Source organism: Crocodylus siamensis, chromosome 11 (assembly GCF_052110815.1).
Source record: "Crocodylus siamensis isolate JL-2025a chromosome 11, ASM5211081v1, whole genome shotgun sequence".
NCBI classification, from domain to species: Eukaryota; Metazoa; Chordata; order Crocodylia; family Crocodylidae; genus Crocodylus; species Crocodylus siamensis.
The window spans coordinates 4,166,496-4,310,674 of record NC_143405.1 but is presented as its reverse complement, the minus strand read 5'-3'; the positions used below and the strand labels follow the sequence as shown (position 1 = coordinate 4,310,674).

General features: G+C 44.2%; 2 protein-coding genes across 6 annotated transcripts; both read left to right on the top strand.

Annotated features, from left to right (window-relative positions):
* The first annotated feature begins 20,877 nt into the window (after positions 1-20,877).
* Positions 20,878-32,016, top strand: TMEM250 (transmembrane protein 250). The gene is made up of 2 exons (XM_090022529.1): positions 20,878-21,007; positions 28,389-32,016. The coding sequence occupies exon 2, from the start codon at positions 28,522-28,524 to the stop codon at positions 28,939-28,941; it is 420 nt and encodes a 139-aa protein (XP_089878655.1). The 5' UTR covers positions 20,878-21,007; positions 28,389-28,521; the 3' UTR covers positions 28,942-32,016.
* Positions 32,017-57,975: 25,959 nt separating this feature from the next.
* Positions 57,976-137,268, top strand: NACC2 (NACC family member 2). Of its 5 annotated transcripts, none has more exons than XM_090021619.1 (7): positions 57,976-58,080; positions 58,264-58,327; positions 110,474-111,400; positions 123,238-123,402; positions 127,237-127,342; positions 127,671-127,768; positions 130,270-137,268. In XM_090021619.1, exons 3-7 carry the CDS (start codon positions 110,536-110,538, stop codon positions 130,767-130,769), a joined length of 1,734 nt encoding a protein of 577 aa, XP_089877745.1. In that variant the 5' UTR covers positions 57,976-58,080; positions 58,264-58,327; positions 110,474-110,535; the 3' UTR covers positions 130,770-137,268. The 5 variants fall into 5 exon arrangements, with proteins under 5 accessions (XP_089877745.1, XP_089877741.1, XP_089877744.1 ...); XM_090021615.1 differs by having other exon boundaries at positions 123,235-123,402; XM_090021618.1 differs by lacking the exons at positions 57,976-58,080; positions 58,264-58,327 and adding an exon at positions 85,562-85,695 and having other exon boundaries at positions 123,235-123,402.
* Positions 137,269-144,179: the final 6,911 nt, after the last annotated feature.

Below are 144,179 nucleotides of genomic sequence, written 5' to 3'. Positions count from 1 at the left end.
GCTTGCACTACTCCACCCTGTCCACGCTAAGGGCTGGCACCAGGGGGATGACTGAGCTGAAATCCATGCAGCTGAGGCCCACGTGCATGGGTTCAGTGCTACATCCTTCCTTGCATTGGGAGTGTAACAGGGGCACAGGAGAACATGAGTGACACATTCCTCCAGTTGTTCAGTATAAATCTGGGGATGCTGGGCACTCAAGACCACAACTGACAGGACAGTTATTTTCCCCCTTTTAGCTGAGGATCACAACATACTAAAGCCCTTGCAGTCCCTTTACTTGGGGAAACTGAGGCACAGAGCGGCTCAGCGGCTCGCTCTAGGGTGCACAGCCCCTCTGTAAGGTAGCTATTACTTGTCCCTTTCTCCAGCTCCTCAGTATTGGAAAGCAAAACCCCTTTTGTGGAAGCAAAAGCACTTGAATGTCTCACTTTTTTAAATGAAGGACAAACAGCATTGGCAGGGAGAGTTTTCTCCTGATGTCAGCCGTAGAAGAGAGCATGCCAGACACACAAGATTGGAGGGGAGTGGGTCGGGGGAAACAGCATAGCAGAGGCCATAAACATGATTGTCCATGTTCCACACAGACTCTCCCCAGGTAACTTTTAATTTCCCAGCTAAGTCATCATAATGAATAATGCTGAGTGCTCGGTTGCACTTTCCATCTTCCAAGTGCTTTACAAATATTAACTCTAGTTTAGTCTCAGGCATTTAAGGTATTGGTTGGGAATACAGGATATTGCATGCTGTATCTTCTGTTGTTGGCTGATGTTTTTTTCTTTTGCTGGGTAGAAGAATAATGTACATCGAATATATAAACTGAACCCCACCCCCTTAAGCCAGCACAGAGCTTATTGACCAGGAAGACCATTAGGCTGGCCTGATTGGCAACCCATATAGCTCAAAATTATTCTCCTGGCTGATTCAGCAAAGGAGAAGGGGGTGGGCAGTGGGACCGAGTCACTTCCATAAAGAAGAAGCTCCTCATGCCTCTAAAAATGTTCCGTTTTATCGGCTTGTCTCTGGGTTGTAAAGTTTGAAAAATTTAAAACGTATTATTCTTTCCTTGCAATACATTAGGGGGCAGCGCCGGGGGCTTGGTGACCTTTCAGGGCCAGGCAATGAGTCAAGCAGTAAAGACATCACATCTTCTCTGCTGCTTAAGCTACCCTGGGAAATCCAGCTGGATGTTGCAAGCTGGTGGTTAACTTCATGCATGTTATTTACAACTCAGGAGTGCAGCAATACCATAATTATGGGGAGCAAAGGCAGGGAGATTGCCCTCCAGAAGGACAGAGGAGTCTTCTGGACCCACCACTTTCTCCAGACAACACACTGGCATTGAGAAAGGGATGAGCTGAACATTACTCAACTCCCTTTTCACAGAAAGCCAGGCAAGAGAAGGCCCACGTTTCAGCCTGGGTTGTACTGATGACTTGGGTAATGTTGAGTAATCCCTTTATCTCCACTTGTTTCTCCAGGTGTGAAATGGGGATGACAACACTGTTATCTTCTTTTGTGAAGTGTTCTGAGATTTCAGTATTTCTATAGGGCATAGTAAAAAATGGCTTGAGAGAGAGACCAGAAAGATGGAGAGGTTTCTCCTCAGCTCAGGGAGACAGTGACAGAACTGTGAGAGCTGCTGTCAGGATATTATAAAGCACCTTCAGTGGAAACTATGAACTCCTTAGACTGGCTCAATGACAAGAATTGGGTCTGAAAGTCAGGACTCCTGGCTTCAATTTGTCTCCACTCTGGCCTTGGTTTACTTTGTGACCTGGTTTGTAAAGGGCTTTGATTTCCTTCGATGCAAAGTTCTGGATAAATACAAAAAGTTATTATTGCTGGGGAGTTTATCCTGCTGGGCACATGGTCTCCAACAAAGCAAACTCCGGGACGGGTTTGTACGACCCCTTAAATATAAACTCTGCACAATGTGTGCCATGTCAAGGCTGCTGTCACCATCTGACCTCACAATAAAACAGAGATTCCCTTTGCCCAAGACTTAACATCTCAAGATTAATCAAGATGGGGTAAAAGTTCCTCGCTCTTCCAGTAAACACACACCCACAGCACATCTGCACCACCAATCTGCTTCATACAAAGGACTGATTTTTAAGTAGTATTGAATAAATTTAAATGAAGTTGCTGCTGTCTAGAGGCGTTATGCATGGTTTCTTAAACCAGTTCCACTAAATCTCCTGATGGACAGCTGCAAAAGCACATGGCTGCCTTGGGAAGACCTGCCACCAAACTAACCAGAAGAGGCTGGCTTCCTGTTGTACGGGGAAGTGTGGGAGTCTTGTGATAAAGGCAATGCACCGCCACTCAGGAGAGCAGGACATCACTCCAGGTTCTGCCACTGCCTCTCTCTGTGACCTTGGGCAAGTCACCTCATCTCTGCATTCCCCTTCTGTAAACAGGAGCGTATTAGTAAATACCTTTCTTCTCCCAGCATTTTGGGGAGGGACTATATCTGATGACATGTCTGCGCCACCTCTATGGTGAACCCAAGAGGCATGCCCCAAAGCCTGGAAGTTAAACAGAGGAGCCTGCATAGCACAACCCTGAGCCTGCTCCTGCAGTGTCTTGATCTCAGACATACATCTCGGTGCTCACCCAGGGCTGCTCTAAGCTGGTGACACTGCCTCCTTCATGGCTGTGGTGCTTGCTGGGCATGTGAGTGGGGAGGAGAGACACTCGGTGCTCCCAGGCTCAGGAGTGTAGACAGGAGCACTAGGTGCCTAGACATGGCTTGGTAACCCCTGGCACAAGGTGCTGAGACACCCTGTCTCTGGGGCGTGCGGGGTTGCTCACCAAGGAGACTTGTGGCCTTGGGAGTCTGTCCCACTACAAACCACGGGCACAGCAAAGCTGGCATAGAAATGAAGCACTATGGACAAGACCTTCCCTGTTCCCTCCCCTCCTGGCTGTGGGCCTCACTGCACTGTGTTCATGCTAAAAGCGGCTGGCCCGGTTGGCATCAGGCAGGCCTGGCTCAGCACTGGGCTTCTGAAGATCAGTCTGTTTTCCCTGTCTTAGCAGCACAGATATTTCTTCCTCACTCCTCCACCCTACGTCTGTGCAAGCCTGATAGATTCAGAGGATGCCACCTTGTCTCTCTCCCCTGAGGGCCATGTATGCCAGTACCAAAGAGACAGACCACATACTTGTTTTAGGCAGAGAGGGACTTTGCAATTGGAACCAACTTTCCCCATGCAGTTCCCTAGCCCCTGCTGCTGGTCCCTAGCCCCTGGCGGCTACACTTCAGCTCTCCCGTGGATAGCATGGGAATAGCAACCCTGTAGAAAAAGCACTCCAAAGCCTTCAGAGTACACACAGCTATGATTTGTATGCATTATTGTCGGGGTATCAGGAATATGTGGTAACTAAGGATACAAAAAAAATTTTTCTATATATTTTAATACCTCATTTAGTAGGTTAATATTCTGTTATTTTAGGCCGCTTTTTTTCCCCATGCATCTGCCACCCAAGCCTGTACAGATGTTTCAGGATGCCTTAATCCTGACAAAGGACTTAGCGTTAAGGAAAAATGGGTTACATAAAGATTCTTATCTCCTTAAGGACTAAAGCATCTTTTGTGCATATTGTGTACAAAACAAGACTAAAATAGAGACCAAACATTTTGGGGCCACTGCCCAGATGGCCAAGTCTGAAGACCTGATCTTTGGTCAGATCAAGGTCTTTTTCCCTGTGTCTCCTGGAGAGATTCAGCCAAGGTGCATGTTACCATTGGACCTAACCCAGACACAAAAGTGGGATCTCACTGCAAAGGTGGGTCAAGCTCTTTTTCTTGACATCTGTTGGTGACTGTGTGGCTCGCACACTTGTTTGGGGAACAGCCTTTATTGCTAGATGGCATGAACCAATTTATTTGCACTTCTGCAGCCTCATGTAAGGGAAAGGAAAAACCAAAGTGTGCAATTTAACTGAACGTACTGCTTGAATGGCCGATTTTGAACCCCAAACACTCAGCAGAGACTAGTGTTGACTCTTAGCATTGCCGAATGCATTTGGGAGAATGGTGATTAGTTTGTACCCACGCAGGGAACAGAGAAAAGGGGACAGATCTGAGATGTGACCTAGGATCAACAACTGTTTGGACCAATTCTATCTTGGGCCAGATCCTCAGCTGATGTAAATCAGCATCATTCTGTTGAAGCACCGCTGATTTGCACTTGCTTAGCCTCTAACCCATAATGTTTAACAGGACAGAAAAATGCTGCTCTATATCACATTTACCAATTGAATTTGTGGTATGCCTTTCACAGATTAATTCATCTCTAACTACAGCACCCACAATGCCTTTATAAGGAAAAAATACTATCCCCATTTTACTGACAGGTAAACTGAGGCCCAGACACAGTTTAAGTGGGGCAAACCCCTGACAGAGCTGAAAGCAGAATCTCAGCATCCTGAAAACCCTTCCCCCAGGTGAGTAGTTGGATTTGGCAGCAAACCACAGAGTTATGGGGGAAAAATTGAGCGTTTATGGTCATTTGCATGACAGGGGGTAATGTAACATGGCATTGGATTATCAGGTTTCCCAACAGGACAGAGCACTGTTTCACAACACAGACCACTTCTCCTCGCAGCTCATACCTCCAAACTGGTGCTGTGTTCCCTGAGACGAACTTCCCCTGCCCACGTGTAAGATGGGGTTGTTTGCTGTAAATAAGGCAGCAAGTGCAGCCAGTGAAAAGTAGGGGGACAGTACACAGCCAAAGGTATTCCCCCCACCAGACACATGGTTAGACATTTGACTTCTTGTAAGTCTTTAATAATAAAGGATATTGAAAGCTTTGACCTAACCCATGATCTACTCAGCTGCAGAGGCTGCAGGATGTTTTAATCTACCGGACATTCCTCCAGCCCACCCAATGGAAACAACAGCCTTCCTACAAGAGTGTCATATAGGAGGGACATGTGCCTCCCAGCCAGGGTTGGGTGGCAAGTTGGTCAGATCTTCCTAGGCACATGAATCTGCAGGAGTTCCCTCCACAGGGAAAGCAGCAAGCAGAGGGGATGTCAGGATACCCCATTATCCAAGGAGCTAGCACTGAAGCCTAGAGCAAAACTGTGGTGGTGCTAATGTAATTGCAATCTGAGTCCTCTTTCCAGTGGCACCTTGCTTCCCAGAAGTGAAAAAGCACAACTTCAGTTGGTCTAGTGTACCCAGTAGAGACAAGCCAGGCTACAACATTCAGGAGGCCCATGTGTTGAAAGCCACCTTCCTTCAGAAAGCCAAGTGACGCATAAATTCATCAGTGGGAAAATATTAGGCCCATACCTACATTCCAGCCCAACATATGAAACTCAGCTCTCTGCCACTAATGGGCTCATCTCTATATATCTGTTCTCATGGTTTAGCTTTCACTTGCACATAAGTGGCTCTAAAATACCCATGAGGGTATTTTAAATTTTCCTGGGCATTTAGTTCAGAGGTGAAATCTGGGCAGAATGGGTTCCAGAAAGATGAACATATAGCAGAGAAATGGTTTGAAAACATGGGCACTGAAGCTGCTGTTGTTCTCCCGCTGGCCAGGCTGCATCGTGAGTATACATGAACCTAAACCCTGGCTATGAATGGCAGAGAGAGCAGGGATTAACCATTCAAGAACCTGATACAGGACTACAGTATTCTAGTATTCTAGTATTGTACCCAACTACAATAGTTAGATAGTATTGTAGTGCTATAACACCCCTCTGAGGGCTTCCTTGTCAGGAAGGTTGTGTATGGACATGATGATGAGAGCCCATTCTGCTTCCAAACAGCTTAAAATGCAAATAGACAAGATGGGCAGAATGAAGCTGCAATACAGCCAGGACCTGAAGCTGGATCTCCCAAGACCCAAGTGGCAACTTAACCAAAAATCTTGCAGCATCTATGGTATTTCCAAGGCACCCATCACTCTCTTACCATTGCTTCCTAGCTAAAACCAGCTGCATAACATAGATTCAAGTACTGTGCTCGGGACAGGAATTTTTCTTGGTCCAGTAGCTGCCCAAGCCTATGTTTGTCTTAGTTTGTCAAGAGCAGTAAAGGTCACATCAATCCATACTTCTCTTTCAGTGCAGAAGCGTTGGGTTTGTTAGATTGACGTCCAGTATTTCATCCTGTAAAACTGACAAAGTCTTCACATTTTTGTGACTGCCTTGATTGATCCAGAAAGGCACCGCAATCCTCCTGGGTCTGGCGCAGAACATCAAAAGAGCACAAGCTCTCGCTGCTTTAATTAAAATTTAGTTTAATTAAAAACCTTGAGAGCTTTATTAGACTCGGTAATTGATTTAATTTTCTTGCAGGATTCTATTACAAAATACTTCCAGCTTATTTGCTTCTGAAGCCCTCCTCCAGGAGAGCACTTGACTCCATCTCATTCTCTAATGCGTCTATTTGGAGCGTGCAATCAAACAAATACTTGGTCAGAGAAGTGCAGGGGTCCGGTGTGACCACCCTGCAGGATGGGGTGCAGGACAAGTTCTTCTTTAGAGATCTCCCTCACCTTTTCCATCCTTCTAAAATCCAGACCATGCCTTTCAGTGAACCAGGTGGGCACCCCAAACACTACTCTGGGCCAGGCACTGCTGGTCACATACCCACAGTGACGTTAGACTCTTTTCCGGCACCTTTTGAAAGAAGTAATCCCAGAACCATGAAGATCACACAGATGACTTCTTACTTCTTAGATCTGACAGGCCAGCTTCTTAACTGACTTTCTGTTTGTTGAATATGATGGGCCACTGTGCGACAGAGGTTATTCTATGTTTAGTCAATACAAATTCAGTCCGAGTTACACCAGTAGTTTTCTCTCCAGGTAAGTCAAGTCTATTGGGAAGATTCTTCCTTGGCTGTTGGGGAGGCAGCGGGTCCACATGACTTGGGGTGCTGGGCATTTCCTTCAAGAGACTCCTGAAAATATAAAGCCCCTCTGTGGCATCCTTTCCCTTCAGGAGGAGTGGCCCCTATTCTCCATCCACGAGAAATGACTTCTGAGGACTTTTCAGGCAAACCAGACAATTTAGCTGCTCTGTACTTATTGCTGGTACATTAACTCATGCATCGGATGGGCGACAAATCAGGTTCCTCTCTCTGATTCTACAAGCTAAGTTAAACTGGAACAACAGTTGGGTGCAAGAGCTGTTCAGCAAGGCACTTTACCATTCCCCAAAGTCCTATTAATATTAGTGGCACTTAAGCACATGCTTAACCCCCCTAATCCAGCAAGTTAATTTAAGAACAGTTATAACTTTAAGCATCAAAGTAACATTCCCCGCCCCCCCTTGAGATCTACTCAAGTTCTTCAAGTCAAGCCGATGGTTGGGTGTTTGGATGAAGAGGCATGGCCTGCTGGCTCAGGGCTCATTGCAAAGTCTTGTGAGCTGGCTGGTTAGACACTTAAATCTATCAATGAACTGCTTAGCCATCAAAGCTTCCTGGCCAGGACCCTGGGACTTGAACTGTAAAATAAGAATAATAAAAAAACACCACCACACAATGATTGTCTGATCTATATTTATTTCATAACTTCCTGAATTAATAGGATACAGCAGTTAAAGCAACCATGGCAACTGAATGCAGAGAGGGTTGCTCTTGTAAATAAATGAATTCATAAATAACTCACAAGTGCTGATATAAAAAGTCATGGGAACCTAATGCAATGCTAATGCAATTCAAGTTTCTCCTTTTTTTACATGCCGTATTATAATATCAGGTATGCTCTGGTTTGCTCTGTGCTACAAATGTCATTCTTAAGATAATACAACCTGCTAATTGTAGCTGGAGCCTGGGCTATGATTGATGAGGGCTTTTCTTTTTTATCATCTCCAAGCTCCTGCTAACAAAATGTTGCATCTTGAGAGCTGATCTACTCTTAACGATTGTAAGGAAGTAAGTTGGGCTCAGGTTGGTATGCACTGGGGGAAGCTGGGGGGGGTTTCCTTCCTCTGTAGCAGGGCCCCTGGCCCTCTGCCTGGGATCTCTGAAGCATATTTTAATAACCTTTGCAACACCAGGACATCGGTGGCTCTGGTCCTCTTGCTTTGCCTGTGGCAGGTCAGGGTGCTGTGCCTTGGGTTGTGTCAGGATTGACTGTGCAGTTTTGCTAAGAGGTTAGACAGTGGATTTGTTTAGGATGGTTTGGATAGGGATGATTCTCTCTCAGGCAGGGGGTTAGACTAGATGTGACCTCTGAAGCTCCCTTTCAGCCCCACTTCTCTATGATCCTACGATTCCTTAGTTCTCACGACTGGGTCACATCTCAGCACAGATCAAACATTTTTTGCCAGTTCATGAATCCTTGAAAAACAGGGTCAGTAAGGCAGGGGTTGTCTTAGCAGCTGAGAGAGTCAAAACCTCACTTAAAATTTAGGGCTGCAGCCTGCCGAGATTTGCCCATGGAAGTCAATTTATCCACATGAGCAGTATTTTGAGTTCAGCACTGGGGTGCAATACAGAGCAGCTCAGGTACACATCCATCCACTTGGGTTTAGGCCCTTCTCTGAACCCCCTGAATATCACCCAGCAATCGAGCCAGCCACAATTGGGCAGAAGACTCAAAAGAGGCTGGAGATGGTACTAGCCACGACCATTCCCTGGTGTGCCCCTGGCTACAGAAATGGTAAATGGTGCCATAACCATGTGAGTGTAATGGGCCACCAAGTTCACAAGGGTCTCTAAGCTTTTTTGACTCATGCAAGTGAAATTTTGTGTGTGCTTGGGAGTGGAGGACTCGGTGAAAAGTATGAAACAGGGGCACATTTGGAGTTTTTGTGTTTCACACTGGACTACTGAATCCTGGATTTCCTTTTTCTGGGCCAGTTGTACTGTCAGGTTTTTACCAGCATAAAGAGGCTGCTAAAGTGATTTTTTTTTTCCCCCATACAGAAATTCTGCACATAAATAATGTCAAAGAGGCTCATGAGCTCTGTTCGCCAACAGAAAAGCACAACGGATGTTTCCTGAAATCCCCCAGCAAAGTGTTTTTTTCTGCTGCTTGTCAGAAGTTGCCTTCAGACACTGTCTGCTGCTGGTACAGATTTTACCCGTGTGCAGAGAGGCACCATTTGCCCTGCCAAAAGAACCAGGGACTCAAAAAAAATGTTCCCAACAAGAAGGAGGTGAGGCTTGTTTTTAACTCCGCAGTATTCCCTGCTCCTCCTCAAAGGGACCTGTCGTGTTCAGTGGTAGCAAGTTAGATACGGCAAACCAGTCGCTTAATGCATTGCATTGAAACAAGGGAAAAGGTGGCAAAATGTTACAGCTCCTGTTGGCAGAGCTGATCCGCAGAGGCCGAAATTGCATCTACAGTAAAGGACGTGGGTGTGGAAATCCCATGTTAGAAGGAGCCAGCTACCCACATGGGGACAGAGGAACTGATGCTTTCTTGGTGGAAATGATCAGGAAAGCATGGCCCACGAGGTGTGCCACATTTTTGGGGAGCCCTTAAAAAGATGGGGTGCTATAATATGATGGGCAGATTCTTGGGGTTCCCCCTAGAAAGGCCAGAGGCCTCCCCTGTGCTCTGGGCACAGCCCTTGGTCTGCTGCATATTAGAAGATAGTCAAAGATATTCATGCTTCAACGCAGCTGGTGGGTCCGTCAGACCAGCACTGCAAACGGCTGGCTCTCGGCTCCAGCAGTGTGAGACCAGAGGGTTTTCTCTCCCTTCGTGGGGCTCATATCATCCTTCTGTCCTCTCTCTTGTTGTCTCAGCATCTCTCCTAATCTCAAAATCAACAGCTCCAGCATGATGGGGTGAGTCAGACCCACCCAGTCCTTCCTAGCCTGGGGACGAGGGATGACGAAGTGATAGACTAGATAGGAACCAGTGAGATGGGCTCAGACTAAGAAGCAAGGCAGGGGCTGGGGCTGCTTCTGCCTAGGAGAAGCGAACAGAAAATCCGCACTTTTGCTGCCTTCATCCTTCCTCCCTCCTGGGTCCATCTGGGCATTTTAACAAGGAAGAACTCTAAACAAGTGACCCTGAATGAAAGGTACTGGAACAGCGCTAACCTCTTCTCCTCTGCAACAAGGCCTATTTAATTAATCTCCTCTTTCTCTGGAGAGCTTTGCTAAGCCTTAGAGACAGCGGGCAGGAATGAACAGCCCTACACCTTTTACCCTGGCACATTTCATGCTTTACATTGAGTTTTCCCTTCTTCTCTCTATTCTCTTTAACACAGTTTGAGATCCGTGCAGGAAGCGCGTTTCCCGATCGCGGTGGTGAAGGAGCAGAGCCCCAGGTACCATCACATCTTTTTGGCAGGAGTACCCCCTGGTGGACTAACGTTAGAACGTCTGCTGATCAAATGAGGATTTGCACGAAGCCTGGGAAGTTTTCAGGGACTGAAGTTTGATGTTATGTCGCACATGCATGTAGCATGGCCTCTTGACAACACTTCAGCATGGATAACATCCAAATCACGGCTTTGTATTCCCACCTGGAGATGTCGAAAGGAGAGAACTCCTATGGCGAAAGCACATCTTGCACATGGTGCAGATGGTCATTGGCTCTACAGTATCTACACCCAGGAACAGAGGCAAAGGTGGCCTCGGCAGAGGAGGGGCCCTGCACCAAAACATTCCCGCATCTGAGAAACAAAACTGGATCAAAGTAGAAATTGTGCACTTCACTTCAGGTCTCTAAGGGACTACAACAGAACAAGAATCCCAGATCCAAGGACCCATGAATTCCAGGATGCTTGAAATCTGCATTCAGGGGTACAGGTTGTGGCTGTGTTGGTCTAAGGACATAGGCAGACACGGTTCTTTGGGTAAATCCATTATCTTTTATTAGACCTACTCAAACAGTTGGAAAAATTCTTCTTAGCAAGATTTCGAGCACAAATGCCCTTCATCAGGCTGAGGAAATGTCTGCAGATGGTCTCTGCTTAAATCTGGATTGGTATTTTACAGCTTGGATCCACTGCTATGCATGACCTGAGCTAGAAGCTCAGAATCAGGAGCTCCTGCATACTTATCCCAGCTTCACCACTGACCCACTGTTAAGCCTTGGACAAATCACTTGACTGCTGCACGCCTCAGCCTCCGTGTCTTTAAAACAGAGATACATCTGCCTATCTGGACTTACTGCTTGTAGTTAATGAGATGGACTCGTTGCTGGCATAAGCGCATGCAACTTCACTGACTTCAGGAATGTTACACCTGCCTCTGACAACAGTGCCTGCTGCTTTTAAAGTACTTCAGAAAAATCAAGGTGCTCTGAGCAGTCTGTAGAAATAGCATATTCCTTGGAGAACAGCAGAGGCTGTTCTTATCACTTGCAAATACACTTTGTTGGTTCCACGTGAGACTAAAAGAAAAATTCCCACTAGCACTTTTTTGTTGTGTCAAGTGATTTTCAAGAAAAGCTGAAATGCTCAATGGTATTTTCATTTCATTTTAAAACACTTTCAGTGGAAAAAACCCCCCTCAAGAACGGTGGCAGACAAGGTTCTTTGGGTAAACGCAATCTCTTTTATTAGACCAACTAAATAGTTGGAAAAATTGTTCTTTGCAAGCTTTTGGGTGCAAACAACAGTTTTTTCCAACTATTTAGTTGCTCTTATAAAAGACATCACATTACCCAAAGAATCTTATCTGCCGATGTCCTTAGACAGACACAGCTACAACTAACACCCCCTCAAGAATGGTAACACTCAAAGTCTCCTGGGTTACAGGTTGGGGATATTTCACCCTTTTTTCTCCCAGAAGAAAAGTTTTGGTTTTCAAAAACTGAAAAAAAAATAATGAAAAATCCTTTCTGTCTCTCCCTTCTCCTTACCTGGAAAAAAAATCTGAGGGGAAAGAAGTTGCTCAGCCCTAATAAAAAGCACTGAGCTCTGGGGTATTGAAAGTGATGACACCAGGAAGAAGAGCAACAAGGGGTAACAGTGAGGGTTGACTGGTCTTCCATAATGATGCTTAAGAAATATGGGTAAAGACTGCTTTCCATTGATCTCAGGAAAATTAATGCCGTCTCTGAATTTGACAGCTATCCGATGCCCAAAGTAGATGACCTTATTGATTGGTGTTGGGTGAGGGCAGAACAAACCTCTTTATGGTTCAACTCTCTGGGAAATCCACTTTTTTGTGACCCTGGGGAGGTTTGTCCCAGCTCTCTCTTACCATCCTCTCCATCTACCAGGAGCCCTTCCCCTTTCTAAAGGTGAGGAAAACAAATCTGGGCCTAGCCTATCCCACAGTGATGTCTTCAGAGCCCCCAGTTCTGCTGGGCGAGTTCCCCCAGAGCCATGACTTGTGGTTTACCACTCTGCAAATCCAACAAACAGCAGGCAAACAGGCATTTGGGTCCCATTTGTGCTAAGGGATGTGAAAGCAAAGAAAGTTCCTGTCCCCAGGAGCTGACATTGCAAAGCACCAATACCAAGCTGGGCCTACTCCACAAGGTGTTAAAAGGGCTCTGAAAAGCAAAAACAACAAACAGCAATACTGGAAACACCAGTAAAAATGCTCAACTCCTGGGCCTAGGCCTGTCTGCAAGGACAGAGAAAGGAAGTCAAGAGCTGGGTCCCCTTTCTTCCCCTGACACCCTGTGTGGTTATATTTTACTGAGAAGCTGCTAAAGTGAACAGGCACCTTCTAAACTGATGAAACAGGCTGATCTATGACCTGGGTGTGTGAGCGGCTACTGCTAATTCACAAGGTATAGGGGGACACTGATGAGTGGATGAACAATGAGATCCTTCCATGGAAGGTGCTTTTTAAGGACAAAATAGCCCAGCTGTACATGTTTGTGGAGGAGTCTGTTGCTATATTCATTGCAGGAATGTATCCTGCTCACTGGCAGGAGACTGCATTCCTGGGAGAAGTGTCCATCAGCGTAATGACGGGTCCCAGTGAATCGACTTACAAGGGAGGCTGATTTATAGACTCATAGTAGTAGGGCTGGACGAACCCTGAGGACATCACCTAGTCCTGTCCCCAGCTCAGGAAAGGATTGCCCAGACCTGTGACAGCTGATTGACTCACTGCAGCTGCACCTGGAGTAGATTTCCTGAAATTTCCCCCCCTTTTTGCCTTTCTGCCAGACAGGCAGCTCAGCTCTCCTAAAAGACAGGCTCAGGTCTGAGAAGCCACAAACCACTGATCTCAACCCTTACAGCACATAGGAAAGTAGGGCAGGAAGGGACCTCCATAAGTCATGTCGCCCAACAACCTGCTTGGGGAGGAGCATTGCTGCCTAAACCATCCCAGCTAAGTGTCCCTCTAACCTGTTCTTAAAGACTCCCAAGCAAACTTCTGGCCACGTGTCACAGAAGGGTCTCCACCCCAATTCCTCCTGGGAAGCCTAATTCATTAACACTGCTGAAGGACTCAGGACTTGTGGTAGAGGTGATATCTTATATTAGACCAACTAGATTTTTGCAAAAAAAAAATACTCTTTAATTGCAAGCTTTTGTACACAAACACCCTTTTGCAGTCTTTCCTCCTATGCCTGAAGAAGTTCTCCTGAGAAAAAATGAAAGTTCATATTTCATAGAGTTAAAGGTATGATAAAATCTCCTGTTTGGAACAGTTCATTTTATATGCAGATTAGCCTCAGATTTGTTTTGCAAAAATCTAGTTGGTCTAATAAAAGATATCACCTCTACTATGAGTCCTGATTCCTTTTTGCCTCAAGACCAAAATGGCTATAACCTGGATACCTTAACATTGCTGAAGCACTTTTTAATCCACAGGTGAGAGACTCAGGACAACTAGATAAAAGATGATTTGACTAGTGGCGAAGGGGGCAGGAGGCAAAACTTCACTAGATCTGCTAGATGCATCCAACCTTAACGAAGAGGAAGTCCAGCCCCAGGTAGCGAGTATGGTTTGGACATGCTGTTCCATCAGGAATTTGAGTCACGAATGAGAGGCCTTGGAGCAAAGGACCAGCTTCATTAGCGGACAGAGCTTTAAACCCTCCCAATACAACCCCATTGGCTTTAAGTTTTGTAGCCCAGGAATGCCACCACTTCAGCTGCTTTCAAGCCTGCTTGGCTGCAGACAGCAGCACTGCCTCTCCTCACCCCGCACAAGCTGCAAGATGCACACTTTGTCTAACAACAAAAAAAGAACAGGGCTGTTAACTCTGTGGGGAAATCACAGACAGAGTGATGCTGTCATCCTGCCCGAGGGAACAGCACACGCAGACCCAGGCAGGCAAATCCATGCCCCTTGCTCTTGCAGAACCACATAGTGATTAAGTGGTGTGGAAGGGATAATGTAGCCATGATGGTCCAGGGGATATGTGAAAACCTCTGGGGGCTACCAAGATGGGCTACCAAGCTTCCAGGAAGATGCTGTAAGCGCTGTTCAGTGCTCTTGGAGCAAGCAGTCTGTAAAAGCCAGGCACTGGCTCTCACAAACAGTGCAATTGCAGCAACTATTTGTGCTTGCTTGGTGCTAAACCTGCCAGATTTCATCTGGAGAAATCCATCACCTTCACATCAGCCTTTTAATGGGAGCTGGCATGTTTCCAAGAGGGCAGATAACATTTAGTTTCGATCTCAAATTCTGTTGCAGTCCTACCAGAGACAAAAGGCCCACTAGCGCCAACAGCTCTGCCTCCGTACGGATGGGGCAGTTGTTATTAGCAACATTGCCAACAGTAGCTTCTGAGTTTTCATGCCTCAGGTTTTGGGGATCAGGCCTTGGGGCCTGATTTTGAGGTGGTCTGAGCTGCTGCAGCTCCAGTAATATCTAGGATCCCAGGGAGGAAGAGTTTTTTCCCCATCACTGTACAGCCGAATCTCACCCTCTGCCCAGGGTCTCTCTCTTGCCCCTCTCTCCACTGGTTTTCAGCTTTCTATGCATGTTATAAAATATCTCTCATAATGCCCCATTGAAAACACTGCTACCTCTGTCTAATATACACTGGAAGCTACTCAGGACTTTTCTTAGGTGAGTGTAAAATGATACAAACACCTAGGTAGGATAATCCCAGACCTGCTTCTTGCATGCTTATTGTTCATATCAGTGTCAGTGGGGTTTAAGCATGTGCTTCAAGGCTTTACTGAACCGATACTGTCAATTGTAAATTGGGAATGACTTTAATGAATTCATTGGCATTATAAAGCAGAGGAATGCTGGGCAGAATCAGACTCTTCAGGCTTTTAACATATTGTGCTACTGAGCACTGTATTCTCACACTAGTCTGCAAATGAGCCAGAGGCAGTAAGAGCTTTCTGCTTCTTCCTCAGCTGTCGGTGATATCAGCCAGTTTGAAGCCCGCCAAAATGATGCAGCAGCAAGGCTTGGCAGAAGTCAGGGTCCTGGCAAGGCATCTGACTCTTCTCATTTGTTTTGGGGACAATTTCTTTCACGGGGTGTGAATTATAGAAGCAGAGGGCTGGAAGGGATCTCAGGAAGTCAGCTAGTCCAACCCGTGCTCTGGGCAGAATCATCCTTGCCTAACCCAGCCCAGCCAAACTTTCGTCTAACCTGCACTCAAAGACTTGCAGCGATGGAGCTTCCACAATGCAGCCACATCCTGATTTAAAGCCTCTTAAGGGCTTCCAATTGACATCAGTGAATTTTGTATGAGAGCCCTGCATAGTTTTTTACCCTTTGAATAGCCATGTCTTCACGTAATAGGAAGAACACTGTCCCTCCTCCCCAAAAATACAGCATTTACTTATTTAATATCTTGCTAGGGAAGAATCCTAAGAAGACAGGCTTGGGCCACTAGACTGCATAAGAGATAGTAAAACCTTCATAGGGGTTTTGTGACAGTGACAAACTACCTGAGCTGCAGAGTTTATGGTGTCACAGGCTCAAAGCAACTTAATGCCTAGAGCAGATTCATGCATAATATGCAAGTTTGTGTCAGCTAAAATAACAGGGGGATGTTGTGACCCACTGTGGGCTGAGGAACTCAAAATTCAGGCTTTGGCTTCTAACTGCCAATGGGAGATATGCTTGAGTGAGGACTGCAGGATGGAGGCTGGGAAATGCTGTGCAGATCCTGCTCTAGGGAAGGGGTGGAGCTGGCTGATCCTGAGCTTGAGTCCACGAGTTTGGGACAGTGACCTATAGCTCACAGGATCCACTGAGCAGCAGTACAGTTTTTCTGAGGTGTCTGCTAAGGTTTGCCTCCATGTAAGGTTTTCACTGGATCATCCTGGACCTCTTGTCCTCAACCCCTTCCCTACAGCAGTTTGTGTCCAGGGTGCTGTCCCACCTGCGTTATGGAGCAAAAGCATTCTCCACAGCACCCACCTGAACAAACGCAGCCTTGCAAGAGCACGTGTCTAGGATTCCAGTGGAGGAAGGAGGATCCTCTGCCAGTGAACAGTAAAATCTCACACTCTTGTCTGAGGTTTTTCTATAGTACCTGTCTGTTGCTTTTACACTTCCTAGTGATGCTATAGAAGGTTTTCCAGCTTTGGCCTCAAGGTTATTCCAGGCAAAAATGTCTCTCCTCCATTCCTTGGACTCTAGTGCCTCCAGACCCCTCCATAAAAACTCACCTGGTCCTATCATCCCGGAGACCTGAGGCAGTGAGAGAGCTCACAGCTTCAGAGGGATCCTTTAGCACTGCTCCGGAGTACACTCCTACACTGCAGACTTGGGAACTGTTTTCTTTTTCTGTGTTGTTTTTATTACGTTAGTCTGATATATGGCATTATATTATTTAGCACATGCAAATCTCTTCAAGCTGATTAAAGCTGACATTACAGCTAAAAGATGGGGCATAAAAAGCAGTAATGAGGGGAAAGTATTTCGCAGGCTTTCAAATTTTAGATTTACTGGGAGGATCAATTAAATCTAAAACTGAAGGTCCAAGCCTGACCCTACATCTCTTTTTAAAAAGGAAATTAATTCCTTTGTTTCTTATATTCCACCTCTGTAGACCATGGCTGATTACAATCCAAAGCAATTTGCAGGACCTGCTGCTGGTTTTGAATAGTGTGGCAGGCTGCAGGGCATGCCAGTCTGGGAAATATTCATGCTGAACAGTTTGTTGCTTACATTTTCAGAGCTATGGAAACCTTCAAGGAGAAGCTCCTTTTGGGTCTCTGAGCCAAGCTCTTTAGCAATGGCTCTGGGAACAAATTCTGGCATCCAAGATACAGTGGGACTGTACCGTAATGTAGTGTTTATGCATTGTTATTTTTTGCTGATGTCCTGTGTGCTCACAAGGTGCCAGGCACTGTGCAAATATAAGAAGGCATGATCCTTGCTTCAAAGAAAAGATGAAAGAAATGTAAGCATGACACACGCATGTGTGTGCGGGCGTGTGTGCATCCGTGTGTGTGTAAAAAGGACTTTAATTTATTCTCACATATGAGACAGGATTCATTACTAGAAATAGCAAAATAGAAGCAAAAAGGTTCACAACCTGATTTTCAGAGAGCTGAACACCCTGAGATCTCATTTCTTTCAAATGAAGTCATGAGGTCTGAAAGCCTTGCTTAGACCACCAATATTAGATTCATCTGCCATCGTAGATAACTCTGGTGGGAAATGTAGCCTAGGCTGCAACCAGATCCACTGCAATGTGACTGAGATAGTGCTGCACAAAAAGAGATTTACAGGTGACAATGCTGCCATTGCAGATAAAGCCTAAATGATATGACCAAGGCCAAAATGGGACTTGGCATCAGAGACAAAATTCAGGAGTTCCTGGTTCCTCACCTTGTGTTCAGACCACACGGCTCCAAACACAAAAATCTCAAAAACAGCGTGAATGCTAATACCATAGAATAAAATGTTCCACTGCTTATCCTATAGCTAACAAAATAAGGGAGGTGACCATGCATGCTAACATAGAAGAAACTGCTCGAATCAGTGGGCCTACATGACAGACATTTGCAACCTGCAGTGAAATGAATTTCCCAGCAGAAATTATAGTGAAAAAATGGTTTCCATTAGAAAAGGGTTGCGGCATCTCAGCTGTTATTTTTTCGCCTTCAACCTGGAAAGCATTTCTTGCATTCTTGTCTCAGCGCACTACCTTAACATCCCTTAATGTGCAGCACCATAGTAATTCATCATTACCGGGCCTCCAAATTATTCTAGTGTTGATTAAATTAGTAAATGCAATCACAATCTGAAGCGAGTTAATTGAGAGAATTTATTTGGCCCTGACAGTTTTATGCATGTTTGATTAAGTATTATAAGGTTTGTTTTTGATTTTGCATAATTTAACTTTAAATCCTGCACTGGGGGGGCCCATCAACTATTAATGACCAAAATAAACTCTTTTAAGATGCATATATTTATGATTTATTTCTAAACGCAATATCTTCCAGATTTTTTTTGTTCTGTTGCCAAAGTGACAAATATGTTTAAAGTAATATTTTGAGCCATTTGGTTCATGCTATAAATCTTCTGAAATGTATACAATTCATTAAAAGTTTTGAAAGAAGTACAAGTTAGCATTTATATTGCAACAAGTGACATATAAATGTGTATGTTTGTCTTCTAAGCATGCCATAAAATACATCAGCACTAGCTGGTCGTTCTGACTGGTACTAATGGCCCGCTCTCTGGGCCGATGATAAGTTTCATCACAAATCTTTGATCCTGTCAACACAAAACTGTTCAATCAACAGGAATATGAGTTGTGTCTTTAGTAAAATTAGCACAGGAAAGAAATACAGCCGATAGCCTCGCCGGAGTGTGTGTGGGCGGGCTCTCTTTGGGATGAACTTATGAGCATTTGTTTAGGATCCCAGCTCTTTGAATGTCAAAGCTTCAATTCCTGCTGGGCCCTGGGACATTATATTTATGAAGATGCACATTCATTTAGACAGCAAAGTAGCTGAGGTATCTCAAGCAGAAAAGTGGATCCCACTGCCTGCTTTTTGCAATTGAGGTCCGGGAAATTAAAAATAAAAGTTTCAGTCTTGACATACTGTGGGATGCGCTGCAGGTCATTCCTTCTGCTCGCATTCCAGCCCGATTCCTGGAGTTGCTTAGTAGCTCAGGCTAAGGATTGGGCTTAGCCTAGAACTTATCAAAGGCATTTTTCAATCATAGCTCTAGCAGAGGAAGTGATGTGGGATAAGCAAGGGGGGCACTCTTGGATGTCTGTGGGTGCTGCTCTTTCACCTTGGAGAAGCACTCAGAAGTCTCCCCAGCATTTTCCATAGTAAAAGATGGGAAGACAAGGCTGAGATGGGGGCATAATGTTGTTCTGTGCTAGCTGAATGTTCCCTCCATCCTAAGAACTCATTCCCGGGAATGACAGGAGGAGATAAATGGAAGGTGGCTCTTTTGCTAATCAGAGTCACGGAACAGATGTTTCCAGTTTCAGGCTACTGGGAAAATGTATGGACTTTGCACCTCCCCTTCTTCCTCCCACCAGAAGGTACGTGGGAGAACAAACATGACAAGCTGTTAGGAGTACACTGCCGCCTATTGCCCTTGATTTTCATTTTCCACAGGGAACATCAAGTGTTCTGGTCACTCATCCTATCAGAACAAAAATTCTCTGCAGTGTAGCTGTCATCTAGGGAGACCATGAAGTTTACCCCTGAGACAGAGCGTGCTGTCATTGCACACTGGTACCCTGCTGGGTGTCTGACCTTGTGCCTTCGAGTGTCTGTGTGCACACTTTGTCTTAGTATAACAGATGATTCACATTTATGAACATTCATAGCTAATGTTTGGCCTGCCAACAGGACCTAAACAACCACAAGATGGAAACCAGTGTTTCTTCACCTTTCCCTCCCTTCATGATACAGGCAACCCTCACTTAGTGCTCTTAATTGGTTCCTGAAAAAACGAGCGTTAAGTGAAATGGAAAGTATTTGACGACCCAAGATGGCAACCATGGAGCACTTGTGAGCCTGGCACGAGCGTGCACATGAGCTTGGCACAAGCAAGCATGCATGTGCACACCTGTCATGAGCGTGCATGCGGGCATGTCATGATGCAAGCTGGCAACCGCAAGCATTATAACAAAACTCGCTGAGCACTAAGTATCAATTTAAAATGAGCATTATAGCACTAAGCGGGGGTTGCCTGTACCCTGATTCGTGGACCATCGTAACTCTCCACACGCGACGTGACGCAGATGTGCAATATCTTTAAAATGATCTCACCAAAACACAGTTTAGGACCATCCCCGATGTTGCCGCAGTCAGCTCATTTCTAAATTATTTCGTTCCACTTCCTCGTGCGATTTCGAGACACAAGTCATCATCGGGAACCGACCCAGCCGGAGCCGCGCGGCCAAACAGGGTTCGTCTAGCAGCTGGGTCAGCTCTTGAGACCACGGTCTCCGGAGGGTGCATTGACCAGGCTGAATTTGTCCATCCTTAGATGCACTGACGATTAGTGGAAGGCTAATTTGGGGGCTGGACTCGATGGTCTCCCGAGGTCCCTTCCAGCCCGAATGTTTATGAAGTAAACGTGGGCTTCAGGGGTATTCGTAGCGCTCGCCCAACGGTTGCTCGGGATCGATATCTAGCACAAGGCTGTGCGGGCTGAAGCAGACACTGCTTTCACTGCTTTTGACCAAGCGAGCTTCAGCTTCAAATGGCTTTGGTTACTGTGTAAGGTGCGGAGGGGTGGCGAGCTGGGCCTGACCGGGTTTTCCCCGCTCTGCTTGCAGTCTTTCGGGTCTGGTTCAGAGCTGCCTCATCTGGCACATCTGCAGTATGGGCGCAAGGCCTGGCTCGGCCGGCCCCTTGAGGGACCAAGGCCTCGCTCCAGGACTGTCTCGTGGCCACGTCGCTTTCATGCCGCGCGTGAATCGCGCCATAACTGCCCCGTAGGCCCGGCAGGTGGCGCCGCGGTGGCAGCCAGGCTGCGTTGCCCGGGCGACGACCCCGCCCCGCTCCCCGTCGCAGCGCCTCTTCCGGCGGCGCCGGCTGATGACGCCATCACTCCGCGTCACGGCGTCTGCCCTGCGCCGCCGGTACCGGGCGCAGCCCCAGCGCCGCCGCCCCGCACATGCGTAGAGCGGCGCCCGCCCGCCCGGGCCCCGCAGCAGCTCGGCCCCGGCCCCGCGCCATGGGCCACGGGGTGAGTGCGGGCGGGGCGGGGCACGCGCGTGGGTGTGCGTGTGGGCATGGGCATGTCCCGTGTGTGCATGTGCGAATGCATGGGGCTGGGGAGCCCCGGGTCCGGTCGCAGCAGGGGCCCCGGCCCTGGGGAGCCGCGGGTGTCGCTGGCTATCCCCCCGACCTGCCGCTCCTGGAGCGGAGCCGGCACAGACACGGCGGCACGCGGGAAGCCTTCCCCCAGGCGCCGCCGCAGCAGCTGCTCTCTAGACGCTCCCGGTTCGTGCCCGAGACCCGCGGTCTGCGGGTGCGTGCCGTGGTGGAGCCGCGTGGGTGGTTCCTCTGACAGGGTGGAAAGTTGCCATCGTTTCATTTCGTCCTGGGCCTCAGACAGGGAGAACAGAAACCCCGGGTCTCCCTGGTGCTTTTGCCATGTTCCCTCTTCAATTCATGAGGTAAAATAATTGCACCCTTTTTAAATACCCCCCACCCCAGTTTTTGGCTCGTTCTTGTCACCCTTCTCTGAGTTCCCTTTAGTTGTGCAGCTGTTTGTAGAAATGGGGGGACCAACCCTGCGCACAGGATGCTAGAAGCAGACATGCCAGGGATTTGTATGGTGCCGTTATCATGTGCTGCACACGATTCTCCATCCTGTTTCCTATGCATCCAGACACATTGCCCACGTATGTACATTATGAGCACTGTGCCTAGGGTTTCACTGAGCTGCCTATGGCGATACCTGGTGCCTGAGTTGAGGTGGTTAAACTAGATGGGTGTTTCTCAACCTTTGTAGACTCAAGACACTCCTCAGAAAATGCTAGCTCTTTTTTTTCCGCTCATTTTTTGGCCAGACAAAAAAAATACCAGAGCAATGCTTCTGTTGCAAAGAGCTCAGAAAGAGCATAATGGGTCAGGGTGTTTTTAATGCTTCAGGTTCCTATTTGAAATCTCTGTGTTTTTCTTGGGGATCATTGTTGCACACCCAACAGTGCTAACATTTATAACACCCTCATGGAAGGATCTCGGGGCATCCCAGGGTGTTGTGGTCCACTGGTTGCAAATCACTGATCTAGACTCATGAAAGATGGCTGAGGTGTTCCCATATCCCCTCCCTCCAGAGCACACTGTGTGCTTTAGCAGCGGTCAGCTCCATTTGTCACCATACTAGTCCTTTCGCCAACCTCATCTGTATCCCTCTGAGATTCCTCCAAGTCCAAACTTGTCCTGACCAATCTACATAATTTTGCATCTTCTGCATGCTCTTACCTAGCTGCTCGATTTCCAGATTATTAATACATACGTTGAGCAAAAACTCAGCCTAAAACAATGTGTGTTCTACAAGGAGGTGATATTGTATTAGGTAATGATTGCCTTTTTTAATCATGAACTCCGTTTTTATGGAGAAAAAAGAGAAATGTATTAGCTAGTCTACCCTGGGCATCAATGCTTCAGTGTGCAAACACACACACTCACTTCCTGATATGGTTTCACTAGCAGGGAATGCCTTTCTAGGGACAGAAAGGTACGGGGGGCGGTTTCCATTCTAGTCGAGTGTTAGCTTCTCTGCTGAGGCCATCAGAAAGGGGCTCGGGTGTTTTGCGACACGGCAATTTGGCTATCGCTGAGCCAGCGTGAAGGGACAGTCTACTCTAGGCCTCAAAGTTGAAATCCTTACAAATAGAAAATGACACCCAGAAAGGGTTCACTCAGCTTCTGAAGTAGGTCTTCCACCGCAGTAATGGATGTTTAAACCACACACACAAGACTAAAGTCTTCAAAAGTCTCGTGCATAAAGTTGGGTATCCAAATCCATTTTTGCCTGTTTAATTTTGAACTAGTTCATGTCTGCATATGGACAGAGATAATGGTTAAGATTAAAAAAGGTTGGCTAAATATCCTTTACTGTCTGTGTTGGCTTTAAAGACCCCTGTGATAAAAGGAGAAGATTTCTCAGAGGTTCCTAAGCAACATTTCTCTTCCTTTTCTCTTGAGCCAGGTGCTAACTAGCAGGCATTATTTACTCTCTCCTTTCCTGAGGTGTAGTGCTTTATTGTGGAGGTGAATGAATTTAGGCCCTGATTATAATATTAGATCCATGATGATAGAATCCTGCACCTGCCTGGGGTTGATACTCCTTTAATAGCTCTCCAGTACAAACCTGCGCAATTCAGCATTTTTGTGGAAGAAAGATGTTGAAGAAATGGAAACCAGTGTTGTTTGGTACATCTGTGCGGAACAGTTAGCATTAATGTGGATGTTGAAAGATCAAGCACTTAAGTTTAGTATTGCAGGGTTAGGCTCCAGCCACAAAATCACTTACGCATGGACTGAACTTTAAGGCTATGTGGGGGAGGGGGCAGTGAGCTTATACTTTAATAATGATTTTTCTTTGTATCATTATAAATTACTGGATGGCAACTCAGGCAGCAGCAACCACAAGATGATTGAGCTCAGGATCGTGAGGAAAGGAAGGAAGGAGAGCAGAAGAATTGCTCTGGACTTCAGGAAAGATTACTTTAACTCCCTCAGGAAACTGACGGGCAGGAGAAAGCCAGTCTGAAGGAGAAAGGAGTCCAGGAAAGCTGGTTGTATTTTAAAAAAACCTTGTTGAGGGCACAGGAATGAAACATCCTGATGTGAAGGAAGACTAGCAATTATGGCAGAAGACCAGCTTGGCTTTGCAGGGAACTCTTCAGTAAGCTAAAACACAAAAAGGAAGCTTACAAGAAATGGAAACTTGGACAGAAAATTAGGGAGGAGTATAAGAATATTGTTTGAGCATGTAGGGATGAAATCAAGAAGGCCAAAGAGCAGTTGGAGTGTGAAGGGTAACAGCTAGCAAGGGGCATGAAGGGTAACAAGAAGGGTTTCTACAAGTATGTCAGCAGCGAGAGGAGGATCAGGGAAAGCGTGGGTCCCTTACTGAATGGGGGAGGCAGCCTAATGACAGATGATGTGGAAAAGGCTGAAGTTCTCAGTGCCATTTTTACCTTGGTCTTCATAGGCAAGGTCAACTCCCAGACTACTGCACCTGGCAGCACATTTTGGGGAGATAGTGAGCATGCCTTTCATGGTGAAAGAATTGGTTGGGGACTATTTCAAAAAGCTGGATGTGTCCACGGAGCCAGGTGGGATGCACCAGAGGCTGCTGAGAGAATTGGCTGATGTGATTGCAGAGCCACTGGCCATTATCTCTGAAAACTCATGGCAATCAGGAGAGTTCCCAGACAATTGGCAAAGGGCAAACATAGTGCCCATCTTTAAGAAAGGGAAGCAGGAGTATCCAGGGAACTACAGACTGGTCAGCCTTGCTTCAGTCCCTGGAAAAATCATGGCACAGGTCCTCAAGGTCACCCACAATATTCTCACAAGCAAGCTAAGGAAGTGTGGGTTGGATGAATGGACTGTAAGGTAGATAGAAAGCTGGCTGGACTGTTGGGTTTAAAGGGTAGTAGTAAATGACTTGATGTCTAGTTGGCAGCTGGTATCAAGTGGAGTGCCCCAGGGGTCGGTCCTGGGGCTGGTTTTGTTCAATATCTTGATCAATGCCATGGAAGATGGCATGGAATGCACCCTCAACAAGTTGACAGATGACACCAAGCTGTGGAGAGTAGTAGATACACTGGAGGGTAGGGCTAGGATTCAGAGAGACCTAGACAAATTGGAGGATTGGGCCAAAAGAAATCTTATGAGGTTCAACAAGTACAACTGCAAAGTCCTGCGCTTAGGAGGGAACAATCCCATGCACGAGTGCAGGCTGGGGACAGGCTGGCTGGGCAGCAGCTGTGCAGAAAAGGACCTGGGGACTACAGTGTACAGTGGACAAAAAGTTGAATAAGAGTCAACAGTGTGCCCTTGTTGTGATGAAGGCTAATGGCATCCTGGTCCACCTTGGTAGGAGCGTTGCCAGCAGATCAAGGGAAGTGATTCTTCCCCTTTACTCGGCACTAGTGAGGTGACATCTGGAGTCCTGTGTCCAGTTGTGGGCCCCCCACTACAGAAAGGATGTGGACACATTGGAGAGAGTCCAGTGGATGGCAGTGAAAATGGTTCAGGGGTTGGGGGACAGGCCTGGTGAGGAGAGGCTTAGTTACAAAGAGGAGGGAGCTAGTTTGTTCTGAGCGGTGGCAAATGAGAGAACAAGGAGCAATGGGCTCAAGCTGCAGTGAGGGAGGTCTGGGTTGGATATTAGGAAGAACGTTCTTACGAGGAGGGTGGTGAAGCCCTGGAGCAGGTTACGTAGAGAGGTGGTGGAGTCTCCATCCCTGGAATTTTTGAAGACCCAGGTAGACATAGCCTTGGCTGGGATGATGTAGTTGGGGCTAGTCCTGCTTGGAGCAGGGGGTTGGACGAGACGGGACCTCCTGAGGTCCTTGCCAACCCTTGTTTTCTATGATTCTAATTGTTGGTTACTACTGTGGACTCCATGAGATGGGTTTTAGACAGCCACCTATACAGAAGGCTCCGATACAAATATTCTTCAGAAGAGGTTGCTGTTTGGAGGGGATTAAGTGGGATCTGGGACAGAACAAATAAATTGCTTTGGTAGCTGTGAAATTATGAATTTGTAATATCAGCAAGTTGAAACAGTTTTTATTTTATCTGTTAGATCAACTTGAAGCTAGACTGTTGTGAGGCTATTCAGCACTTTAGCTGTCTCTGTCACTGTACCTAAAAGGCTGGATGTCTCTGGGAAACATCAAATATTCTTGCCATTACATGAGTTCAGCTGTATCCAGAAAAGTCAGCGGATTACCGACCTTGTGCTGAATGGGTGGTTCTGCCATTTACAGTGTAATGGTCTTGAAAGTTTACGTTTCATCTTGCAATGCCCCTTCTCCCAGTTCAGTGGCGATCATACCTGAGATTATAAACCCATTAAAGCCGTTCGTGTTTACACAATGGGCATGGCAGCATGCAAATGAAGACAGGCTGTTGCTATTAAGAAGCCTGGTCAGCTCAGCTGTTTGAGCAGATCACTCACATTAGACTGCAGGAGAGAAAACAGTTCTTCCTCTAGAACAGGGCTCAAACAGAAATCTAGTTATCAATTGTAGCCTGGCATAATCCTGTGAAAAGGAAGTGCAGATGCACATGTTGGGTTTTAGGCTCTGATGGTAACACTTAGGCATGTGGTTAACTCTTAAAGAGGTAAATAATCATGCTTTTCAATTAGGCTGCCTGTCTGGTGCTGGTTTGGAGGACCTGGATCTCAGAAATTATAATATTCCAGTTAAAGGTCTTCAAGAGGGGATCATAGTTTTAAAAGAAAGCTGTCACCGATGTTACATGGGGTGTGACTGACACTGTCAGATCTGATTCCAGAATATACAGCGCCCTTGCATTTTGTAAGTGGTCAATTGGTTCATTCACAAGTGTTTTCTAAGAATATTTTGAAATCAGATGTATAGTGTATGGAAAGTAGCGCACTAGTTCATTAAGTTGAATACTATTATTGTGTGCAAGTTGTGACTTATTTAGCACTACATGTTAGATCAATCACCATTTTAATCAGAAGATTAAAACAATTCATTCTATAATTAAAATAATAAAAAAATACTTCATATTGCCTTTTAGCCAAGGATCTCAATTGCATTTATTTTTTGGCTTGTCAATTGCTTTTATTTTTAAGCCTTTTCTATAGTGTTTATTATGCTCGTACATGAGTACTTTCCATCCTTGACTACAGTTATTCTTGCAGACCTCTTGTGAAATATAAATATTCCCAGTTTAACAGATTAGGAAGTATAGGGAAAGGCAGGGGAAAGGAACTATTTAAGGCCATAAAGAATGCCTCTGGCACACGAAGGAAGAGTCCCTGAATCTCCTGAAAACTTTAACCACAAGGCCATCCATATCTGCCTATTAAGTCATTGTTTCATACTGTGCAAGAAGGCTTTAGGCAACGTTGCCTTGGGAGATTGTGCATAAAAGGGCAGAATAACAGGCGTCCCTGTGAAGTAGGTCAGGATTATCGTCTCTGTGGAGCCTGCTGAGGCAGGGAGAGGTTAAATAACTTGCCCAAGGTCACACACCAAGTCAATGAGGCAGATGTGACTGATGCTTTTGTAATGTCCTCAAAGTACTTGGATATTCTGGTAGATCAAGTCCCTATAGCCAGATGATGAAGTGCCAGGAGCCTTGTTAGTGACACAAATCTGTCGTTAACGCTTTAAAAAGAAAGTAAGACTTCTTAAGATGAGCCCTGGCAATGACACCGCTTCTCACTTGGCAAGGGCAGGAGACATCCCAGCTGGGAGTGTATGAAGAGGTGGGGGAAGTCCCCCATTATTTAACAGCATTATCTGATGAGCACATTGTCCTCTCATAATTCCCGGAACTTGGCACCGTAGACGCAGGAGGTGAAACGGAGAGCAGCCACCAAGCTAATGCTCATCCCTGTCAGATAACAATGGCTGCATGGAAGGATGTTAAGATTATAAACCGTAAAGACCAAAGATCATTCATTTATCTTTGTAGAGAATGCAGGGGGAAATAAGGTAAATACCTCTTGAGACTGCAGAGCGCAGTGAGCCCTCAGGGCTCATCCAGCGCAGGGAGGTGCATCCTGTAGAGCGTAAGGCGATGATTGATTCATTGTTCTCACAAACGCAACCATTATTTTCTGGTTTGCTTATTTGGAGAAGCTTAGCCAAGTTTGAAGCAAGCAACAGCTCAGAATCGCCCCTGTGTCCACATGGCTCCCTTATAAAGCACTTTGAGAGCCTTGCTTGATTAATGAATAAATAGTGGAAAAAGTGAATGAGGATCAAATGCAAATGCCTGTTAGCGCTACTCTTCCCAGGCGGTAGAGCTGCCCTGGTGGCAGGCTTGTACTGTGTTTGACTAAGGAAGCAGGCCCTATGTCCGCCAGCTTGGTAAAACTGTCATGAAAATATTCCAGCTTGTGGACAGACATCTTTTAACTGCTTGAAAAAGAAGGAAGATGGAGGTTGCCAGTCTAGGACAGGCGTGAGCTGGTGTGATCTGGGAAAGCTGCAGTAATTTTGCTGCACTTGTACCATTGTATGAACTTGCAGATGCAAAAGTGGATCCTAACGGTTTATACCTGCATCATTCAACACCAGTACAAATGTTATGCCTGGCTGTGCCCCTAAGCCTCTTGCCTCTGCTCCATTACCATCATGAGGTTTGATGGATTAAGATGCACATCTAGATAGCACACTGCTTGGGTGCTTTGTAAACCTCTAGTTAGGTAGTAATGGAAAAAAATGATGTTCTACATGCCTATCGACAAATATGTTACCCCAGGCAAGTGAGTGAGTGAGTACAGCGTGGCAGAGCAGCTGAGAGCAGGAGCCAAGCTGGAGAAGATCCACCCTTCCCTTGGGGGTTTTTTGGGGATTTTTTTAAATGTATTTTCCTTCTGTTCCTTCCTGCAGGCCTGTTCCTTCCTGGAAACTCAGCAGAGAATTTGCATTCATAGGTTGCTGGATCTGTTCCATCTTCATGGATGATACCCAATATGTTCACTGCAAATCCAACTCTGGGACTCTGTGAACTGAGAGGTGCCTGATGCCTGTAATCCCCATTCCCCGCCGGGTCCGTTCTTTCCACGGCCCCCACACGACATGCCTGCATTCGGCCTGTGGCCCGGTAAGGACCACTCACTTGGTGCGCACCAAGTACAACAACTTTGACATCTATCTGAAGTCCCGATGGATGTATGGATTCATTCGGTTCCTGCTGTATTTCAGCTGCAGCCTGTTTACCTCCATCCTCTGGGTGGCACTCTCTATCTTGTTTTGCCTTCAGTACCTTGGCATCCGGATCTTTCTGCGTTTCCAGTACAAACTTTCCATCATCCTCCTCTTGTTGGGGCGAAGGCGGGTGGACTTCAGCCTCATGAATGAACTGCTCATCTATGGAATTCATGTGACCATGCTGCTAGTGGGGGGGTTGGGCTGGTGTTTCATGGTGTTTGTGGATATGTAAATAAAATGAGCGCATGTGGGCCGAGAAGGTGATTCTTCCTCTACCCCAGAGTGTGTGAATATCCTCTTCTTTTTTATTTAATATAAATTAATTTATTTATCAGCGCTCCTTTTGGATCAATGCTGTACCTGTCTGCAGATTGTTTTTTGTTTGTAGATGGGCAGGGTGTTACTTCGTTCCAGGAGCAGAAAACTTTATTTTGCACAGTGAACGCTTTGCTAAGTTTCCTTTTCATATGCAGGAGCCTGTCCTGCCACCACTTCTGTAGGCAGGAAGAGGGCAGTGATTGATTTGGAGGATAGAAGCCAGATAATTCCATATCCCACCAGGTCTTATTCTGGGGTAACCTCCCTGAAAGCAATCAAGTCACTTTTCAATTACTCACAACTGAAGCATCTCTTCTGAATTACTAGCACCTATTTTATATATATGTAGAAGGGGAGATAAATAGATCTATCTAGAGATTATATATAGATAGATCTATCTATTTATCTGTATGGATAGATAGATCTATCTGTCTGTTTCTAGATGGATAGATAGATCTATCTGTATAATAGAGAGAGAGAGAGATCTCCCCCTCTCCTGTGTTGTGTAAGGAACTGCAGTTTGATTTGTGATATCTGACTCTGGAGCAAGGGGTTTCCTAAATGATGCAGCCATCTCGGATTAGACAGCTGCTTTGTGCAGCTCCCATCAAAGGGGAGTGGAAGAGGTTGTAGCTGAGCACTTTAGGCTGGTTTTAGAGCCTTGCTAATTCCAGAGGGAGCTAAGATGCAGGAGACCTTTGAGCTACTGTGACTGAGCCACCAAATCTGGTGACAAAGACACTTAAGTCATCTTTGTTCTTTCCCCATATCCCCTGCCTACGCTTTCTGAGACTTAAGATACCGAATCTGACCCTAAGAGGTGATAGTGGGGGGAAACTCCAGTCCTGAAGTGTATTCATCTCAACTTAGGTGAGCAAGAACAGAAGGAAGGGACAGTCAGGAATAATGGGGGATGCTCTTTGGGTTCCCCCTACCTGCAGTATGAGCTGTGGAGCTATCCCAACCCTGGCTGCTCTGGGCAGGAAAGGACCAAATGTGGCCCCCATGTTGCAGTGTATTGCATTACTACTGAACTCCACCCTGCCCCTCTGCAGCCAGAGCTCCACTTTGTGTTTCAAGTGAGCGTGCTTCCCGCATCACAAGACCAGGGGGAAGCTGGCTGAGTTCCAGAAAGGAGGAGGCCATGTGAAGAGTAAGTTAGGCACAAAATTAAATGCCAGTGAAAATAGCCCCTTAATCTTCCTTCCTACAAATGTACCCAAAGGCCTGCTACCAAGTGCCCCATTTCCTTTCCCTTACCAAGTCCTGAGTTTAGGGTTTTGCAATCCCATGAAGAGGAGGAGTTTGTGATCGCAGCAGATAACCATGCAGCAGGCTGTATGGGTTCTGTTCCCAGATGTGCTGCTGCCATAGCATGAGCTTGGAGAACTCACTTCAATTGACCCTTGTTTTGCACATCTGCAGTACGGGCATAATGGCATTGGATGAATGGGGCACTCTTTGGATGGAAGAGCAAAATGCAGTGTCATAGACACCAAAGCAGTGCAAGCTCCTGTGTCCCTTACAATCTGTAGGTGCAAGTGTTTTTTTATCAGCTACGGCTGCAGATGTGATGACCCTAGCATTGTCATGTAGCCACGTAAGAGCGAGTAATTTTCAAATAATTTTATTTCAAGATGTAATAATATGAATATTTGAGGTCCGCAAGACCAGAGTATTATGTGGCACGTATATAGCACGTCTCATCTTCAAAGCATTTTACAGCCACTAGCTAATTAATCCTCACAACAGCCTGGGAGGTTGCTGAATAAGTAAGATCTTGGTCGTGATTGGGAATTTTAATCAGTTTTTTCAATTCAGGGTGCTTATTAAAAAGCATTTACGCTCACTTTGAAGGAAATACTTCTCTCAAGTAGTGGAGATGTTGAAGGTGACCTATAAGCCCAAAAAGGAGAAGGTGGGCAGTGAGGGAGAAACCTCTTAACCAAGCCATAACTAAGAACAGTCCCAAAAAAGAGGCTGTGTCATGCAAAGGCAAGTGCTTTGAATAAATTGTTTTTCCCTTCAAAGCTTTCCTCATTGAAAAAGTTGTTGGTTTGGTTTGGTTTGGTTTTAATTGGCAGAGCAGACCAAATAACCATGTGGGTAGAAGCTGGAATCTCTTTCTACGCCCTTAGGAGATGGAGAAAAGGCCAGGAAAGGTAGTTGTCAGAAATACTGTATTTGAAACTGGTACTCGCAAACTCTGCCTTGCTGGGAAACTTGTTTTTTTTTCCCTTGGACTTAGCTGTGTTTCTCAAACTTGCCAACCCCTGAAAGGACCAGGTCAGATTATAAAACAGTTTCTTCATTTAAGTCTTGTTATGTTGCGGATAACACTTCACACCATTAACATTGAAAGAGTTGGAAAAACATGAACTGACTTTTCAGTATTGTTGCTGTTCATTTCCTTTTATGCAATTGCATTTTGGACTGGGAACAAGCCAGTTGGTTTCATTCTGTGTCTAATCATTTTCCTTTTAATGTTTCAATGCTGCCATGTTTGAGTTTTCCGGATTTTCAGATGAATGTTTTAAAACTTGCTTCCAGCCAAAAGTAGAAGAGAATAATAGACCCATTTCACTTGCTATGAGTTCTGCGAGAGATTACTTTACCCGACCTACATTTTGGGTCGTATCTGATCTAACGGCGTCCCTTCTAGGAAGCTAATCCTGCCTTCTTTTTTGGATCCGCAGCTCCCGATGGTTGGTTCTGTCTCAAGCTAGCGAAGGTTTCAAGTATGTGGGGAATGCAAAGCCAAGCTCTGAAGATCTGTTGCACGGGCCAAACAGCAGAGGCAATTACACATGTGGTGACAAAGTTGCATTAGCCCTGCTGGCGAAGGAATGAATGTACAAATTAACATGCCAAGTGTTTGATTTGCCTCTTGTTGACTTTTTGGAACATGGAAACAGCTCGGTGTCTTGAGTGCCTGTTAATAATTCTTCCTGAAACCTGCCACCTGCATTAAAGTTATTTTTGTAATGTGTTGATGGGTTGGTTGTTTAAGCTGAGTACAACTGGAGAGTCTTTTTCACAGCAGTCATGCTGGGGGTGGGGAGTGCTCTACACACACTTGGTGCAGGTGTAAAGCCGTAGAGTCAGGCCCACTATAATCAAGCCTCACAAATACCCCGGCAGGGTGGATGAGGTTGCGTCAGTTGTTTTAGCTGAGTGCATTAATCATGAGTGCATTAATTGGGAGGGGAGTTGGTCACCAGCAAAACATCCAGAGTGGGACCTGGGTGTCCTGACTCCCACCCGCTGCTCTGCTGATCCTACGGCACTGTTGGTAATACTCACTCATTACTCCGGTTGTTCTTCCACCTGAGGGCGTGCAACCGCTGCGCAGTGCATTGTCTGTAATCACTGGCATTATCTGTTCTCCCTTGCCTGTGCAGAGACAAGTCCCTATGGCAGAACCAGACAGGATTTGAGTGCAGTTGTGACCATGCGTTGGGAGTCGGAGGAGAGCAGGATGCATTACAGGGTTTTATCTCAGCTGGTGCAAAAAGGAGAAGTGCTGTGGGCTCCATGAAGTCTACTGAGGACTTTGTTATTGCCATTGATTTTCCATGGACAGTGCTCGGGTTTGGCAATGATGCAGGGCACTATGAAATCCCAAGGCAGATGGATCATGACTTGTCCTGGTCTCTGCTGAGTGTGTCATAAGGGGTATTCGCCCGTAAGAGCTGGTAAAATGGGGATCGTTGCAAGTGCGACCACATTTCAGTGGCTTCAGCAGTTTAAACCAGTCCTGCATGAACACAGAGAGGAAGTGGCTGCAGTTGCCGCTCAGAGGCTGAGATGGTAGCCAGTGGAGTCTTGGGGGAAAGAAAGGTCGTTTCCGGCACACAGCCAGAATATTTGGGTTTATGAGAGTGAGTGATTTCTACTTTTAAAAATACAAGAAACAACCTTGTGTAAGGGACTGCTCAAACATAATGCAGATGGGTAAGGAAATGCGCCAGCTGCAAGGGCAGGACAGTCACATCCGTTAGTTGCAGATGACTTTGAATGTTTCTGCACAAGTACATACGTTGATTTAGTTGGGTTAAAAGCAGAGTCTCTGTTATAACTTGGGGAAGCAGGAATTTGCATGCCTTCATTTGCACACACTTTATACTCAGGGCACCCCATCCACAATGACCACACGAGCAAAGGCATAGTGAAACCGGATGGGAGCAGAACAAGTGGCTGACATCAGACTCCTATGTGTGAGCACAGCCAGACCCTGCGAGAGAGGGAGGGAGAAGGTACATCTGCCTTGCTCAAAGTCATGTACTGTGCAGGTTGAATAATTTAAGCAAATATGAATGTGTTCCCTGAGCATAGATCGTGAAGCTGAGTGTTTCATTTCTCGGCTGGTACATCCAAAGAAGCAGGCTGCTCTCGCTGGAGATAACGTGCCACTCACGTAGAAAGCAAGCTCAGAGTCAGTTCTGGTTGTGTTATGCTATCCCCAAATGAGAGTAGCTCCACTTTATGGGAAGCCCATGTCTGGTTCTTAGCAAGCATGCTAACTTCATGCCACTCCCCTGTTCCTGGAGAAGTGAAAATAGCTTTCACTTGTATGGCTTCAGTCACCCCAAACACCCAATGGCTGGATCAATGTTCTCAAGTTGCAGCAAGGAAAATTTGGGTTAGGTGTTAGGAAAAACTTTCTCACTAGGAAGGTAGGAAAACACTGGACCAGAGAGGTGGTGCAGTCTCCATCCTTGAAGGTTTTTAAGACCTAGGTAGACAAAGCCCTGGCTGGGACAAGCTAGTTGGGGATGGCCCTGCTTAGAGCAGGGGGTTGGACGAGATGTGACCTCCTGAAGTCCCTTCAACCCTCATTTCCTATGATATGTGCAGTGAGGACCAGGGGCCAGCTGGGCCAACTCAGATGTGGTCCATGGAGCCAGTTTGCACCCAATGTGCATTAATGCACCATAGTTACTGCACATGTATTTTAGTACTTCTTAATGAAGTACTAACTAAATGTGCAGTAACTATGTTTACTGCACAGTAGCACTGGAGCACGTTTTTTTGGTGACGGTTTACTGCGCAGTAGCCTAAAAGTACTGCGCGGTAGCTTATTAGCATGGTGTTTGACTGGCACCGTGTAGTAAGCATCTCGTGTAGACATGCCCACTGAGGATCAAGCTGGTTACCAGTTAATAGGAGCACGTGGGGTTTAGCATAGTGCGAGCAATACAGCAGGGTGAATTAAAGGAGGTGATGGAATAACTGATGAGACTGGAGCCATGCGAGTTTGCGACATGTATGAAACTACTCGTGCTCCTCTGGTCCTTCTGGGCATATTCTCCATGACCTTACAGCTCCCAAGTCATGGGGGAGATGTCGCCATCATAGTAACGAGCTGCTCTTTGCCACGTGGTGCTGCATACCAAAGCCCTTTCCACATTCAGGTCACTCTTGCCATTGCAACTTCATCACGGCAGTTCCTCAGCTTGGAAGTTCAAGCCGTGCTACCGCCGGCCCAGCTTTGTGTGGGGTCCGGTGCACCTGTGTCAGCAGCTTGTAGCGGGGTAGCTACTTTAACGTACAACTCTCCTTTGTGTAGACAGGATCACCGGGATGAAAATTCACTTTCAAGGCCTTGCCCGAGTCGGGACTGTGGCGATCCAGGCAGGAAGCACCGCCAGAACTATCCCCAGAGCTCCCCTGCGTGGGCACAGGTTGAGGTGTTTCCCATGTGTTCCCGCTGCACGGCTAGCGTGAGCGGTGCAACGGGCCTGCCACGTCCCGGCTGCATTGTGGGCCAGGTCCTCCCTTGCTGGAACAAGAGCACTTGGGCCCTGATTCGCAGGGTATTTAGGCACCTCTCTCTCCTTCATATCAGTGGGAGTCTGTTCCTGAGGATGCACACCTAATTTTGACTGTGTCTTCTCCTCCTTGTTCATCTACCCTGCCCCTTAGCCTGCCCTGGGGATGTCATCCCCGGTGGCATTAATAAGATTAACCGGCAGCAGTAGCAGTGAAAGGGAGGAGTTTACCCGAGACCTGTTTGCAGGTAACACTGGATGTTTCCACCCACAAAGGCTTTCTTGTCTACTGGGGGCTCTGGCTGACAGAGGCAGCTGCTACGGAGAAGATGCTGCCAGAGGAGCCGAAGCCTTGTTGTCTTCTAACGTCTTTGTTTAGCCAAGCAAGGTTTCCATAGCTCCTGTACAGCTCCGCTGCCGGGGAAAAAATCTCTCATTACATTCCTTCACCTGCCAACTCTCCACATTCATTTTCTCTTCCTGCTTCAAAGCCGTTGGCATGCCCAGAAAATGTCAGTCCGAAGGAAAGTTTTGTCCAGTAATCAGCCAATGAAAATGCAAAGATATTTTTATTCGGCTCCTCAAACCATGTTTAAGTGCTAGGAAGGGCCGGGGCAGTCGCACTTTGCCCTGAATTCTTGCTGTCTTGGTAGCCTGGGTGCAATCGCAGAGACACGCTGCCGTTTATATGCTTGTCTATGTGCAGATCTGAGCATTTATCTAAAGCTGCTATTTCAAGTTGCTGTAGGTTAGCTGGGGCAGAAACCTGTGCAGGTGCTCTCAAATTGACCTAAACCTGGGTTCTTGATTCAGCTTAAATTTAAAGAGAGGCCAAAGCTGAAGCAGAAGAAACCCTTCTTAATCTGAAATAAAAGTCTCCACATACGACGTATCAACTCAATTGATCCAAAAACTTTTCACTCAAGCCAGGGCAGCTGTCTGGAGTAGACAAGGCTTAACTTAAACCAATGCACTGTCTGTGTGTAGATGAGGTTAGCTAGTGTCCAAAAGCCTCTCCGTAGTGAAGTCTGTCACCTCCTTTTCATTATAAACAGTCAAGTTGCTAGGTCCCTGTTCATAAGTCTGTAGAAAAGTCCTTTCAGGCAAAACATTTGCAAAAAGGGGGAAGGAGGGGAAAAGTAGGGCTGGTTCAGAATAAACCAGTTTGGAGAGCCGAAGAAAAGTGAGAGCAGCAGGGGCTGCGCTGGTTCTGAGATGAAGCATCAGCATTTTGCTATTTGCCTTCATTGCAAAATAGCTTTGGGGGCTGAATTTTAAGTCTTTCTAAAAGGGATCTGTCAGTACCGTCTGAGGGCTGCAAAGTGACCTTTGTGCGATGGCTCTGGTGCATCTTAGCTGAATGCCCGGGGGACGAGCATCAGCATCACAAAAGCCACCAGCACAATTGGCAGCCTTGTTGGATCTTTGCAGAGAGATCAAGGACTGAAAAGCCCGGGGAGGCTGAACTCTCCTCTTGCTTCAGCCCGGCTCGGAGGCATGTCAGTGGAAGCATGCGGAGGGACGTGTGTGCTGGAGGCCGATGCTCTGCCCACTCTTTTGCTTAAAGAGCTCTCCATCCAGTATCTCGCACAAGAGGTAATTCATATCCTGAGGTGGGGAGCCTGATTTCCAGAGGGGGTGTATAATAGGGATCAATGAAACTCTGAACTGATACAGCCAATGGTTAGTAAACAGCTTTGCTGTACCAGACCCAGGGCCCGTCACAGCCAGGACGCGTGTCTCCATAACCAGGAACTTCGCATTGAGCGAGAGTCTGTCCCGACCTACCCCCGCACACTCCGCTGGCTCCAGAAAACGTGGCAGAAATGTGCAAACAGGGTAGACATGTGCAGCGTTTTCCTGATGGGGTAACTGCATGCTGCGCGCTTTCTTCTTGCCAAACCCAACCACATGACCGGTGCCAAGGGCCACGTCCTGACCTTGGATGTTCATCAGCAAAGTTAATCATCTGCTCTGGCACATCCAAAAACCAGCTCCATGGAAGATACCACATCAGACTCCAGGAGACGCATGCTGATCTCTTGAGCCACTTCCCACTCGGACAAATCTCCCATTGGCACCGGTGAGGTCCACTGAAGTCAGGATGTCAAGACAATGTGAGTTCATTAAATGAATCATTCCTCCTTTCAGATTTCTCACTTCTCTGGAAATGCTGCTACCGAGTAAAGGAATTTGTGATGAATACATTGGAGAAACCCTGCATTTCTGGCCTTTCCAGAAGAGGTATCATCATACAATAGAGTACTTGTTACAGACTATTTGCTCAGGAAGGGGATGTGGCGAGGCAGGCCAGACACTCTTTATTATTCACTGCAAGTTTAAGAATAAAGTCAGTCCACGCTGGAATTTTATCTCCAAGCTTCTGTATCATGTTTAAAACTGTATTAAAAACACTTGGCATTGCCCCTTTGATGTAATGTCACGATAATTTTTTCGGACATTAAAGTTATTTGAAACCTCATCGCATGAGACAGCGGCCACACGTTCCAGCCCCATCCTGCTATCTGTGAGAAGCCCATATTTTGCATGTGCACGCTCCCTGCCTGACACACAAGTCCACACACACATTTGCCTGGTAATCATGATATACAGACTCCCTCGCTTCATATAGACCCTTGGTTCCACTGAAGTCTGCGTTAGACCCCCGCTGTCATCAGTGAGAGCAGGAGTGAGTCTGTACGGGGTCTGGCCTCTCGCAGGAGCAAAGCACGGCCCTGCAAGCTCGGAGCCCGATCCCGTGAGCACTTAGGCGTGTGAGTCACTTGCTTCCAAGGAGCTATTTGTGATGCTGAAAAAAACCTAACGAGGTCAAAGGGAGCCGACTTCAAGGGGCTTTGGGTCAGGCCCCAAGTGAGTCAAGATACTCTTGGGCAAGGTTACATGTTGGGAACCCCTTTGAATTTCCTGGGGTCTGACGGCTGATCCTCAACACCCTTGCTTCAGTACACCCCCATGCTGTGTGTTGCTGCTGCTGCAACATTACAGATCAAATCTGGGATCAAACTGGACTCGAACATGGGGTTCCAGAAAGCCTCGAGATCCACAAAACTATTTCCAAGGGTTTTTTAAAGTTTCAAATCAAACACATGCACGCACACGAATGACACTTGCCCTCCAGTGGTCGCAGTCCGGCCTCTGTCACTTCAGTCTAGTTCATACGACCCAGAAAGTGAATCAGACTGGAAACAAATGTGAAACTCGCCATTGTGCAATCCAAAGCCGGGTGGGAAATGCAAATAGCAAATGGAGAAAAGGATATTAGATTTTTTTTTCATTTTTAATAATCCGAGCTGTTCTTAAGAGTGTAGATTGAATTTTTTTTTTTTAAATAGATGGATTTTAATCAGACAGTGTCCCTTTAATAACCAAAAGCTCCTTCCTAAGAGTTATAGGAACGAAATACTCTATCTTGGTTTTGACAGGTTCACAGTTCAGGAGAGATTTACATGTCTTCAGGCTTCATATAACATGCTGAGCTTTTACAAGTTAGGGTCCAGTGTGAGTTAAAAGGGCAACTCATGCAGCATTCTCTTTCTGAAGACCTTCCTAATGAGCCGAGCTGAGAGTGCTGATTTGCCAACAAATTTGCTATTTACTGTTCACCGGAGCATCGGTTGTGACAAATAAACAGAGGAAGGCAGCATTTCACCGAAAGCATTTTATGTACTGATTAAGACACTCCATTCAAGGAGAGCTCCTTGGGGTCCATGTGAAGGCTCAGCCGCAAAGTAGATATTGCTGCACTCAAGGGGCTGCTATTCTCGTCTCAGCACCATAAGCCAGGTTCGAATCAAAGCCTCAGCATTTAGCAATGCATTTCTGGAGCGTTGCTGCCCAGGCCGGCGGGACGCAGCTTGTCCCGAGGTTTCCATGCAGGTTCAATTTGTTTCAGCCTGGGGCTGGTATTGGCTTCTTATGAAAGCCTGTGCAACAGGAATGAAAGCAGAGGCTGGTTTTGACAATGGCCGTGACGATTTAAGGACCCATCGTGACATCGGAGCCAGCCCTGAGATGATTGCATCTTGGGACGGACTAGCTGACCTCTCAAGGTCACTTCCTGCTCTGGTTCTGCTCTGGTTGCCACCATGGGCAAACGCGTGTCCTGCTTTGCAGAGCTTGCTCACCGGAGAGCTCAGGGAGGGATTTCTGTGCTGCTCTTCCCCCCCATGAACAAGAACAGGTGGGTGAAAGGGCCCTGGGATTATCAGCACCTGCCTCCAAAACATCGGGTACCAGCCGCTAGAAAGGGAAGTCGGGACCTGCAGAACGGCACAGGTTTTGCATGAAACCCTAGAGCCGTTGCAATGAAGGGCAGACGTCCCGGTGGCTTCACGGAGGCTGGGATTTCAGCTTGTTCCTCTTTTAAACAAAACTGCTTGTTTCTGGAAAATGACCAACCCCATCGAAAACAATGCTTGCCGGGTCAGGTTACAGCGTGTGTACACACACACATATCCATCCGCCGGGCTTGGGATGGCGCACAAAAAAAAGCAATATGGGGCCAAATCTGAAAGCCTCTTACCTCCTCTACCTCCTGTTTTAACTGGGCCCAACTTCAACTGCCCCCAGAGGTTATTTTCACATGGTGTGGAGGCATCCTGCTGATTTGTCAGGTGTGGGAGGCAGCCTTCCAGCCACTGCTTTCTCAAAGGGAAGGACAAGCGCACTAGAAACAATCCCCCAAAGAGGAAACTCGATCAGGAGACATCTAGAGCCACGATAATCTGCTGCACATATCTTGGGGCCTGCAATGGGAAAAGCATCGTGCTATTCAGAGCGAAACGGGAGCGCAGAGGGCTGAATCTGGCCTTAGTGCAGGCAGGCGTAACTCTGGGGCGCAGCCCCGAGGCAGGCGTGGCTGAGCTCTTTGAGAAACGGCCCCGCCGCGGGGATGTGAGAAGCTGCTCCTCCGTGTTCCTGCCTGGCACGAGAGACTGGCATTGCAGAGGAGAGAGAAGGGAAATTGCAGGTCTCGTTCGCAGTTTGATATCGATGCATTTTTGACCTTGAGCATCTCTGCTGTCCCACAGAGCACATGATCTGGGGGAGAACAGAGGGGGATGGCACAGGACTGAAATGTTTATTCAGCATTTGCTGCAGAGAGGAATCTTGCTTCAATCTGCAGAGATGCCAATTGAATTTTGTTTTGTTCGGGTATTTTGGAGGCAAGCCAAATGCTGGCTGTTGGGAAGTCTTCCGCGGCTGCTGCCCGCTTGTTCCATACCAAGCATAACTCTGTATATATTTTTATCGGCAAATTCAGTCCCACGCATCTCGATGTACAAACAAGGGCTCCAGCTGCAGGGCTCTCCCCCCGAGGAAAGATTGCAAGGAACCGGTTCAGTTTTTTTCTAACCGCTTTGTCCTGAGTCCAATATTTCACATGCTGGCCTGCTAAGATATTTGGTTCTCGGTACTGGGAGGACAATGCACGCACTCAGCTGGAGCCTGGCATGCCAGACTGTTGATTTGGTGGGAAAAATAAAGGGGAATAAATTCAGGTCCATCAAACCCGCTCTTAAAAGCATTTGTTTGTCTTAAAAGGCCAAAGGGAAAGAGTGGCATGAATATATTTCTTCTTTTATGGGTCACCGATGTTGACAGTGAAGGGTTCATTCAGTTCCCGAAACAGGGAGCTATCAGGCTCGAGTCTCTTTTCCAAATATTAGTCCATTGACTTTAGCTCCTGCTGGAAGCCCCAATTCATGGAAATGGCTGTAGTCAGGAGAGCGCTAAAGTACATGTCTCCCTCTGTGTAGGTTTGAAGCACACACTCAAAGGTAAATGTCTTCAAGTGATTTCCTAAGAAGTCGTGCTTCGCTTTGAGCTCGTGCATCAGCGCTTTGGTGAATGAAGGCCGGATGCTCATAGGAGTGAGAAGAGACTCGGGTCCATTATCTCTGTATAACTGCTGCCACAATTGTCAGATCAGGGCTGAAGGAAAGGGAGACACCCCAGGAATGTCTGACATATATATATATGGGCATTTGGGGGCTACCAGCCTTGACTGCATCAGGCAGTGAAATGTATTGAACACGACAGCGCTCTGGGCAGGGCAGAGTCGAGCGGCTGTGTTTCCTTGCTGACTCAGCCACCAGGACGAGGACTGAATGGATCCAAGCAGCCAGTCTGGCCTGCAGCTCCGGACGACAGCTCGTCGGCATGCCAGCGTGCATGTATGGGTGGAAGACGCTGGTTTGGCAGCTGGAAAATCAGCACGTTCAAACAGCACTTCCGCATACTAAACAGGAAGAGAAAACAAATAAAGGTGGGGATTTTCTGTGGGGCGTGGGTGGTTAAAATCTCTTGGCCAGCAGTGATAATTGATGTCACCTCTGCCGATTAATTGATATCACCTCTGCCGAAATAGCCCGAAGCACCATGCGCTGTATTAATACCAACTGACTCCACCTGCATAGTGCTTTCTGCTGGAGGATTCTGACATGCTTCCCCCCCAAAATCCCTCTGCATTAACCTCCTAACATATCACAGGTGGGGTACATAATCTTACCTCCATTTTACATATGGGGAAACTGAGGCACAGGGATGACAGCTGCTTGTTGGTGGGTAAGTTGCCAGCTGGTAACTCTGGAGTCTTGGGTTTAGTTCCTGGATCTGTCAAAAACATTTTGGTGGGAAGGGAGGATCTTATTTCCTTTGTCCTGTTCATAATAAATAAGAGTCCCTAATTAAATACCTTGCCTAAGGTCACACAAGGAGTCACTGGCGGAGCTAAGGAAGGAATCTGTCTCTTAGATGTGAGGCTTGTGCTTTAACTACAAGATGGGCTGGGTTGAGACCGAGTGCGGAGATGTCCTGGGCAGGGAGAGCCGAGTCCTACCTTTCCCCAGTCCACCATTTGCTCTCCTTCTGCATCCGCCCTTGCTTTCCTTTGTTTCTAATAAAAGCATCAGAAGTGACTATGGATGCCTTTTTAAATGTTCACGGTCACATTATCCATCAGATACATATTTACAATCATTCATTAAATTAGGGTGTACGTTTCATTCTTCTTTCTTGGAATATTAATGCCTACTCCTGGCTGAAATGCCATATGAATATTCATTAAAAAATCAATCAATTCCTGTGCCAGGAATGATGTCATTTGAGCAATAACTTGAGCAGTAATCGAGCGTACTATGAAAAAGCGATGAATGCCATCAGATCTAATGTTTATTGAACTCCGTGCGGGTAAATCACAGTAGGGTTTTTGTCTGTGCTTTTCTGTGCATGAACCAGGCCTCTAATAACTCACTATTCATGGCTACAGTGTGCACATTCCACCCTTATTATGAGCGTGTAACGCTGTCGAGCTGCCAGGTGTTGAGGGCTCACTCGCCCACAATAAGCCGGACGGGGGTGGCCTGCAGAGCTTCCAAGGCCCACCTGACTGAAAACGAGCCCAACCACCGCATAAAAAAGAAAAAAAAGCAGTTGCTATTAGAGCGAGAGCAGAAAGCAGACTGCGCTTCCATGAAAATCAGTGGCCCAAGTCTCCTTTCAAGCTGATTTGTGATGGTATCATTCCATGGATTTCATCATGGTTGCTCTTAAATGTTGTCCGAGAAGAATCGAGTCCTGTCTCTTTCTTTGAGAGCTGTCTCCTGCCTCTCTTGGATGGTAGAACTGCTAGGTCCAATGCAGGCAACTGGGTCTTAAAGGGCTTTGCACCTGAACAGAAGACAACAACGCTTTTTGCTATTCCAGACGTTACTGCAATGGAGCCATGGCTGGGACGCAGAAAGCACCCGATCCTCATCCCGCTGTCAGGATGCCTCGTTCTGCGGTGGCAAGATGCCAGTTCACCCCAGCAAGGCAATAAAGGCTCTGAATAATTAAGTGCATGTTCCTACTCCCTGGAGACCACTGAGAGTTGCTGGGAGCTTGAGGGCAGCAGAAGTAGACCCTAAAGCTGGAAACTTGATATCCTTTTTGCTGAAGGGTAATAGATCAACCTATTTTTAATTTTGTTGTTTAATAAAAAGGTGTTGCTTCCCTTAAGACAGTCATCACCCCAGCAGTTCAGCAAATCCAGACCTCTTCCTATCCACACAAAACCAACCAGGCAAACACAACAGGAAGAAATCTTCCGAGGGGAAAGAGTTTGCTTGATTTTAGCTGAATGTGACTTCTGATGTGACTCCAAGATCCAGTCTCTGTACCTGGACAGGGCTAGCTGTTCCTTGACAAATTAATGCAGCATTTTTGGGTTTTTTTCATGACCTCGGAAACTACAGTAATGGGAACAGTAGCAAAGCCAACCTAATCCGAAGGGAAGGCTGTCAGTATTGTTTCATACAATAATGGAGAATTGAGTGGTTTTGTGATCAGTCTGATAGGATCCAAAACTCCTCCCTCTAAACTTCTTATAGATTAATTGTCCCTTCTGTGCGCCTGTATTGGCTTCTTTGGAATAGTATTTAGACATTTCTAATCTGATGTCATAATTGCTCAAACGAAGCCTGCTGCTACTAACAACAGCCTTTTATATCTTTGGAGCATTGTACAAAAATTAAGTCATTCTTGCAACAGTCCGTTAAGGCCCTCTGATCTATCTTCCAGATAGGGAAACTGAGGCAGGGAGGCTTACTTACTTTCCCAAAGCTAGTAGCAAGGAAGTGGCAGAGAGGAGATTAAAACCTCAAGACTTCTTGGCTCCCAGACCTGCTTTGAGTCCTGAGGTCATGCTGTCTTTCTGTGTGCAATGCATAGAGAGCATTGCTCCCGTCCACTTGGTATATCACAACCTTCGACAACTAGGACGCTGAAGCAAGAAGCCACAAGTCAGTGGCTCTGGAGCCCAAGGAGTTGGATGAAAGGACCAGCAGAAAAATGACTGACTCGTCTTATTTTTCTGAATACTTGAGGGTCTGTGTCACTTCTTAATGTTGTTTAAATGCGGCTTTTTATCTAACGCTGTTGTTTCTGTGAGTACAGATAGAACAGCAACACGAATTGATTGTACTGTATGTTTTTTTAAGCTGAACAATGTAACCCTGTCAGTTTTCTCAGCGATCTCAGTGCATAAAAGCCTACTTAATGAAGATGATTGTCTTTGTTAATGCTTCCGAGCACAGCAGCAAAGCACTGCAGCAGCAAGAACCGGCCCTGCAGAACAACCTGTATCATTATGCAAATGCCGGGAAGGCGCACCACAAATGTATTGCCACTGATCCTTGCTCTGCGCTAGTTGTCTGGCTACTGAAATGCAGGGATTTGCCCTGATCCTGTGATCTACTGCTACTGAGCACCCTCCCCACGAAGTCAGGGAGAATAACAGGTGCTTAGTGTGCTGGGGAGGCCTTCTTTACATCAGTCCCTGACATGTTGCAGGTACTTACAAACCAGGGGGGAACGACTAAACAAATCTTTCTCTTATGTGATCCTGCACATATTGTTTAGATTAGGTCATCCTCAGCAAAACTGATTAAGCTGGACAAAAGCTTGCTGTTTGTTGAATTTTCTCCATTATGTTGCATTCTGGTGTTAGCATTGCTCCAAGGACAGGTCTTCCTCTGGGATGAGAGAAAGGAAACGCAGAAGTGAAAGAGTTACCTGAATGATTTAAGTGACATGTGAAGAGGGAATATGGAGGGAGGACATGGCTGTTGGCTATTCACTTTTCCTTTTCTAAGGGCACTATCAGGTTTGTTCAGGATAAAGAAGGAGGTACCTTTTGCAGTCAGGTCACTGAGGCATATATCACAACCTATCTCAGCTCTTCAGATATTGTTCAAAGATCCTTGTACCAGCTCTAGATGAAAACACATCCCACCTCCCCACTCCAGGAGAAAAGGTTAAGGAAAAAGCAGGATTCTTAGTCTTTTAATACTCATGCCTCTATGGGAATTGCTCAGTCCCATCTCCTTCACACTGCCAATTTTAGCCAAATTGACCCATTTCCAGTGGCCAAGATCATTTTTTCATGATAACCTTCTGTAGCAAGAGGTCCCTGGCCTGTTTCCTGGTCAGCAGTGAAGAGGAAGGGGCAGCCTGGCCAGAACATCAATAGACCAGCACCAAAGAGGAAATGCCGGAGTGCCGCACCAAAGGGTGCCAGGGGGTGCTTCATACCTAGGCTTGGCAGAATTAGATTTTATTTTTTTTAAATAATTTCAATGGATAATATCAATGTTTACTTTTTAGCATTTTTTATTTTTATCAGTTTAAATTGTCAGGATTGCATGAAATGATGGGGGGGGGCAGACAATTGATTTATGAGAGTATGCTATTATCATAGCGTAGTTTAACCACCCACTGCGACAAACGTAACTACTGTAGGGCTGCCACCAGCTGAGCAGCAGAGCTGCCATCAGTTCCAGCTCTGCTCCTTCATCTGCTTTGCCACCTCCTCTTCTTTTGTTCCCAGTCCCCTGGGGTTTCTGGGAGTTGCAGCCCAAGCTACAGCCGATGCAGTTCTGTTGGCACGTGCTCCATCACCTAGCATTTTTCTTCTGTCCCCTTTGTATAAATGTTGATCATTAACAATGGAAATGTTTTTCGTTGGTCGGTGGGTGTGAGTTGAAATCGACGTTCATCAGTGTTTACAGATAAAAATCGAATCCTGCCATGCCTAGTCAGACCTGAGCTAGTGTTGGCCCAGGGCACAGACAGAGCTGTACTGCTCAAGGCATCTTCTTTGAAAAGAGACATAATGCTGACCACAAGGAAAGCCTTGACACTTTTTTGCAAAACGGGAGTGCTACCCTTCTGTAAACGTTACGACAAATTCAGACCTGGCATAAATGGAAGGAATTCAAATGGAGTTGCATCTGCTTACACCAGGGCTGAGTCCGAATAAGGCTCATAGCAGTAGGAATATTTCTTTATCTGTTCTACAGATGGGTAAACTGAAGAACAGGTTAGAGACTTACTAAAGGTCAAACAGGGAATTGGTGGGATGGAGATGAAAAGAAAGTAGATATCCTGACACCCCATCATGATTCTGTACACTACACAATCAGTCTCGCTGCAATTCTGACAGCGCCCCCTTCATTTACTATGAGAGCTAGTCTTGCTTGTTTTAGCTCTTCGGTGAGCTGTTTTTTTTTCCTGCAGTTACCCTGGAACTGAAACAATCAAACGGTGAATCGTTATTCTGAGAGAGCGGTTTGCTGCATCAGGCAGTTGACGGAAGTTTGAACAAAAATGTTCTTTTAATGCAAGTCAGTAAAATAAAAGGAAACATGGGGACTGATTCTTTCAGTTTTTCATTTACATGATACAGTGGGGGAAATGAAAGCTCAGTCATTTGAGTCATGACATTGGAGGCATTTCATGAACAGCACTTAGGCATTAGGTATTGGCATTAAGCATTGCTTTCACCGGACTGAAATATCAAGGTAAACGGCAACTGAAGCACAAATGCAGTGAAAGAAATTCAGGTATAGTTGTTCACACACAGATGCACTTAAAGATGCACACGTGCATTCAGTCTCTCTCTCCCTCCCTCTCTTTCTTACACCTCGCCCCCCCAATTTCTTAAAATCAGGACAGCTTTCTAAATCCGAGACCTGCGTTAGAACTTATTGAAAGAATTGATGCCTGCAGTTGAAGAGGCTCCAGCTATGGAGAGGATCTTATTTGAATGGCTAGTTTCAAAAGAGTACAATGAGAGCACTGTGTAGAAGTACTGGATGTGGAATCTGAAATGGGAAAAGGGATATATATTGTTCTAAAACTTTGTGGGTAGCTTAGAGCTTTCTAGCTAATTGCCTCTCTAAAGCTGACCTGAGCTTTTTGAAATACGGCCCCTTAACTGTGCTTCTCTGCATTTAAGTCTTAGGTGATAAAGGGCTGAAAAGAATCAAGAGGAAGAGACTGAACTCTACCCATAAAGTGCTTTCTTTGGGGGCCTTGCAAAACACCGCAGAGCTATTGCTGAGAGCAGGAAAGAATTTGGAAAAGTGATGGCTTGTGAAGGGTTCTCAGTGTATCTGGAGAACCAGAAAAACCCAGAGACAAAGAAACAAAGGTTTGACAGGTGGCTTGATCTATGCGCAGGTATTTACATAGATAAAACAGATCTGATGGCGAGGATTTTTCAGACTTGCAGAGAAATCTGTAACAAGGTCCAATGACTGAAGTTGAAGTTAGACAAACTTAGCCTTGAAATAAGACATCCTTTGCTAGCGGGGAAGGTAATTAAGCTTTGGGTCAACTTACCACGGGTTACAGTGTACTCCCTATCACCTGGAGTCCGTACAACAGGATAAAATATCTTTAAAAAAATCCATCTTTTAATGCAGATTTGGAGAAAATTCTATAATAGAAGGTCAGATTAGATGATTATTAAGGTTCCTACTAGCTTGACAGTCCATGAAATGCTGTGATTTATCAAATCTAGTTGCAGCAATGTGAATTACTGTAAGCAAACGGAAAATACTTCCCTAGGGTTGTTGTTTTAATGCTGTTTCAAATCTGTATCGAATTATGTCATAAATAACTTTTTTTCAGCTGCCAACATGACATGACATTCTTTTTGTGAGCTCAGTGGAGCCAGCCAAATTAACTCCACACCCCATCTCGCGGGAGAAAGAGCATAGAAAGAAATGATACCTTGCACTTCGATAGCAGTTCTCATCCAAGAATCCCAAAGCAATTTGCAAATATTAATTAGCTAGATTTACACACAAAGTTATATCAGTTTAGTGAAAAAAAGTGCAAGCCCCTGTGTGGAGACTCTTATTTCAGTTTATTTTTAAACCTACTCATAATGGTCTTAACCTAAACTAAAACAAGCTCAGTTTAAACCAAAATAAGTGCAACCAAGGAATCTTGTGCACCTCTTTAACTCAATGGCAACTTAAATTAAACCAGTGAAACTTCATCTAGACATGCCTGTGCTTCTCACACCATTGTAGGGACTTGACTTATTAATATTTAATGAGCTATTACTTATAAATGTTAGTGAGTATTAATTACTAGGCCAAATTCTGCCACTTTTCATATTGAGTAGTGTCTTACTCCGCAAGTAAATTCATTGCAATAAATGGCAGGTTGTTTTTTTCTGGAGGAAAGCATTCCTTGGTGAAGAGGAATGACAGAAGGTAGCTTCATTTTCAAATTAAGGCAAATTAGCTGGGCCAGAAGAGGGCTGGTTTAGCCCCAAACTTTCAGCTTGGACAGATGATGGGACAGCGACAGAAGGAAAAAGTAACTAACAAAAACATTGATCCACGACAACACATGCAACCTTGTATGAGAAGAATTTCCCTGGTATTCTGAGATATGCTGGCAGAGGAAATACTTCAGGCATTTGTCCCAACATTTCCAATGGTTTTCACTTTTGAGTTCCTCCTCAAGAATGATTTGTACTAGAGAAGGTACAGCATATAGTCCGTTTAATGTCCCACCATGGCTGATTGCTTCTGACAATAGCAATTACTAATGTTACAAGTCCGTTGAAAGGCCAGTTATCTCCAGAGGTCGTGGTCTGGTTCAAAGAACTAGACACTATCATAATGCCAACTCTGAATCTTGGACCTCCCAGGAGAATTCTCCAAGGCGGACACACAAACATTTCTGGACTAGAATTAGACCCTTGTGACCCAAGCAAGATTTACTGCAGCAGGGTTAAAGCTTTCCCAGTGAAATGCATGCCAGGAAGACTCTCTAATGGGAGGAGGAGGAGATTCTAGAGTGAGAAGTGAAATGAAAATACCACAAAAGGGTTGGGCAGGGGAGAGGCCAAGAACTGCTGATATGGCTGCTCAGATCTGACCATGATGCTAACTGTGACTTAGTTTGGCCTCATGAGATCATACAGGGGCACCTTGGAACAGGCATTTGGATCTCTGTGTTGGAAAAGCATGCTAGCAGCCCAGGGCATTATTGTCAGGATTAAAAGATGTGGTCTTTGCTCAGGATTTGAAATCCATGGATGCCGCTCGTCCCTCCTGAACAGATTCCTTGAGCCTTCCATATAAATAGGCAGCAGAGTCTCCAGTCCTTCCTCTGCTCGCAGGTATTGTTGGCACTTTGAAGGCCACTGACCACCACCCATATGTTTGCTCACACAGCTCACTTTGGGTCACATTACTTTCTCATGCCTTGCTCTGACCTGGAGAGAACCACTGTTAGGAGGGCAAGACTACTCATGGTCTGCGACAGACGTCGCATAAACCAGTTCGAGCCATATCAGTTAAACCTGGTTGAATGTAGTATCAGACTTATCTCAGACCAGTTTCAGCCATTTTCAAGCACCTAACATCTGTTCCGTTACAGGTTTAAATCAATGTCTGATCATTTAAACCAGTTTATATGTAAAGTCCGTCCCTAGCCTATGTGATTCACTGGCACACCAGCTTCTGCAGAAATGGCCTGTAAGGGTGCCAGTTACTCCTCTGCCAAGTGCTAGCCTGTGGACAAATGTTTCCCAGACCTCAGCGGAGCCAACAGCACTGAGCCCATTAGGGTTTTTAACACTGTCTTTCAAGCAGTCATCAGATGGGAAGCAGCTTTTCCTGGTGAAAAATACAGGCTGAATCTGAACCTGCAGTCCTGCAAATAGGACGCTGACTGCAACAACTCCCTCATATCATAAGGGAACTTGTTTTTTAAGGAAGATCTAGTCTTGCAAGTAAAAAAGAGACACCCAGCCAAGCTGCTGATCCAGGCTGAGGTCACTAAAACCTTTGCTCTGATATGACAGAAGGGAAAAAGCAAACATTTTTGCTGTATGTCAAGAAGGGGGCGAACACAAGGGTTTCTGGAAAATAGTGGGTTGAGTCATTTGCTGCGCCTCACGATGATGCGCCGATCCTAATGAACTTTATATGCCCATAACGTAGATGACATGTCCTCTCCACTTCCATACGAATACCAATTATGCTGCAGCATTAGTTAAATGTACCGTCAAGATCAAGGTTTCTCTTAGCGGCCAGTCTTGTTCTCCTTGCCAGACTGCATTCCAGGCCACAGCTCAGTACAAACACGGGTGTGTGGAGCCAATATATCAACTACCTCCAGCAAGGAGTTAAGAGACTCCTAAGTAAAGAATTTGTCTTAATTTGGCAACTTATCTGTTTCGAAAATTCCTCAAGGACTCGCTTATGAAGAATTAAATTATTTTAACAAGAGAGCTCCCCAACCCACTATTTCCTACAGCGTTCTCTTCCTCAGCTACTTTTGTAGCCTGGAGCCATCCTGCTCCGGTCACACTACATTTCCCACAATTGCACAGTTGGTAGAGAACAGAACAGTACTGATATGCTGTGTGACTGGGTAACAGATGGAAGATACTGCTGTGACCGCTTATCCTGTGATATAAGGACTGAGCAGAACTTACAGGTTTCTTTTACAAACCAGCGTGCACGAAACTATACTTTAATGTACTTCCTTTGGTCCGAGGGATCCCAGCGGGACACTTGCCTGGAGAACATCATTTTCTTACCATGGGATGCCTGGGTGTTGGAAATTTGGTACCTATGTTTTTGGGGGCCCTAATGTAAAAATGTGCTCTCCATTCAACCTGCCTGTTCTTTTAAAATGCTTCTAGTGACAGTGCTCCAGCATTTCCCCCCCACTTGAAAGTCTTTCCACTGTCTCTTCAACCTTGCCTCTGGCTTGTAGCATTTGATGTGCAGGGTGATGGTCCTGCTCAGACCAACCAAGCTACACTAGGTTGGTGGTAGCCCTTAAATAGATGTCCTTGAGTGCTGGAGAGAGACCCATCCTTTATTCTTGTGCTTTAAATAACGAAGGGCAATCACTATTTTTGGTATGGAAACACAAGTGAACTAAAGCTCCAGATCTGATCCATGCGCCCAGAATTGCACCCAGGCATAAACTTCAGAACTGGCCCCCACATACTGTATGATGCACTGAAACAAATCCCAGCTCTAAATAATGTGAGGCTTGGGAGCATTCAGATTCACACCTTGCCCTTCGGGCTGAGTCTGTCTCTCTTTCTGAATTCATAGCGTACTTCATATTGCTTAGAAATGTCCCTTGTGCGTACTCAACACTCCAAGCTAATCCCTGGTGAAACTGTATTATAATCAACGGAGTTACACCAGGGATGAACCTGGCCTGAGAAGCCAATAGAATTAAAAATACCTGTTTGCTGTGAGCAGCAACAGTACTGAGAATTTAATCTACTCCTATTTTTTATGTGCTTTCTCTTTGCTTTTTTACAGGCTACATCATCTTTCCAGACTGCTGTCAAACATAGTACGTCTTTTATCAGACACCTTCAAATTCCTTTTAAAAATAAAACTGGAAAGCAAGACATAAAACATGTCTTAACCATGTTAACGTCTTTGGGAGTGGTGATAAGTTTGGGACTGGTGAGGAAGGAAAAAAGACTTTTCCTAGTGTTTTACACTGAGTTGCTGACATTTTGCTCAGAAGCTGGACCCACCAAGAGTTAACAGTGGATTTCATAACACTGGAGAACTATTTCATTTGCTTCACTAAACTACTGTTCAGATGATAAAAGTTAGCTTTTCCATTGCAAGAATGTAAATGTTGGGTACTTTATCAAATGATTCCTTCAGCCCTCAAGCTGTTCTTCAATTTGAAATGCTAGATTAAAAAAAAAAGCAAGCAAGAAAGAGAAAGAAAGAAAATATTTTTCTTTAGCCCAGGAACACTTTGCAGACATTACTGCAAATGTTGCCTATTTTGTTTCCTCTAGTCTCTGAACCAATCTTTTGCATTAAATTCAGCACAGTAGTAAATAAACATGTTTTTTTTTCCCAGCCCTGGAGCCATTCTGGAACATCAAATGGTACTTAGGAAATGTTTCTTTCTCCATGGTAAGGCATTTTAAAACTGCACATGATGGAGAGAAAGTGAGGATGGTCTTTTGGTTGAAGCACTGGGATAGGGGCTGGAGTAAGGAAAGATGGTTTTCTTCCCCAGACAACTCACCTCCCTAGGTCCTTGAGTGAATCATGCAGGGCAAAATTTTCAAATGTGTGGCCCTCTCCACTGGAATGTATTTTCAAAATTGCTCAGGCCCACTGAAGTTCCTAAATAAGAATTAAATTGTCAGGCATGCTCAACACCTCACAGCTCCCTTTGGGATACTGGGAGACAGGTGCGGGAAGCTGTTCAGCAGAAGGTGTTGCTGAGGTCTTTCGAAAACCCGGTCACTTATTTTGGGGAACACAGTCACTTACATGTGGTGATTTTGGTGCCCCGGTAGGAGTTTCAGCTGTTCTGAAAATCTGGCTGCCAGGACCCAAGCATCAGGGTTGTCTTAAGTCAACATCAGCTGCGAGTAATTCAGCGCCTCTAAAAGCCGGATCTTTCTTAACTCTATGGCAAAACCTTCTCACCGCCTCTGCAGCCCAGTGGCCCCCACCCCCCCAGGCAACAGACGACCTCTACTTCTGCTTCTACTACGGGCACCCAGGCTATATTCAAGAATCTGATGCATGGGGCCCACACCTTTAGGGCCTGGAGTACAAATCAGGGATTTTTAAGTGACCCTCTCGACACACAGGACTTAGGGAACCATTGAAATCTAGGCTTCCCTGCAGCCTCCCCAGCTCACCCTGCCCTCTCTGGGCAGAAAAGTGAGTGTGGAAGCCTCAAAAATTCATCTCCTTGAACTTTTCCTTGCACCAGGCTCTGCTTTTCTGCCTAGGTAGAAAGCAGAGGCATTAGACATCAGTGACTTTCTTTCCTCAGCTGTAAAATGGGGATATCATCACTTCCACAGGGTGCTGTGCAGTTACATGAATTCACATTTGTAAATCACAGTAAGGCCTTGAATGGGAAGTGTTAGGGAAGGGAAAAAATACCACCAGTTAGAGGCAGTGCACAGCAGGCACATTCCAATGGCCCTATCTCAGAATAAGATTCTGGGACACACTTCCCTTGCACCGTGGATTTTTGACTATTTTATCTTGCGTGTCAAAGAAAGTATGTTTGACCGGACTTGACACTGATTTTTAAAATGCCAAGTGTTAATGAAATTCCTTAGCCCTGAGCAGTTCTACAGCATCTAATCTTAATTTAAAAAAAATAGTTTTCTCCAGATTTTACAGCAGCTTCAAACCTGCAAAAGGCTTGAGAGAGAAAGAGAAACCGCCAGGTGTAAAGCTTTACCATGATTTCATATGCAAAAGGCGGGACTGGAGAGACACTGGGAGGAGCAGGGGCTTCTGCTTTGAAGGGGACTCATTAATTTCTTTGGAACTCTTAAACCTTAGGGCCAAAACTTGCTCCCTTTACTCTCACAGCTGGGCTTATTGACTTTACTTCGTTTCAGTTTGAGTAAACTAGGGAAGCAAACCTAGACTTTTTTTAAAATCTGGAGTGAAATCCTGGCTCTATTGAAGTCAATGGCAAAATGCCCATCGACTTAAATAGGGCTGGGATTTCAGACATCATTCTTAACTTGGGTCTCTCTCACAACTCTTTGGTGAGAAATTGCATCCATCGGAGTTGCTACACAGATTGACATATTTATTGTTTGCATGTTTAAAAGCAGTCTGGTGCCATAGAGAATTTTGCTTATGTTCATAATACTTAAAAGATTCTTCCAGCTGAGAAAAATGTTACAGAAAGCTGAAGAAAAGTTACAACTGACTTGTAAGATTAGCAGGGCAGGTCTACTTGCGCAATTAAAGTGCAGCAATTATTGCTCTCGAGGATTGTGTCTGAATGTGCACCCAGGATCGCAGCATGTTGAGCCAGGTCAGAGCAGCTCCAGCCAGCAGGGTGTCAGGGGAGTCAGCCTGTCAGCCTGGGGCTGCTCTGACCCAGCTCGATGTAGTCCAGAGGGGCTGGCTAGGGCACAAGGGTGCTTCAGCACCAAGCTAGCCAGCAAGCAGCCCACACATTGAAGCACCCTCGTGCCCCAGCCAGACAGGTCAGTGCCTACACGTGCATTGCTGTGCACTAAAGAATTCTGCAGTAGGATAGTACTTGTAGGCTCTGAGAGGTTTACTGCAGAGCTAATTAGTCAGCTCTGCAGTAAATGTGTAGACACGCCCGCAGAATCCTATCTCAGGTGGCTTGTTTCATTGGACTCAATTCTATATTGATTTCTGTCATGTGCAAACCAATGAATTAAAACTAACTGTCTTCTCATTGTCCACCTATATGTCTACACAGATTGAGTACGGCATGGAGGCATCCTCCCTGAGCCTCACAAAACCATGGTTTAAAACTTTATAGGCAGTATGTCCCTGTAAGGCTGGGTCAATGGGAAAGTTTTAATGGTAGTGGAAGCCCATGATTCAAAATGGGTCTTTTCCCTGTATTAAACTTGTTTCCACTGAACAGCACTTTTTGCATTTACAGAGAGCGTGTTTTAAATCACATATACCTCTGTCTTTTCACTCTATCAACTTTAAGGTTTTAAATCTTTGAAATGGCTTTGGAGTTATTTCACAGCATGATTTAGTGTTACTTACCATCATCTAGCAGAGAGCAGATTTTGCAAACTTTTACTCACATGAGTAAGCCCTACTGACGCAAGTCAAATGAACTGATCATATGCCTGTGTCTGCAAAGCTTGTGCAGAAAAGTTGTTCCCTCTCAAGTGTATGCAGCTAAATATATTGAATTTTTTTTGCAAAATTGGGGCTTAAGTTAGCACGTTTGCAGGACTGGCTCTCGTGAACAGGGAATAAAAACAAGTAGTAGGTGGTAATCTCAATTTAAAGATAAAAATAAGATTGATAAGGTGCTGAAAATTACATCAGCAGCAGTGGCCCAGGGGTATAACTAAATAAGGTAGCCTTGGGAATGGTAGCCAGGTGCTAATTCTGATTTCATAATTCTTAGTCAAAGATCTAAAACCGAAACAGGTCCAGGTATGGATTACGGCTCCTTTTCGTAACACCATCTTGGAGCTAAATCCTGCTGAACTTACTCACTGGAGTGACGGAATATATTTCAATAGCATTGGGAAAGTGAATTCATTTGGCCCTCTCTTGTTACAATTTCTGATTTATATTGCAGTAGTGCCCAGAGTGCCTGACACAGTGTTAGGTCCTGCACAAATACAGAACAGGAAGACTACAGCCCCATAGTGCTTACAGTCAAAAGTGTAAGGCAGCAGGTGACAGACTATTATAGACAACCCAACAGATAGGGGCAAGGACACAAAGAAACAACCCATTGCTTTGATTACACTCGTAGGAATCTCTATCATTCAGATTTTTTTGTTTAAAGTCTGATAATAAAACTAGGAGTTACACAGAGAATGATGTCTTAACTAGTATAAAAAGGAGATGGTGTGGGAGGGGAGTTGGTAAAGTTTGTAATTTTATCTTATTTTTCAAACCATAATTGAGTTCTGAAAACCAGCTCCATCTGACCAACATAATTAAGTAAAGGAAATAAGTTTTTAAAATATAAAAATGTTCACATTCCTTTGGTGAGTCTTTTAGTTCTTCCTAGAAATGAATAGTTTGAATGAAACAACTTCTTTTTGAGAGAAAGGGATGGGCAACCGAGAATCCGAAAATCCTGTGATGTAGCTATCAGCATAATTTTACACTTGTTTCAGATGAAAAGTTCCTGGAGTATTTTAAATTGAAAATAAGAAAAGAAAACAGAAAAGATTTAGGCCTTGATCCTGTACATACTTAGACAGATATTGAATCATATGTCAATGGAGGTAATGGAGCTCCTCCAGTCCTTAAAGTTAAGCATGTGCTCAAGAGTTTGGAGAACTGGGATCCTAACCAGGGGATTATTATTATTATTATCTGTATTCCATAGTACCTAGGTGCATAGTCATGGACTTGGACCTAAAAGGTGACCAAAATTAAGCACACAAGCCTCAGAGCTCCAGAGATGTATTAGCAGTGAAACTTTGACAGATGCTCTTAAGTTTCACAGCATCAGCCATGAAATCCACAGAATTTAGTCAGTTTTGGGCCTATATATCTGCATAATCTGTGAATGCTGTCCCCCACCAGACCCCTGCCTGCCACAGATCTAGGTCCCAAATGTCAAATTCTGGATGAACTTCCGCTTCAGTGAACCCTCTGGGGCCCCAGGATCCAGCCCTGAAATTAGGGACTATCCTGAAAACCCCTGGAGGGTCGGTCACTTGCCCAGCCCCTCGGGGTCAGGGCAACGGCCTACAAACAGAACAAAAAGCATCTGCATGTCAGCATGAAAAATCCTGAGCAAACCTCCAAGCGGGGGCTCCCAGCATTGTTTTGGGTGCTTACAATAAAACCAAACCCTGCATCCTCATCCGGCAAACAGCCTCACTTAAGAGGGACACCAGCGATGCGCAGAGGCAGGATTGGTCTGGAGTCAGGGCAAGGGGGACACCTCTAGACCTAGGACAAAAGTTCAATAAACCGATTTAATCTAAAGTGAAGTCTGATACTACGTCCATCCAGATTTATCTTAAACTGGTTTTGGTCATTTTGAAAGCAGCTTATGTGCACCGAATTTCTGTTGTGTTACAGATTTGGACCAGTTCCCAACCACTTATATGGGTTTGTGTCATTTCTGTCCCCAGCCATAGAGCCTAACTCCTTCAAGGGTATGTGTGGTAGCTGCATGGGTCTAAGGACATCAGCAGACAAGGTTCTTTGGATAGATCTGATATCTTTTATTAGACCAACTCAAAATTTGAGTTGACCAAAGATATCTTTTATATCTAATAAAAGATCTCAGATTTGGGTAAATCTGATACCTTTTATTAAACCAAAATTCGAGTCGGTCTAATAAAAGAGATCAGATTGACCCAAAGAACCGTGTTTGCCTAACTCCTTCAAAAAGAAATGCAAAAATCTAGAACTCTTGGTTCAGAAATGATACCTTTTGTTAGACTGACTGAGAAATTGCAAAAAAAAACACGCAATTTTTTTTGCAATTTCTCAGTCTGTCTAACAAAAAGTATCATTACTGAACCAAGAGTTCTAGATTTTTGCATTTCTTTTTGTCTCAGACCAACATGGCTACCAAAGACAATAACTCCTTCAAGAAACTTTTTTTTTTTTTAATTTTTGGTATTCCAAGCCAAATTAGCCAAATCCATTCCAAATCTGAGTCAGTTCACAACCATAAGTGGCTTTACTACCGGCAAACATCCTTTACTTCCATCTGGGACTTCAGATGTTTCCAAATCCTTTGGCTGGCATCCTACGTGCAGGCTCAAGCCCAGAGGCTTGGGGTTCAGACACTCCTGAGGTTTGCTTGCCCTTAGCCATAAGGCCCCAGAAGCAAGCTAGGGAGGAGTCTCCCATTTCCATAAACTGGGCTTAAGGCTGCTTACACTTCGCCAGGTACTGAACCATGCCAAAAGAGCACTTCTCCCCCGGTTCACTTTGGGAAAACTGTAGGGTGGCCATCATAGAGGACGCTCCAGTTGTCATCTGTCCTTTACTGATACAAAACTGGACGCCTTTATGCCCTCTATTTTTCTCTGGACGTAAAGGTGTCGGGATTCATATCGACAGAGGACAGAGTAGCAAAAAACCAGACTGTCCTCTATGATGGCCACCCTAGAAGACTGCCTTCATGGGCACAGACACACGGCATTCCCCCTGCCAGGTTAAGAACAGGAAACGATACTTGATCTGAGAGCCGAAAGGCCGAGAAACGCACAAGCTTTCCGAGGGGACAGCGCCATGAACGAGGCGTGCCCCCGGAGGCTGGGGGGCACGGTGACCGCCCGCAGGTGCTGGTGGCAGCGGGGAGCTCCCGCAGGCGGCCATGGCGGTGTTGGTGGCAGGGTGGGCAGCTCCCGCAGGCGGTGGTGGCAGTGTCGGCGGTGGGGTGGGCTGAGCGGGGAGCGTCTGCAGACGGCTGCGGCAGTGGCAGGGCGAGCCGAGCAGGGATCTCCCGCAGGCGGCTGTGGCAGTCTCGGCGGGGGGCTGAGCAGGGAGCTCCCACAAGCAGCTGCGGCGGTGTCGCTGCTGGGCTGGGCTGGGCTGGGCAAGGCGCTCCCACAGGCGGCGGTGGCGGCGGTTCCCTCAGCAGGTGCACTGCCACACTCGGCGCGCACGTGCAGCCGCGTGTGCCCGACGTGTCGCTGACGGTCGCTGCTTTCCTCACAGGTAAATGGAGGGCAGGGGCAGGATGGAGGCTGCCGCCCCCACACGTGGCCAGGCCGGACCCCTGTCAGGCGCGCGGCCCGCCGGGAGGTTCGCGCGGACGCGGTTGGCGTCGGGGGGCGGGGCCGGGGGCGGGGCCAGCCGGGGGCGGGGCGCTGCGGGCGAGGTCAGGGAAAGTCCATGCGAGGAGCCGCTGGAATCACTTCCTGCCGGCGCCGCTGGGTCGGGAGCCGCCGCTAGGCCCCGCCGGTGCCTCCATGGGGCAGCGGCCCCCAGGTAGCCGGCCCGGCCCCCTCCCCTCCCCCGGGCAGCCAGCAGCCGCTGCCCCCCGTGCCCCCTTCCCCTCAGCCCTACATGATTTTTATTTTTTTTACTCATTATTATTATTATTATTATTATTATTATTATTACTATTACTACTAGTATTTTTAATCTCTCTTCCCTCCCTCCCCTCTACAGAGCTGCTGGTCCGCACCTCCTGCCCCTGCATCGCCGGGTGCTGCACGGAGACTTCTCCCAACAGGTATCTCTGCTCTTGGGGGCTGGGGGGGGCTTTCCCTGCCTGCCTTCTCCCCCCCAAACCGGCCGCCCTCGTCCCTGCTAACTTCTTGCCCTGGTTTGGTCCCCTGCCCCGTGTGGCATCTCCAGCAGTGGGCGTTTTATTTATTCCTCTTTTTGGGGGTGGAGGGGGGGTCTTCATATTGTCCCTGTGTGCCAGGTTGCAGTGAATGTCTGAACTTTTCTTCTGGGGAGGGGGATGCGTGTGAGGGTATCGCTTAAAGATGAGCTCTTTTCTCCCCCCCCTTTGCATTTTTAGCATTGCAGCGCTAGATAAAGAAGTCTTTTGTGTGACAAGGGAGAAAGCGTCTGCGAGCAGAAACTGGCGGGGTTTATATATTTATTTCTTGCAGTGGGAGAAGGGGTGCACTTGGGTAAGGACCGGACCTTGCTTCCCTTGCCTGTCCTGAAGGGACACGGCATAATAGTATGATGTGAGCCTTTTGTCTTGGCCAACTTGCTTTTGCCTAGCAAATTGGGCTGGCTGGGGAACGGGTTGTTATTCTGTAATGTATTCTAGAAATACCTTTATGAAGAGGCTGCAGTGCTTCAGTTTGATTATCGTTTCTAAGTGTGTATAGACTCGTGCAGTCTCTTTCTCAACACTTGGAGAATTATGTTGCCTGGAGGGAAGGCTTTCTTTCTAAAATAAAAACAGTTTTAAAAAATGAGCACCCAGATTCAGGGTTGAGGAATAATAGTGCAAGATCTCTGAATCTGGGTGCTCATTTCATGTTTAGGAATAATGCAAGATCCTGAAATGAGCACCCAGATTCAGAGACCTCATATTATTATTCCTCAACTCTGAATCTGCGTGCTCATTTCAGGATCTTGCATTATTATCCCTAAACATGAAATGAGCATCCAGATTCAGAGATGAGGAATAATAATGCAAGATGTTTTTTTGCAAAGGATTCTGTTGTTCATATAGCTGCAGTTGGTGGGGGGGTTTTGGGTGCTTTTTTTTGATGGGGAGAAGGTGGGTGTTTTATATGCAGGGCAGGCATGTGTTTTGCTAGCATCTTTCTGGTATATCAGCATGTCAGCAAGATGCAGGATGTTATTCTGCATGTTGATGTATAGGTGTGGAGAAAATCTTGCTACTTTGCTGGGCTTGTATTGGAGAAGTGCCTTTCCAAGTGCTGGCGTGTTACTGTTCATGCTGCAGTATGCAGCATGCTGTAGTTAAAGTACATTTGCTGTGTTCAAGGACTTCCACAAATGTCTTCACTGCTGTAGGAAAAGAAAATGACAGCAGTACATTGTGTACTTCGCTGTGTGAGGCTGGCCCATATGTATTAACAGCAGAGTACAGAATCACTTAAAACGAAGTCTCCATTACATGCTGGCTCATTAATTTGAATATTCACTTGTGTGTTTCCTCCTTTCAAAAGTCATTTGTGAGATTGTGGGTAGCTTGATGCACTTCATGCTTGCCAAGTGTTTGTCTCAAGTCCTGAGTAATTGATGATCTGGCATGCTGTTTTACCTTTTCAAACTAAAATATTAAAGAGTAGTAGAAGATGAAATCAGTAAACAAAACTGAATTATTGCTATCCTCAATGGCACATTGGCTTCTTGAAGTTAATATTCCTGCACTGGAAGAATGGTGTTTATTATAATGCGGGTCTAAGATCCTGTATCTGATGTGATCTTGGAAGTGAATCCAGGCAGACTTAATACTAAAATGTTTGGGGTCTGACCCTGTGGGTTACTGGGCACCCTCCCTGCTGAATGGACTTGAATAAGCATTAAAAGCACGCATCCCCATAGAGAACCAAGCTTTAAAATGAAAGTAAAAACCCAACTCAACCCTCTGATAGTGTGCCCCTCAATAAGCTTTGGGGTTCAATTGACAGAGGCTAATTTTTTTGCTTCTTGGTTGAACTTGCATTGCTAGGCCTCGGACAGTCAGTACATGTTATTCAGTGTAAACAGCAGAGGTGCTGATAACTTGGCCTCAAGTAAGCAGCAGATACAAAAGTCTTAGGAATCTTGCCCTTATGCTTCGAAGAATAAATGTCGTTTCAAGGCCTGCTGATGACCTCACAGGACTGTAAAAACAAATGCTGAGGATTGATCTTATAGTCAAGATTTCACACTGGGCTGTGCGAGAGTGGGCTGATGGTATCTGAATGCCAATAGGAAGAATGAATTAAGGGAAGTTGAAATCTTCCTTGGAAAGTTATTTTTAGAAGTTGCATTTTGTTTCATAGAATGTGACTGTTTTTCTGCAGTACTAATGTTAACAGGTGGGTGCAGAATAGTATGAGAAGGGACCCTTTTCGATGAAAAATATAGCTTACATTTCAAAAATTTACATTTAAAAAATCTGGCTTAAATTTTCACCCTAAGCATTTAAAGTGGGTACTTGCAAACAACCGAGCACTTCCTAGGAAGCTTCATTGGCATAATATTATGTTTGTTTTGCAAATGCTCTAAGGAAACACTACACCTAAAACCAAAGAAAGGGCTTTCTTTGGAATACCAAGAGGCCCTGCAGCAATTTCTATTGCATATATGATTTTGGGAAACCGTGTTTACTTATTTCTTAATTTTTTAAAAATGAACATTCAGGGGATGCAGCTGCTTGATGGTAGCTCTAATACTGGACCTGGAATTGTCATGCAGTGGGATATATAGTTCCTGTAGTGTAAGACCAAGCTATAGATGAGTGAAGGTTGAAAATTTCTGTTAATGGTGAAGTTAGCTTTAATAATTTTGTTCTTGAGGCTTAAAGTTAAAGTTGTTCAAGTCTGATCGTTCACAGAACTCATCTGTGATGTGTTGACTATTACTAGGAGACATGCAAGTTAAAAACAGATTCTTGTGTTGACAACATATGTGTAAAAACGTACGTCTGGAAGTTGATGGGGGAGCAGTTCACACTTCACTGTTTTTACGGCAGTTACAGTGCCCTCTTGCAAAATGAAAGTGGCTTCATGCCACAAAATAAGAAGAAATCTAATCCTCTTGGATTTTTCTAGCCCTGGAACTCTTCTTGGCCTCTGACAGAGTTCATTTTGTATGAATTGGTGCCATTTCAGGTTGGGAACTTGCTCTGGATTCTCTGTCGAGCCTGAAGAGGCAAGAGCATGGTTGTATTGCTTTAAGGGGTAATTCTGTATCGCCTGCAGTCACGAATGTTTGAATAGCTTGAGACATGAGAACTCTCCTTCCCTTGTAATCTTTGCTTGTTCCTAGATCTGGGCTCAAACGAAAGTCTCTGAAAAGTTCAGACAAGTTCTCAGGACCAGGTTTTAATTAGGATCAAAAATCCAAGTGTCACGAGAGCATGCTGCCCCCAATACCTACCTACAAAAGAAAGTACCGGAAATATCAGGAGATTTGGTATCTGCAGTCCTGAAGAGATATGGGTTAGCTTCAGAGAAGCCTCCAAACTTACGTGTGCTCATCCAAAAAAGATGGCAAACCATAGCTGCATGGAACGGAAATATTTATTTTAGACCGTCTTATTATAAAGTAAAATTTCCCTGCCGAGGTTTCTGATGGGTTTGTGTGCTGCTGTGTATGACTGCAGATATGTACTTTTATTTGAAAGCTGGCTTTCTTGACACAATAGTCCTTAAATTGGTGCATGGCTCATGAGATGGGCAGGCGTGTTGTAAAGCATTGTATTGGAGCTATTGGATTGTGGATGAATATAGCAAAACAACCTTGCAAAATGATGATGTGCCTCTGCAGCTGGTTCTCTCCTTGCAATGCTTGTGTTTAAAAATGCCAAGGCCTGACAAACTGAGGTTAGAATGGGGTTTCAACTGTAACTTTGAATTTGCCCAGTTTTTATGAACTTAAGCTGGGGTGACCTGTTTAGCAATAGCTTTCTGTGGGTAAAAGGGCTGAGTTATGTAGCGAGACACAAAGGAGTAATTCCTTCTGGGAGCTGTAGTGATGATAAAAGGTACAGGGGCAAAATTAACTTAAAAGGCCAGTTAGTTTAGCTTTCCATGTTCTTATACTTCTCCCAGAGTTGGGTCAAATTAAACTAAAATGTTACTCTGTGCATGTGTGCGCACGTTGCCTTCACCCAAGGACTCATCTTTCTTCATGGTTTCATATGATCATTTAAGCTATCTCTAACATCTGATGGCCAGAGAGAGTACTGTGCATTGCTGTAACTGCTGCAGTCTGATGCCAGCTGAACAACTCTTGTGAATCACCCCCTTATATTCATTCAGAGCCCGCTTCTTCCACTGTTTCAGGGGGTTCTGTAACATTTTAGCAATACAGTTAACCTGTCTCTTTCAAATGAGGTTTGATGGAAATGCCTATTTTTTTTTCCTCCTGATCAAGCACATGCAGAGATTCAGAAATAGTTTAACCATGCTAAAGAGGGTGAGGCTTTTTGGTTTTTCTCTGTACCTGACTTTATTTGCAAAGTGACAGGAATTTTGACAGCCTTTGTGTCTTTTTTAGCAAATAGTGTCATGCCAGGTTTGCCTGTGGATGAGATCATTTGCAAAATATGTTTCCCAGCTTGCTTCAGGCATAATTCATTGTGTCAACTGCAATTGCTCATTTGCTAGGAACTGTGATTCATTAGCAAGTTTTTTTTTTTAAGTTCATCCGTGGTTTTTTTTTAAGTTTAAAAATGCATTTTTAAGCAAACATTTGAAGGCAGAGCACAGGCTTTGGAAATATGAAATCTGGCTTGTTGAGTCTATGCATGCTGGTGTTCAGGGGAAAACTTGTTAAAAGACATGATCTTTTTAAGGAGGGATAAGTAATCCCACAGAGGCTTCAGCTGTGCTGTGGTTTTGTCACATGATTACTCCTAAATGGGGATGGAGATGATAAAAATAAGTAAATAAAATCTTTCTGCTGGGCAAGATTGTGCCATGTAGATCAGTGGAAGGTGAGGCTCAGCGAGCTTGGTATGGGGGGAGATCTCAACAGCCTGTGCAGCGCCATGCCCTTCCCCTGCCATTCCACCCTGGCTAGAGGGCTTGTTACAGAATACAGTCTATAACAAAATTGGGAGAGAAGATGCAGCCTGAAACTGCTGTCTTCTGTGTAACCCAGCTGCATGGGGAGTCAAGGTATTGGCTGTGGGGCTCCAGAGAAGCTGTACTGCTTTCAGGGTCTTGGGACCGGTTACTGTTTTGGAGGCACAGCACCTCTTTGCTGATGGCCCTGGCTTCTGGTATGTCTCCCAAGTTCTGTCGGAGAATTGGGGGTGGGGAAGATTACCCCAGTGCTTCCTTGCATGGATTTTGCCACAGTAGTGTGGAATTTGAGCCTTGGTTAGACTGGAATCAACTTGGGGGGTGTATTTTCAGTACAGTTAACAAAACACATGTTCCTCAGAACAGTGGAGGAAGAAGTATTGCAACAGTAATAGTGCTGGGAAGGCACTTTGTGGTTCCCACGTTCAAAATACTGTGCAAAAAAAAAAATTTTTTTTCTTAAGCAGTCTGAAAATTTGACTTTTTGAAAATCTGCAAGCAGAGTACACTTGTGTGTTCCCTTTCTTGACCAGACATAAGTTCAGGGGCATGATTTTTTTTCCAGGTGGGTTGGGAGGAATGGGGGAAAGCTCCCTGGCACTGATCTAGAAGTTACTAGCAACCCTACAATAACACAAGTGTGTGTGGGCTTAATACATCGATACAGTTATCAGGAGAGAGGCTGATTTAAAATGTCCAAGAGAGAGTTGTTAAATCTTCATTTTAATATAAATAATGCGACAACTTTTTTTTTTCCTGTGTTATGATTGAGTCCTTCAAAGCTGTTTCCTTATGTATGTATTTCAGATAACGCTCTCCCCCAGTCTTGAGAGATGTTTAAAACCATAGGCCAGGCATTGGAAGTGGGTAGAAGGGAGGAGAATGTGGTACAGGGGGCTTCTGCTAACTTCTGGTTTGGTGGCACAGTTCCCAAATACTGCCAGTTTGCTTTGGAAGCGAGTGCCAGGAGTTAAGGGCAACAGTGTAGTGGGAGGGAGGTGACTCCATCAAAGTGACCATATATAGTCATTGGGATGAGATTAAACATTTCACCTCTTAGTGACATCCCAGCAACAATAAAGCCAATATTGGGACATATTAATCATGTGTAAAAGCAGCAAAAACTTCACCTTGCTTTGCAGCAACTAATTTGTAGCAATCGGGCCTCTTTGAGGGTTCTATTGATTTAGGGAGAGCAGCCAGATGTTTTTCATCCTTGAGAGTCTGGAGAGCTCATTTCAGCAGCCAGCAGAAGAATATCATGTGCAAAGAATTGCAAGTTGACGGAGCCAGTGTTTAGTCAAACTAGGAGGTTTGAAGGCAGAGCACAAGTGGAAAGGAACTTGTCCCTATACCTGCATGAATATCACAGTGCTCATGTAGCAGCCTCCATTTATATGTATTGTGTGTGTGGGTACATGTTTCACTTGCCAATTCTCCCTGCCACAGGACAAACACTTATACTCTAATTATGCGCAGCGTTAGGAAAACAGGAGTTAGGCCTGAAAATAATATAATCCTTGCAAAGCTGTTGCTATGATAGAGCAGTGCCAAAGTTGAGGCGGAGACAGCATTGCCATAGTGAGTGCCTGGCCCTGTGAGGTGCTGATCGTCAATCAAATCACAGCACAGCAGATGTATATCCATACAGGTGCATGAATAAATCATTGGAACCACAGAAGAATCCATTTAAGAGTTGTGGGTGTATGTTGGTTTGAAGTTGAGTTTGAGTATTTGGATGGCAGGCCTCCAAGGGGAAAGGTCAATGCAAAGTCATATGCCAGGTTGCTCTTTTGGGCAGCAAGGATAGGCCTTTTGGTGACAGTCAGGGTTCAGTGCCTCGGTGGAATAAGATCTTCCTGAATTAGGGTAATTCTTCAGGAAATACTGGCTTGCTTGGAAACTTTTCTGAGTTTTGCACTGACTACATTAGGCTTCACAGGAATAACTAAGTTGCTGAATGTGCTCATGCATTCTTTTTTTTTTTTTTTTTTGGTTTTGTTGTAGTTGAGCTGACTTTCGATTGCAAACATGAATCTTTACAGCTGATTAAACAATTGCAACTTGGCCTGCAGTTCGTCACGCTGGGTCTCGTCCCACTTGTCTTTGGAGTTTAGGATTGGATATCCAAATAAAAATGTTTCTTTCTCAAAAGCATTGATGCAGCTTTGGCTGCCCTGAGAAGCATTGGCATAGTAGGGGCAGTTGGTTATATCCCTGAATCCTCTCAACTTGCTTGTACAGTGGAGAAAAAGCCTATGGGTGTGTATGGGATGTTTCTTTAGATGCCTACTATGATTTTGCTTGCACATATGTCTACAGCTACATACATGAAGTGTGTGCATTGTACGTTATATTAAAACTCAGGTTTCAGTTGCTCCAAAATTAATAAATAAACTTTCCTTGCAGCAATTATTCCTAATTCCTCCCCCCTCCCCCAGCCACATACACATTCCAGTAAGGTCAATCAGCAGTGACAGACCCTATATACTGAAGAGCATAGGTTAATGGGCAAGGTTAGTAGTAAAACTCTTGTCCTTAACTGCTTCTCTTACTGGAAATAAAACAGCCCTTGCAATTGTTAAACTTCACCTTTCTTTCTTCACCTTACATGTATGCTTTACAATGCTCCAAGTATCATCTCATATTGAAGGATTCTGTTGACATGCACCTGTGGAAAGCACCAGGTTAAAATTGCAACTTCAAATGCTGAATTCTTGACTCTCGAATGAATACAGTCTCTACTTTAATGCAACACTAGCATAGTTTTTTGGCACTTCATTCATTTCTCATTGTGGTATTAAGCTCCTTCTGAAACTTCTTGTATGTTGATATTTTGGTTGTCAGCATTTTTTTTGTTTCTGAAGTAGTATAAAACTATTAGTGTGAAAGAAGATTAAAAAGATATGTTACAATAAAAATGTTAATAAAATTGGCACCATACAACTTGTGGACCCATTTAGTATGAATCTGTGTTGGTCTTGTGGCCATTAGCTCTGATTCCTATTCTATACTGACCCCTGCTGAGAGAATAGTGCTATAATTAGATTTTTAAAATTTTTTTTAAAGCAAGGTTTTTGGAGAGAGAAGTTGTTAGAGGTTCTCCTTTGGCTTTTTTGTATTGGTCTCCATAGAAGCTAAGTAAAGAGAAACGGTTTGGTAGAGAGCTAGGTTATTCCAAATTTGGATGGGGGTTCATCTCAACTCTTCATCATCCTAGTGCTTTTTATCCAGTCCTTTTCAGGACAGGCTTGACTCAACTCTTGCCCTCATCTTCCCTAATCTGTTCAATGAGAAGCAAAATTTACTCCTTAGGTATTTTTTCTTTAGAAAAAAACAAAAATTGTCACATTTAGGAATAAAAGGGAAAGGAAAAACATTGAAAATATTTATACAATACTAATAATACAACCCATAGCTTGTGCCTATAGGTTACATTTCGTTGATTAATAGACTTGTATCCTGGAGGCTCAGCTCATTCACTCTACTCTTGATCTCAGCGCAGTTGCAAACGCCAAGTGCTTCTGGTGGCCAGGGGCTTGCTGTCTTATAGCGTATAAGTGTATAGCGGGTTGAAAGGATTACATTGTACGGTAGCTAGAACGGAGAACTGGGAGTCCAAATCCTGGGGCTCTGGTCCTTCCCGTGTTAATGATTCTCTGCGTGACCTTGGGCAAGACATTTAACACAGCTCTCTTCTTCAGGTTCCTCAAGTGTAATGTGAGATTAGTAACAGGGTGTTGTGAAAACTGTAAAGAGCTTAAGATCCATGGGGAAGGGTAGAGGAGGATGACAAAAGATTTCTATTTTTTCTTTTCTTCTTCTTTTTTATATATAGTAATGTCCTCACTTGTTCCCCTATCTCACCAACACAGTGGGGAATTTCAGTGTTTCTAGAGATTTTATTACAGAGCCCTGGTAAGTGATTGTTAGGGTTTCTGCAGTGTACACAGTATTTGGAAGAGGGTCAGTTTTTTTCCTAATCTCAAGAGCAAGCTGGGGAGTAGGATTGACTAATTTTACAGGCTGTGTAATGAATCAAGGCACAGAACTTCCTGACTTATCAGACAGGTCCTAGGAATCTTGCCATGTCCTCTTCAGTATAGGAGGCTGTGTTTGTTCCTTTTAATATCATCAAGCCCCTAGATCATCCAGAACAGGCTCTGCCGTTCAGCCCCAAATTTAGGCTTACTGAATTCCTAGATGTCCTTCCATACAGTTCTGTTTTTCATAGTTTGAAGTCTTAAATCTTCTACACCTCTGATAGGCTGCTGGAGAGGTTAGTAGGGACAGATTCAATGCTAAACAACAGAGCTGTCGTTCTCAGCACTTGGACAGAGTATTGAATTGATAATGGGATGGGTGTGCTGCTTAATGAGGCAATAATGCAGTTCATGAGTGGATAAACTATGAAGTCAAAGGATGATGAGGGAGCTGGATAACTGCCGAGTTAAATGGAACAGGAGCCCTGTTGGCATTTGTGCTGGAAGCAAGAGGAAAAACATCCCAAGCAGAAATCTGAAAATTGTGGAGCAGGACTGCTGGCTTCCAGCTTCCACCTGCTTCAGGTATAGCAGCATGATTTCCCCCTTGGCTTGACTGTATAATCTTCCAGATCAGGACTGTTGTCATCTTGGCCAATGCCAGATGACATCTGCAAGCCTTTGGAGGAGAACTTCAGTGCCCGTCCAGGGCAAAGATTATCTCTTGTTTTTAAAGCACTGAGTATGGTTATGGTGTTAGCACTTAATCACTAAAGGCATCTCATGTGCAAGGCATGGGGTGCTGGGGAGTTCACTGCCTGGTCACTTTGCTAGAGTGCAAAACTACCTCTTCAGCTAGGACACAAACAGAACTCTTCCTCCCCACTCCCCAAGTGGGTGGAGAATTAATTCCTGATGATGTTATTCTCAGTTGTTGAATAGAAGATGTAGAGAATTACCTACCAATCAGTTTATCTCAAATTCCTTCATACCCAGAATTTTTGCGCAAGATTGAGAAGCTGCTTATTCTATATCCATCTTTGAAACCTTAATAGAACATGGCCTGGTCTACTTCATAGTATTTTAGTAACAAAAGCCATGCGTGTTAGCACATCCTTGCATATGTACACACTAGTTTCAAGTCTTGCTGGTAAGACACTGAGTTAAGGAACATTAAATCACCTCCCTGGATGGTGTAAGCACCCACATGGAAGCTGTTGCCTGTGTGGGTACAGACCAAGCTCCAGTAATAATCTCACCTTGCTTCTGTTTTCATGCCAGAGATTGCCCTAGTCACAGCTGTGAGCTCTGCTACATAAGGGTCACCATGACTGAAACTCATCTATCTGCTTTTTTTAAAACATACAATATCTTTTGGAAATTCTTCTCTTCCTACTCTCCACCTTTGAGTGTGCATGCACCTGGCACGGTGCAAAATTGTACCTATGACTCCAGCTGAACCGTATGCTGTTGCTTGGTCTAGGGAAGAAATTCTCTAAGAGCAATGAACAGTGCTAGTTGAGCAGTGGCATTTCCACAGGAATAAAGATGCTTATTCAGACAGTGTGCAGGAGATGCCACAGCTGGGGACAGCAAGTGTAAGTAGCAAAGCCTGGCCACCTAGAAATGCCTGCAGCAGTCCTATGAGGGAACAACCCCAAGTTTTCCTGCAGGCTCACACCTGCTACCACTATGCACAGGTGGGTACAGTAGTGGACAGGGACCCCACTTCCATCTGCAGGGAGACAGTGGACATCTCTCAACACCATGAGGAAGGAACCTCAGCAAAGCCAAGCTCACAGAGAAGGAGGAGTCCACGGGGCACTCCCTCGCAGGCTCTACCAGGAATGCTTCAAGATCCCAGGCAACCCTGACCAAGAAGAACTTGGAGACAGAGCCCAATGAGGAAAAGGAAGGGAACTCAGGTTTGTGTTGCATGTTTCTGTTTCTTTTGCAGGCTCCATATTCCTTATTCCCCATCCCAGTCTCTGAAGATGGCAGGCAGGGAGAAACAAATCGCCTTTTGAAAAACCTCATTCATGTTCACAAAGTGCTTTGGCAATTGTAGGCAAAGTCAGAGAGAGAGAGAGCCCACTAAAGCAACCCACAATGTTCCCAAATGCATGCTTTCAGCATGGGAGGCAGATGGAATGCCTAGTAGTGTAAATTGGTGCTTTGCAAATAGAAAAAAATATATATAAAAAAAGCACTCAAATGAAATATAGAGGAAATTTAAAATAAGCCTGGCTGGAAATGTATTAATGGGGCAATTGGACAATGATATGTGTATATATTTTTTGTGTGTGAAACAAATGATAGAGTTTTTAAATGCATAATGTAAGCATTCAAAACGGAGTGCTTGAGTTTTCTGGTCTCAGTCCAATTCCAAAACATCTATGTGTGTGCTGGACTTGGATGGAAAGGGTGAAGGGAATAAGAGAGGGTTTATTGCTAGCTCCTGGGTCTTGGCTTTGGATTGACTGGCAGATAGGTGGGTTTGCAAAGCATGAGGCTGGGTGAGGCACAAGCATCCCTCTTGTTCTCTGGCACAATTGAGTTAGGAATTCTTCAAGTCACAGGACACCCTTGCACACTGTTCTGCACTAATGGCACCATCCCTGTCGAGAGGGTGACAGTTCACAGGTCCAGGCAGCTGTAAGTAGTTTTCTCTGGGTCTTTGGCACCCTCTTAAGCCCTGTCTTAGCTAGCTTCTGCTGGTTGTGATTAGCTTAGCAATGTTAACTGTACTGCATTTATGCTTACTGCCCAAGAGATCCAGAAGCCCATCATACCCCTCAGGGCTGCAGGCTTGGAAAAGCCTCCCCCCTGTACTTACCGTGCTGGGAATATAGTGATGGACTGTCTTGTAACAAGGGACTCTGAGCCACTTTGTAGTTTACGGGAAAATTTTAGGGAGTTTTCTCAGTATTGACCTGTCTGCTGACCCTTTAAATCTAATGTCTGTCTGCCTGTCTGTCTTGCAGAGTGCCAGCAGACTTAGCTGGGGTATCCCGGAGAGACTCTTCCCATGCCTACTGGTACACTGACCTTGATCAAAAGAGAAGAAATTGACTTGAGCCCTTGAGAAAATCAGAGAACACATGTGCCCTTGTCCATGTCCAAGAAACCCAGGAGTGGAGGGAACACATGGCTGAAGGACTGAAAGTTGCCCTGTGAGATGCAACAAAATGCTATGCAGCTCCTGAGTCAGGAAACATGTTGCAAAGCTTTGCTTTGTAGAGAAAAACAGCCTAAGGGTTGCCCTCCAACAGCTCAGGGGATGGGTCTTATTAGCAAAACCTGTGTTTGTATCCACTTAACCACAGTGGAAAGTAAGGAAAATTGTTGTGATGATGCATACGTTGACCTGTGATACGTGCAGGAATAGACAATACTTTTCACTTTAGTAGGTTTGAGCAACAAATGTGTATCTAAGATGCTTATTACTGCTCAATAAAGTTATATTTTGTGAAAGTTGTGATTTTATTTACTTTGTCATGCAGAACAAATTGGCATCCCTAACAGGGTTATAACACAGTAATAATAGATTTACAATTCCAACACAGTGTCCAATTGTGCTCTTAACACCATTCTCCATGGCAGAGTACTGCAGTGTGCTCTTGTAGTTGTCCTTATGTCTGGCTGTTAAAATCAGTAGGTGGTTTTTCCTTTTTCTCCCACCACCCTGCTGGAATCTTCCCTTCTTTGTTTCATAGCTATTAAGTAAAATGCAATGCACAGGAATAACCCTACGAGCATTTGGCTTCCTGTGATCCAAACTAGTCATGAGAGCTCTCCAGTTTGGGGTGGTGGTTGTTGTTTGTTTGTTTGTTTTTTCTTGTCTCCCAAATACATATGTGACTGCCATCCTGCACTTGGTCAGACAGAAGTTAAATTGTTCCTTGTTTCTGCCCAGGTTCCCTGTGTTTGGCCCTATATTTGGCCCCATGCTGGACCCAAATGGTAGGTGGAGTTCCTGAGAGTTGCAGTTTGGCATTACACCCCCCCTACTATGAATGAGCCCATCTGGGGAAAATGCCACTGCTTGCAGTTTTAAAAAGTCCTAGGTTCCTTAAGAAGCAAGTGGTGTTTGTCTTCTCTGATAACCCAGTGTTAATGTCAGTGAGTTATTAGCGATCTGTCAACACTTGCATGGCCATGGTGAAGTACCCCTTTCTGCTTTTGTGGTTAGAAACAATGCACGCATCATGGGGAAGGTAAATTCAGAAGATTTGCTCCATCACACCCTCTGAGGACCATTGCATCCAATCCCTAATTTCTTGCACGTTACCCAATGTCATGATCCTCTTAAACACTGTGGCCTTACAGCCTGGAAGGACAGGAGTCCCACACTGACTTTTCAACACCCAAGTGCCAGCCCCCTGACAGACAGCAAACTGGCTGCCAGCTGCCGCAGCACAATTGCCACCTATTTCTCCAGTATCTCTGGCCTCTGGTTCTGGAGAATGGAGATGAGCTTAGCATGTAGCAGTGGGGATGTGGCCTGCTGCTCCCAGAAGTACTGCAGCCCCTGCTCATCTTCCCATCTGATCAAGACCCATCAGTTGGTACTTATTTCATGGCCTGCAGGGATCGCTGCACCATCTTCTGTTGCTCAGTAAAAGTGCAGGTGACACCGGGCTGTCTTCATTCACTGTCTGCATCGCCCTCTTTATCCCAGTTTTCTCATCCTCACTGCTGCACTACCAGTCAGTCTGGGAGCTGAAGCTTCACAAATATAGAAGAATCCAGTGCCCTGGTTCCACAATAGATGCAAGGGCTCTTGTTAAGCATCCGTGTTTAGGGCTGTGGGGTGGCAGAGAGACTGAAAGTCAATTCAAGGAAAAGTGGCATAGGGGATATAACAAAACAACTGTGGGAAGGAATAAGGGATGGAACATGGCATCCTGGGGCATAGATCCCAAGCTCCTGTGTTGGTGTCCCACACTGCACTGCAGAATGCTCCACAAGGCAATGCATGGGGTGGCGGTGCAGGAGATGCTGGGATCACTACCCACAGTGCAGCCCATCTTTTGCCAGTGGTGTGTGTGTCATTGTGAGGACGTGCTGCACCAGCAAAGGCATCCAAGTGTGCATGTGCTCTAATGATATTGCAGTGTTGGCAGCAGTATGCTGGCAGAAATGGTAAAGCTTTCTAATGTAGACATCATCTAAGACTTCCTGGCTTCCAGTCCTCCCTCCTTCCCTCACTGAAGGAGTTGTTCACTTCCTGCCCACTGACAGCTAAGGTTAGAGACAGAAGTAAGGGCCAGGAACAGCTATCCTGCTAGCTAGCCTGTCCTGCAGCACAAGTGCAAAGCATAATGAAAGCAGCAGAAGTTGCAGATCTCACGCGCTGGTTTGAAATGCTCGGCGTGCCTGGACTATGTAGCTGTGATGCTGAATTTGTAGGCATGCCTTTGAATAGTGGGGTGGGGGGGAGTATCTCAGGATCTCATATGGATTTATGCCCTGTTGCATCATATCTGACTTGGATCTGGGTGTTGGTAGATGGTCAAGAGTATATATTATTCTCACTGAACATGACGTGCAGTCTCTGAGGGAGCTTAATTTCAGGAGTCTTTACTGGAATTGCCACTTCATTTTGCAGAATACAGCCTACACAGTAAATTCCATTTCCTACTTCCTTCTGAGTCTGAGGCCATTATATCATCCACAGGGTTGAAATATGTGTCTGGATGCATGCTGTCTTGCCTTGCTAATTGAATTAGGTAACTTTATTTTTGATGGTCCCAGGTGAGGTTTTTACTCTAAGCCTCTTTCTGATTGTGTGCTTGACTCTCTAAAGCCGGGAAAGTCAGTTATTTTAAACTACTTAATGGTGATTAATAGGTCTTAATTTTTCATATTAAGCATATACCATGTGAATACATCAGCTTCCATATTCCTTGGTTGGTATGGTTTGTCTGTATCCACATCTGAAGGGGATGCAACCCCGAATACTTAACTGAATAGCTTCCTTTTTATATTAAGTTTTATATTAAGTAACACGTTGAGATCTTTTGTGACCAGGCGTGATTACAACTAACCCTTCCAAAGAGATGAGTGAAGATTTCTGCTGTCCATGTGGACCCCTTCTTACCCTTGGTGGTTACAGCACGAACTTAGGACAGTGCTATGAGAGCAGGTTCCTTCTGTCTCAGAAAAGTGGCACGTTTGTACCCTTTTAAGTCTTGTACTCCATAAGTGATTTCCCAAACCTTTATATGGCTGAACCTTTACATGGTCCCAAACCTTTGTGTGTTTAATCTCATTGTCCAGCTTTGTGAAACTGGTTTATTATAGGCAGAAATCTAGGGGTTGGTGTTAACAGTCTTCTGTTTTTTCATCAGAGAAGCTAGAGAAAACAACCTGGCTGGAAGCAAGTAATATAACCCCGCTGCTCAATTTGAGTAGTAGCCTACTGCATGAGCAGCCTCATTTAGGTCAGTGGGAAGGTACTCGGCAGCTTGACCAGGGAAGGAAGAATCTGGGCCCCCGTTGGTGCAGTATGTCCAGTTGCATTAAAATGTAAGTTTTGGAGCTTTGTTTAATTTTTACAGAGCATCAGAAGCTCTTGTGAAATCTAATGTGTAGTAGCATCAGCACAGGAAAAAGCTCTGCCTTCTGTGAAACCAGACTGTTGCAGTATAATTTGTGTTGTAAGATTTTGAAAGCCAATGTTGCAATATGTAACAGTAGAATAGTGGGAAGATGGTCAGGTGGTTCTTGGGGCTTCAACAGACAGATTTCATGTCTGTGTGTTTTTGCAACACCTTTCTATAAAGGGAAACATAATTTAAAATATGATTACTTAGTGTTGTAACAGTCTTCTCAAACGTTTTTGCATTATGCAGAGATCCTTATCAGAGGTTGATATAAACTTGCAAAGAATATTATGCAAATCGTTCTCCTGTTCTTCTAAAAAGAAAATTTCCTTCATAATGCAAAGCGTGACAAAAAAAAATCGTGCAGCAGCTTTTGGCAAAATTACATTCAGAAGATGTAACAGTTTTTCTGCTTACTAGCACAATCCATTTGTGCTTTTCTACTGGATTTTCTCAACTCAGGCTGATAAAGTATGAATTTTAAAATAAGAGCTGGGGGGGGGGAGGGGGTAATGCAGCATGGGTCCAGTAAGGAACAGGAAATTTTTGCATTTTTAGGGCATGTTTCTTAATCCAGTCCAAAACAGTGTCCATCAAAAGTTGTTCCTGTGTAGCAGCTGTTCTTTGGCCTCTGAAACAGTTTGGTGTTTTCAGTCCTGTTCTTAATAGACAGATGCCTACGTTAGCACTAAAATAGCATATAATTGATCTATCCCTTTTCCATGTACTGTAAAAAGTAATAGTCTTGAAAAATGACCAAGATTTCCAATACTCTCACATTACAGCATTATTATGAGCCCATGCTATTTATTATTGTATGTTACTATTTTAACCTACTGCAGTGAATGAAGGGGGCACTGTTTAGAGGATCCAACATCGAGGCAGTAACACTGCCATGTACAACCTCTGTCAAGGGGCTTTTCCTGCACAGAAATTGCTCCAAAATCAGGATTGTGCTGCTTAATTTTATTTCTTAACTCAGCAGCAGCATCTCCTGGGTAAAATCCTGGTTCTTTGAAGTCAATGGGAATTTTGCCTTCAACAGTCATGTTTTTCCCCGCTTGTATTTTGCTATAAACCAGTAATTGTTGTGCAGAGTTGCACCCTTCTGTGATCTATGAGCCAAAATCCTGGTGAAGATTATCATTTCAGCCACTGGATTCAGAGCTTGTTTTTACAATAGATGGCTGGATGGATCAACTGATTGATTGATTGAATGCTAATAAACACTGTTCCCTGTTTAAATTACTATAATTTTTATGGGCGCAGGAGTTGGTATGAGCTAAAAAGGCACATTCACTGTAAGATCTGGTTTTTCAAGCACTTAACATTGTATTGAAAAAATGTAGCCTTTGGACTGCAGTTTCTTGTTCTTTAGCACAAGAGTGATGGAGAAGGGGTAGTAAAATTCTGGTTGGGTAGCGAGTTATCCCAGTCAGGAAATTTTCACAGTTTTTATGTCTGCCTGGAGATCAATATTTTAAAATCGAAGTAAATGAAATAAATAACCTGGAATCAGAGCCGGCGTTTAGCAAGCAATTTAGGCTGGAAGTTCAGGCACCAAGTGACTCTACCTCTGGCTGCAGGGTCCTTCCTGTTAGGGGGTGACTGCTATGCCCAGCTTTTTCCCTGCTGCTGTATGTGAAGAAATAAATCGATGGATTCATCTGTGTTTTGTGTGTTTAAAAGAAATGCTTATTGAGAGCACATCTGGATTGACTAAGGAATATTCTAAGCAGGGCAGATTTATCTGCACGCACTACAGTGCTCAGCGGGCATCAGCAGTCCTACCTTTTTCCAATGTGAAATACATATTTTGGTGGCACAGAAGAGAACTTTAATACCCTAAAAGTGGCTCCAGGGTGTGGTTGTGATGTGATAATTATACCAGTGAGCGATTACAACAGTTGGCTCTGCTTCATGCTTCCTACAGCCTGCCTTGGGCATCTTATGATATCCAACTCACCCCCTGTAATGCGTCACTGATTGAATATGTAGATATACAGTGGAACCTACTTAATGAATTACTGTGAAAGGAATAAATCTGGGTTTAGAAAAAAAAAGCTTGTGTGGAAGAATGAATTAAGGTAGTGAGATGTTTTAATCTAAACACAGTGGTAGAAAGGAATATTTTATCTTCTGGGTTTGCCTGTTGCCCAAATGTTTCCTTTTATAGTACAAACTTTAAAGGAACATTGTTAAGCATATTTTAAGAGTTGAACTTTAATTCCTTTGTGGTACCCTCATGGAAATGTTAACATATACATTCCATTTTCGTTTGGGAAGCTATTGCACCCTCCTCCTGCTCTCAGTGACTCTCTTTCTTTTTTTCCCCTGAATCTGTTTACTTCCATACCGTGGATAAGCACTCCTGCATGTAACCAGCAGTCATCCCGTCATGGGCTTTTATCTTTTCAGATCTTAACCTAAGTGGGAGTTAGGCCAGGTCAGCACATGGCTGGTAAACCTTCAAGGAACATCTGCATGGGGTATTGCAGGAAGCGGTGTTAATGATTTCTTAGGTCATGCTGCTGCCTTTGAGTTAGTATTGACCCAATGCAGCATTGCTGCGCACAGATACATCCTGCTATTTCAAGTATTACATAAAAACAGAGGATTTATCTGTTAAACATCCCAATGCATTTATCTGAAAAGGCAAAAGTGCCAACATGCTATCTTGCCTCCCCTGCACCTTGGACAGTTGGATTCTGTTTTCCTTTATTCCCCCTGATTTCAAGAATTGTCTGGTGCTTTGTGCGGGCTGTTACATTTTTGCAGTTTGCCAGTCAACACCTGCTTGTCCTGAACTTCAGAGAGGGTCACAGTTCAGAGCTGCATACACCGATCCCTGTCTGTCCTTCAGCAAAGAGTCCTTTAGCTGGTTAAATCTCGTTCCCCTAAGTCTGCTTCCACAACAGATCACAAGGCACTGCTCCTGGATACAGTGGCTCACTTCCCACTGACAGTCTTTCAAGAAGTTATTCAGAAGTCTACATTATAACCAGTCCTGAGGTCTACATTTCACCTAACATACTCTTTTTTTCACTTTTAAAACAACCTGAAAATGAACCAAGGTGCCATTTTCCTGTGAGAAGAAGTGTCACTGTTCTGTTAGATATATATTTTGAGGCTTAACATTTTTTTTTTGCCTGAATAATATAGTGCAATTATCTCTCACTAAAGAGAGAAGAACAAAATACTCACAAACCATGTCCAGAAGCTAAGGAAGGTACTTCAGTATCCTTGAAAATACAGGTGGAATTTCCTACTACTAAAATAGTAAAAATACTATTTTTTTTTTTGTAGGCAAAGGCAAACCTGTCTACCAAAAGCTGCAGCATAAAGGAATAAACTTTGACTTGGTTTTATGGTATTTCTAAAAAAGGCACTAGCAGTGTTAATCATTAAACTCTCTCCCTTTGCTTTGCCGCCTTCTGCTCCCTCTTTACCTAATTAACTCCCTATTAGGCTGCACATCTGTATAATAATTTTTATCTTTTGCTGCTATTCTGGAGGTTTTAAACCCCTATCATCTCTTCATACAAACCGCCCATTTTAAATGCGGTTCTATCATCCTCCCTTCAAAAACATCCTCGGTTGCATATGAGAGAGTTTTTTTTTTTCCTTTTGGTACGGGAAGAAGGAAAAGTTGTTTTTTGGTTGGTTTTTTATTGTTTGGTTTTTGTGTGTGTGTGTTGTTGGTTTTTTTTGTCCTAACAGAATCAGAATCTCAATTGGTTATGTAAATTCTGAGCTTGGAGAAATAATTATTCCAACCTAGTTTAATTTGTGAGTGTGTGTAATAAAAGGTGTCATGGAAATGAGTTATAATAATGTTTAGCACAGGTTATTCTGAAATGAATTACAGTATCACGCTTCTAGAAGAATGACATTAGTTCAGTGATTTGCAGCACTTTTTGTGCCTTTTTGGAGTCCTATTTTTTGGTTGGGTAAGTCAAGAAAATGTATTGTACAGTTGAAGTCAATGGATGTTGTCTTGTAGAAAGAGAAGACCTAAACTAAAAAGGGACCCACCATAGGTTTCACTGAGACATTAATATTAAGGCGTCCACAACCCAGTATGCATAATTGTGCCAATGACACACGAGTCTTGGCACAGATGTAGTAAAACCCTACACTACCCGTACTCCCTTTTTCCCCTCAAAGCTGCCTCCATGGGTGTGTCTCCACGAGTGGGAACATGCGACTGCCACTGCTTTTTGTCCCTGGGGAACGTGTGCCACGTGTGCCGCTCCTACATGTCCCCATGCACATGCGTTTTGGTGCACAGCATGTTGCCCTGGGTGCGGTAGGGGAGGCTGGGGCCAGCACCTGGGCTTACCTGGGGGCCTCTTGGGGCAGCAGCAAGGAGCCTGGCTGGCAGCTGGCATGTGGTCCCAGTCGGCCAGGCTCCAGGTTTGGGTGGCACATGCTACCACCACTGCACCACCCCACTTTCTTTAGGCGCAGGTTTTTGTGATGCTGGAATCTCTGGTTGTCAAAAAAAAAGAACTCCACACTGCAGAAATTAGCAGCATGAGGAACCCTTGCATGTGCAGTGTGTGTAGTGTACGGCGCTGCAGATACGGTATGCGGCACCACGGACCTATGTTCCCGCTCATCTGGATGTGTCCCATTTTAGTATCCTCCCAACTCTCCAGCTGGTCTTCTAATGGGAGTGCGTAGATCAGTGGTGGCCAAGCCGTAGCTTGTGAGCTGCATGCAGCTCGCCAGCATGGTACTTGCGGCTCTCTGGAAATTGGCTGAGGCCCACCCACCCGGGGGGACAGCACAGCCTGGCACCTCCTGCTGCTCCGGGTTTCCCCAGGGGGAGTGCACCCCAAGCCTGCCCCCCTCCTCCGGGACTGCCGGCTCAGGCACCGGTCTGCTGGGGCTGCAGCTGTGCTGCTTACTCTGGGGCGTGCTCCCCATGGGGAAAGCCAGAATGGCATGGGGGGACCGTCACTTTCACTCTGGGTTGCTCAGCACCCTCCCCCTGCCCCCTTTCAGCTCTTGAACTTCAGTGGAGGATCCGATGTGGCTCCCAGGTTGAGTAATTCTGGTCACCCCGGCATACATTATACCAGGGGTTTTCAACCTTTTTTGGTCGGTGTATTCCCGGCGGTCAAGAAGTGGGGAGTCCCGTGGTGGCCGATCGGTGAGCAGCGGTAAAACTGGAAGCATCAGTGGTGCGCGGCAACAAAAGCACCGGTGGTGCATGGCACTGGTGAAAACAAAAGCACCAGTGGCTCATGGCACGCAGCGGTGCAAAGTGCTGGCAGCCCCACTTCTCGGCACCACTGCCGCATACCCCCTGGGGCCTTCCCGAGCACCCCTGGGGGCACACAAACCTGCGGTGCACAACCCCTGCATTATACCCTTGCTGAGCACCTACAGGACTATACACACCCTTGTGTTGCTTGATAGCATGGAAGAGGAACCAGAATTAAATAAATCTTTACTTAGAAAGCTAAGAACAAGGCCCAAGGTAAAAGTTCAACTCAAAGAAGGTATTAAAACCTAAAAGAATCTCCTAAATGTTTTAAAGTGTTAGGGAGAAATAATCCAACTGGCTAGCTGAGTGAAGATATTGTTAATTTAGTATAAAATGTCTTCATTTCTTTTAAAAACAGGATTTGCTGAAACCCTTGGTTTTATTTGAATATTTATTCTTGAACTTGAAGCATTAAAAATAATTGAGTAAAACAAAATCCACAAGGCTTAAAATTACCTCTAGCTTAATGTTTTATTTAAAAGGTTTGCTAACTGACATTCTTTTTAATGAATTAGGTCACGCAGCTCTAAAAGAGTGTTGTTTGGAGGCTTTTTTTTTTTTAACATTTAATTTTGAGGCTGCTTTTCTTCTCTTTCAAAATTCCAGCACTGCTCCCATGAACCATTGTACAACATTGCTGTCTCCGTTTGCTTTGTGACTCCTTGTCTCCCGAGCTCGGAGAATCTCATTCTAATTATTCTAAATCACACCAGTCCAAATGAATATATCCATGTTTGGGGGATTGAAACTGTGTTGTCATGGCAATCTCTGTAAGGTCATGAGAAACTCATTGATATTGTTCACTGCCTCTCCCAGGGGACTTCCTATACCTTTGCAAAACTATGGATTTTGGTGGTTTGTATAACAACTTTCAAGCATAGTTTTGTCACAGTTCTGCTCAGATGATTCTTTGATAAATAGCATGCTTATATTTTGAAATAACTGACTGTGTGGTAACCAGGTCTAGGGTTTGGGAATATTTTAATGGCAGTGCCCCCAAAACAGGCCAGGGTCCAGTTGCATCTACTCCAGTCTACACACATTATTGTATTTACTACTCGATAGCAGAAAGCCCTGTAGGTCCTGGTGAAGTCATAACTGGCTGAATATCATGTGTCATGTGCTGCCTTGTGATCTCTCTTAAAAAGACTTGGTGAGATCATGGTACAGGTAATTGTTTTGAACTTTGTCTTTAGGGGATTTTTGCATCTCACAGGTCAGAGCTGTAGATTGCATAATTTAAAACAAGTGCATTGCTTTGTGTGGGTTTTGGCTAGGAACAGTTTGCTTAGTTTCTTAGTTTGCTAAGGTCTTAAAAAAGACATAATACAAGTATTCTTTCTTAATGACACCAATCTGTGCCGTTTACAGTTTATTTACTACCTTTTGCTCAATGTAGAACGGGCTTGAAAGCGACTGCCAATACAAGTAAATGTCTACATGTTTTGTCCAAAAAAATAAATTCAGGGGATGGTGAGCATTTGAAGCATTCAGGGGTGCTGTCCTGAATGTGCTGTGATTTATCATAGCACTGTTGTTTTTTTAAGGACTGATAATTAACTGCTAGGCAATGCAAGGAAACCAAGTGTTTGAAGCCCTCTGACTTGGCTGGGTTGGAGTTTTACAACACATAGCTCACTTGATGGTTTCTGTAATTTCCAGAGGCAATAAGGCAAGTCAAGTTTGTGGAGTTTCGTGTTGTTTTCCTTGTATTTACACCTTTAAAATAGGTCTTCAAAGTTAGTTGAATGTGTATGAGAGATGGCGCCATTGCAGACCAATACAAGCAGGGATTTAAGCAATATTAAATTTATGAGACTGGACTGGAACTGCAGTAAACATGCATATACACATCTAAGTTTTACCTTATCTGTCAGTGCAGTAGTGGAGCTGTTTTAAACTATTTTCTGCCTGCAAATGACGAAAGAACAGCAATAAGTGGCAGTACAATTAACACCCTCGCTCACAACCCATGGTTAGGGATGTGCTCCCTCTTCAGAAAAGGATCGTGGTAAGGCCATAAGATATTTATATGAGTTTTATACTGAACCATGTAACCATAATACAGTGAAAAGAGAAAGAAGATAGCTAAAGACAAAAAGCACAGGTGTGGGTGCTGCATGAAGACAAAAAAGAAGTTCGTGAAAGGTACGTATCAGTCTCCATGTTGTATGGACTTTATTAGTACAGTTTAATTAGAAGAAGATATTAAAGTCAAATAATTAAAAAAAACAAACAAACCTGAGTGCCAGAGGTATCTAAAAATGAGTTCTTTTTCATATGTTCCAGTAATTACTGATCTTCTGCAAACCTTTTGCACAGTATTTCAGAATATATTAGCAGCAATAATGACATTAAAATGTACTTGTAGCAGGGTATATTGATTTAAAGCAAAGTGATTAAAATCAGCAATCAAGAAATCTTGCTTTAAAGAATTGATTTTGATCAGTTTTCTTTTAATTTTGTACTTTGTATTTATTTTCCAAAAGAAAAATTATTCTTATTGGGTAGTAACCAATTAAAAACCTGTTGATTTGCAATAAAATATAGTCTTTCCCCTTAATTTGGTATTTTTGCTAATTGGGAAGATACACCATATCAATACATATTTAAGCAGATTTATTGCTTAATGTATATTAATTCAGGCTTTTGATTTCCCATGTTTTATTATATTTAAAAAAGGCAAGTAATACATTTCATAGTTCCTCATTTCAGTTTTTTGTTTGCAATTTGGTAAAGCTGCGTTTGGATGAAAATTAGAATTTAATTAAAAATACCATAAACGGCATGTCAGCATTGCCTGTTAACTAGAATGACTTAAATTGTACTGGATACGTAAGAAAAATGGTGAGTTTATCATAATGTGTTTTGGATTTAAAATTAGCAGGTGTCTTAAGCAAAGATATCACTTGGGATACATTAATTGAACTGATTGGTTCTGGTCACCATCTCCTTCAAGATTTTAGAGCTGGTAGATCTTGTCCTCTCCCACTTCATTTCTGTTAATAGATTGGCACTTGCCTTTTGGCCCTCCGCCTAATGCTCAAGGCCACAGCTCACAGGGCTCCCTCTGGCCCAGTAGGGAGGGCCACATGGGCTGGATGACACTGTGTGGGGGCCTGGATCTGCTCTGCGGGCCAGGGGTTGAACACCCCTGTATTAATAGGAAGAAGAAAATGAAGTTTCTTGCTTCTCCTGCTTCCAGTCAGCTTCTCTGTTTTTGTATGAACTGGACTCTTTGAATGAGTTGAAGCGATGAGAATATTTTCTCTATATTGCAGAAGAGGCTACTGCTGCTGATTTAAATCTTTGACAGATTTTGATTCCAGATGCCTCCCAGGTGACTTGTATCAATTCAGCTACTTTCAATTCACTCGCTGTAAACTTTAGATGTTAAACCTGTACTCCTGAATATTTTTTTAATTTCAATTTAAACAATATTAGTAAATTGGGGCATGTTTTCAGGCTTCAGTATCAGTTGTTATAATTTAAATTTACTTATGGATGGGTTTACACCGAAGAAGGAAGATGTATCCAATTTAAATTAAAAAAAACCCCAACAACTGTGTGGTTTCTTTCCAAAAATCATCCATTGTTATTGAAGCTGATTAGAAGTTAAAAGCACAGCAGGCAATGATCATTTAAATGTACCAAGCAGTGAGCAGCAACAGGTTCCTACACTTTGGGAGCTGTTCACCCATCCCTAGCAGAAAAAGGAGGGTGCGGTGCAAGGACACAGTTCCCGGTAGTACCGCTTTCTGGCTGTGACTGCATCTTGTGAACTGACAAGCGTACCTAGATCCACAGTTAGGTCAGCAGTTCTTTGTCAAGCTTGGACGAATAGAGGGGAGGCTAGGCTGAAAACTAAGCTTATTTCCCAGCTGAACTTTTTGACCTACAAGGCTCTGTAGTTTCCTGCTGACCTTTGATACTGATACTAGACGCACACTGTGTTTAAAGGGGAGTGCTTGCATGTCTGAAACACAACTCCCCCAGCGCTATCTAATGGCCTGGAGCTGACTTCACCCAGGGAGGCTTCTTCACCCTGGAGCAAGATTTAGTTCTTCTCTTCTAATGGCCACCTCCTCCCCCTCACTGTTTGTGTGGGAAGCTTTTTCCTTTCCCCAAATTGTAAATTGAAGTCCTCCTCCAGACCTTGGGGATAAGCTGCTTCTGACACTGTTTCCCAGGGTGGAAAAAAAATGGCTTTTCTTGCAAGCAGTTGATTCAGAGCTGCAGAATATACTGAAAGAACGGTGCCAGCCAACCTGCGCCCTGCTGAGGACCTCCAACTGACCATGCGGTACGTGGGAACCTGCTGGGATGTATTTCAGGAGCTCTGGAAAGAGTAAAATCAGTTCCTCAGGTCTATTTTTGGAAGGGCTTGAGTCCTCTGTAACTTGGCACCTGTATGCCTGTTAACACTTCTTATTCCTCAACAAAGTGCAGCCTAACCTCTTGAGGAGTGTCCCTAGCTGGGGATGAACTGTGCCGTCACCTTCACTCCCTTCTCCACTTATTCCTGTTAAGATATTGAAGCACCTTGAAATGCAGAGCATGAGTTGTGTTATACAGGGAGAGCAGTATGTCTGTCTAGGTAAAAGAGCAAAATAATGGAGACCTTTATACTGGAAAAACAGTTAATTGCATCTTCTGTAGTGTCTACATTGCTCTGAAAACCCCAAATTATTCCTTGCATTATCTTTTATTGGTCTTCTGGTTGGCTAATATGTTCCTTTCTGCTTTAGTGAAAATAATATGTGAGTAAGCAGAATGCCCAAATTTCTGAACTATGTCTTGTGGTGATTTCTTAATTTCCTGAGTGAATGCAAGGTTCTTGGGGTTTTCAGTTCTGTGCCAGAAAGACTATTTGCTCATACAAAGTTCTTCATTGTAATAGGAAAAAAAATCAATTTGATTACTTTCATGTCAGCATGCATGTCTAATGGCTTAGAAGTTATTGCAGCCATAAAATATACAGTATCATTTCTCTCTCACTCTGAAATTTGACAGGATTAATATAGTCAGCATGAAATCTTAGTCATAAAGTCGGCCATAAGTGATGGTAAAATTAGCTGCTGAAATCGTCTGCTTATGGAATACATCTTCTGTTTTTCCTTCTGGGAAAAAATATCAAGGGAATGGCATGAGAATTAGAATGGTAGTTTTCTGCATTTCAGACTCCAACACAAATATGTCTCGTTTCATCTTCCTTTAGAAAAGAGAGAAAGATAGCAAGTGCTTTTAAGCTCTGTGATGTATAGAATAGCCTGGAGTACAGTGGATATCTACAATAGATAGTCTGCATAGATTTATCCACTGAAAAGAACAGTGGTGGTGGGATGGTGTTGGTCTCATTCCATTTTCATTGGGACACTAGAGCCGATAGTGTCAAGCACAGAAATGCTGTGAAGATTTTGCTTTCCCCCCACCCCCATATAAATCATTCTAATGCTTCTCTGTAAGAACATAAAGAAGGTCATCGGGGTAAATGGCAACGCAGAAAAAGCATCTCTGTTTTCAAAGAGTCACCTGCATTTGAGCATTTGGTATTGTGAGGTGGGGGGAGGTCTATTGTGTGGACCTCTGGAAGAAGTCAGTGTTTTGTAGCATGTGCTGGCCCACCATTGGGAGGACCATTCCTGGAGCGAGTGATGCTCCAATTTACCTCCTGCAATGCAGCCCCTTTTTTCCTGAAAGGCGGTTTCTTTCCACACATCAGAGGCTGGAGGGAGCCGAGTTCCAAGTGAGTCAAGGTACCAAAAAAAGGACCTTTTGAAAGGTAACTTAAAAAAACACCCTGTGAAGGTGGAAATTAGTAAGAGCGCTCTCCCTACAGTAAGGACAGCCAGCTGCTTTTGATTCAGCAGCTTGTTCTATTCTTCTGTGCAGCCTCCTCGAGAAACATAATGACCAGCTTCATCAGGCCTGAAGAGCAGTGGAAAACCTCAGTAGAAAGTCAGACTTTTGTCAGCTGAACTTGAGAAACTCTCTCTCTTTGAATCTCCTTGTGTGGCATGAGTGCATCCGGTGTCAGGACCGAAGGGCCAGGGCACTGTGCTGAACCGCTGGCCTGTAAAACCGCACCAGCCGCCTTTTAGTGCCACCTTCCATCACCCTCAGACTTGTTCTGGGAAATTAGGGTGAATTGTCCTCTTTAAATCCCCTGATACTTGTTATGCACACAGACCCAACTAAAATGTCTCATTAGAGGTTTCTCTTAATAATGTCTGGGGTAATATAATTGATAGAAAACATGGTATAACTAATTTGTCACCATGGAATTTAATTGCTGGAAATAAGAGGGTGGTTCCTGGAAATCAATAAGAAGTTAAGGTGTTAACATCTCTTTTACGAATCTTACAGCTAGTGGCAGAGAAGCAACGCGCCTAATGTCACAGATCCACAGGACAAGCTTGCCAACAGCTTCAAGCCAACAGACAGCAAGGGCATGCCTCAGCCTGGCTTCAACACCACTGTTTTTCCCTGTCGCTGTTTCAGTGAGTCCAAAAGAACATGAATTTTTAGCCCTTCAACCCTTTGGGAGAAGTGCAAGCAGCAGATGTTGGCAGCAGCACAGGACAGCCTTTTCAGAACAAGGCCCCCTGATTAGTCAGCTGCAATACAGTATTTTAGGGTATTGGGTAAGAAGGAGAAGCAAGGCTAACAGACGTGCGTAGGCTGCCATCAGTGCCTATCTATCTGGTGCCAGGCATCCAGTATTCAACATACACCGGATGCTTACCACAGTTCTTTGTTTCAAGCCCTGGTTGTACTGTTTCCATGAGGTCTGTCTCTCTTCGTTTTGAGTTTCATAGGCATTACGGCTCGAAGGGACCTTGGAAGATCTTTTGAGTCCAGTAAATGCCTGGTCAGTGAGCTTCCTTATATCCCCAAGGTTACTTCACTCCTATGTTAATAGTACTTGGTAACTCATTCCTGCCAACCCAGACATGCTGAGCTGACCAACACCCATCTCTTACTACCCTGTCCCAAAGGAGAAATTAACTCATTCAGTCTGAGTAGGTGAATGAATCATGCATATTTTTTTTATAAAAAATGGATACCTCCCCAACATTATCCCATCTAGGGCATCCCCCTGGCCTACAGTAAATTTTGCAAAGCTGTCTTGCCTGTTAAACCTTGTAGGACTTCCATTGCTGTTTGGAACTATTCCACAGTTAAATGGATCTTAAACGAAGGGGTTTTGTCCAGAAATTGTTGTGTTTCATTGGATCAACTCATTCATTTAATACTTGACTTATATTTTGGCATAATAAATCTAGGCATAGAATTATTTTGAAATGTAATTCAAAAAAGAATGTTCTGTCATTTGTTAGTATTACTTTTTAAATACATTTTAGATTTAACGTTGCATTTCATACAAGCAAACCAGACTCAGAAATGTTTGCCCAGTGTTGGTTGTTTCTTGAAAGCTAAATCCTGACTCCTATCTAAATTGTTAGCTTGAGATTTCCTTATCTTTCAACCAGTGTCCTTGAATACTAATTTATTCTGTATAACTAACGTAGACATTATGATACTGCTCCTCCCATGAAGTCTGAAATGACTGCAGGTCATTTCTCTCCTCAGTAATGTCTTGTTGAGGCATGAAGACTTCTCCCCTCTCCCTCTCCCCAAGATTTGCAAATTAACTCTAACCTACAGCATGTCTCTGCACCTGTGACACAGAGGGCTATTGCAGGAGGTATGTCTGTGGCTTCATGCTATAGCACTGCTGGACCAATTAATATAAAGAAGAGGCTGCTTTAAGTTGAAGGGCTGCAAAGAAGAATAACAGAAAGTGTCAGAAGAGACAGGCTTGCAACAGAAAAGTAAAGACCTAAATAGATGCATCTTGATGTGGGTTTGTTGGGGGTGGCAGCAACATAATCTATTATCAGTGGAAGATTTTAAATATCAAGTAGGGCAAGACATTTTGCTGGAGTGATCTGAGGCAGACAGAGCAAGGAGTAATGGGATAGTATTTTAGGCTGGAGATCAGGAAACCATTTCAGATGGCGAGGTCTTCCCCGGGGCGGGGTGAAAGCAGCATCATTTCTGTTACTGAGTTTTATGTAGCCTGCTGTTATGACTGTTGTTGGGTGTGTGAAGCGGCGTCAAACAGTCTTATTAAAATGGCATGATTAATATCTAAATTGTGCTGGGGAACAGGAAGAGAGCACCCAGCAGGGAGTGGTCTCACACTGGCCAGGATGGTAAAATAGTATGTTAAGCCCCTGGCTTTTTCTAACTTCTGTCCTCCTTCCAGCAAAGTCTGGTTGTCAAAAAGAGAGTCTCTTCACAGACAGAGTGATGAGCTAGAAAGCTCTGGCAACGGTGAGAAATACAACCATGTAGCAGTTTTGATTTTTCTGCTCCCAAATCCAAGTTGGGAAAGAGGTTGCCTTGAAATACCAGCCTGTGAACTGCATGTTCTGACTACAATCTCCATTTGAAAGCCTAGTAATTTGTGACATGCTACTCTGCAAAAATGCTGGACGTGACTTCTCGCTGTAGTAGAAACAGTGGTGTGCTGGGAAGAGTTAATTACAGAATTATCAAAGAATAAAATTTCCCTGAAGGACCTGTGACATTGGCCTGGAGTCCATGGTTATGCTCTGCAGAATGGATAAAACAGTCTGTGCATCTCCAACTCCAACCCTCCAAATGTTCTTTAAAAATGGAAAGCAAGAAAAATTGCTCTAGGGCTATTTAAAATGTAGCAGCTATAACTCTTAAATTTTAATAATAAATTACCATTAGTATCAGCCTTATATAATGCACACCTCATTATTGCTTACTCAGAATAATTTCTCAGCCTCTTTATAGAACCTTGGAACTTTATTTGCTGAGTATAAAATATGCAGAAATGCATGAATAGTTTTAAGACTTGGTACCCTAAACTAATACAGTGTGCTTTTTTTCCAACTCATGATTGAAGTCAAATTAACATATTTACCTTCAGTGCTCCCAGGAGTAGCATTAAAAAATTCAAGAGGTGATTCAGAATAGTCTCCGATTTACTGTGTTTAAAGCTGGATTTCATTTCTCAGTAAAACCAGGCAAACGCTTGACTCCCTTTCAGCTTAGTAGTCAATTTTCTTCCTGTGAAAGGCTTTGGACTCATCAATAGCTGTTAGAAGTATTATTACCCCCAAGTTCCCCAAAGGTGGTTTGGGTGACAGGGAGAATGCAGTAGTGGCTGATTATCTTTTGCCGTCAGAAAACCAGTCAGGGCCCCTGGGTTTCAATCTGGGCTCTGACATTGGATTCGGGGCATGACCTTGAGCAGCATGCTAACGCATGCACAGCCTCAGTTTATCTTTATGTGGATGCCTACGTCCCAAGGACGCTTAGAAGGCTTACTTGTCATTTCTAACCCCCCTTGGCATCCTCAGCACAAACCCGCTGTGTAAATGCAAACATGCAAGTTCATAACATTAAAACGTTTCTTTCTTGTTTGATAACTAAAGACTGAGCCGGATAATTCCTTTGTTCTTCAGTGCACCTCCCAGAAGACACGAGTTGTCTTGTCTTTTCTGGGGTTTTCTTATAAATGTACCGAGCTCTGCCCTAATTCAACCCCTGCCGTAGTCAAGGTGAGGTGTGTAAACTCTGAACGGTGTGAGATGCAACTTGCTCAGTGAAGCCTATAGAAAAAGTGTTGGAGGAAGTAACCTGGAAAACGTACCCTGGAGCATCAAGGTAAACTGTGGTTCATGGCTGTGGGTATAGAGAGGCGGGAGGAGTTTCAGGAAAATCAGACTTTGAATGGAGATTTTGAGGAGCTGACCCAATGTCCTCAGCTCAGGTAGATTAATATTGTTCCACGTGGACCGCACACAGCTGTGGTGAGTGGAGCTAGTCAGACGTGCCGTGATCTGAGCTTCTCGGTCACTACCGAAAGCTGGAAATACTGCTGCTGCTTTTCTATTCCTTTCCCCAAGGTGACACTCCCCAACTTTGGGACTCCTTTCAGCACATGCTGTTTCCTAACAAAGTGGGCTAATGATAAGTGGTAGGAATTGTGCCGAAAAAACTTATTTGTGTGTGTTTTTGGCCAATTGCCTTGTAAGTATTACAGGGTGTTGCAGCAAAGTTTCCTGGATTTCACAACTGCAATAGTTCTTGTCTAACTGGCCAGGAAAATGACAAAAATAAATAGAGAGACAAATCAAACTTACTTCTGCTTTTTGCAGCAATAATGGCTGCTTCATTTTTTTTTTCATTTTTTTTTGTTTGTGGTGAAAGGTCACCAGGGGTTTTCTGTTCCTTTGTTGACCATTGCCAGTTTTTACCTCCTTGATCTGAGAATCTTTATGTGTTAACACCTTTAATTAATTATGACCTAACAGCCCTCTCAAATAGGCCATTTTATAAATGGGTATATTGAGGCATGGAGAAATGAAGTGATTTGCATGAGGTCATCCAGGGCCCATTTCTGTGCACGCTTGAAGGGTTCCTATTGACTTGATTAGACATTGCATGAGAGTCAGCGCAAGAGCAGGGAATAGAAAACAAGAATTGGGATTCTTAGCCCTTTACTACAGTCACTTGACCTGACTTGCTCGTGTACATACAGGAAATATTCTGGCTGAAAACAGATTGCCCTTCACATAAAAATGCTCATAGCTAAACCACGGTAAGATTAGTTGCATACTTTTAGGCATGATTTTTCCTGAGACTTCAAAGGAAATGGGGACATGTTCTTTATAAGGCAAGGTTGGGGTCATGGCACAGAAGTAGTTGAGTACTTATAGGGAGTGTCTACGTGTTGCATACAGCACACTGTAGCAACATAGCAGTCCTGTGCGTCTACACGTGATTGCCAGCTATGTCACCATAGTGGCGCTCTCCCTCGTTATACTACACCACTACGGCAATGTAGTGGCAAACTCTGACCATGCACGTGGCACAGTAACCACCTATACTAAAGCATGGCGCCATAACAACATCGCCATATGGCAACGTGTAGACATACCCATAGGCTTGGAAATTGCCCTGTAATCTGAAATTAGGTGCTGTTAGTGGGTTCAGTTAAAATAGCTGCGATCTCAGCCCCGTTTCAGAAATTGTGCTCATTCTCAGGATGTGAAATAATTAGGCTTCTTGGTCCAAATTTGGGGGGGGGTTTATGAACAGTATACTTGGAATTTGCATGGGCGTGTTCCAGTTGTACCTCATCCTGTACTGTTGACACTTTTATGTGTGACAAGGGTAGTAGCAAAGTTTTTGCTGAATAGTTTCAAGGAACTTTCTAACGTTTCAAGCCTGCTAAAACAGAACACTTCTGGTTGCTCAGTCTACACTTTTTGCAAAGTCCTATAGTGAACGACTAGGCTTGGCTCCAAATTAATGGGATTTAATGTAATTAAATTGCAGAAAATGTAATGGCAGAAAATGTAAATTAAAGGGGAAACCCCTCCTTTTTTCACCCATAGGCAGAGTATCTGTGGCACTTGCTGTTGCAGGTGACCACATTGAGAGTTGGAGACAGGATAGTGTTATGATCAAATTTTTGTCTGGTTCAGCTTGCTCCTGTACTCCTGTAGCTGTATTGTGTGCCTTGTTAGCCTGTGTGAGCTCACAGCATTCAACAGGGAGCTCCCCACTGCCAGCCTACAGCATCCTGACTGCAGAGGCGTTACAACTTCTTTTCACTACATTCTGCCACATCCATTATCGATTAATATTGTCCTTGGAGTACTATTGGTCCATTTGAGTAGGGAAATAAGAGTATTCATTGGTGCAAACAAGCACTCTCAGTTCACCAATTAAGGCATACTTGCTAACATATGGGAAGCGGGTGCTGCAGTTGCTAATGATATGAGCAGGAAAAGAATTTTTGTGATGCTGAAAAATGCAAGTACTCAAGTCTGGGCTAAGTGCAGTTGAGTGGGGTGCTCAATGAAGAAAAATTGAACCGTTGCTTACTCCCTTTACCCTGTCAGGCTTTGAGGTGAGATGTCAAGTTCTTGGTTCGACCAAAACTAAACCACGTATCTGGAAGGAAAAAAAAATGTTTTTTAATCTGCTAATGTGGAAGTATTGGCAACCTCATTTGTTCAGTCCACGGAGAAGAGAACAAACTTGATTTGAAGAGGACTCGGATGGTATTTTCTCTTTCTTTTGGTGCTGGTTGCTATGTAAGAATGAGGTCCTATTAATGTGTGCTGGGGAAAGGCAGGGAGTAAGGGACTAATTCTGTCCTGTCTGTGTATCCTGCATAAATTGGATAATGGGGCACTGGCTGGAAGATCTGCAAGCTAGAACAAAATCTCTTGCTTGTTCACTTGAGATGCGTGTTGGCCTAGCTACAGTTCGGTGGGTTATGCTGTTGGCCAGTGCTGAATCCTTTCTCCACTGTTTAAATTGCTAATTAGATTCCATCTGAGAAGCAACATAAAACAGGAATAAATGGACTTGGCTTCATAAACTTAGTGTTTAAATATTTTCCCAGGCAGGAAAAAAACATTTGGTTTTCATGCAAAACACATAAATTTTGGAGAAGATCCCGAAGTTATGTGTTTAACTGTTCTGATCTATGCATTTGCAGAGCAGAAAAACTGTTAATTTCCCCTGCGTAATTATTTTCTTTTTTAAAAGGAAGTTGAAATGTATCTAAGGAAGACATTTTAAGTGACTGTTGGGGATGAACTACAGTGAATGAGTCGGGTTCACTGACTGTTGCTTCACTTTGCATCAGAGCCTTTTGGAAAGAAGCCCCTTTGTCTTATCCCCCACCCAAGGGAACTAACTACAATTATTGCTCTTACTGACACATATCTTATGAATTTTAGTGCAATATGTATTTGGTAGCTAAATTATCGCTGAACGCACCAAAATGTACCGATGTTAATTATTGCCAAATTCACTTGATGAGATTTTGAATGCGTGCACCTCTCGTACGCGTGCTCTTTCTCTCTCTTCCCAAGGTCCCTGGTGCAAATGTTCATCCAAAGATGCTGTAAATACTCCTTTCTTTATTTCAACTTATTGATGGGGTGTTGTAGTTATGTCTGTTTTGCCCAAAATAGTGACTCCAGACTGAAAAATCTCTGACGTGATTGTGGGTAAAGCTTGGAAATTTTGGTTGATGGCAATTATAACCGCTATTAGGCAGATACAAGGGATGGAGGGCTCTTTTGCAGACCCCCTCGCCCTCCAGCCTCCAGGAGTAGAGCTGTGCAGGGGTAGACAACCCCTGGCATGGGCACTTGAAGGCATTTTGCTTGGCACGCATGCCTCTGTGTGGATGGTGGGGAAGGGGCTGGGACCACCTGGCTACAACAAGGATCAGGCCCCTCATGGCTCCCCCACCATCCGCCCTCAGCACGCCAACATCTTACAAATGGAAGTTGCAGGTGTTTTTGGCACTCTACCTGAAAATGTTGCCAACTCCTGGGCGATGTCAACCCATACTGGCAAGCAGATCTTGTAACAGAGCTGGGTGGAAGTGGTCAGGGGCTCCCTCCAAGACTGAGACAGCAAGGGATCAGGACAGAGGCGGTTCTGCAGGAAAACTCTCGCAGTTGTTTGAGGAAAAGGCTTTGTCTGTGCCTTGTTTTGTTGTTTGAGTTACCAGTAAAGCCAAACCCAGTGTATGGCATGTTTGGACAGTAGGCAGTGTGCACACATGCCCTATTTTGAGTCTTGAAAGTGGCACCAGCCTTGCCAGTGTGCTTTGCAAACAGAAGTGACCAGGTAACTGTATGGGAAAGGAGATGAGGCCTCCTTCCCCATTATTTTCACTTCTGTAGAACTCGCTCGGACAGACCCAAAGGCAGGAAATCTGATCATTACCTAGTCAATGAAACCACTCACCTAGAGAAAATGAGCACAGTATTGTGTATCAGTTAAGGTCTCTGAGACAGAGCCACATATGCAAAGCAGTATGGATGCATATCATGTTATGTGCATAAAGGTAAGGGCTTGGTTTTTTTAAACCACTTCATATATCCTTTACTAAAATTAGTCACAAGTTTCTGTAGAACTCTCTTAATTATGCACATGTCAGCCCTGCCCAGTTCTCGCTTAAGGACTCTCTGGCCTGGCCTCTCGTATGCTAGACTTGGACAGTGTTTTTTACAGTTGTGATAAAATGATTTTTCCTGGCACAACGCATGACTTTTTGTGGTGTCTGAGAGAGTTTTGTCTCTAAATAACTCCCCCCAGAACACTAAACCAAACCAAAAGGGGAAGGGCCTAGTAGTACAGTGGGGTACTAGTGTTTTACAATGTACTAGGTAGTGTTGGACTGATGTTGTAGCCATTGTGGTCCAGGACTTGGGCAAGAAGCAGGGATTGTTGTGGGTCATTTCTTTTATTGGACTAGGTGCACGGTTAGGATAGTCCCAAACATGCAGCTGACATAGAAGTGATCGCCCACAACTGTCCTTGCCCCTCGCATACACTTGGCACTTTATGAGTCGCATTACAGTGGCAAATATGCCCCAAAATGCACAGAGGAAAGCAAGCAGCCTGGGCAAAGTAAAGACAAGGACTTTATTGCTTGTAATTTGACTTATCGCATCAGCAAGATGAGTTTGGGTGTGCTGATCAGAGGCTGACTACTGAAGTGCTGATTCCAGAAGGCGGTCACTGCTCGGCTGGCATGTTGACCAAGCTGCCCCCGAATTTGCCTCTGCAAGCCCTCTCCCTGCTCTGAGGATGTCCTTCAGGCCCCCCCAATGCCCTGCTGATGCCTACCTCATTCTCACCTATGAGCAGCCTCACCAGCCCCAAAGCTGCCGCTGCTCCATACTTCAGCCTCATCTGCTTTGAGACTTGCAGTGGCCCTGGGATGCCTTGTAAATAAGAGATAAAAATAGGGAGGGGGTGAGGGACCACAACTTGCCATTCCTCTTTCTCTCCCTGCTCATTATAATCCTGCACTGTGGCCAGATGGAAGGGATGGTATTTATAAAACCAGGGGTGGGAAACCCTTTCAACAATGTTTCCCTCCATGATCTTTTCAATGCGCCCCATCAGAACAAGGTGATGCAGCACTACCTCATCCTATGATGTCGAGGCCTGTCATAATGGTTGCTTTTGTGCATCAGTCTAGCCGTATATTTTATTTAACCACTTCTGGATTAGTGCACATCCAACTGACTGGGAAGCCACGTGGCATTCGTACCAATCCTCTGCATGATGCCTAGACCCTAGGTTTGCCCACCGTGGCAGCTACAGAGAGAAGAAAAGGTCCTGGTTACAACTCTTGGTCAGTCTAGAGAACTGGCTGACCCAAAAGGGTTCATTAAACAGGTGCCAGACGTAAAGTCCTGCAGGGCCTTGCGTACAAGTGAAACAAGCAGGTGGGCTCATTATCTGCAGTTTGGGGCGGGATATCAATGCAGAAGATGAAGTACAATTTGTCATGTGGCCTCAGTATTGGAAAGGCCAGGAGTGCTGGGCCAAAGTGGGGCAGGTAGTCTGAGAGAGGTAGCGCAGACCGGTGCTGCTCTGTAGTATGCTTTAGTGCTCATTAGCCTTTTACGAGCGCTGTTAACTTACATTTTGAAAGAAACTAGAAAATAAAAATAGATGACGGTCTCCTATGTGGAGAGAAATAACATTTTAAAGCTTCTCTGTATGAGCACTTTCTGCATGTCCTGCTGTCATTAATAATAACCATTGAAGAACCATAGATGTTTAGCTTATTTGTGTTCTTTTAACACCTTTCTGTTTCATAACAGTAATTACCTTTTACAGTTTTGGCTTAAAGGCATATTCAGCTAAGCAGCGGTGTCTGCCATCATTCCTTGTAATCCAGTAGTGAATCAAAGCAACTTTTTACAAAACAAGATTCTCTTACTGTTGCAAAAGAGCTTTGGGGAAATCTGGTTTTTGTGGTTAAGGATCTTACTCTGATGCACAAGGAAAATTATGTGTAGCTTTTATTTGGCCCAAAGGATTCTTACAACATTATCCGTATTTCCTTTAATTTGTGGGATTTCTAGTAAATGGGCTTAAAAATAGGTCTGGGCAAAATGCCAGGGTACATACGAACAGTAAAAAAGCTTTGCACACTATGAGTAGGTTGCTTTCACTTCTCTCTAAATGCAGATTGTATTAACTGAAAAAAGTAAACACTTACCTTTTGCAGTTTAAATGGGAATAATCCTCTACAGCTTCTTCAAGGTGGAAATTATTAAAAAGAAGCTTAGATTAAATGATAGCCGTTTTGACTGTATTTTAATTGAAATGGAATTGGGAATCTCAGAAGATAGTATATTAATGATAATTCTAATATAAAATACTGGAGGGACTCAGAAGGAGAAAAGTCTCCCAACTTAACCATCGTTGAGGTGTCCATGTCCTGGGAACGCAACATAAGTAGAAAAAGAGAAGAAACCCGTTGTGAGATTTATTTGTTCACTATTTCATTCTCAGCAGTCTCTTACATCTTTCCTAAGACAGGAAAACATAGTGATAGTGATTCTATTGCATGGATTCAATAGTAGTCTGACTTGAAAATTTGATTGCCTTTCTCCCTTTGGTAATATTTACCTTTTTCCTCTGAATCATTCTGAGTTTAGATGACTGCAAAGTACACTCTTACTGGAGTACAGCCGCTCACCAAAGCCTAAAATTACTGCCTGGTGCGCAAGGGAGTGGATATGTATTGCTAAGAGTCTCTGTGGTAAAATAAAGGAAAGTGAAAAAAGTTACAAAAAGTAGTTTAACAGTAAACCAACTCTCCTTCACCTTGATCGGTCATCTAGATGGTGTTTTCAGTTGTTGTTTGTTTGGGTTTTTTTGCCTTACTCCCTGCCTTTTGGCTGATTTGACTTCCTTTAACTGGAACTTTGAACTAACTCGCTCTGTAAAAAAAAAAACAAAAAAAACCAAGATTTTATATTGAACTCCCTACGTGGTTTTTTTGGACACGAAGAAGCCGGTTCTGAGCTTTTTCCAGTGGAAGTGTGCTGTTATTAGAGGGCTGCAGTGGGAGCAGCCTGTGGTCCTGCAAAGTAAGGAAGACAGAATTGCCGCTCTGTGGTCAGGGCTGCGGAGATAGGGTTGTGACTAAGTTATATCGGTCTCAGTCACCAAGTAGATTTGGTGGGTTTTTTGGAGTTTTCTTTTGGGAAGGGGGGAGGTATGCTTTACATACAGATGGGGATGGGTGATGGCTCCAAGGGCACTCTTAAGCAAAACTCCAGTTAGTGATGATGTTCTTGGCCTTCCATGCAATCAGCACCCTCTGTGCCTGATAAAGGAGTTAGCTTGTTAAAGAAAAAAAAATGCCATTGAGAGGATGGTGCTAATAGCAGTTTCCATCCAAGGATCTTGTACTGCTTTACACATAGAAAGGCTTGCATCATCAGCGAAGGAGGAACATTAAAGGGTAAAACTGGATATAGCATCTCATCGCACCTGTCCATCTTGAAGTCACGTGGGGTAGAACTAGGGGTAAAATCTGGATCTTCTCATTTGAAGTCCTGTGCTTCCTCCATTGAAAACAACAGCTTTGGGGTTGATTTGGAATTTGAACCCACCATATCGTAATGACTGGAGTCCTGTCCAGTCCAATAAACCTCTTAGCCACACTATTGCCAGCCCACAGAAAAAATCTCCAGCAGAGAGCGAGAAGTTGATGGTAGATTGATTTATTAATAGGTTTTCATTTCTTTTTTTTTTCTGCAGAAGCATTTTATGTCTCAGATGTGCATCTTACTTTTCCTTGTTCAGACAATCCAAACTTTGCCTTTGGGCAGCATACTTGTCCAGCTGGAGACTCCGTATTGAACTTGTTTTTTTTAGCTGGTAGGCACCTGCAGCATTTATTAATTGAGCTTGGCACTCTCTACTTCTAGCCCTTAGTAGGGGGGTTGATCTGCTCCCATGAGAGGGCAAGGCCAGAGTGTCAGCCTGTCCAGAAAAGTATGCTGTCTGCTCAGTGACAAGATGAGATGGAAAAATGCAGAAGAATTAGAGGGTTAAAATCAAACATATTTTTTCCTGTGGGGTCTCAGTAATCTGTGTAACCAGTTTTCTGCCCGTCGCACTCGGGGTTTAGAACCACTGAACCTGTCAATGTAAGATCCCTCTCTTCCCCCAGATCACCTCTTGCAAACAAGCTTGATATCAGTGAACCCAGGTTTAACAGCTTGAAACATCTGGGAGGAAGTAGGTAATTCTTCCATTTCTAGGACTAACTTTTCGGCTAAGAGAGTTTTCCTTTTGCGTGAGTCTGTAATTCCACACTGGCAGCCTTCGAATCTCTAAAGCTTGAGCAGAAGCCTGAATTCCACTCAGTTCTTCAAATTTACCTTAAGATATAGCTCCCAGCTGCCCCAAAAGAGAGGCTGCTATTGTTTTTTTTTAAACCCCAAGGTTAAATTAGCAGCTGCAGTTCAGCTTGGTACTGAGAAGTACCATCTTTTTCTTTTTCTTTTTTAAGTTGATGTTAAGATGAACTGCTTGCCAGCATGCTGGCTGCTGGTGGATGAAGGGACTCATTGACAGTCGATGGCAATCCTTAACTGCTATAGCATTATGAAATATGAAGCAGAATAGCAGTTGGAAGCACCTCTAGGGCACCTGCAGTGGGTTTTTCTCACCTGGAAGATGGTATTATGCTCTGAATACTGAGGTGCTCTACATATGCCAGCTCCCAGCCCTTCAGATTGAATGTGTATACCCAAGGCCTCTCGACAAAATTACGGAGACCTCTTTCATAGTTTGTATGTGGCTGCACACTTCTTGCCCTTTGGACTGTATTTGGGACTGACGAGGTACATAAGAGTTGTAACTCCGAGTTGCTGAGCTGCTTTAACTTTTCTCCCTTTTAGCAGACTCCTTGGTTTGAGCCATTTCCTCGTGCTAGAGCTGTAGGTGAACACACGAGTAAGCAATCTGTATGGCAGGTGAGAAGAAGGTTTGCCTCTTGGCAGAAGAAAAAGACCTTCGGGAACTGAGGAAAGATTTACAGGTCTTCTATAGCACAACTTACTCCATTTTCTTTTGCAGCTAGTAGTATTCATGCAGGAAATGCCATACGTCAGATACCAGGGCTGTGGCGGTGGGTGGGAGAAGGTACAAGCAATTAAAAATGGCACAGGCCAGCTCTACGTTCCAGTTGTGCTGTTCTGCCTGGGAAGTATGGGAGGTTGCTCTTTTTTCTGGTTTAGTGAATAGTGAGGTGGACTGCTTTGGGTTCACCAAAGGATACAACTGAAAAGCAGAACTGGGGAACCTCTTTGTTTCTGAGAGCAGGCTGATGAAATTTGGCAAGGATACAGCCATATTGTTTACAGGAAAGGACTGAGCAGTCCTATCTTAATATGAACATGCCAGCTTCCTTTATGGTCCTCTTGCAAACAAACTAGATGTTTGCAGCCAATGCTGTAAATACCAATAACACAGGTAGCATGACGGTGTAAATTTGGGCATGTGGGAGACCTCCAGCCCAAAGATCTGTGACCAGCAACTGGCAATTGAATTCTGCTTTGTTACCTATTTCTCTTTCTCACCCTACCAGGGTTATGGCAGGAACAAGTTAACTAGCCACTTAAGACAATACCATCCTCGCACACATCCTCATAAGCCCTTTGATTCTTTCTTTTGCAGATAATTGGATTTTTTTTTTTTTAAAGACTCAACTGAGAGACAGCAAATTTAATATTTTCTGTATCTTGGATGTGTTGTGATTTACATTTGATTTTAGGCATAATTAGAAATGCAAGTAGAGCGCTTTGTGTTTTACCTCTGCTTCAACTATTTATGGCATGGTATGCAAATGAACTAAGCTATGAATATTAAAGATTAGAGCATGTTACAAAGTATCACTGTCTTTAATGAGTTCAGTAATGGGCACAGGCTCTGCACGCACTTTAATATGGGCGTATTTTATGTTGTGTGCTGTCTTCCCGGCTTTGCAGCTATTTATTCCATGTTTGGTTACATCCCATGAGAACATGGCCATTATTTAAAACATATCGAGCCCTGGATCAGCTGCAATAGGTAGGTGCTATTTTCATATATGCCCATGACAAACACTGCTGCAGCTAGAAAAGAGTGTTGATGGATTATTTCACAGAGACTGTTTCAGTTCTTGTATAGGTCAATCCGTTTCATCTACTGCAGTGTTGTAGATGGATCTGAGAATATGAAAGTGCTTGTCGACCTTTCAAGGTGCTTTGCAGTACTGGAAGGGAATCTTAAACATGTTTCAGGCAAAATGGAACTGCTTCATGCACACAGCCCAGAGACATTTCATTTGCTCTTTCTCTCCAGTTGAACTCATCTACATAGTATTTGGCTTATAGGCACATCGTAGTCATTTCAGAGAATGTTATCAACTGTTTAGCATAAAAATGAAAGCCCAGGACACATTTTTGTGTGTACTTGACCCACTCAGTTAACTTCTTTATACCATTATCTATCTATTGATTGATTGATCGATCTATCCTGGAGTTGATGATCTTGCAGGTCCCTTCCGGTCCTATGATTAAAAGGGCTGTCATAATGACACCAAGGAGTCACAAGGAGAGGGCTTACTAATATTAAAGTGCTTGGAGATCCTCGCATATCTAGTGTTTTACAGGTGAAAATGTGCTTTGGAGAACATATTTTGGAATGGTTACAGTTCTGATGCTTTGGCCCTGATCCTGCAAGCTTCTGTGTGAGGGCACACATCTGTGTGGCAGCATGCACTGTAGCAATTAAGGGGTCTAATAGGGATGAGAGTCCAACCCCACCCAGCAGCTTGTAGGAGTCAGTCTTCAAGGATGAGCTAGAAAATATGAAGACGCTATGGAAAACCTGACTTTTCATGCAGAATGGGGTCAGGGGGAGTTAAATATGCCCCAGGGAACAGTGCTTTTCAAGTTTAAGGTATTTAAATTACAAATTTGGATGAGGAAGATTGTCAGCAGTATTCAAAACAGCGCTTAAATTCTTTTGAAATATTGTCAAGTGGTTCTGTAACAGCTGAGACGTTTGGCACACGAGGACTTGGCCCGGGTGCAGTTTGTTTTTTTTCCTCCCCCAAAACTCTGATCTTGTGTAGTTGAGTGTCCTACGATTAAGGAAAACTTGAGGATTGAGCTGGTTTCAGATTGACCTTTGTGTTTGGGTGGAATCGAATCTAGTCTTGTGGGAAATGTGGATGCTTGTTGAGATTTAATTAACATCAACCTGATTTTTTTTTCCTACAAAAATGTAATTAAAATATGTAACATTGAAACTGGCATTATGATTTTACTGGATTCATACTTTTGTGTTCAATAATCTGTAAAAGTACACTTTTTTTTCCATATAAGTTCAGATCAGTGTATGCAGCCTCTCCACCTACAGCATGAAATCAAAAAACCAGTGACTTCACCACTCCTCCACTTCCCAAGGTTTGTACCACTTGGTACAAAAAGGTAGATCAGATCTCAGTATAAAAATATCCCTTATTTTTAAATGCACCTGTGGACCTCAAGCTTAGTCTGTCTGGGCTTTCTCCTTCCCCTTTTATGTTGTTTGGTGTCCCTTTCTTGGCGACAGTGCTTTTGCTGTGGTATGTGTGGTATGCCACTCGGAGTCCTAGAAGTTTTTTTGGAGGCAGTTGTGAGCGTCTGAAAAATTTAAGGTGCCCGTCAAAAATACCCTGTATGTGGTGCTTTGAATGGCTTGAAAGTTTCTGCTCTGAAACGCTGATGGAACCGCTGTGATCTGTTGGTCAGGAGCATGTACATCAGGAAGGTCAAGACCACATACAAAGCACAGAGTTTTGTATGAGGGAGAGGAAAGTCAGGAGTTAAAACTTATAGGTGACTTGCCTTTTTTGCCTTGGTCCTTTAACACAGATAATATACAAGGACTTCTATTGAGATCCTTCCAGTACCCTGCCCCAATAAAGAGGGATGGTAATCTTAATGTCCCTATCTTGTACGCATACGTGAGCTCAAGTGTACCATTTACGCGAAGCAATGTCATCTGTTATTAGAGGACTAAGAGTTCAGGGCTCCCGTGTTGTGTTATTCATGTGATTGGCAAGTGACCTAACCTCTCTGCACATGTTCAGCCATCATTAGGATGTAGACAGGCTTTTATAAGAAACTTAAAAAATATTTTGTGATGGTCTGACAGAATACAAGCTCTACGTGCAGCCTGCAGCCAGGGAGGTTTTTCAGTTGTATCCCCATCCCCCCAAATCAGTAGAAAGTGATTCACATGAGCCAAATGCCTGTACTGTAATGCCAATATTTCATCCCACACTCAGTTAAAAATACCATCCTTGGAGGCAAACATTTGGATGTGTATAAAAAGGTGTTGTAATTAGCGCTGTTATAATAAGCTTCGTATGGTGATTCGCCAAGTTGCTGTAATTTTATACTCGAGGTGTGTCATAAAAAGGCCTTTATAATATCTTGTGGGTGGAAAGCGCCGATGTTCCTCAGGTGCTCAGGTGCTTGCCAACTATTCGGCATGGGTTGCACCTGGTTTGCACCATGCTCAGATGCCTTCCTGGCCATGGCGGCTGGAAGAGCAGCCCTCACGCGAATGGCTCTGGACGCTGGAAACGCAGAGTTAATATTCCTGCAGAACGCGCCTTTTCCTTACATGACCCTTTAAAGGCAAGCTTATGTTTCCATTAACAATCAAGCTCAGTTGCAATTGCAGCATGACTTTATAGAGCATTAAAAGTTTAATGTACAAATGCTTTCACTGGCCAAAACTTTTTTGGCAGCATCATCCTCTGCCACTGGAAACCATACAAAAAGAGACCATCTTAATATCCTCAAAGAGATTGCTGCCCTTGAAGGGTTAATTATATTATGCCTAGCTGCTTTTTTTTCCTTTTTTTTAAACAGAGAGAATAAACTGTAGCCAAAAGTAAGAAGTCATTAATTTGAGACCAAGCTGTAAGCAAAGTTCCCTTCTTTTATGCAGTTTGGTAACGGTAGACTATGCAGTAATTGAAAAGTAAAGGCAATTGAATTACAGGCTCCTGTCCAAACGGAGAGTGCTTTTTTTTTTTTTTTTTTTTACAACCTCCATTGCATCAGAACTAGGCAGTATTCCTGATGTTCTCATGTGTGTTAATGCTGACTCACAGACTAACTTGCACAAGAAAAAAAACACAGGCAGCTCCACCATACTAGGTAATGAGCTCTAGCAAGAAGCACCGTCTGATGTTTTGTAAGCTCTTTTAATTGACCTTTTAAGACATATACTTATTTTAAGGCTTTCTGTTGTGTTAGTGCCATGATGGTAGAACTGAGTCATGCATGTTATATACTGCTAGCAAATGCTGTTGTATAGGAGGAGCGAGGATAATAAAATTCAGCGTGACACTTGTCTTTTTGATGTGTTATGGATATGAATTAATGTCTGTAATGGAATGTAGGCAATGCATATTTTTTGCAAAAAGTGGGGGGGAAAGCAGCATGGTGTGGTATACAGTGTTCTTTCCGGTAATTCTTAGGGATGGGAGTTAGCCTGGGTCTTAGAGCTTTTATTAGATGGCAACAAATTTAAATTTTGCAAAATACTTGTATTTAATTTTTATATCCGTGCCTCTCCCTCCATCCCTCTCTTGTAACAACCTGCAAAAATGAAACGGTGTGTTTTCCAGATTTGCTTGTCCTTGCTTTGATAGGCTCTTAAAAATCTGTGGTGAATAAGGGGGAGAAATCAATTAAAAATAATGGAAATAACATGCTCTGCTGTGATTGAATGACTGTACTTTTTGAGACAGAATCCAGTTGGAGTTTATGACCTCGAGCACTAGTGTTTCACTGAGGCTCTGAGAGTGACTCACCTTGCAGTATGACAGCTCCCTTGTAAATCTAATACATGGGTGCCGGAGACTGCTGCTGTGGAGGGCTTTGTCATTTCAGAAAGAGAGCTCCCCGAGACTGTTATATTGGGCTTCTTCAGTGCAGGATTTGTGCCCACTTTGTTAGGCTGGATTACCAGCATTAATTTCATTAACATGATCATCTTTCCCCCACATTTCCTCCGAGACTGGGTATGTGAATATCTAATGGCTCCTTTCTGTGCTAACTTTTAAAAATCATAAACCAAGCAGAAGTATTCCCTATCTGCACTGCACTCTCTGTATGCTACTCATTTTTGCAAATTTTAGTTTTTCCTATCTTATCAAACCAGAATGAATCCTGCTCACCAATTGCCACTGGCTGCTGCACTAAAAATACGGTTTCTTAGCATTGGCTACCACTTTCAACTCGCAGAGTTTCGGAAACGCACACCTTGGAGCTAGAGAAAGAAAGGCTGCAGAACAAAAATGATGTCAATACGAGTGTTACTTTGATTACCAAACTTAGCTTGGGTTTCCTTCTCCCGGCAGGGCTAGCAGTAAATGAAGTAAATGCCAGTAAGGCATCTGTACTGTTCACATGTGGGACTTAAGCCACGTGTACCCCTAGCGACTTCTAACGCATGGACAGTTCTAATGGGGGGGCATTTTTAGTAAGTAATGCTCTTTATTATTTAGTAATGGTGGAAAGTTTTATCTTTTACCTTCTTTTTTCCCCCGATACACTCACACGCACACATGCATGCACACCTGTGCAAACCACATGGCTTTCATGGTGGAGATACTTTGGCACTGGCAGTCCCACAGATCAAAGTTGTAAGTATATATTTTTTCCACCAGAGTTTTATACTGGTCGGGTGCTGGGACAATATTGCTTAGCCAGCAAGTCCCGCAGCCAGCTGTTCCAGTTCCCCTTAGCAAAGCTGGACGTCCTCAGGACAGCCGGCCTGGGAGATGGGCTGTGTTCAGCTCTTCTCCTTAACTACCTCTCGTGGATTTACCTGGGGAATTTAGGAGTATGTGAACACTCCCGATGCCCTTAATTGTCTTGAGGGATGATCCAGAAGAGATTTTGGTGCCCAGCTCTGAGCAGTCCTGTACGGCTGTTTTCAGAAGGAATTCTGCTTTTTTTTTCTCCTCCCTTTAGAAGCTGCTTCTATTGTTCCTTTCTGATGTGCAGCTTCCATGTTAGAAATCCCCTAGCAGCCTTAAATCCAAGGGTGTGATTTTCTTTCTTTTACAGAAGAAAGGGAAGTTTCTTTTGACCCAGTGGGGCCTTCAAGGGCAGAACTTCTCAGCTATTTGCTTTTGATGAGAGTTTTGCTTAGGGATAGTGGTGAAAGCCCTTTCTGCGGAGCTTTGTTTATAGCCCTCTGAGGATCACTAAATCTTTTCTTTTTCACAAGTCCAGCTGCTTTTTTAGCACACCTTGCTTTTGAAGAAAGGCACTTATGACATGGGCCTTTATTTTAAAATAAACACGCTGGTGTTTTAGTTAGGTCGCCGAGCTTTTTTGTAGGTTGTCTAAGGAAAAGACAATTTAAATAAATTATCTAATTACTTCTGATTACTCCTAAGGGAGCTGTGATGGCAGCATCTTGTTCTAGGTGAATAATTTTTTTGGTTGCTTTTTTTTTAAGTTTAGTCCAGATCACTTGGGCATTCAAAAAAATAAAAAACCTACCTTTTAGAAGGAGAAAATCTATGGCGTTGAAACAGTAGCAACTTCAGTGGGGCACGTCTGAGATGCTTGCAAAAACTGTGAAGGTTGCCATTAGGTCAAATAATGTCTAACCCTTTTATGAGCATGTTGAGACTAGGGATATGGCCTTCCTCTTGTGAAAATATATTTTAATGTAGAATTTGTCTTGGTAGATCCTCAGAAGTCCCCTACAAGAGGCTTCCAGCAAGAAAATAAATTAACCTCTTCAGGTGACTTGTGGCCCGTCTTAATTCTTTAGTATTAATAAAAATTCCGGTTTAATTAAACTTCTCCCATTTAAGCAAAAATGTGACAGGGAGGGGTTGTCCTGATCTGACCCTTTAAAAGAAAGTTTAGCCTAAGAGGCTTTTGCTTATGATAATCTGAAGATGAAATAATATGGGCCCATCACAATCTCTAGGACTTCTCATGGAGAGGTAGCTTAGTCGGGTGTAGTATTGTGAATTAGTCGGGTGTAGTATTGTGAATCCTAATTTACATTGAAAGCCATTTCTGTAGTCGGCACAGAGAGCTTGCATGGCTAATAGGCTGTAACCCAAACCTCCAAATTGTAGGCCATTTAAAGTACCCCACAGTCTTCTGTTTGCAAAGTGTTTAGAGAATAGCTTTACTGGGGGAAACATTAGGTTTAAACATCTCAGATGTGAGGACATATGCTTATCGGGAAGTCACAATGCTTACTTATAATTGCAAAAGGTCAGGTAGCTTAGAGGTTCCCTCTCCTCCCCTTCCTTCCCCTGTTCCACTCTTCCATGATTGCTCTCTTGTATTTGTCAGCCAACCAACTGGATTAAAAAGTAGAAGGAAAAATACAGAGCAAAAACTATTTTGGCAAGAATTGGGCCAGAACTAGCACTTGGAAGATGGTTTTGGTTGACAGCTTAGGCTTTGCTAAAATGCTTCTAGTCTTGGCAGGTCATGAACCATTCGGACTTCAAATTGTATCCTGATTACCATCTTGCTCTCTGTTGCAACTTATTTGAATGTTATTTCAGCACTTTTTATCTCCCAAAAAATCTAAAGGCCAAAACAATCACTTTATTACCAACTGAAAGCCTGATCCCTAACCAGTGGTTTGTGAGAGTAGTAGCTGCTAACATAGCATGAGGCTTGGAGAGAAAGCAAGCCGGTAATCAGGATGATGCGATTTTTAATGTGGGATCCCTTAGGAATCATCCTAGCAAGACATGAATACCATATTGTCCAAGCTTCTCAGTTGTTTTCTAAGCCTTCCAACAGGATAAGGCTTTAGTTTCCAGCTCTTTTCATGGGAGATTTGAAGTCAAATCTGCCAATAATCTCTTGGAGTAGCTGTGTTCTTTTGATTCTGGTCGAGGACTTGAATAGATCCTGGACCGGCGTGACTTTCATTGCATGAAATAATCACGTGTGCTCTTCCTGGCTTTATTTCTTTGTTGACAGGGAAAGTGCATCAATATATTTTTCATTTCAATGCAACATTCATTGGAGGTGGCGAATCTTTTGATTTAAAGGCAGATTGAAACTTTTAAGCCCGTTTGCTATAGAAGGTACTCTTCTGGACTTCCATGTAAAATGCTGATATTAACTTAGTTTATTTTGTAGCAATAAAAGAAACTAGTTCACTCTGATGTTGTAGTAGATAGAAAAGATGCAGGTGGGTGAATAGCATGGTAGCTGAAGAAAAGTTACTTGGAAATGTGAGTTTTTAAATACAGTGCTCCAGTTGGACTTGTACTCCATTTGTTTTGAAGGAGACTGCTCCAAGTTCTCATAAAATGTTCCTGCATTTTGAGTTCCTAAAGTTTTCTGTGTAGAAGCATCTGTTTGTCTGGTGTCCCAGTTGAGAGCAGACATTTGTGATATAAAAAGCAGGCCGTGCTCATCTGCTGCACGGTGCCTCTGCTGGGACATTCCTCTTGATGGAGGCCTTGGAGAAGACCTAGAGCCCCTAATTCTTTCCATCCAAATTACATGGTCTGATTTTCAGAAGCAGTAGGATTGTGATAAGTGTGCAGTAAAAAGTACCATCTGCTGCCTCTCATACATCTAAGGGAACTATTCCTAAAAGAAAAAAGAGAAAAACCCTTCTTGACCCAAGACTGGCTTTCCGTCAAGCAGCAGTTTCTTTCTTAGGAGGTTGAGTGGTAAGTTTTGGGGGTTTGCTTTCATTTGCTAGAGATCCCTGCTTTTGATATGATCCACCGAGACCCATTTCATGAGCTGATATTGCTGAGGTTTCTTCTAGCAAGAGCTGAGGTTTGAGCAGAAACTTCAAGGCTAGCGATTTTGCTGCCTTGGGTTCAGGTTGCTGTATAATAGTGGAGCTTTTACGAGAACTTAATCCCAAGCATTTCCACAGCACATTGTGTTACTCTTCATGGTCTTAGGGAAGACAGCTGGACTGGGGGAATCTAGTTTCTCCAGATATAAATCCAGATAGGATTTATTTAACTGTAAAAGAACAGACTAACCTTGCAAGGAAGAATGGTAATACCAAGCTGAGTCCAGGAGTTTCATAAGTTGTGGCATCTACTCCCAACAGTACATCCTACTGCGATCTTGGACATCTTTATGCCATAGTTACCTCATCAGCAAAATAGGAGAAACCTGCCCACTGCAAATTGTGTTGGAAATAAATTGTTAAACATTTGCAACACACTCTGAGATCTTCGGCTGAAAGGATTACAGGGCTGCCAAGTGCTGTTATAAGGTTGCTGGTCCTGTGAGATGTAAAGTAAATGTGTTAGTGTCTTTTGCTGGAAAAGAAAAGGAAAGCCAGGCACACTTCCAGCCCTATAGTCTCCAAAGAGGCAGCAGTTCCCTCTACTTCTACAGAGCTGAACTGAATGCAGCAAATGCACACTTTTGGAGCAGTAAAATCTGAGGGGTGCACGCAGAAGGTAGGAAGCGATCGAGCAGGGACATCCACACTGGCGTTCGGTGATGTCACTCTTGACCGAGGTATCTTGAGTCCAGTCTTTTTTTTCTTTTAAGTTGTGAAATGTTAACTGTGTTGACACGATATCAGCCAAACTATTCAAATAGACCAGAGAGTGTTAATTGGAACAAAAATGATCTGGGCAGGAGATGAGCAAGAAAAGCAAGACCCCACCCCCTTTCCCAGAAAAAGCAGTAAACATACTCAATAAATGTTCGGGTAATTTAAAATCGGAATCTGGGAGACAATGTGACTAGGATTTCATTACTTAAGCAAATGGATTTGCTTTTAGTGGATTCAGCCACAGCCTGATAGAAGCTTTCCCCAAGGGGTAAACATTTTTCCTGTATTTGAAAGGCTTTCTTGTGTGTTAAGGAATGGGTTTGGTTGTGGGGGGGGGATAACATCATGAATGTTGCTCTGTCTACATTTAGGACGATCTGCGTTTCATACAGAATTGGGCATCCCCAGTTTTTTTGCTTTTAGCTGTTTGCTTTCAAGGAGATTTTTGTGCAGGTTTTAAACCCTGCAGCTGCAGTTGTGGGGCAGAGAGAGAGGAGTTGAAGCAGGGCGGAGGAATGAGAAGCCTTTTCTTTTTTTTTTCCATTGGTGTTGGGGAGGGAGGGTTGAGTTTTTTTTTTTCTCTGGAATATATGTGCTTCCTTTGACTAATTTCTTGCTCACGCTGGAGGAGTTAAACAGCAGCAGCGCCAGCTCTGCAGACTGTTTGGAATAGTTTAAATGCTTTGACACTCTGGATGTACTAGATGGCAGAGGAGGCAGTTTACAGCGTAATTCATATGCAAAACTGCACTATAAATTTAAAACCTGTCTCAGTTGCCGTGGCACCACTAAGCATTTCATCAGCATACAGTACAGTATTTCTGCCATCTTTGTTTGCATTGCAGTGACTCATCAAAAGTCTGTCTTGTACCAACACTGAGAGCATTCCTCTGGCACTGATATTTCTCTGTTTTTAAAGCTTCGGTCTGAAACTGGCATTTACTTCAGGTCCCTAATCAAAGGGCTCTATTCATTGCAGAGAGCAGCCTGAATGGTAATCTGCATCCGGCCTATTCATTTAGATGCTATGCACTGCCGTGGAGATTTGACTTGGTAAAAGCTTGAGCTACAGCAGATACAAACGGAGGTTTTGATACTATTTCCACCCCCCCATCCCCCCCAGCGATCTTTGGTGCTGCATTTAGTGTAGCAGCCGGGGTGCTAAAGAGGGACTTAGCAAGCCGTCCCTGAGCAGCAGTACTTGGGATCGGTCCTTGTGTAAGGTATGTTCGCATGGTGTCAGATGAGGGGACACAGAAGTTCCTGGCTCGGAAGATTTTTTTTTTTTTTTGAAGCCATGCAGATAAATTTGGCTGGGAGTTGCCTTCTCTTTTCTTCCTGAGATACAGTGGCCTGGCCGATCGGATTCTTTTTCCAGCAGTTTGAACAGAGCACGTCTTTGTGGGTGATTATTTTCTTTTCCAAGGAGGGGCTTTGCTTTGCTTTTTTTTTTTTTTTTCCCTTTTCCTTTCTTTTTATTTTTAAATGCTCTCCGATAAACTTCTTTTTGTGTCGCTCTTGTGGGCGAGGTCAGTCCACTTTGTTCTGAACTGTCGAATGCAAGCGAGATTTGAGATCGGGTCTGATTTTTTGGGAGGAGGATTCAGAGGGGTAAAGGGGGATGTTGGCAAAGGGTTCTCGGTTTTGCTAAATATGCAGTGGTTTGGTTTCTCTGGAGTTTTCTGCACTTATTAACTATTTGGGTCTCGCTGCTTCTGTGGGTGCTTTTAATCACTTTGTTTTAAAGCCTGCTTTTATTTATTTTTTTTTATAGAAAAGGGGAAATTATTTTTGTGGCAAAAAAGGGTTATGAAAGCCTAAAAATAGCATGCTCTGTTCTGTAATTTTGAGGCAACCTCTAAAGCCCAATAGCCTGACAGTATTAAGCTGTTTTTGACCCAGGATTGTTCAGAGGCATTCTGCTGTTTCTGCATTCGGAGATGCGGTAGTTACCATGTCTTGCCTCAGATGAGACTTGTACAGTGGCATCTACAGTGTCCCTTTTTAATATGGCTGGGAAGAGATCACCAGGCACTCGCCACAGGAGAACCCATGTTGGGACCCTCCTGTCCTAGTCTGCATTTCATGGAGAAAACCAGCAAGCTTTCTGGCGTTAAACTCACTGCAGTGTGACTGTCTTTGCTTGGGTTCAAATACCTGGCTTCATTTTTGAGAGGTCTCCCCCCCTCATTTCATGGATAATTCCATTTAGAGGTAGTTTGACTCTTAAAGACTTTTATTTTTTTCATAGTATAAATGTAGAGACATCCTCTGGATTCCTTAGCACCGTTTTTTTCATCGCAGTAGCTGTACAGAGAGAATTCTGCTTTTATTTAAGGCAAAATCATATGCTGTTTCCTAAATGGCTCAGTTTGGGTTTCTGCAGTCGTGTCCTCCCCTCTTTCCTCCCCCCAAAATATTTCCAAAAGTCTGTTGACTATTTGAGGGCTGCTTCACTGTTCACTTTCCCCCTGTTACGATACATATTTTCCTGTTTAAAGTAAATCTCAGAGCAGTAGATCAATAATGTTTGTTTGAATAAACCACCACCTGACAAAAATATTTGATTTTTGAAATACTCCTTATCCTTTACAAAAACTTTTTTTTTTTTTTTTAAAAAGCCTTATTTAGAAAGTCGGAAGTAATTCTGTAAGTGGTATTAGACAGCAGCCCTTGGGGTCATCACTGAATCTGTAATAGTTTTAGGCTGATTCATTTGTACTTGTCTTTTCCAGAGAACTGTCTCAAAAAAAATCTGTTCCTTTCTCCCTGCCTTCTTGGTTTTTTCAGATGTGCCCTACTTTGGATAGTGCTGCATTGAATGTCTAAGGAGCTCCAGCTAATCCTGAGCCATGTCGCAGATGTTGCACATAGAAATTCCCAACTTCGGGAACACTGTCTTGGGCTGCCTGAATGAGCAAAGGCTTCTGGGGCTCTACTGTGATGTCTCCATAGTCGTCAAAGGCCAAGTCTTTAAGGCGCACCGTGCAGTCCTGGCAGCCAGCAGCCTGTACTTCAGAGACTTGTTTAGCGGGAACAGCAAAAATGCATTTGAGCTCCCAGGTACCGTGCCACCAGCCTGCTTCCAGCAAATCCTCTCCTTTTGTTACACTGGGAAGCTCACCATGGCTGCCAGCGAACAGCTTGTCGTGATGTACACGGCAGGCTTCCTACAGATCCAACACATCGTGGAAAAGGGGACAGATTTAATGTTCAAAGTGAGCTCTCCCCACTGTGACTCTCAGACCACCATGATAGAAGACCCCAGTTCGGAGCCGCAGAGCCCGTGTAACCAATTGCAGTCTGCTTCTGCGCCCTACGTCATGTCCCCCTCCATGCCCATTCCACTCCTCACACGGGTGAAACACGAAAATCTCGAGCTGCAGCCCTCCGCTGTGTCAGGCCTCCCCACCAAGCGATCCTTGGAGGCCGGTACCCGGGACGGTACAGGAGGGAGTATCTCGAACACTGGGCCCCTCAAGTTATCTCGTGTCTCCTACTATGGAATGCCCAATTTAGCGACTCTCATCCCCAACGTGCAGCAAGTGCAGTACTCCCAGGGGGAGCGGACGAGCCCCGGTGCCAGCAGCATTCCCACTACAGATAGTCCGACTTCCTACCACAATGAGGAAGAGGATGAAGACGACGAGGCATATGACACCATGGTGGAAGAGCAGTATGGGCAGATGTACATCAAATCCTCGGGAGGATATTCTGGTAATAAACCTAAATGTTCCCTTCCCTTTGCTTTTCCCTTCTCTGAAGTTGCCCCTTGGGCCTGTTCTCTGGTCCACAAGGATGCTGTTGGATGGCTCCTGGGTGGTTTTCCAGGTCTTGTTTCTTATAAATTTAAGTGTTGTGCATGTGAAGCTGGGGAGAACTGCTGATCCAGCAGCCCAGGAAACTGTGTTCTCCATCCAGTGAGCAGGTACGGCAGAGGCCAAGGGCCTTTCCAGGTCTCCGCTCCACTGCCTTTGTGTCTCTTCCCCCCAGAACTTGAGAAACAACATGTAGTTCAGTGACAGGTCTGTTTAATCCCTAGCCTCTTTGTTGAAGCAATTACCATAATTCTTGCATGTGTACAGGCACCTGTGCCCTAGCAGTTGGACTGGGATTGTTAACTAATTTCACATCCAGGCCATTCAAGATCTATTGGATAGCGGTTGGTTACTCCCAACCTGGTTTGGATTAGAGCAGTCATTCTGGAGGTGCAATGTTTCACACCCAGCTGCAAGCCACTTCCTCCATGCATTTTTCCTCACTTCCCTCTCCATTAAAAATAATTAATTAAATTAAATAAAAATTCATTCCTCCCCTCCCCTTTCTGCAAACATCTTGAATAAATCAGCTTTTGAATATGTTACAAAAAAGGTGAGGCAAACCTTCCTTCCTCTAACCCAGATCATCTATACCTCAGCCACGAGTTTTGTCTTGTGCACAATGGCTAAAAGGGGCAAACTGGTTAGGGAACTCTGCTGTGATTTTTATTATGATCGTTACCAATTCCTGGCCTGCCATGTCTAGCGTAAGTCACTTTTCCTTCCAAAATAATGAAGACAAATAAAAGGCTAACTTGACCTAAGTCAGCTGTGATGATACTGCCCTGTGCATGTAGTAGTCGAAGGAGAAGGTTGCCTTGTTGAATGTCTAGAAGAGGATATATTTGGTTCAGCCATGGAGAGCACAAACTATCTCGATCGTGGTGTGTGCGTGTGCATCTGTGTGCGTGCATGTGCATCTGTGTGTTCGTGTGCACGTGTGTGTTCTCTTGCCTGCTTCGCACATAAGTGACAACTTTTCTCTGCAGTAACATTTTTGCCTCTGTTCTTTGTCAAGATTCGGAACTGACATTTGGGCCTTTTTGGACTTTTGAAAGGTGGGGGAAGGATGATGGGAGTGTGATAGCAAGCGCTGGGTGACTCCAGCATTGTCTCCGAGGGGCATTTCAGCAGGGAGATGTATGTTCTTTCAGCATTATAGCGAGAGGGACTCGGGGTGAACACAGTGGATTCTTAATTGGTGCTGCAGGTGTTTGAGAATGCAGCTTTGATTTGTATGCGGTTCCTGGGTGGAAACACATTTCATGGTTTCCTTGAGATTTGTCAAGTCTGGCAATGCAGAATTTTCTTTAGCCTGTGCCTAGTTTTTTCCACTGTCACTATTTTCTGTTGTAATTGCTTGATTTGAAATGACTAATTTGAAAATATTTAACTCTCAAATGCAGAAGAGTTGGCATCCTTTCCTCAAAGTTGTTTGACATATTTTTAGAGCTGGGAAGAAAATGTGGCATTTGCTGGTTTCTCTGTCATCCAGAGCTGTATGTCTGCTGATGGTACCAATAAGACACTCCCATGCATGTCTTTCCAGCCCTGTCCCTAAAGAGAACCCCAGACTTCACTTTAAATTGTTTAGTACTTGATATACAAATCTGGATGTGAGTAACAAAAAGAAATCATTTCCAAGCATCTTCTGCTTCATGGAGAGCACGGGGAGGAGGATTGTTTTAATATTAAAACAGCAATAAGAAGAATCTATGAATTTGCCAGTTATGGGTATTTATACTATGAGAGGAGAGGAGATATGCTAGTTCAAAAAAAAAATCTAGTATCTAAAATGCCAGTCTCCCTTCTCAGTTGCTGTTTCTGAGATGGAGTCCAGATCCTTAGTAGCCACAGTAAATTTGCAGAAAAGAGGAAACTTAATATGACCTAAAGCACTGTTGGTGCACGTTAGGTGTGCTCAGCTGGTGAGCTAATTGGTGGAACCGACTGTGGTGAATAGGATGTGTTTTAAAGTTCCTGTCCAAGTGGACAGAGCTGAAGCTGTTTTCATGCATGTTTGTTCTTTTTCACTGCAGAGCCTTCGGAACGAGTAATAAGTGCGTGCCTTCGCCGCGCTGAGCATTGCTAACGTTGTCCTTTAGAGAAATGGGATTATACCCTTGTATATAGTATTTTCATCTCCCGTCATGGGACTTGTTTATATAGTAGCAGAACAAAATAAATTCACTGGAAACACAGACGGCTACTGCAGGATAAACTATAGGATGGTACACTGTGCAGCTATTAAGCACAAGGCCAGTTGTATATCATGTAACGTTAAAAGTGGGTTGCTCTGCTCGGGGAACAGGGAGCTTGGGCAGCTTGCTCAGGTGAGTTGGCAGTGGCACAGTCTTTAGGTGGGATCCGATCTTGCACAACTCCAGTGAAATGATCTTTCTGATCATACAGAAATCAAGTGATATTTTCTTTCCTTTGCAGAGGAAAGAGGCGTTTTGAGCCTTAGGTGGCTTTGAGGAAATGGAGGGACGAAAGAGGAGGCATAAGTTGTTGCTGTCACAATTTTGTCTAAAGCAAAGGGCCAGGCCAACAGCATCCCCAGCTCAGGAATGGAATAGGTTGACATCTAAAAGCACAAATGCATTGAAAGAGGGCTTTCTGTTTTAGATTACCATTGCCATAGCCTCAGGCTTCTGAAAAAACAGGGAACAGAGAGAGAAATTTAAAAAATAAAATTAAAATCAAAACTGTTCCATCACAGTATGGACTTGTATCAGTGTGCTTTAATCACTCTGAATAAACTGTGCCCTCAAAAGACACAGAATAATAAAACCATAAGAGGGAAGAGAGAAAGAAAGCTAATTCTGCTCCTGGCATGTTGATCTTGACAATTTTACAAAAGACTGGGGGAAACAGTTTGAAATAGTGATTGCCAAGGTTTCTAAGAGCCCCTTTAGTAAAAACAAAAACAAAGCCAAAAAAAGAGCACAGTAGATCATGCACTGAATCTCACGGAAGGATTTCTCCTCCCCCTTCCTCCTTTCCACTGCTAAGGTATTGTCTGAATTAACGTCATGCAGAACGATGCCAGGTACCCGCTATTAGGGGGTGTTTGTCTGTTTCATTGCAAGGGGCCACGGTAAACTGACCCTCTAAACTTCCCATTCGGTGTCATCCATCTTCTTTCAACCCCACACAGAGGCAGGCTTCTGCAAGATGCTGTATGGTGGAGCAGACGGCTAGGAGCACCCGGCAGGATCAGGCCCAGGTCAGCCGTCATTAAAGCTGCTAGGACAGCAGTTAAACTGTGGTTTCTCATTGATGTTTATACCTTCTAGAAGTCATCCCCCCCCAAAAAAACCCTGCCAAATCTCCAAAGCTACGCAGAAATCAAAGCAACAGCAACTTGCAAATTCATGACCTTGGCAAAGGGCTGTGAAAGTAGAAAGACACAGTAAGGAGTAAGCATCGTTAAATAGGCTGACTGCTAAGCCAGTGGCATAGTGGGATGAACTGTAAGGGATGGTGAAGTGCAACGGGAGCTCCAGATAGAGCGGAGGGCTAAATCTTCCCCATATACTATGGTTAATTCCCCTTCTGTAAGGATGATGTGTAGCCCTCATCAACTGGGTCTGGAGTGGTCAGAGGAACATAGTAGCACAGGGTGTCCATAGTGGGTCAGACCTGGCTTCACAGGGCCATGCTTTCCTTCCTTCTTGTTCCATTATGGAGTCAGAGGGCATTAAAAGTGTGCGGTGTTAGCGTGGCTTTCAGTATTATAATGCCCGTTTACCAGGATCCACAGAACATCTGCATGTACTTTAACAGCATTTCAATAAAATGGCTCCTTTTCCATAAATAGGCTTGGACTTGGAGAATATTTAGGACTTAAAGCAACTAGTTAGACTTGGTATGGGCTCTGGCATTTGATTTGAGGAGTGTGCAGCTAGAGAGGATATTAAACAAAAGCAAAGTATTTTTATCTTTGTTAATTATAGTACCATGGGCTTGATCCTAAGTGGATTTCAGCGGGACTTGCAAAAGCTCAGCATTTTTTCAGTATCAAGCCATATTCTTGCCAGTCACTGTACTATAGAGCAGATGCACGTAATTTTATTTTAGTTTGATCGGCACAAGGGAAACTGCACAAAGTGCCTTTCCTTCGCAACTGCCTTGGCTATAGTTTTTGGAGGGGGGGAAAAAGTCTTTTTTCTATGGATTGCTGGGAGATAAGGGCTAGACTTGGAAGTTATGAAATATCAAACTGACAAGTGCACATTTCATTAAAAATTCATCCAGAATAGCCATTATAGAATAGTTGTGGTAATTAGCTGAGAGAATAGCTTCCTCTCCCAGCTCTCCGATATTTTTGACAATAAGTAAAGAGGGCAAGAAACAACCCAAAGTCTTTTGTTACAGCTGGATTTGGGGTCTTCTTTGTATAAGTTTCCCATGTCCCCTAAGGAAAGAAAGGTCACAATGTAAACCGCAGCCAGTAGCAAACAACCCATTAACATCTTGAAGCCACATAATAGCAGTCAGAATAAAGCTGCTTGTTTTAACCTTAGTGGTAGTTCTTTGATTCAGCTGCCACCAATGCAGGCTGATGGCTCATTTGACCCCTTCATGTAAGAAGACAGGACACAATCGATAGCAACCAAGAATTATTACATCTTTCAGGAAATATAAGATGATAATCGGGCACAAACATGGAGCAGGAGACCAATCTGAAAACAGGGCATCGTGTTCATCCAGCAGAGCTGCTTTCATCTGGCTTCTTATGGCAGAAATGGGGAGCCTGGTTAGGCTGGGAGGCAAAAAGGAGATGTGTCATGCTAACAAGAGGGTGGGGAATATATCTGACTTCTGCCAGGTGCCTTCTGTCTGGCCAGCATGGTTGGTCTGAACTGGAATCCACCAAATGCCAGAAGAAAAAATGACAGGTGAGGATCTCGCCACTCAGTGAGAACTTGGCAGCCTACAGGAGCCTGAGATCCACTCGGGAGCCATAGAGCATCAGGCCTTTTTTGGCATTAAACCTCTAGTCCCCATTTCTTCACAGTAAAACACAGATGTTTAATTTTAGACTGGCAGATGTTTCACTCCTGACTGAGAGCTAAAACAAAGGCAAGAGAAGGGGTATTTATAAACCAGTAATACTGCTCCTCTACTCATTCTAGATTACCTCTGTGGACGGATAGGACACATCTCTGCATTTTAATGTATTGTTGTAAATGTACTATTTGAAAACCATGAACCATTTCAGGAGGGAATACATTATGTTCCTTTTTCTTTTTCTTTCTTTTTTTTTGGGGGGGGGTTGGTTTCATATGTGCACCTAAATCCATGTGTTTACACACCCATCTGTTGCCATCAGATCCGGTATGGATCTGTGATGCTAGGAACAGATGTTGGGTCCTATTTTTATAGCAACTCCATGCAAGCAGGGGATAGACTGGTGGGATGGGGATTCTTGTTTAGTACTGTACTTTGATAAGGAAATGACTGTGTGAGAAACCAGTGGGTGTACTTTAATGTTCCAGCTACCAACCATGGGTGAAAAGAGGTTTTCTGGTCAAAGCAGTAGACCAAGACTTATCTTCTTGGTTCATTTTCTGTTTTGACAAGATTTCCTGAGCTCAAGGCCAAGCCATGTGGATCTCTCTGGGCCTTGTCTCCACACTTCTAGAGCAGAAACATTACTCCTTTTCCTCCCACAGGAGTATGAAAAAGGGAGGTTTAGATTCAATACAAAAGTAAGCAATGAATCGAACACACACCTCTTGAGGTATGAAGCATCCAGCAGGAATTGGCCAGTTCAGAATGACTTCTGTAGTCCTGCAAGAACCAGGAAAATACTATAATTGTATACGCTGGTCTTCAGGAGTTTGAAACAGCATTTTCAAAGTTGGGTGCCTGAAACTTGCTATCAAAATCCAAGCACCTTGATGCTGTAACAATGCTCTCTTAAATATGGGAGTGCTGGGTGCTTAGGACCTCTGAAAAAGAAGCCATCTATTTAGGTGTCCAAGTAAGCACCGAAGAGCATGACTGCACCATCCTTCTGCTGGAGTGTCGATCCCCATGTCACTCAAATGATGTCTCAGGCCATGGTTACTAGCAACGATAACCTGCCCTTCGTTGTCTAGATAATCAGAAATTCTCATTTCTTTACTATCTTCTGCTTTTTCAGAGGTTTGGAGTAACTTGTTTCTATTAGTCTTGGGTTGTTTTTTTTGTAATGTCTTGTGAATATTTACAAATGTGTACTCACTTGGATTATAATGTCTCAGAGCTGTGTCATTTAAAAAGAATGTAAAATGAAGGCTAAATATTAAATGCTTCCTAGCAGCTTAGTGCCAGAAAAAGGCAGAGATGCTTGCAAATGGAGAAATTTAGGTGATGGATTTGAAGGCAGTGCACATGTTAAAGGTAAGAGGGACTGAGTAACTCCATGTCGACCTACAGAGGTACTGAAAAGGTCCAGGGCTGTCTTGCTGAACATCAGTAACACCCACTGGTTTTAACACCTCTGAGTTTGATTCAAAAATTTCATCCCGCCCTTTGGCTTTGAAGCAGAGTTTATCTGTGCTAGAGATCCCTGCTCAGTTGGTCCAGATTACAAAGACCATCTAATTTTCAGAACCAAATATATATTTGAAAAAGTAACATAGATAGATGTTGCTTTTGTAGCTCTTATTGCCTTCTTTTTAATTATTTCATTTTTGCTTCTGTTAGTTGGTAGGCTGCTTTTCTTAGCCTAGAACAAAACTGTATTATACAATACTTTGTATTGTTTGCCCTTTCATTCAAAGGAAGAGGAGCTGCTGCCCTCTGAAGATACAAATTAATTAGAAGTGAATACTATGCTGTTCTTTAAAGCATAAAGGCCAAACAGACTTGCTTTCTTTGAAAACATAGGACCAAAGTGTCTTGTATCCTGCTGCTTTATGTAACAGTTTTGTGTGCAATTTTAGTATCTGTTGAATTTGAAGTTATATTGAAAGACCTAAAGATTTCAAGTTGGTTTAATTTCAGTCCGGTTGCCCTCGTGCTTAACCCAAACAAATGCAACCCCCACCCGGCATTTACTCGAATCCAAGACAACCCTGAATGCAAGGCGACTCCCCAGTAATTACATTCTGTATATGGAAAATGTATAAATTTGTTATAATTTTCCATGTATAGAATCTAATTAGTGGGGGGGTCATCTTTAATTCATGCCTCCCACTGTTGCAGGGGGGGAAGGCAGTTGTGGGGTAGGTGGTGTAGAGAGGTCAAGCTGCTTGATCCTGCTTGTGCCTGCCTCCCTGCTTGCCCCCTCACAGCCTTGTCCTCCCCTTCCCCCGCAACCTCTGCTCCTCTCTCCTACCCCCCAACCAGCCTCTGCTTCCCCCTGCCCCTCTTACCCTTGGTCCACTTGGCAGGCTGTGTCCCCATTCTAGCCTAGGGCTCTGAGCACTGCCCCAGCCCAGCCCAGCCCCCAGAGCAGCCTGCAGATACCCCCCTGCTACGGAGCTGGGCTGGAGCCATGCTCTGTGCCCCCGACTGCAGCATGCACGGAGCTTACTGGTGCAGAGCAATGGTAAAGGGGAAGGGAGAGGGGCAGGCAGGGGAGCAGAGGCTGCTTGGGAGAGAGATGGTGGGGAAAGGGGCTGCAGGGGGGAGATGATGGAGTGCAAAGGCACTCTGGAGGCTGTGGTTACAGCCAGATCCCGGGTAGGGGCTGGACCCGAAGCCACTGCCCTCATATGAGATTCTGAGAAAAGGGGCTTTCCCCCCCATCCCTCCATGTTAATGGAGGAAAAAACCTCATCTTAGAATTGAGTAAATATGGTAAATAAGAATGTGGGTAGGTCCTGGCAGCCAGCAAGGGAGAATTATTGAGTTATATTAGACTGAAATAATCTGGATTAGACTATGCATTTTTAGTTTCTCTCATCTGATATTTGACTTCCACAATACAGATTATTAACTTGCCTCTGCCCTTGCTTTTGGGGCCCGTATGAAAAAGAGGGCACTTAAAATCAAGAATATTGGGGTTTTTTTCTTTTTGTTCCCAAAGCTTTCATTGTGTTTATCTCCAAAAACATCATTTGAATGAAAAAGCAAGGGCCATGCTATTGATTGAAGTAGTTTTTCAGGACAAGTTGCTAGGTTTCAGGAAATGGGGTTAACTCTAAATTCAACTGGAATTAATTACTCTGGGAAGATAACAGATAGCAGGGCAGTACAATCTGATCTTTGACTGCACTAGCGTGGGTTGCTTTGCACACTTTATTATTGAGATATCAGGATGGTTAAACTGACCTTCCTTGAGAGTGATTGCATCAGACACGCATAGGAACCGATAGCTTTGCGTGTCCATCTGTTGCAGTTTGTGTGTTTGGCCTGAGTGCTGCATGTCTTTAACTTCCTGCAATATCTTTGAAGAAATGTATACATGGAAAATAGGTGTAGACTAGTCATGATATCAGACCAGAACTCTCTGTTCCATCCCCAGATCTGCTGTGGGATGGTGGGATCTGATGTGTGCCTTAGTTTACCGTGATACTTATCTTTGGAAGGTACTTGGAGACTTTTCATGGGCAACCTTTATGTAAATGCAAATAGTGACTTTGTTAATGCTATGAGTGATGATATTTAGCTCTGTCAACTTTTGATGCTGCTAACAAATTTTATCCAATGGGATGATTTCAAATCAAAACTATATGATTCCAAGCAATAATTAACCAGTTTGTTGTATTTTTCGGTATGTATAGATATATAGAGAATGATATATATAGAGAATGCACAGTAGTGAGAAACAAAAACATCTACCCTGTCCTGTAAATATTTATAAAACAAGCATCGTCTCTCTCTCTCTCTGCTGTTGGCAGAAGTGCTTACTCCATCCATCTTTTGCTGGATATGGATATAGATATGGATGATGTTTGTCTTGGGGTTGCAGTGGTTCCAGAATGCTTGCTCTGCCGTCGCATCAGACTTTTAACTTCACCGTCATTTTCTTGAAAAGGGAGTTAACTTGGGAGTTCATTTTGAAAGCCCTTGGGGAAAATGAATGCCAGCAAGCACAACTTCGTATTCTTGCCTTGTTAACAGCTTAAAGGGCTGCCAATATTTAAAGTGGCAAGAAGTAGTTTTGGCACTTTCAATCCAAAGCCATTAATATATTTTTTTTAAATCACAACTTGGAAAAAATAGTGCAGGTGTATGTGTGAGAGAGAGGGAGATACTTCATGTCTTTATTCAGCAGTGTTAAACCAGGACAGTGTCGAAAGAATGGACTTTTGGAAGACTTTCTCTGGCAAGCTTGCCCACAGTTAACACACTGTGAAATGGTATGGCTTAATCTTTATTGCTTTCTGTGGCCTTCGGATATCAAAAACATTCCTTTGGCAGCAAAATCGTCTGCCCTGTTTCCTTAAATGTGAGCTACCCTCCACTCCCCCTCTCAACCGTATCTCTTGCAGTCTTTCTATTTGTCAGACGTACCAGTGGGATCTCTCTAAACTATCTGACCCATTTGCTCTCTTGTTCAGTGTGTGCGCACCTGGGATGCTCCATGTCAGAGAGTTACAGGAAAGTCGAGTACAGGGCCCTTCAGCAACCCCCCTTTATCTTGTGCCTCCAGGATTATTTTTTCAGTGACGGTCGTACTTTTGGAGTATGCTTGTGTGAGCAGTTCTGGCAACGCCAAAGAATATATGATGGAGAGCAGAGGGGCTTTAGTCTGAATATTAATCCTGTAGAAAATGCCCTCTTGATTTTTTTTGAAATGTGTAAATGAAAGAGTAATATTTTCCAATTTAATAATCTTGGCTACTTGCTGTCCAAAGCAGGAGCAATGTATCAGCTCTTTCAGATGCTTATACAGCACAGGCAGATGATTTCTGTCTAAAACAAAGCATTTGAATATTGGGAAGTTCTGCTTACAAGAGCTTTGAAATAGAGAATTATTCCTGCTGGTGAAAATTCCTTATGTAAATGGAACTGCACATCAGCATTACAAAGTACTTCTACTTTGCATAGATAATCAGGCCATGCTGGTGGGAGAAAATATGCTTTAAAATATCATCTGGCTTATTCTTCCACTCTTGTTCCTCAGCTACTCAAGATAGCAGCAGTCTGTTGCTCGATAGAGGAAGGTGGTCTTATTCTAGAAAACACAGTTTAATGCCCTGGGGTTGTTCTGAAGTTTTTTTTAAAAAGCTTTTACACCTAAGGCCAGCATTGCAAGACACTGATACTCAATACAGCCTTATATTTTGTTGGCTTTTACAGCCTTGCGCCCTACGATGTGCTGTCACATAACAATACAACATTGCAGGGCATGTCCTAGTTAGAACACTCATTTCTTTGTAAAAGAGGCATTTGGGTTGCGGTTACTGCAGCAACAAGTTCACAAAGTCCCCAGATTTGCTCTCCTATCTGAGGAATGGAAAAACCAGCTTATGAAACACCAAAACAGTAAGAGTAAAAGACACTTAAGAGAATAAGCAGTGTATATTTTCAGTCCACAGCTTGAATTCTCCATTTTTGATACCAAAGTAGAATAGATCTACACCCTGGGTATTAAAGCTGTATTTAAATCCTTTCGAAGGAATCAACCTGGTTATAGTTATAGTTTGGTGTGTAATCAAAAATCCTGGAAAAGGCGAACCTTATAAATGTTTTATCAGGTATAATGTTTAAAAATATTAACCGTGGAGTTCGAACCTGTATCACACCTGTATCAGTTCAGTTCTGCTGGGATAGATCATTTTAAGCACGCCTGTGGACTTCCACTGTAAATGTGCTTTAGAAAGCTAATCCTCTGCATGTTCACAAAACAAGAATTTGCAGTGTTAGTAGTAAAACTCATTTGTTTTAGCTTTTCAACATTAACATTTGCTAATAGGCAGTGGCAGGCCCCATTAATTGTATGTAAGGGAATGTTTTAAGTGAAATCACAGCTATATCCCAGTATTGCAGTGTAATTTGTTTTTCAAGCCAGAGCTTAAGAAAGCCTCTTTTTGTTGATCGTTGTTGAGATACAATTTTAAACACTTGGAGGGGAAGGAAAGGAGACCTAGAAGACCTGTTCTGATGTAGAAAAGGTGAGTGCTCACAGTGATAGCATTGAGTTGCCAAGATTGGCTTGCCTTGGTGTAGTGTGTATCTATAAGGTTTTACATTTAACTTCAGCAGCAGTAGTTTTTATATTGAAGTAGCTACTAACCGAACTGGCAAATGTATGACACTTTCGGGAAACCTGTAGTCCGTTGGCATAACGTTTTGTTTTAGTCTCATTGCATACAGTAGTTTAAGTGTCCTAGGTGTGGCAAGCTAATTCTGTACACTCTGTCCTCATTTTGGGAATAATCTCAGATGCTCAGAATCATTCAGTTTTATATATTATGAACACTTTAAAAAGAAGATAAAAGCATAATTAGGCTACATTAATGTTTCTCTTAAAATCCATGCAGAGCAAGGCTACTCCAAGAGCTCCTCTTCCTGAAAACGATCAGAAAAAAGGAAAGCTTGTTTTGTAGACATCGGGATGTGAGGAACTTTTCAGCTACATTTTGAAAACCACTGATAGTGATCCTGAATCCAGGGTAGCAGTGTCCTGTGCCCTTACCTGGAAAATGATTGTCTCTGGATTCAGTAGCTGCTTTCAGAAGTAATACTGTGGAAAAAAAGATTGGGAATCATCAAAACGCAGCAGTGTGCAATTTTGCATCCCCTGTACTTGATTTGTTTAATGCTTCTCTTTTTCTTTTTTTCAAGTAGCTCAAGAAAAGCCAGAGCAGATTCCACTAGAGAATCGTTCCTGTGTGCTCATTCGACGTGACTTAGTTGCTCTCCCAGCCAGTCTGATCAGTCAGATTGGATATCGGTGCCACCCCAAACTCTACTCGGAGGGAGATCCGGGAGAAAAACTCGAACTTGTTGCAGGTAACAGCGTGGTAACTCTTTTTCTTTACACTAGAATGACTAGAGAATATTGACATTCTTATTCTTGGAAATTACTCTTCATCTCGCTTCAACTTCAGTTGTAATTATATATATTACCTGCGTTTTTTCCTGTTTTAGCATTATTATGAACAAAGAAACTCATCACCAATCAGTCAAAAAAAAATCTCAAATTTCCTTTCATTCACTGATGGAAGGATGTGTCATTAACAGGAATTATTTGATTGAATTTATTTAGCATGTTAATTGAATTTCCTCTGCTTGTATTCTTGTCTGCTATGGGCTGCATCACAATTGTATTCTAATATAGGTACACAGTTTTAAAAAAAATGCTTTTTTTAAGTATCAGATTATAAGGTTCACAGAGCAGCAGCTGACAGATTTATATCAGTGAATAAAACTGTTTAAGGAATTTATATAAACCGTGAACATCTTCAATAGTGTGGAGAAAAATCAGCCTGAATGTCTTGATAGATCCCTTCTTGGTGTTGTGAGTTGTAATCCTGGATTTTTACAGACGGTGTATAGATTAATGGCCATGGTGCCACTGGCATCAGATAATTAGCTGCAGATGAAAGTGGTCATTTTTTTTTGTCACCAACAGCAATTAAGAGTGTAGCTCAGTGAAATTTTGGGGTAGAATTGCAGGTTGACAATCCTGAGTTTAAATTTGTGTTGATTTCTGAAAACAATCTCGAAATATTCCAGCAGCAAATGAAGTGTCACCTGGACATACTGGTAAAGAAATGTTTTGATTTTTTCCATTTGACAGTTCGTTCAAAATTTTCCTTTAATTTTACTTCTAACCATTTAAAAATGTTTGAACTGTTGCAGAATGCCTTGTTTTACTCAAAATAAGGTTTCTTCTAACTTTCTGCTTTGCCATACAATCTGAAAAATTGCATATTTATTATGAGAAATTGTTTTAAAATTCTTTACACTTGCCACTTAACCAAAGAGTCCATTATTGACTCAGTTGTAGTTAGGGTTTTAAAAGCCCTGGACCAGCTTAATATCCCAAGGACACGTACCCTCTATAGTGATGGATGTTGTAGAGCAAGGTGGGCAAAATGCAGCCCGTGGGCCAGATGCAGCCTGCCAGGTCATGCCATCTGGCCCGTGGGGCCCTTACAAATTTAGAAAATTAATATATATCTGCCCCTGGCTGCCTATAATGTGGCCCTTGATGGCTTGCCAAAACTCAGTAAGCAGTCCTCTGCCTGAAATAATTGCCCACTCCTGGTGTAGAGCAAGTGGGTGTTTTTTGAAGTTTTTCCATCTTTCTACCTGAATCACTTCAGGCCTGTGTGCATTAAGCCTTCTTCCACTGTTCTTCATCCAGATGGTGATTTAGGATAGGCATTGGGAAAGCTGGGAGGTGGTGGTGATTCAGTTTGATTTACAGGGAGGTTGTAGAGCTGACCTGTGGTCCTGTCCTTTTGTGGCCACTAACCATCCTCCAGCACTTTGTGCAAGAAGATGCTCTTGACCCTTTTGTCCACACCACGTTCCAGTTTGGACAGTTGCATTGTGCTTCCCTAAATTCCCATGGTCTCAGTTGGGTACGTATTCCTTCTTCACTTTATCTGCATTGTTTTATACTGTGGTGCACTTTTGTCTTCCACTCCAGGAACAATGGGGTGAACATTTCTATATAATATCCCTTACTTACTGCTTAGGTTGTTGAGGTTTAATTAGATACCTGTTAAGTGCTTAGAATTCCTGTGGTGAGAGAGGATATTGAAAGGAGTAAGTTGTCCTTTCTTTCTGACCATTTATCTCTTGAATACAATGCTTTGAGTGGTAGAAGTTTTTTTTTTTTTTTATTTTCAGCTTGCAGTAGGAATCTTAATTTCAAGAAGTAGCTAGAAAGGTTTCTGTCTGGTGGAGGACATGTATTTTCTTCAATGGAAGGCAGAAATAAAACGCACATAACCGTAACACAGAATAAAACCACAAGTATTTATTTTGAAGCTGGAATATTCATTTTGTATCCATTTACATTTTATGTGAGACTTCTTCAAAACATCAAGTGGTATAGGTTATTTTCACAGTGAGAGCTGCAAATTGGCTCCAGGCATCTTTGCTTGATTTACATTTTTCAATCTGGGAAAAAGTAGATTAATATCTCTAACTGATAGCGGCTGCCTTGGTTATTTTTTATTTATTAAAGTGAAGCTACCCTTGGTAGCATCTGGCTTTCTCTCTGATGGCTTATCTCTAAAATACTGTTACTGAATAAAGGCTCAGCAGCTAATTACTGTTGCAAACTTAGTGAAAATTGATGGGGTTCTTCTGCCTAGAGTAGATGGGAAAAATCCTTCAGTGAAAGCTTAGTAACCTCCATAAACTAACTATTTTCTTTGGTCTCAGATTTTACACATTGTAACTGATTCTGAAAACTTGGGCATATTCTGGTGAGATCCTTAAACAAATCTTGAAATGATCATAGTAAAACTGATGGATAGGTATAGCATACAGAGCATAATGGTAAGGACTGTACACAAATCATAAGGCACAAATGCTCTTTTTTTTCCCCCTTCACAGTCTAATCCATAGTCTTGCACTGAAAAAAAATCTATGCAAGTAGAAAGAGGCCGTCATCTGCTGGTGAAAATTCAAGTGGTCATCACACCAGTGAAGCTAGAAAGACATGGCTTTTGATCTGTTGCATCCCTTTATAACAGTGATTCCCTGGGGCTCAATAGAGTTATTCCAGGTTTTCTCGTAACCTAGTCAACTAATTTTTTAATATTGTTCTGTTCTTATATGTATCTGTAAGATTAAAGATAATCCTTGTTAGCCTTTCCTGGAAATGTAAGAAGTATTTCTGTTTTTCTAGTATGTCTCTGTCTGGAAGTACTTAGTCCTTTGCCACTCTAGATATGATCCCCTATTTAATCTTAATTGGAAAAAAACCCCTTCTTATAGTGTAACAGTGTGCTTAGAAAAGAAAATACACCTCCACATCTTCGTTCACACAGGCCAATTGTGAGGCACACAGTAGGTTTGTTTTTGCTAGCTAGGTGCTACATACAAGTGCTTGATAATGAAAGGATAAGAGATCTGCGGAGGATTTGTTTCCAAACTTCTGGACGTGTAAGGCAAAGCTGCATTGGCAGGGTTCCTTTCTCTCCGTGAGAACATCTTTGAAGCCAGTAGATGCGATATGCAAAAATTGTGTTGTGCTAGAAATTAAATGCCTGGCTCAGCAAAAGTTATCATGGATTTGTGGGAAATGCACGGATTCCATGTCTGCATCTGTTTTTATTCTAGGTGTGTATTCTGCAGTTCTTCCCTTTAAAAAAAAAAAAAAGGAAGGCCAAAATGGGTGGTTGTTTTCTCAGAAGGCTAGCAATCATCTACTGTGTGATTCTCCTTAAAGAAATATGATTTCTTTATTTCTTTAAAGAGACAAAGCATAGCGCCATGCACTTTTTGAGAAACTAGGTCCTTTCATGTGATTGCAGGAGATCATCTTTCTGTTTGGATCAGATCAGGAGATTATTCTCATTGGCCAGCATTTTTCACGGGACCTCCAGGGGGTGAGGTACCTAAACCCCACAGGCACCTAATTGCAAAAGCTTCTTTGGAAATGATTAGATATATGCATTATCATAGCTCCTTGAGGATGCAGCTGAGACCCAGGCCCTGTTGTACTGGGTGATAGACAGGCACATCGTTTGGGACAGCCTCTGCCCTAGATCCTTTGTGATCCTAATAGGAATATAGTGGTGTGCAGTCCATTGGGAATGTACAACAGCAGGGGAAACGAGGGTTGTTAATTATAAACTTGGTATGTTTGAACTTTTTCAGGGTCAGGTGTTTATATCACCCGAGGGCAGCTGATGAACTGTCATCTGTGTGCAGGTGTCAAACATAAGGTTCTGCTGAGACGTCTCCTAGCCACTTTCTTTGATCGGTATGTGCTTTTGGGGGTTTGCTTTGGCTGTCCAGGAATTCAAAGCAATCACTGCCTTGTAAATGTGCTTTACAGAATATATTCATTTGAATCTGTATTCTAATATCATTCCCCTCTGTGTTTTTTTTTCTACTTTTCCTTATCTATGATGGCCAAAGATAAAATACCACCAGCTTTGGTGATTCTTCAGCTTAAAATATACACTGTGGTTACCCTCTGTAACAAGATGTTCCCAATAAGACACACTCTTTCTTTGCATCTTTGTAAGCGCTCGCTCTCACCTGAAATCCAGGGCATAAGGATCTGCATTTCTCTCCCTTTCTTGCAGGAACACGCTTGCCAATAGCTGCGGCACTGGAATCCGGTCCTCTACTAGTGATCCCAGCAGGAAGCCCCTGGACAGCAGGGTTCTTAATGCAGTGAAATGTAAGGAGAGGGAGAGATTTACTGCTGCTGTGTTCGAACAGCGTGCCAAGAACAAAAGACTAAGAAAGAGCTGAGATTTTAAACAAGGGAGGGCCATCTGGATTGTGTGATCGCTGTAAATATCTGTGCATTGAAATTGGGGTGTAAGAAAATTCAAATCAGTTCACTGAAATATTCCATGATTTTCAGAAACAACTTTGTGTTTTTGTTTGAAGTGAGTGCTCTGTGTTTGATGATAGTGAAGCATGAAATTGAGCCTTACTGTTCACATTACCTCAAATTTAGCTTGCTGTATTTTCCAGGCACTCGTCCTGCAGCCTAATTTTATTAGTGGAAGAGGTATAAGAAAACTGGGTTTATAAAGCTGACAGCTGTAGAACTGACTGGTTCATGGTGTGAAATAATTTTGATAAACTTGGCTCTGGTCCTTCAGTCAGATTGATGCAAGTACTGGGATTCACCCTTGCCCATCTGATGTTGAGATCAGAGCCTTGAATGCTATCGGGGGAGCGGGCTTTTGTTTTCCAGAAGCATTTTTGGTATCTCTGTCGCTGCTTTCCCTGGCCCGTTTTGATCCTGGACACAACTAGTGGTCAAGGGGCCGTCGTTTTTGGCATGTGGTTTTCTTCTTCTTACACAGCAAATGGGTTCCCAAGAATTGGAAATGTTTGCTGTGTGCCTCAGACCTTATTAATGTGGATTAATCTGTTCCACAATCTTCACATAAGCAATTGTGTTAGTGTTACAGTCTATTTCCTTGAAAATGTTTTTATAAATCTGTTTTTAATTTATAAGTAAAATAGGAACCTTACTACACGTAATTACACTTAAAAAGGAATATGTAAAAGCGACATTGATTTTATATATATGGTGTCACGGGTAAGATTTTCTACATTTTAATGAATAAAAATTTGCTCTTTCATATCAGTGAGTCAGTGGCCGAGATACCAAGAACTAACTCCAGTGTCAGTGACACCTAAAAGCATAGGGCCAACCATGGAGCTGCGGTGATGGACACTGGCTGGTAATCTGGCCTATTTCTAAATTGTGCAAGCGAGCCAATAAAGCGTTATATTGAAAAAACCGGAGACTATTTTTAATCCATGCAGAAGAACGGTTTCAGTCTTAAAAAAAATGTGGCATACAAGGCACCACAAACCAACTGGATAAATGTTTGCCTATTACAGTAATTCTCATGAATTCAAGAAGCACTTTAGCAGGGCAAAAGGTGCTTGCTGTCAGCTGCAAGCAAGAAGCAAGAAACTCTGTCCTTTAGAGCAGGCTGGTATTTAAATGCAATGAAGCCCATTTAATATACGCTTAATAAACAGTGCAAACCAATGCCCTCCACCACCTTCTCCCCACCCCCCAACTCTGTCTGAATAGTAAATCTTTATGTAAATATCTTGCTAGAAAATGAACACTCAGGTGATTTTTTTTTTTCTTTTTCTTTTTCTTTTTTTTTTTTTTTGGTGGGGGTGGGGGGGATTTTTGTTAAATCAGTCTTTCCTCTCCCTAATTGCTGCTAAACTCCTGGGGCCTGTAGATCTACAAGGCATGGAAGGGGGAGGATCAAGGCGTTGAAGGCTATTTAATCTATCAAACCAGGAACACTGGACTGCCTTTTAATGACCTGAGCCAAAATTTATGCATTTAGAAAACAAAGACTGAGTCCCAGAGAAAGGAAGAAGCTTTCAGCTGAGGGCTCAGTCCTGCAAAGTGCTGAGACCCCCCAAGAGGTGCTCAGCACCTGCTACTCCATCTCCAGGAGATGGCAACTCAGTGTGAAGCTGATGTTCATGAGTATCCATGGGTGGCATGTGAAAGTCACTGCGTCCATAAGCATCAAGGAATTGCTAGTGTATGTGATACCGTTGCATGATGGCACTAACTGCTCAGTTATGCAGCGAGAGCCAAAGTAAATGACCACCAAAACCCAGTCGCCTTGTACAGGCAGCTCCTCACGCAGGTACGTGGGGCACTTTTATGATTTTGTCACCATTGAAGGACTTGCTCCTTCTCCCTGCTATCTTTTAGATGATGTTTTACCCCTAACTAAACTACAGGACTAATAAAATCCTACTAGATAGAGAAACCCTGGGAAGAATATAAGTTCTGGAGTGCCTGCTGGGGAGGTTTCACCACACACAGTGGCAACATCTAGGTTATAAACTCTTGTGTTTCTGGATATAAGCCAGGTCTTAACTGCCTGGGCTCAAGAAGGAATTCTCCCCATGGAGTCCCTTGCATCTTTTCCTGTAGTAGTTCTGGCTGCTGCTGAGATGGGATATGGGACAAGAGGGATCACTGAACTCACCCAGAAAAAACAGTTTTTTACCTGATAAAACAATGTGCTCCCTCCCAGATCTAAAAGTATCTGCTCGTGAGCAAAGTCTTGTGACCCACTGATTGACTGGGACAAAGGCTTCACTCACACGAGCCTCTTTGACATTTGCCTAATCTAACAGTCCTTAGTTTTTTTTCTGTCCCTGTTTTTGCAGTGTATTGCCAGAATTTTGCCCCAAGCTTTAAGGAAAGCGAGATGAATGTTATTGCTGCGGATATGTGTACCAATGCCCGACGAGTGCGCAAGCGCTGGCTTCCGAAGATTAAATCCATGTTGCCCGAGGGGATGGAGATGTACCGCACGGTCATGGGCTCCACGACAAACAGCGTTCCCTTGGATCCAGAGTTCCAGTCTCCCACGGCTCAAGTCTTTGAGCAGCGAATCTATGCAGAGAGGAGGGGTGATTCAGGAACGATAGTAGCTTTGAGAACTAACACAGTCAATGTAGATCTAAGCAATGGATCCAACCAGTCATTTGAACAGAGTGAGGATGCGGAAGGATCTGGCTCCGTCATACAGGAGGCAGCTGGCACAGATGCCATGGCATCAGAAACCCAAAGCACTCCACAACCTTTCGAACAAGGTTCTGGTTCTACTAGCCGGCCAGAAACTCCCGTGAGAAGACAAGATGGTACTTATGGAGGGACTTTATAAAAAGAGAGAAAACGTTTTGTGATCTATAAGGGATCTGTAATACTAAAGCTGCTTGCATGCATTACTAATACAAAAAAATGTGATCAAGCCACTTACCTACTGAACTGCTACTGTTGCCTGAAAAAAATGTGATTTTTATTCTGCTTGTATTTAAAATTTATGAAGGAAATAATTGCATTCGTTATACTGTAAATGACTAGGTCTATGGTGACCTACTTAAAACTATTGGGCTTCTTTTTTTGATATTCCTGAGGTTAGTCTATAAGACTGTAGCTTTTTTTTATTTTTTTTTTTCCTTAAAAGAAGGGGAGGAAAAAAGCTAGACATCCCCCCCCCCCCCCACCATATCATCACCCCATGCATTATTCAACTCAGAAGTAAAGCCATCATTAACTTCTTCCTCTAAAGAAAGTTTTACCGTCACTTAACAGGAAAGCAGGATACGTTAGGGTAGACGTAGTCTGACTGGAGTCATTTTTATTTGCAAGAATGGCTCTGGAAAGGTGGGGTGGGGGCGGGTATTGCTAAACACTTCAATGATCAGAGAACAGATCCTTAACATTAGTGTTGCTAAGCATGATGCTGTAACTAAGGTCTAAGGGCTCTTCAGTGTCTGTCCACTGATTTTTTTTTGATTTTTTTTTTTTGATTTTTTTTTTCAGTTGCAGGATGGAGTGGCCACATCTTTTATTTGATATGTGATATATGCAGGGAGGACTGCATGGTCATTGCAGATGAGACCCTGAGCTTACATTTTCCCTGCAGCGTGTGACTGTTGGGTTTGGGGTTTTTTTCTCCCAGAGCCATTCCTGTTCATTTCCCCCTCATTCTCCGGCTAGCACAAGCTGTAGCCTGATACTACCAGCTTCTTAACTGAACCATTTCCTATGACCTTATTTCTGATTGCCACCTCCTTTACCTTGTGGCAGTGACGAGAGCAAACAGTCCACCTCTTTCATAGGCTAATAGACTTTAATCATTGACTCAATCCAATCATTGAGTCAGATTGTAACCGTTTCAGAGAGAAACTTTAATGCACCATTGGGAGAACATATTTGTATATAATGTTGTTTTGTTTTTTTTCCTTAAAAAGCTTAAAGGTGAAGGTTGTAGGGGGTGGAATGATAGTTGAAAGCAAAAACGTAACCGGCAGGTGGAGCAAGCCTGACTGCAAATTCTGCTGTACCTAACAGTAATGGTTTGAATGAACGTGGCTTCCAGTGATGTACTTGTTAAATGCCTTGGATTGAGGGAGCAATAGGATTTAACTTCTAGGCAAGTACTTGATGGATGGGGCATCCATCACATCCTCCCTCCAATTGAGGTGCTTGTAAGACCAGAAGATAACGATTTCCACACCCCCCCCACACACACACATGCAAGCGCGTGTGCTACTGTAACTTAATTTTTTTTTAATTTAACATCCTGATTAAGGCACAGGTTGGAGGGGCCCTGCAGGAGTGAAAAATCTGTCATCACTTCCAGGAAACTCACTGTTGACTTGGGGTCCACAGAGTTGCACAGTACAGCACAGCTGCCAGTTTGCAGGAAACAAAGTCGTTCTCCTGTATAACTGACAGCAGCCACCAAGCTCTGTCCCTCTTAAAGAACAGCAAGTTTTGTGCCAAGCAGACTAGATCTGTTGGAAATAGTAACTCTCCTTCCAGCTGTGGAAGCCTGTTGAGGCATCTGCCTAAATCAGACCGGCCTAGGCTGAAACACCTCAGTAGCTCTGTAGTCTAGACCAGAGTCTCCTATAGTCTGCTCTTAATTTTTAACAATCGAAAGTGTAATAGAAAAGAAAAACACCAGATTTATATTTATTGCTTTTTGACTTTCTCCTTCTTCCATGAAGTACTTTGCCTTCCAACATGCCTTCATGGAAAAGGGAAGGGTGAAATATTCGTTCTTTTGACGTCCTTCACGGTGCATTTGGTGACACTTTGCCTTCTCGGTCCTGTGCCTATCGAGACACTGAGGCACGCGTTATTATTATGCAATAACACACACTGTGTCGTGTCCGACTGTTAGAGCCATGCGTTCAGTGAAGGGGCGGCTGGTACGTGTGCAGGTAGATGTGCAAGTCGTAGCGAAAGTTTGTCCAGCTGAGTGGGACGTGTGCGCTCACACTCTCTGCGTGTCGACTTCTCGTGAGGGCTTTCATTTTGGAAACCTTAGTTCAGGAATTCCCCAAAGTGACAGTAAACCTTTCCTAACGGTAGCAATGCTACCCCAGGACTTCCGGGGACGTACCGGGTACAAAGCATGGCACGCTGTTCACAGGTCACGCTTCTCCATTATCGTGCTTCTTCCTTAAGTCCCATTATTCAGTTTGTACTACTTGCAGAGGTGTGAGAGGTTTGCAGAGTTTTGCTGGTGGGAGTGAGGGGCTCTGCGCATGCTGTGAGCCAACACAAAGACAATGGTGTACGGGGAAAAAAGGGAAATACCAGGTGCTCGCTGGTATGAAGCAGATGCTTGGTAGTGTCGAGCTTGGAATGCCTTTAAGTTTTGGGGAAAGTGATGTGAAAGCCAAATACGGCTGGTTTTGGTTTTGGTTGGTTAGTTTTACTGTGACTAAAATGCCTATTTTAAATTATCACTTACAATTTGCTTATGAAGATGAAGTTTTGAAACTATGAACAAGTGCAAAGTGCACGGTTAGTCACTCGCTAGTGATACTGGTGACTATTTATTTTGGGGTGGGGTTTTTTTTTGTTTCTTGGGTTTTTTTGGTTACTGTGTTCATGGACAGTGCTTTGCTCAGGGTTTTGCTCCCCTCTTGGTCTTCAAGGAGTATAAGGGTGACCCAGCCTTCGGCCATTTGTTGAGGGTTTTTCGTTGTTGTGGTTGTGGTTTCTTCTAGATGTGAAGCTGTGATTGCATCTAAATAGCAAAGCTCTCCAACACTGAGTGTGTTCCAGCCTCCTTCTCTGTTTGCTGTGAGTAAAATGCACTGCTTGGGTTATTTCTGCCTTCGATCTTGCATAGCTCTGAGCTCTGCATGGATTGAACCAGGCCAGATAGCAGAGTTGGGTAGTCTGTCCTCCCCGCTCACCTGGATTGATGCCCTTTACACCTATGCAAAGTTGTGGGGCTGGGGGGGCAGGGTGGGTGAAGAGCTGCATCCACAGGGCCGATGATATTCTTCATGTGCGTTTGCGTTTTGAAGCAGTGGGCTGTATTTGCACTTTGCCCATTTCTTGTGAATGAAACTTTTCTCGCTGTTTGCAGTGTCCATTCTTGACTACACCGAGCGCCCAGAGTTTGCCCCATGTTCTGGTTGCGTGGCTTGTCCGCGTGGCTGGCAGAATACCACGGGGCATACACACTTTCTGAGCTGCATAGTAGATGGGCGCTTGGGTACCATGTGCCAGGATATGGCCCTAAGAGTATATCTTACTAAAGGAACTACCGGGGACCATAGAGCTAGGCATGCATTGGGCTGCCTTTTCTTTTCCGTTTTTTTTTTTTTTGTTTCAGAGAGTTTGAGTGGTCCAGTTCTTTAGCTGTATAACCATAACACCCAGGTAAATGTCTGCATGGAAATTACATCTCAGTTAGACAGACCAAACCCTCTGGTGAGCGAGGGCTTACTGGGTCAGCGCCGTTCCTGAGGAACAGCTGCATTTGCCGCACGTCCTCCGGCGACTTGGCTAAGTCCAAGACTGAAGGAGCTGGGGCATGGGGGAGACGAGACCTCAGTCTCTGCTTTATTAGACCCGCCCCGGTGAATTCAGTCTTTGGAGTCCGGATGGCGTTGGGAACGCTGAGACCGCCTCTCTCACTCTTTGATTTTGTATTAATACAAAGCAAAAGAGAATGCTGCCTCCTTTTTTGTGACATTTCTTCATGTTTGGTAAGTTTACTGAACCCTCAAATTGAGACTCGCTGTTGGCTAAAGCTGCTCTGGACCAATCCTACCTAGAAAACAAATGCACCGAATGCCTGAACGGGGAGACCCTAGACTGAATTAGCAGCAGAAGTACTTGAATGATTTAGAATGGCTTAGAACAGAGAATATGAAGAGAGTCAAGTTGCACAGTGAAAATATATATATTTTTATACCTAGCACAACTTCCTGTATATTTTTTTTGTTTTGTTTTGTTTTTCTTTTGGGGTTCTACTTCGGTTTCGTTTTCTGTTTTGGTTTAGGAAGGAAAACTTTTAAAATGTGAAGGGCGTAGGGTTTTTTTTCCTTATCTGGTAGATGAGGGCAAGCATTTTGCACTAATGTTTCCTGTGTGTGGAGGATTAATGATATGTTTGAAAATGTATATGGATAATGATTGTATTCTTCAGAAAAAAAAAGTAATCCCTTTAAAATACTGAATGTAAAGTGAAAACAGAGCAGTCCATTGATTGTACGGGGCTTTCCTGAGTGCCTTAGAATTTTTTGATCATTTTTTCCAAGGAAACTAGATTAAGGAGATCAGACCATAACCAACTCCTCCCTCCTCTTTGTTTACAACACTATTTTAAATTCTAGAACTTGGGGCTGCTTTATAATGTGAATAGCAAACTGCATTCATCTGGTAGTATAAAATCAGAGCATCAGTATTTATGGTATGTCTGCACCTTTATTCTTATGCTTGACTATTAGCAATATTACATGTATATTGTATATCTAAAGTTGTATCAAGCACCTTTTAAAAAAAACTGAATGGAGTTTAAGCTTACAAGTTACATGCAGTTGCCATATAGTGTAGAACCCAAACCCTCTCCTCCTTCTTGTTAGCTTGAAATTAAGAGCAATGTCCTGATTACGGTTGCCTGGTAGAAGGGTAGCATGACCTTCTGCTGAATCTCTGTCCACCCTGTGTTAATAATGAACAATTCCATGCGTGGCTAAGGTTTGTGGAAAGCGTCTGAATGCCGCGCGGTCGAGTTTAGCTGGCCGCGGGCACCTTCTGACCAAGGGGGTGAATCGTGCCCGTGTTATGGGAAGATGCTGCAGTCTTTCTAGGCCTGATTCCTTCCTTCCTTCACATCCAGTCGCTAGTAACTGCACAGAAGTCAGTGGAGTGACCCTGATGTAAGTCCAGTGGGAGTAAGAAGGAAGAGGAGAAGCCTGGGGAAAAAACTCACGAAGAAAGATGCGTCCATTGTGCCACTGGCTTTGCTTTAATATTGCCTTAGCTGATGTAATCTCTCCGCAGCCGTAAGGAGATAAGTTCCCTTTGGCTCAGCCACGTGCTGTCAGGTAGGCCTGCATGTTTTATTTCCCTCTTGACCATCCTCGTGCATGCTGCAACACTTTAATAGGGAGAGAGAAACAAAAGGTTAAACTTAACTTGCCACAACCTTTTTCTTTTCCTTTCTTTTTTTTCTTTTATTAGCAGCACAAAACTGGAATTGTTCCCTATTTAACACATGTTTAAAGGACCATAGCATTCTAGACATGGTATTCGGCAAAGGACTGATGCATTTCCTCAGTCATTTTATTGCTAAGGTTTTGTTCAGATTGCTTATTTTTATGGAAATAACTTGCTGCAAGTGGAGAAGGGTGTATGGCCCATTAAACAACTGAAAACTAAGAGACAACCCCTGTTTGCCTCTGCCGGCAGTAAATTCTAAACACAAAATTGAGAGTTCATAGCTGTCTTGGGCTTCAACTACTGTTTCAAAGTGTTCCTGCTGTATGAATTTGTCATTATGTCAGTGAGCAAGCTCCAAACGTGCATATTACCATGCCCAAGATATTCAGGGCTTGCTATGAGATGGTTCAAAAATGAGGGTTTAAGAAAAAAAAACCAAAACAACCCAGTAAATAAATAAATAAATAAAAAAATATGCCGAAGTCTAAAGCACTCAAATTGGAAAACCTTCAAGTGTTCCGACCAGTTTCTTCCATTGTAAGCGTTTTGCACACAAGTGTGATTTTTATGTCAAAATAAAAGCCAAAACTTGCAATACTATTTTTAGCAGACAAAAAAAAAAACCTAAGTATAAATGTATAAATATTTTTGACTTGAACATTTGGATGGCACTTGATTCAAATAGAACATTAATCCTTTGGACAGAATGTTTGGGGAAAAAAAGACTTAAAGTACAAGGTTGTTTTTAAAGAGTCTGTGTAGGGTATTAAGTAGTACTGTAATTCATGACTGTTAAAAAAAAAAAAAATACTTTCTGTGCGATAAGAAAAATTTCACAGTACCACTGAATTATGTTTCTCAACTGTCTCAGCCACGAACGACACTAGCTTTTTTTTTTATATATATATATAGTGCATTATTCACTAGTATTTATGTGCTGTTACTCTGTATAGTTAAGACTGTTATTTTGTAGCCATGGCTGACACACTATATCAGTAACTAAAAAAAAAAAAAAAGACAAAGTGAAGACCCCCCCCACCTGCCAAGAATTCAAAATGTGCTCATAGCTGTTTTTCATATGACAAAAAAATCCATTTAAACCCCCCTCAATGTGATCATTAATTGTAAAACGCTTTGTAAAATTCACATTTACAAAATAATAAAGTTAATTAAAATTAAAAGTCCGACTTGGCTTTTTCTTTCTGGGACGCAGAAGGGAAGGGCAGTTAATCGTCCCCGGGAGTGGGTTGAGAGCAAGGAGGTGCGGCAGGGCAGGAGCATGGGGGCTTGTGAGGATGGCAGGAGGGATGTGAGGAGGACATCCCAATTATGTGCAAAAATTGCTAGCTACAGGATGGGCAGTGAAGTGGCTTCCAGGTTTCTGAACCAAATCCCCTCTGATCAGGAGCGAGAAAACTCCTGTTGGCTTTGAAATGGAGCTTATAAAACCTTGCAGGGATAAAACCAGCTCCGCAGTCTAAGGTCGGCCCATTGCTTCTGATATACTTGTATCCAGTTAAGTAGCCCCATACTGGAATTACAAATTACACCTCCATCTTCTGCGTGGAAACAGGCAGGACATTACCAAACCCTCCAGCCCATCACTGTGGCACAAGAAACTGCGCATGTCCAGGTGCACGAGACCTTCCTTGGGTTGTCCTAGCCCGTCAAAGGAGGCTTTCTTGCGTTTCCCTGTTGTTAGATAGGAATAAGTTGTATTTTGGCGACTGGCTGTCAGGAAGAGAGGCGTCTGCGGCTGTGGTGCTTGCGGAGAGGCAGCTGGAAGTGCGTTGGACCCACAGGCTCGGCAGGGACCAATGTCAAGGTAGGTACAAGGTTGTCTTTTTTCTTAGCAGGTGGGCCCGTGGTGGCAGAGCCAGGCAGCGCTTGGGTTGGCTTCATTCAGTGCAACGCCAACCGGGCAGAGGAAGCCTCAGATCATTCCCGTGGTGGGAGGACACTGCACCCTGGATCATTCCCAGAGGTGCTAGGACCCAGACCATACTGGGGAAATGTCCTGAAATCAGGGGGACACATCCCTCAGCCCCCCGGTCTGGAAACATGAGCAAACCCAGCATAGGCTAGGGAGAGAGGCGCATCTCATCCAGCCCTGCTCAGCTGCCCTCCCCCGGGACAGCTTGGAGCAGCGCAGAGAGCAGACGAGCCAGGTCCTGGGAACGTGGGGTGCTGGGGACTGAGCGGTCTCAGCAAGGAGCCGGGCAGAGGTCGGGGGCTGCAGTGCAGGGACCACGGGGATCTCTTCTGTCTTGACGCCCATCTCACTGGGGTCATCTGAGCCCAGCAGTCTTTCCTGCCCCAGTGCAGGGGGCTGGAGCTGATGATCTGTAAGGTCCCTTCCAGCCCCTAATAACTATGAAGCCCTGGGTAGGGCAAGGCTGGTCTTCATCTAGTTTCTCCAGGCAGCTTGGTAAGAGCCACCCCCCAGGGGAAAGGGGGAAGCCTGTGTCGCACGGCATGGGCAGGGCAGGGGCATGGCTCATGTTCCAGGTGGGGAAACTGAGGCACAGAGCACCTGCATCTGGGCGCAGCAGGGAGCCTGCAGCAGCCTTAGCTCTGGAGCACTGGTGCAGCCCAGAGCGGCTCCTTCCCGGTTCATGGGAGCCAAAAGGTCCCTCCTCTGCCCTTTCCCTGCTGCGCCAGTGTCCAGCCTTGCTCCAGGCATCTCTCAGCTGGAAACATCCATCCATCTTTTGTCACCCACGTACATGGCACGTGAGAGAGGACAGGACCCGGTGGGAGCCCGGGCTGGGGATGGGGGTGCCAGGCCACGGGGCAGGGACCAACTGCTCTGCCCTTGCCCTGGTGAGGACCCGCAGCGCAAGGGCTCCCACCAGACTGGGGCCCCGCAGCCCATCGCTGCCTCTGCCCTGCCTGCGCCTCTGCCCCTGGCAGTCGCCTTCCCTCGCCTAACCCCCACCTGGGGTCCCCTCCTCTGTCCCCACTGATGGGGAGACAGGAGAGGGTTGCTGGGGACCCTCTCCAGCCCAGGGTCTAGCCTGGGGCTGTTGCCTCCAGCAGCCGTCAGACAGACAAAAGCCAGATCCCCCCTGCCGCAGCCTGTGCTTCTAGGTGCTAAGAAACATCCCCTCCATGGCATTGCCTGGCAGCACTGATTTCGGGGCTGGCTGGGATCAGACCTGCACCCAGGGGTGGGGGGCTCGGGGAACCATCTTCATCTTGCATTTGCAGAGCCATAGGGTGGCCACATTGAGACACAAGTTGTTGCTTGGGGCTTTCCTATGAAATTCCCCCCGCTGGGGAAATGAGCTTTTATCAGCCAAACATTTCTCCAGACAGCAGGGAAACCTGCCCCTGCTCCCCACCCCAGTCCCCCTTATTTGCTGGACCCTACCATGGAAACAACTGGAGCACCTGAATCTTTTTCTTTTTTTTAACTGAATCCACCCCCCCACTAAATCCACTCTCTGGCTCTTTCTCGGATTCAACTGCCGAGGTCAAAAAAGGATGCAGCGTCAGCCAAAAAACGTGGCTTCTTTGCTTCACTGAGCACTTTATGCCTATTCATAAAGGAAAACGTTAAACATTTTCCAAAAATACAGGCACATAAATTACTTCTGCAGGGGCAGGAGGGGCCTGCGTGCACTCGCTGTCTTAACCCCTGCCTTGCTTCGGACCCGGGCGGCCGGGGCAGGTGGCCTTCTGTGTCTAGAGCCCTTCAGGCCCCGGGGGTGCCAGGGAATGAGTTTGCTGGGTCTCTGTCCGGCTGAGTACTGGAATATCTGGGTCAAAAGTTAGGGACTGTGGAGTCTTATCTCGTTACCTGGATTCGCTTTCGTGACCCCCCGGGTTTGTTCCTGGGGGTTTACTGCTCTTTGCTGTTCTCTCCTAGCACTGCGCCCTCGCAAAGCCTCACCGTGTCTCTCTCTCTCTTTTCCCTTCCTTGTGTTTTGGATGCTAATTCCTCTCTCCTCCTCATACTCTGCTTTCTGCAGGTCCTATCACAGCCTCTGAAGAAGGGAATTCATGAAAGCTTGTGCTCTCTCTCTATGCATAGACCTTATTTAGTTGGTCTATAAAAAGGTGCATCTCTCCCCTGACTTCAGACCCTCCATGGTGCGGCAGACAGGGCAAAACTAGATCCACCCCGCCTCCCCGCCCTGCAGCACAGTGATTTTCAGCCCCCTGGGGTGTCCCGAGAGCCTTTTCAGGGTGCCACGGGGTGTCCTACTACGTTGGCGGTGCTGGGAGGGCTAATGCCATATAACCTCAGACACGAGTCTGTCATGTTAAGTCACTCTGCCTGGTCTTCCTCAGGTCTCTGCAGCAGAGACTTGCTCTGTTTTTTCCCCATCGTGGAGAAAGGAGGGGACACCAAGAGTGGGCATCTTCCCGGAGGGGCTTGGAACAGCTGTAAACGGATGGCAGCAAGGGGCTGTGATGTGCTGGGGTCTGTCCCAGCCTTGCCTGTGTTAGCTGGGGGTGGCAGTGACCCCGGAGCCCCCCTCCAGGCTTCTCTGCTGTCCCGCAATGCATGCAGCAGCCCAGCGCAGTGCTGTAAGGTCCCTGCGGGCACACCGACCCTCCCTGGGGCAGACGAGAGCACAGCTCCCTGGCCACATGCCGGCCCTGCTGTTCCCTGCAAACCCCAAGAAGCACCAGCCACGGCCAGTGCAGCGAGGATGGGGGTCTTGGTGCAGAGCAGCGCATGCCGCGGCTGAGACCTGCAGCCCCTGGCATCCACTTCCCGTGGTCCCAGCGCCTGCCTTCCTGTGTTTCTCTGGGCTAGGGCCGTGCAAGTCCAGGTGCTCCACCTCACTTCAGCTTAGAGCCAGCTTGCCTTTGCAAGGCCTTCGTACTGCAACATTTGGGCAGCAGGAGGAACCAGGGGCTTGCCTAGCAGCCGCCGCGCAGGCCAAAATGTCGGTGGGGGGAGTGGGAGAGAGAAGTCATTCAAAAGTTTCCATTGGCCTTAGGGCTTTGTTATGAGGCTTTTCGGACGCAGAATCTAAATGGAGGGCTACATTTCCGAGCACCTTTGCAGGTGGCTGCTCTCATCCCGCTCTGCCGCCGCATCTCTTTTATTTGCAACACGCCTGCAGTGGGCAGCCCATTCAAGGTCCCACCCAGACGGGATGGGGTAGAAGTGGGTTCATGATGACAAACAGGTTGTATCACAAGCACCAGAAGAAATGTTTTGTCCAAAGCCCCCTGTTCAGTGCACACAGGCTGGACCCGCGGGACGCTTTGCGGTGCATAAAGATAAGTGTGGGGTAAGTCTGCCCCGGGGGGGTGCAAAAAATTAATTGTGCATGAAGTAACATTTCTAAAGAGAGTGTGTGCGGTGGGGTGTTGGGGTGTTAAAATCCTAAGCTAGGGTAGCAGAAAATCACCTCTGCCGTTGGCCTACTTCTTCACAAATGCTTCCTAAATCAGGACAAGTGTGAGCAAAAGAGACTGGGAGGACTGTAATTCTGTTCTCTGTAATTTTTGTCTTTTCTTTTTTTTTCCTCAACCCAATTGGCTATAAAATTGCTGAGAAGCTGCATTTCCTTTGGTTATCAAAAAAAAAAAATGAAAAAAAATTAAAGCCCACCAAACCCCACTAGCACTTGGGGTTTTTATTTCATCTCATCTCTGCGAAGGAAAAAAACACAGAAACTTGGATCCTCGTGTACAACACATACCGCTGTGTTATATAAACCATTTCAAACTGATTTATTCTAAATGAGTTGTTATAATCAGAATTTTCCTTATGAGCAGCTTTCTTGCAAACGTCAGTATTTCAGAAAAACCATCATGCGGCTGCTCCAATATTTCAAACTGATTACTTATAAACACCATTTCTAAAATTAGGTCTTTGGTGTGCGGCATTGTCAGAGTGGGTGTATTATGATCTGCAGAGAGTATAAAAAGATAAATGAGTTATTTAACAAAGTAAACGATGTTGCTGTAGAAATGTGGAGAGGGAGAAGGGGGTGGGTTGGGAGGGAACGGCCTTTTTAAATGGCAATATAATGCTTCTTTCATTATAACGTAGAATTTCTATAAGCTGAAATGGGCTAGAACTGCGATCGCCAACTCACCCCAGGAAAAAAAAGACTGGTGGCAAAAACCCAGCAGACAGGAAAAAGGTTTCGTCTCTGGATGACGAGTATGAAATGTCTGCCCTTCCTTTACCTGCGGCAGGGAGAATGAAGACTGGGATTTGCATGCGGTGGGAAATGGCATCGCTGCATCAGTCCTAGGGCACCTCTGCCAATTGACCTTATCCGGTGCCAGGTTTGAACATTAAAAGGAGCGGGTAATACAGACTGAGCTAAATGCCCTATTTTTATCACGTTTACTTGCATTTCAGCAGCATCCAAAGAGCCCATCTCGGCCCGGGGTGCTCGGCGCTGCAGGGCTCCGCTGCCAGGAGCAGCCCTGAGCTCGAGCAGCAGTTGTAGCGTGTGGAAAGGACGGGGCGTGATTTGTTTGACAGGGGACTGGTGTCACCCTGGCTTTGCACTTCTCCCCCTTGCTCCTGCCCAGGTTTAGAGTGACTCGCTTGGCTCCTGGGGGTGGAAGAGGGAGGGTATTTGGCCTTCTGCTTGGCTGCCCTGGGCATGTGTGCCCCACTTACTCCCCTGAGATCCAAGCGCCTACTGCCCTCCATGGCGCGCAAAGGGTGGGAAATCTGAAAGGCAAGCCCTGCCCAGACGCTGGCACCACCTGCCATGCACACTTTGCCTTTCCCCACCACTTCCCCTTGAAACAGAGAGCGTCCCGCCTGTAGGGATGCACGCATGTTTGCCGTGTTACGCTCCATGTGCTCACGGACTGAGAAACTGAGGCAGACGCGGCACTAGCCTGAGGGTTGGGGCCCTGCCCTGGAGCTCAGGAGACCATGCCATCCACTACGTGCCCTGGGTGACCTTTGGCAAGTCACTGAAGGCAAGTCATACTCTGTCGAGTACGTGTCTGCGGTGCCCTTGGATGTCTAAATCCGAGTTAAACTGGAGCTTGCCTCCTGTTTCCATCCGGTTTTACCCGGCATGACTAGGCTTGGCTAACCGGGAGGTGACTACTAGGCCCTTGTCTATCTACAAGGGCCTATCTACAAGGGTCTGGATCTGCATAGGGATGCGCATAAATCCCACGCATGTCTCTAACCTGAACCCTAACCCTAAGCTTGAGTCCGACCAAACCCACAGCTAGTGACTGCCCTTGCCTCCCCCCTTCTCTGCCAAACAGGTGCCTGAAAGCAAAAGTGGGTTTTTTCCCTAAGTCTCTCAGGGTCTCCATTCCTTCTCACCTTTTCTCTTACTTCCAGGGACATTGTGGGGGATAAATCCAGTGGTAATAAGGAAGGGCTTAGATACTATAGTGGTGGGGGGCCCAATCTCTGGCTCAAATAAATTAGGAAAAGGGATGGTTGTCTCCTGCAGAGGGAGAAAATGGTCCAGGTTGAAATTTTAGGCCAGAGAGACTTGATTGTGGAAGGTGATGCGATGGGTGATGGTAGATGGGGGGCCGGTCAAGTAAAGAGAAGACGGGGGAGATGTAGGAGAGGAGTCCTATCAAATGCAGGTGACGGGGTGAAGTGTTGGGGGCGGACTCCTTTCTCCACCCGTTCCTCCGTTTCACCGGGGGGCTCTTTCCAGAAATGAGAGGATGGTTAATGACTCGGGCCCTGCTTGTGCCACCTTGACCCTTCACGAGTGCGCTTCCTCGGGGACTCCACGGGCTGGCCTTTACTATCACCAGGAAGGTAATATTTCCTGGAAGCAGAGATGAATGCTTTAACGGGGTGGCATTTGGGAAGGTGCCCCCTCGGGTAATTCACAACGTGAATCTGGGCTTTGCTGTATGAATTCCTCCCAGCCCAGCCAGCCAGCAACAACTGTTCAACGCCGAAACCACAACTAGGACAAGCTCGGTACATGGATCTATTGCTGATAACCTGCCGCATGAACCAGTAAGTAATAATAATAACACGATTGAAACAAGAGCTCGACAGAATCCCATTTGGGCTTGAAGGATTTTCCTGGGAATATGAGCTCCTGGCCTCGTAATTCTGAAAAACAAGGCAAACATTTCCTGCCATCACAATCAATATCGGCATGAATAT

Coding starts and splice junctions, on each gene's coding strand:
- TMEM250 (XM_090022529.1), top strand. CDS start 28,522: ATGCCTGTAATCCCCATTCCCCGCCGGGTCCGTTCTTTCCACGGCCCC.
- NACC2 (XM_090021615.1), top strand. CDS start 110,536: ATGTCGCAGATGTTGCACATAGAAATTCCCAACTTCGGGAACACTGTC. Junction 111,401..123,234: donor ATCCTCGGGAGGATATTCTG/GTAATAAACCTA, acceptor CTTTTTTTCAAG/TAGCTCAAGAAAAGCCAGAG. Junction 123,403..127,236: donor AAAACTCGAACTTGTTGCAG/GTAACAGCGTGG, acceptor GAACTTTTTCAG/GGTCAGGTGTTTATATCACC.